At 39.4% G+C, this 124,738-nt stretch overlaps 2 long non-coding RNA genes and 1 other non-coding gene across 3 annotated transcripts; 2 read left to right on the top strand and 1 right to left on the bottom strand.

Annotated features, from left to right (window-relative positions):
* Nucleotides 1-10,056: 10,056 nt before the first annotated feature.
* LOC109029240 (uncharacterized) lies at nt 10,057-12,183 on the bottom strand. Its single transcript, XR_002008315.3, has 3 exons — nt 12,105-12,183; nt 11,409-11,530; nt 10,057-10,464 (listed from the first exon to the last, which is right to left on the bottom strand). It is a non-coding gene; the product is annotated as an uncharacterized lncRNA (long non-coding RNA).
* Nucleotides 12,184-43,621: 31,438 nt separating this feature from the next.
* On the top strand, nt 43,622-114,277 carry LOC109029178 (uncharacterized). Its single transcript, XR_002008235.3, has 5 exons — nt 43,622-43,735; nt 45,511-45,565; nt 47,535-47,670; nt 50,800-50,910; nt 114,148-114,277. It is a non-coding gene; the product is annotated as an uncharacterized lncRNA (long non-coding RNA).
* LOC115932292 (U7 small nuclear RNA) lies at nt 110,772-110,833 on the top strand. The gene has a single exon (XR_004068585.1). It is a non-coding gene; the product is annotated as a U7 small nuclear RNA (small nuclear RNA).
* Nucleotides 114,278-124,738: the final 10,461 nt, after the last annotated feature.

Genomic DNA, 124,738 nt, shown 5'->3' with positions numbered 1-124,738 from the left:
CAGTCTGCTAGTTTCTCCTGTACTCTAAGTGACTGACTCTTCTGTCGTATATTTCTTTCATCCCTTGCAGTCAGTGCTACTGTTCTCAATTTCTTTCTCTTCTCTCCTTTTGGCACTTGAAAATATTGTTCGGGTATATTAATGGTGTCTTAAGAGCCAAAACAAGAAAATGGTAGTGTCATAAAAGTCACAAGAAGCCTAGGGAAAAATCTTGAAACGTCCATACTTACTTCCACTAAAGTAGGTCATTGGAAATTGTGTTACAATGTATAATAAATTGAGAACTTGATGCCTCTGTAAAAAAAAAAAAAAAAATGGCTTTTTAAATTAGTATTCCCTTTCAGAGAAAATCTTCCATTTTCCAGATAAGGCTTCCATAAATACCTCATCAGAATAAGGCAAACTGTGATTATTACAAAAAAAAAATTCAAGGATTTGGGCAAGGTGGTGCCTGCCTGTGTAACCCCAGCTACTAGGGATGCTGAGGCAGGAGGATCTCTTGAGCCCAGGAATTCAAGACCAGCCTGGGCAACATAGTGAGTGAGACCCCCTTTCTAAAAAATAAAAAATCCAAGGGTTATAATTCTCCAAATACATGCCTCAGAATACTTCGGTCTTGAATTATTCCTGTCGGCTATTACATTATCCAAGCAAACTTTTACTAATAACTTTTTGCTAGTTTTCTAAAGTAATTACTGTTAAAGTTTTTGAGAACAATTCTAACCTCCTCATCCAACAACCAGGATTCCCTAATAGTTGCTCTTTCTTTCAACAGTTTCTTAGGAATTAAAACTTCTTATGTCATTCAAGCATGTATCCTGTAACACTGTATAACCTTCAAGCCTGCTCCATCTTTGGAAATGTCATATTCAGCTGTGAACTCTGATGTATAGCCTAGGCTTCAATCAAAAAACCTTATTTTTTAATCAACTTGATTGCTGAGAATGAGCAAGGCATGGAATAAGCAGCCTTTATACTAAGCTGAGTTTTTAATGTAATCACTAAATTAAATGTATAAACAAAAGTGTGGTAACATATAGCACAATCTATACAGTTCAGAAAGAGATCTTTTGTTGTGATCGCATTCAAAACTGGATACCTGGTGAATGAAAGTTACCCAATATAATTCAGTTGGACTATTCGGGAAGTAGTGCTGCAGGAAATAAAAAGAATAATAATTCAGTTGGACTAGCTAGCCAACTGTTGCCTGTGTAAACTGATCACTCAACATGAAGTCAAGAGACTACTTCAATGAAAAAACCAGAAAGAACAGAGCGATTGGGTTGTAAACATGAGTTCTCCTTTCTTGTATTCTTATTGTCTAAAGAGGAGCAGAGTAAAGTACAAGGAGAAAATGATGTTTTGCAAGAGTTGAGTGAACTGGACTTTCTTTTTTTTTTTTTTTTTGAGACAGGGTCTCATTCCAGTCACCTAGGCTAGAGTGCAGTGGCACAATCACAGTTCACTGCAGCCTTGACTTCCCTGTAGCTGGGACTACAGGCGCGTGCCACCATCCCCTGCTAAATTTTGTATTTTTTCTAGAGACAAGGTTCTGCCATGTTGCCCTTGAACTCCTGAGCTCAAGCAATCTACACACCTTGGCCTCTCAAAGTGCCTGGATTATAGGCGTGAGCCAGGGCACCCGGCCTGAATTAGACTTTCTAACTATGAAAGAAAGTCACAAAGCTGTTAGCTAGAGGTTCCTGCCCCTTGAAAATAATTCCTCCCTGCTGTACTACTCCAAAATCGGTGCCATTGGGGAAAGAATTATTGAATGAAATGTTTTCTTTCTCAACCATCTCCAATATCTTACTAAAAAGAAAAATGTGAAAGGAAAACTATTGTGGCAAGATATTCTACCAACAGGCCTTATTGGGTCACTATGCCTGAGTCACCCTTGTCCCACAATAGCACTTCTCTGTTCTCAATACCTTGCTCCTGTCCTTTTAGACCCAGTTAGTACCTTTTCATTTCCAAGAAGTGGGCTGGTATAATGGAAAGAATGCTAGACTTGAGGCCTAGTCTCAAATCTTGGCTCTGTTACTCAACTACCTAAGTCAGATCTCTTGTCTTCTTGGTGATTGTTTTCTAATATTTAAAATGGGAGCAATAAAACTTATCTCACAGAAATAAAGTTGGTGCAAATGTTTACTTCTAATGGCCAAAACTGCAGTTACTTTTGCACCAACCTATATATGTACTTGACATATAGTGTTATGAGTATTTGTTTACTTATTTATTTTAAGGCTTCCTCCAATTACTCCAGCATATATAGCTTTTCTTCCAAATCTATGAACCCTGACATATCATTAGTAACATTTATTTGATACTTAATCCAACCCAGGGTACTTTTATACTTACAAATTTAAGAATTAAGTGAGGCTGGGTGCAGTGGTGCACGCCTGTAATCCCAGCACTTTGGGAGGCCAAGATGGGAGGATCATGAGGTCAGGAGATCGAGACCATCCTGGCTAACATGGTGAAACCCCGTCTCTACCAAAAATACAAAAATTAGCTGGACATGGTGGCACATGCTTATAGTCCCAGCGACTTGGGAGGCTGAGGCAGGAGAATCATTTGAACCCGGGAAGCAGAGGTTGCAGTGAGCCGAGATCATGCCACTGCACTCCAGCCTGGGCTACAGAGGGGGGGAAAAAAAAAGAATTAAGTGATTACGATCTTTGAGTACATGGAAGCAGTACAGACTCCTAAGTGGGCTGTGCCTCTGACCTCAGAAGTGTTGAATGAATTCATGTCTTAATCATCTGTGCCTCTTGTAGCTCTCTCTGTTAATAGGAAACTATTGTGGGAATGGAAAGGGAAACGTATTTTGCTTTGTGGTCTGTGGGGATAAAGACCATGGTTCATTTTGCATTTAGCCATAATTTCTATCCCAGTGTTTTTGCACATAATTTTTGTCTTCTAAAAAAATAGATGAATTGAACTTTTAGAAGTGATTTTCTTTTTAAATTTTTTTTTTTTTTTTTTTTTTTTTTTTGAGACAGAGTCTCGCTCTTTCACCATGCTGGAGTGCAGTGGCGTGATCTTGGCTCACTGCAACCTCTGCCTCCCAGGTTCAAGCTATTCTCCTGCCTCAACCTCCCGAGTAGCTGGGACTACAGGCACCTGCCACCATGCCCAGCTAATTTTTGTATTTTTAGTAGAGACAGGGTTTCCCCATGTTGGCCAGGATGGTCTCGATCCCCTGACCTCGTGATCCACCTGCTTTGGCCTCCCAAAGTGCTGGGATTATAGGCGTCCACCACCGTGCCCAGCCTAGAAGTGATTTTCTTTATGTCAATTGAATAGGAAATTTCCTTTTCTGCAAAGAACTAATATTTTCTTTGCTTTTAAGAGGATCCTGTAAATTTTAAAATGCTTTCTTCAAGAACTTATAGTGTCTTAAATGATTTAAGATCTACTGAATCATAAAACTTTTATTGGTTTTATTCTATCTGGAATGAATTTATGGATGTCCAATTTGCATGTTAAATATAAATGAAAGAGAAATATCTTTTAGTTTATATACATTTTTTAAAGGTACCAGATTTTCTACTGGGAAATTGGCTTCATTAATTGACCACATTGTCACTACTGTATATAGAAATTTCTAGATAATCTCTTATTTGTCTCACCATGTTTAAAGCATGATGCCCCCTCACCCAATGGAATAGTAATGTAGACATGCCTTAGGGTCTATATCAGAAAAGCCAGTTACATATAAGTTAAGAAAATCTTCAGATATCAAAGAACCATGGTCATTTCTTTGCCATACTATACCACTTTATACTTGTGGTATACATACTTTATACAAGTGGTATAAAGAATGAAATTCAAGTTATTGAAAGGTTAGGCAAGTCAGAATGAATTGAAAGCTTTTTAGAATATTTGTTTTACAAACAAAAGGGTATAGTGCTTCCTATGTTACTTCCAAATGAGCTGATAGGCTTAGAAAAAGTGTCTCGAATTCAAGTTACCATTTTAGACCATGAGGTGACACACCAAGGATGATCCGAGAAGTGCCATAGAACAAATCTAGCTCCCAGTGACCTTTAAGCTACCATACATGCTCTGGACTCCCAAACTCTAGACTTCCTTTATGTGAAAAGGAAACAAACTTTGATTTGTTTAAGTCAAAAATGGAAATGGAAATAGCCAATTTAGTGATCTCTGTCACTTTTTAAAAGTATCCTTTTTGTATCCTATTCTTTCTGTTCAATTTATTTCATTTTATAATACAGTAGCTGTTTGTATTTCCTTGAGTCCACACTGTGCATTTGAAACTAGCAAATTGCAAACATAGGTTCAGTGCTAAAGACTGGTTACTCATTCTATCAAGTTTGCAGTAAGTTGTTTGTAGGTGACTCTGATTAAAAGTCAAGACCACATGCAAAGTCTACAATCTCAAATTTTGAACTTTGCAATTTAGAAGGTTAAGCCCTACCCCACCTCTCATCTGACCGTTAATCTAGTGCCACATCATTTTTACTCTCCCAAATGGCATATTGGCCTACTTGATGGGCTATAGCAAATATTTACTGAGTGTCTGTTTTGTGTAAAGCATTGTGCTGAATACCGTGAAGTTTACAGATGTGTTGTGAAGTTTTGGATTTTTTAGAAAGTAACCAGTTTATTGAATAGGGTAGAATCTGTGGGGTACAAATGGGGAGTGGGTTTATTTTTTTCTGATCTTCAAACATTCGCTGATAACTCTTTCATTCTTGCCTTTTAGATAAACCTTAAGATCCCCAAAATTTTTAGTCCTTTTGGATATTTAAGGTTTATTTTCAGATAATAAAAGAAAAACAAATACAGTTAGGTCTAAATCAAGACTTTAATCTCACATCTAATTCAAAGTTTTCCCTGGCTTCCCTTACTTCCCAAGGCTCAGGAACCCACAGTGGGCATGGGGAGTGTGATCTTTTTCTGACTTTTACTTTACTCTTTACCACATGGTAGTAAATGGCAACTCCATTTTAATCTGTCTTCTTAATTCCTGCCACTTTCTTTGCTGCTCATTTCTTTCCAGTTCCAGTGTCTTTCTTTCCATCCCAGAATATATTAACCATTTTCCAAGAACCTTTGGATTTACTCTTCTTTCTGCTTAAAGCCTTTCCCTCCAGCTAGCGTAGCTTGCTCCCTCACTTTTAAGCCTCTGCTCAAATGTCACTTTATCAGCAAGCCCTTCCCTAACTGCCCCGTCTCAGGTGGCACATGCCCACAACCATCATTTCCTTATTCTGCTTTATTTTTCTCATCTCACCATCTGATAAATTATACTTCTGCTGGGAAGCTAGGTGTCTGTTTCAACTTCTGCAGGTGCCTTCCGTCTTTATGAGGGAGGTTGGGAGATAACACACTGTATTAGTCTGTTTTCATATAGCCATAAAGAACTGCCCAAGTCTGGGTAATTTATAAAGGAAAGAGGTTTCATTGACTCATGGTTCAGCATGGCTCGGGAGGCCTCAGGAAGCTTTCGATCATGGGAGAAGGTGAAGAAGAAGCAAGGCACTTTCTTCACAAGGTGGCAGGAAGGAGAAGTGCTGAGTGAATCAGGAAGAGCCCCTTACGAAACCATCAGATCTTGTGAGAACTCACTATCACGAGAACAGCATGGGGGAAACCGCCCCCATGATTCTGTTGCCCCAACCTAGTCTCTCCCTTGACATGTGGGGATTATGGGAATTACAAGTCAAGATGAGATTTGGGTGGGGACACAAAGCCTAACCATATCTCCCTTCTCCCCTCTATGAGAAGGGGTGTAAAAAGGCCAACATGTTCTTTACTCTTTTGAATTCCTGTTCTCATTGACTTTGGCATATAGAATCTGGAGGTAAGAGTTTTATAAATACTAGACTGATCTGGCTTTTTATACTAAGTGGCATGGATGTGTCAGACACTTCTCTTTAAAATATGGGGATAATTGTCTCTTATTTTCAGCTTTGAGACTTAGGCTAAAATATAAACAAAGCAAAACTTCATACAGCATGCTGTTAAATAAGAACCTTCTCACAAATAAAGCTAGCATGCTTTAATTGTCACAAAGAGAACACTTGAATTTGTGATAACCATGATGATGTGACAGATGGCTCCATGAATTCAGGATGTCTAACTTTTAAGAACTAGGATCTGAGGTATTTACACATCTGAAAAGCAATATAAAATTTGTTATGCAGTTACCATGGTGGAAATTTATTGTTTCTGGCTGTCTAGCATTCACTCCTCCTTCTGGGACTACAACCCTTTAGCCACAGTGAATGTTCGTTAATGGATATGTGACCAAAATTGATCCAAGTAGAATGAATCCTTGCATATTGACTGGACAGGAATCTGGGAGATATATTCCTGGTGTTGCTGGGGCCGTCACTTGGAGAGAAGCTGCCTTTGAGTAAAGAGGAAAGGGGTTGTAAGATGAAGAGAGGCCAAGGCCAAGGTACGGTGACATTGGGCCTGGATCCAGTCATGAAGTCAATTCTTAGACTTATACTTACATACGTCAATTAACTTCCTTTTTTTTTTTTTTTTAAGCCAGGTGACTTGGCTTTTCATCACTTGTAACCCAATAGTCCTGGCTTTTGTAATGCATCCCATTTCTCAGCTTAAACCGTTGCCTGTGGTGCATTGTTGTCAGAACTGCTATGTTCTTGGCATATTTTCTCAAGATGGATTTATTCCAGTGAGTGCTGATAACTGAAACAATTTATTAATGTCCCATTCTGGGATCCTCCTGGCTACTGAGAACAATAAAAAATATAGCTAATTGTTTTGACAAATTCACCAATGTTATGTTTGGATGCATAGTTATGTTTGTGATTCTGAATTTTACTGTTCTATAGATGTGGCTAAAGAAATTTTCTTATTCCTTTTCCATAGCAATAAAAAATAGCGGGTTTGGCTAGGCACAGTGGCTCACACCTGTAATACTAGCACTTTGGGAGGCTGAGGTTGGTGGATCATTTGAGGTCAGGAGTTTGAGACCAGCCTGACCAACATAGTGAAACCCCGTCTCCACTAAAAATATAAAAAAAATTAGCTGGGCATGGTGACACATGCCTGTAGTCCCAGCTACTCGGGAGGCAGAGGCAGAAGAATCACTTGAACCCAGGAGATGGAGGTTGGAGTGAGCCAAGATCACGCAACTGCACTTCAGCCTGGGCGACAGAACGAGACTCTGTCTCAAAAAAAAAAGCAGGTTTGCATTATTTATTTATTTATTTATTTATTTATTTAGAGACAGGGCCTGGCTCTGTTACCCAGGCTGGGGTGCAGTGGCAGAATATTGGCTCACTGCATCTTCTACCACCCGGGCTCAAACCATCTTCCACCTCAGCCTCCTGAGTAGCTGGGATCACAGGTGCACACCACCATGCCCAGCTAATTTTTGTATTTTTTTTAGAGATGGGGTTTCAGCATGTTGCCCAGGCTGGTTTCCAACTCATGAACTCAAGTGATCCACCTGCCTTGGCCTCCCAAACTGCTGGGATTACGTGCATAAGCCACTGTGCCCAGCCTACCTTATTTTTAGTAATCATTTTCACTAGTCTTTATAAAGTATGTGACTATCTTTATTAATGTTTTATGTTCTGATATATGTTATATACCTAACTATAAAGGTACTAAAAATGTTTTCTTCTACAGAACCCAAAGGCCTTCAACATTAAAAAGAATGTGTTCCTCCTAGTGCCTGAAACATAGTTCTCTAATAAAAAGAGTTCTAAAATAATAGCCCAGTCAAAAGTGGTTTACGTCTTTGAGAATTCTTAGCAATGCTACTATTGGGAGAATTTTCTGGAAGAAGTCTGAAATTATCACTAATACTGTGACTTTATACATCCACCAAAGTTCTGACATTTTTTTTTTTTGACAGTTGCGCCTTTAGTCACTCTATTTCATTAAAAATATACTTGTTTTAAAGATCCTATAAATGACTATCTGCTTATGTGGGATATAGGTCACCTCTCAACGTAGTATTTTTTTTTCAAGCAGTATTTCTTATAGGAGTCTTATTGATCACATAGTAGTTACAAGAATGTCAGATGTGATGACATATACAATCTAAACCAGACAGGCTGATTAAGAATTTACATAATGTCGGCTGGGCGCAGTGGCTCATACCTGTAATCCCAGCACTTTGGGAGGCCAACGTGGGCAGATCACCTAAGGTAGGGAGTTTGAGACCCGTCTGACTAACACGGAGAAACCTTGTCTCTACTGAAAATACAAAATTAGCCGGGTGTGGTGGTGCATGCCTGTGATCCCAGCTACTCGGGTGGCTGAGGCAGGAGAATTGCTTGAACCCAGAGGCAGAGGTTGCGGTGAGCCGCGATTGCGCCATTGCACTCCAGCCTGGGCAACAAGAGCGAAACGCCAGCTCAAAACAACAATAACAAAAACAACAAGAAAAAACTTACATAATGTGAAAGTATAGTCCATTTCAAAAGTGAGACATGTGGACAGACACCTGCAGCGGGGAGAGTAGGTGATGGGAATCCCTTTAATGATCAGTTGAGGGTTCATGTACAGTTATGTTGCTTTTCCCTGTTCCATTAAAGAAAATAATTTTCACTAACAGATACAGGTATTCCATACATATTCAGTACACAGAGTAAATTATGACCTGCTACATGTATAACCTAAAGTGGTATAACTGCTATCTTTCTGTGATACTCCCATGAAAATAGTAAATAGCGAACCCCATGTAGGCAGTGGGAAGCACTGGTAGCTTATTCTAGTTTGAGCCTGGAAGATGTTTAACTGTTGACATTAATATTTGTAAAGAGCATATTTCCTTTTGCTATGTTTTCCTCACAAATGACCTGCACTTAGAGTGGGGGATTTAAAAAAAAATTTATTTCCATAGGTTTTTGGGGAAGCAGATGATATTTGGTTACATGAGTAAGTTTTCAGTGGTGATTTGTGAGATTCTAGTGCACCCATCACCCAAGCAGTATACATCAAACTCAATTTGTAGTCTTTTATCAGAGTGGGATAATTTTGATAGTTGTTTGACCTAACAGTCATGACTGAACTACTTTTTACTAATACATTTTAGTCACATACTTAACACAAAACGTGGGTCATCTATAACTGTGCTAAGAGGTAGAAAGGAATGCATCTAAATTTTAATGATTTTAGTTTTCATTTTCTATAGTTTCTAATATTATCCTAAAGAATGAAAGAGATACAACTGCTTCTTCATTTACAAAAGCAGGCAGTAGTGTGAGCTCTTAGATTAGAGAAAATACAAAACAAGAAATGCCCCTCTTTTTCTGTAGGGCCTTTAAAGAAACTAGACCAAATTTATAAATTATTCAAAGTTCCTATACAGTAGTGGTGTTTTTCTGTGTAACTAACTGTCTAAAGAACAAAGCAAATAAGAACTTTCTAACACTGCAAGAGCATTGCCTTTTGGTATATTTCTATTAGGAATTAGGAATCTTTAACAGCAGTTCACAGTCAGTCTCATTTTCTTATATGCCCTATTTTCCCTGCTTTGTGCCAAGTCTTATGGCAAATGTATTTTGGATGGGGTTGCTGCACTATTTATGCTTTGAGATCTTCTTAAGCAGATTTCTCTAGTTAGGTAAGAACCCTTCTGATAAAACGTGGCAGGTTCTATGAACCTAAAGAGAAGACTCATTGTCTCTCTGAATGCCTTTAAGTTACTGCTCCAATTGCAAGTGCCTATTTGGGGGGCAGGGGGATGGGGAAAGGAGCATTAAAAGAACTTGAAGAATTATTTCACTGGCAACATCAAATGCAAAGTATTTTATTTTTGAACTTCTAAAATTTGAAAACAAGATAGCCTAGGATAAATAATATAGTTTTCTAAAATTGAATTTGCTCATTCAGAGCTCAGTTTTTCTGCTTTAAATGCAAACACAACTTTCTAAACTCCTAGGTGGGAACACTGCTGTTTTGATGATCTGTGATTAGATGAACTGATCAATCTCAATTGGTAATATCCCCTTTTTATCCTCCCCCCCCCCCCCCCACCGCCCCGACTCTGGGAATGATTTAAACATTCTGGAATAGATGCATTTTGTGTGTGTGTGTTTCTAGTCTTATACTGACAGCTTCACTCCAAATGTCTCCCTAGAGGTATATACTATCACATACAGGAATTCGTCTTCATCCTTCTCACTTTCATACACTTCATAAATCAGCATGGAAATACTCACCAAGCTGTCTCTGGTCACCACTAGGAAGAGGGCTTGATTACTATCGAGCTTTAAGGGCCTTCTAATTATCTTGACGAGTTTACTCATGTTGACCTGATCAGGTACAAAATTACTTGGTTTTTCCCGGACAGGAAGCTGCTTTTCACCCCTGTGTCATTCTTTTGTCACTGGGATTTTGGTAGGATGCTGCTGTCAGATAAGTGGGACCTCCACTCTTTGTTCGAAGGAGTGACACTGCTTGAACGTCTTCTCCAATCTCATGCCATGCAAGGCTGGACAAGGGCTATGGCCAAGCAGAGGGTCCTGTTTAATTCCTTAAGCAAATATTGATTACATGCTTATCATACACCAGGTACTGTGGTAAGGTTTTGTCCTATGGGGTCGAAGTTAGATATTGAAATATATATCTACAATCACTGTGATATGCTGAGGGAAGATAGATTCCAAATGCTATTGGAGCCTGGAAGAAGGGCAGGTGAGCCAGTGATCAGGGAAGATTCCAGAGAAGGTGGGATTTGACCTGAGACTGCAAGATGGGTATGAGTTTACCTGGTGGGTAGGGGAAGGCATTTTAGAAAGCATGTGCAAAATAGAAACAGTATATTTGAGGACTCCTAAATAGAGTATGATGGACAGGGGGTAAGAAGAAAGCAGGTTGGATGCCAAAGAAAGAGAGGTGAAGCTGGCACAGTAGTGCATGCCTGTAATCCCAGCTACTCAGGAGGCTGAGACAGGAAAATTGCTTGAGTCCAGGAGTTCCAGATCAGCCGGGGAGACATAGCAAGACTCTGTCTCTTAAAAAAAGAAAGAAAGAAAGAAAGAAAGAAGATGAACAGGGAAAAGGGTGCCTTGCTTGCAACTGTTATTCCTTAGAATTTGGATTGTCTTTTTATTATTATTAGTTTTATTTTTTAGAATCAGGCAACAACCCATTCTATGAAATAGAAAGGGCAGTCCCAGCATTTGGATTGTCTTAAAGGCAATGAGAAACTCATTAATCTAGGGAGGAATATTCTCATATTTGCATTTTTTTTAAAGCCTTTGTGGATGGTTTTCTTAAAGAGAAGGCTGTTGACTTCTCCATATCCACAAGGGAGAGAGTAAGAGGGAAAAGATAACATGCAGGGAATGAATTGTTGCAAGAGAGAGTTTGATTAGACAAAGTAAGAACTTGACCCTGTGGGGATTAGACAGAGGTCATGAAGGGAATTGGTAGCCTTTTCAGACCTGAGGACGTTTTATAAAGGGTGGTCATCGTCTTTCACATTGTAAGTTTCGTTTCTGATTGAGGCAAGAGGTTGGATATATTCAGACTTCCTACAGCATGTTCTTTAGAAGAGTCATTCCATCTGTTAACAGATAACAGAAAACAAAGTTTCAGTGCTCCCCAGAAGTTTGGCTTAGGCACAACTGAATAGGCCTATCTATTTACTGCAGTATTTTTTAAAACAACATTTAATATGATAATGTAAACTATGAATATTTCAGTGAAACATTGGATTCAGGGTCCCCAAACTTGATTACAGGATCCCTTTTATATAGGGAACTTGAGGTCTTCTGTTCTAAGGAGCACTCTTGGTAAAATACTGAACCAGATACATTTGATTCTGTTACAAACTCTAAGAATCTTCCTTAGGTTCTGAAATCCTAAAAAAAAATAAGATTTGGACTTACTTTTCCATAATGCTTATTCATCATGGAATTATGCTCATTCATTCAATATCTGCCTATCTGGGGCATATATAAGCTCTCAAGTCTGTTGATATTTAATAATAACTATGCAGTGACTATTTTTCAGAGTTCTGAAGGGTGGATAAGTCAGATAAAATATGAACAGATATAATGTCCACCTTAAACTCAAATCAAGCTAAAATCCTAAGGGCCAACTTAGTAGAAATTTTGGGAAATAGCAGGTCTACTCACTCCAAAGAATGAAAGGAAAAGAGCGAATAGATAAACCGTCCCTTATCTCCACACCTGAAGATATTTCTTGGTACATGTCAAAACTCAGGAGGTTAGAATTCTAACGTGTATTCAAAGAGAGATGGAACTTTGGAGTCATCTAAAGAATGTTGCCATTGGGAATGTAACATTTAAGTGCCAGGAATAAGATTTGGGATCCTCAACAAACTCTAAGGCCAGTGCAGTGGCACGTGCCTGTAATCCCAACTATTTGGGATGCTGAGGCAGGAGGATCGCTTGAGCCCAGGAGTTCAAGGTAAAATAGTGAGCCCTCATCTTCCAAAAAAAAAAAAAAAAAAAAAACCCCAAATACAAAAACTCTCAAGAACTAGATTTTTTAGTGATTAAATCTAATCCTGGGGTTGAAAATAGATTTTTTCTTTCTTTTCTTCTGTGCATATGCTTACCCAAGCAAATAGATTTTAATTGAGATATTTAGATGTCAATTCTAATTAGTTGTCAGTGTTGCCTGGAGTATTAGGACGAGAAGAGTTGAGACTGAACCTCAACTGAATCCATGAAACAAATGTGGCAATTGATGAGCAATATTTGCCTTATCTGGGGGAAATGTGTGAAGCTCCCCATCCTTGTAGTTTCCATCCCCTTTCTAAGTTATACTTGGAAGTATGTTAAGTTGTAAAGGGTGCTGTGAGCTGGATTGGATCAGAAACAAAAATTTGAGAAATAGAATGATTCACAAGATTTTGTCAAATCGTGCAGAATGTATATAACCCTATAGGTCTAGAAGAAACTGGTGTACAAGGGAGCCAAGTAACGTTGATTTAGATTAGAAGTGTGAACTTTGCAGAAATGTGGTACAACCCGGGACCCCATAGAAAGGAGTCCTTGACAAAGAAGTCTAGAAATATCTTTTAGCACATGAAGTGTACGTCTTCAAATTTTGTATAGTGTCTGTATGAGAATTTCTGCTGGAGATTGTATAGTTGGTCTTTCTTATTCATGTTAATAACATGAATTAATTAACAAATTCATGTTAATTAATCTGTACTTTGCCAAGCAGTACTGAAAATTCTTGATGAAGTTCTCAATATAAATAATTTTCTTTCCTTTTACAAATGGGGCCTCTGTTACCCATAGGGATCTCCCAGAGTCCCTGCAACAGGTGACACTATCAAGAGGAGGTATACTAGACTGGGAATGAAGGAAGAAAACCAGTACTTGTTGTGTCGTTGTTGATCACACAGCATCCAGACAAATCCCTGCCACCATCTCCTAGTAGGGCTTGTCCTATTGATGGGTGAGCTGCTGCCCAAGTGGAGTGGTGCACCTGGTGAGTCAGGAAGAGTTACAACTTCACACCCAGCTTGTTGTCCACATCCAATTCTGTGTCTTAGCCAAATGACATAAAAATCAACTTGAGAAAAATACAAAGTAATGTCCTTCTGGGAGTTTATTTGCAGTAGTGTCTGGTTTGTGGCTAAAATTCTGGACTTGAAATTAGGAGAGCTGAGTAGAAACAGAAATGGAAATGTCTGTGTTCCTTTCTCATTTTGACCAGGCACTCCCTCAGAACTTTTGACAGTTCAACTTTGTTGGGCCTCAGTTTCCTCATATTTGATTGGGAAGAGAGGGAGGCTGGAGGTGCAGACAATGAAGAAAGGGATTGTCTATTTAATGACTTCTAGACATTTTATCTAAAGTGTTACCTGCATTTCCCCAGGCCATGCCCAATGAGCTATCAAGAACAGCAATGAGATGCTAATCCTACAGATTGGATGAAATAGAGGGAGCTAGAACCACATGCATCCTGCTCCCCACAACTTCTCCCAACTAATGCAGAAGGTTCCCAAGGTTTGTCAGACAGCAATTTGAATTTCTGTGGTCTCTCTGGCTACCTTGTGGTATTTCTGGTGCCCTGTGGCTCTTGGCATAGGCACTATAATGATGCTAGTCCTTCACCCCTCATTTGTCTGTCTGAAAACTGTGCTGGTTTGAGATGTTTCCCACAGATATCTGGGTGATGTGGCTCCATGTTTTTTACCAGCACTATTTGTAAGCCATTTTTCCCCTGACAGGGACACAGCTTCCTGAAGATTGGGCTGGGAACAATCTAACTCCATTCAAAATCACCTTTTCCTTAAGAAGACCTGTGCTTGTCATTAAATCGTGTGTATAAGCTGATGTAGACCTTTCGGTTAAGTTCCTTAGACCAATAGTCTTCAAAGTTTTTGCTCTCAAAAGCTTTAAAAGACTTGTAAAACTTAGTATCTCTTTGCAGATTTTCAAGTCAACATGAACATATTGTGTAAAGGATCTATCTTATGTTGTCAACAGACAAAATTACAACAAACAGTTTAAATAGCTCAGTTGGCTGTATTGTGGTTCTAGAATTGGGCAACACTTCATTCCATAAAATATAATAAGTGTTCTGATGAGCTGAGCAGAAGGAGTTAGCTTTGTAGGCAGAGGACGGCTGAAGAAAGCAGAAACGAAGAGAGCAAAGAGGATATTAATCATTCCACAGCTACTTTTCTGTAAGGCAGGACAGTGAAGCAGAATAATAGAAAAAAATGTGGCTCCCATCTGTAATCCCAGCTACCCAGGAGGTTGAGGTGGGAGGATCACTTGAAGCCAAGAGTTCTAGGCTACAGCAAGCTACGATCATGCCACTGCACTCCAGCCTGCATGACAGAGCAAGAACCCCTGTTAAAAAAAAAAAGAAAAAAGAAAAAAAGAGAGAGACAGAGAAATAACTGATTAGTTAACATCAGGCTACTTCTTTTGTGTGTGTGTTTTTTTTTTCAAATTTACTAAGTAATGAAACAAAAGATCCAACAGTTCTTACATAGCCTTTATTTAAAAAAAGAAAAAAAGATAAATTGTCTTGAAACTACTCCTAAGTATTTTGAAAAACATTTCCTTTTAAAAGTAGCTGGCCAAGAATCCAGAAAACCTTTTCATTTTAGAGAATCTTCCTCTCTCTTGCTTTTCTGTTCTCTTACCTGATGTCAGTCATTTTGTTTTTCCTGGGCAGTCAGAAATCAGTTTTTACTTTGAAACTAAGACACTCATTTTTGGCTTTAAAAATTGTTAATTATATTGTTTGGGTTTGGGTACTATCTTTGGGTAAGTTGACAATTTCTAGGTTTTTTGTTTATTAAAAATTTTTAGTTTTACTACCTCTGTATCTACTTGCGTAAAAAAGGATAGTATCTAATTATATTTTAACTTACCACTTTTTAAAACTTTTAACTGTTTATATGTGTAAGGATTTAAGTAGAAGTTTTTCATACTGATTGAAGATTTAAACTGGCTTGTTTGGAAAATCAGCTGTTACCTCTTTCTCCTGATTTCTCAGAAGGTCAAATAAATACTTAGTTTGAGTTTGGTAGAAGTGAACTTTAGTATGAGTGATCCCATTCTGATTTTTTATCTGGTCTGTTGAGGTCTGGTGCAGAAACTTAGTCCAAAACAATGGCCTCTTGTGATTTTTATTTAACAGTATTATCTTCGTGCTTTAAATACCTTTTCCTTAAAATCACAGAGTTTCAGATTTGTCTCGGGTCAGAAATTGTTCATAGAGCAAATTATCTGCATCAAATTACACTGGCTGTTTCTGTCAGGAAAAAGTTGACTTTATTTATTTATTTTTACTGAAAATAAATGTGATTACATGCATGTCTGTGCAACCTCACTTCTGAATGTAAGAGACACAATGTTGGGGAGGGTGGGAGAGAAAATCAGGGTAAAGGCATGGAGCCTTGCTTTGGCTTTCTTCACCTTGCCCTACCTCTCCCGAAATCTCCATTCCCTGGTCCCTCTGCTTGGTGGCCCAGAGGTGTTTACCCCTGGAGCAAGCACACAGGAAGCTTAGGTCCCAGTGGGGCTTTGCCTTCCCTTTCTTTTACAAAATGGTTGCAGGGCCTTTGGTTGCGAGAGAGGATGTGGGAAAGGGAACCACAGGCCGCTGCAGACTTCTCTTCTGTAGAGCAGTGTTATGAGAGGACACGTGGGAGCTGAGGATTTGAACATTGCTTCTGTTAAAGCTACCCATGCCTGTGAACCCTTGGAAGGTCTTTATATCCCCAGAGTTATGAGTACCCCAGTTTGAAGACCACTTCTTTAGACCCCTCCACTTACTCCAGTTGAGTCTGGGATGTGCCCACGCGGATCTGATTGCAGCTCTTAGATTAGGCCTTCATGTTTGTTGAATATTTACAATGTACCAAGTGGCTTACCTTTATAAGTTTGTCTTCCTGAAGACCTTGTTACAGATAACTCAGGTAGCAGAAGACTCAGGAGCCAGACTGGGATACTCCTAATCCCTAAATTAACTTTTGTTCCTGCCACAAAAACTTTCTTAGTTGCATAAGACATGGTCAGCTGAGCTCGTGGATTGAAAGGAGGATCTGAAAGGAAACCTCAGCGTTTGTAGACCATTTCCTGCTTGTGGTTTGCAACTTAATGAGAGAAACAGTGCCTTTTTACAGCCATATCTGTAATAGTGCCTTTTTAGGGCTTTATCTGTGCTACTGAGTCTTCCCTTGACGAAACCTTAGTCAGGCTTCTGTGACTTTGGGCAAGTCCCCCAAGTGTCCAATTTTAGCAAGAATCCTGCTGAATCAGTTTAGCCAGAATCTCCCACCTTAATATCTGATCATCCTCAAAATCTGATCAACATTCTCATCCTCCACCATCCACTACATAACATCAGATCACCCTGACCTGCCTTCAGCAAGAATCCCATTATGTTTGTTTAACTAGAGAATCCCCTTACCCTTGATGCTTTCTCTTGGCAATTTTCCATCCACCTACTCCTGCACTGTGCTCCCTGTCTATAAATTCCCCCTTTTTCTTGTTGTACTTGGAGTTGAACCTGATCTCGTTCCCCTGATAACAACAACCTCATTGTAATAGTGCCCTCCATCCTGCCCCGCTTGAATAGTCTTCCTTACCATCTTTAATAAGTGTCATGAATTTTTTTTTTCTTTAACACTGTTGTAGGGCTTTAGATAACCTTGGAGGCAATTTCATTTACTTAGATCTGCATATTATTTTGATGTGGTAATTTATAAAACACAGACTTGGTATCTTTGTGTTGCTGTAAAGCAATACCTAAGGCAGGGTAATGTATAAAGAGGTTTATGTGGCTCACAGTGCTGCAGACAATACAAGAAGCATGGCGGCAACATTTGCTTCTGATTAGGGCCTCAAGAAACTTCCACTCATGGTGCAAGGTGAAGGGGAGCCACCATGTAGAGATAACATGGTGAGGAGGAAGCAAGAGAGAGGGAGAAGGTGCCGGGTCCTTTTCTAACAATTAGCTCTCAGGGGAACTCTTGCTGGAATTCTTGTAGTAACTGATAGAATAACTCACTACTGTGAGGATGATACCAAGCCATTTGTGAGGGATCCATCTCCATGATCCAAATACCTCCCATTAGGCCCCACTCTGAGGGGGGGATCAATTTCAGTATGAGGTTTCGAGGGTCAAACATTCAAACGATAGCACTTGGTAATTCATAAAACAATTTTCTAGTTTTTTAAATTTACCAAGTAATGGAACAAAAGAACCAGCAGTTCTTTCATAGCCTTTATTTAAAAAATTGTCTTAAAATTACTCCTAAGGATTTTGAAAATCATTTCCCTTTAAAAATAGCTGGCCAAGAATCCAGAAAAACTTTTCATTTTAGAGACTCTCCCCCCGTCTTGCTTTTCTGTTCTCTTACTTGATGTCAGTCATTTTATTGTTTTTCCTGGGCAGTCAGAAATCAGTTTTTACTTTGAAATTAAGACATTCATTCTTTTGTCTTTAAAAAAACGTTAATTATATTGTTTGGTTTTGGGTAGTATCTTAGGTTAACTTGACAATTTCTAGGTTTTTTTGTTAATTAAAAAGTATTAATTTTACTGCCTCTATCCACTTGCATAAAAAAGGATAGTATCTAATTACATTTTAGCTTCCCACTTTTTAAAACTTTTAACTGTTATTTTATTTTACTTTTAAAGGTGGAGTCTGTGTTGTGCAGGCTAAAGTGCAGTGGCTATTCACAGTGTGATCATAGCGCTCTATAGTTTCAAATTCCTAGGCTCAATTGATCCTCCTGCCTCAGCCTCCTGAGAAGGTGGGACTACAGACACATACTGCCATGCCTATATTTATTTTTTAACCACTTTTTAAAAATTGAAATATAACTCACATAGGATTAAACCTTTTAAAATGTACAATTTGGTGGTTTTAGTATACTGACTTTCTTTTAAGATAGCATTGTCAAAGACAAAATTTCAACAAATTTAAATGATTGAACTGGCTTTTATTGCAATTCTTGAATCAGGTGTTATCTAATCTAAAAATAGATGCTAAGCTGGGCAAGGCAGAAAAATCTGTTTTTATAAAGGTAGTTTGAGCAGGAACAAGGAAACAGCATAATAAAACTCAGACTCATAGGTTAACACCAGATTACTTCAGGTTACTTTCTTTGTAAGAGTTAAAAACAGGGGATTTCCTTATGCTGGCTAAAACTGGCCTGTTTGGGAATTTGGCTATTCTCTCTCTCTCTCTCCTGATTTCTCTGAAGGTCAGATAAGCAACTTAGTTTTGATTTGGTGGCATGGAACTTTAGCATGAGTGACTCCATTTTGGTTTGGTCTGTTGGGGCCTAGTGCAGGAACTTAGCTCAAAACAATGGTCTTCCATGAATTTTGTTTAACAGCACCTAGGACTAGTGTTTAAAAGTGTGGATTTCTGCTGTAAAGTTCTTTATATATTGTAGGGGCAGAAAGAAAGCTTCCTCTTCACCCACTGAAAGTTTGCTGAAAATGAACTGACAAAAGTCAGAATAGGAGAAAAAGGCATACAAAATTCATTTGACGTGCATAGACATGGAAGCCAAACACACAGTATGAGACTCAAAGAGGGGCCAGATGGTTGAGGCTTAAATACTCTCTTCATAGGGGAGTGATGTATGAACCCAGGAGGCAGACATTATTTTGTAAATGATTCTCTCTGGAAGCTAGATGGGACAAGTTATGGGAACATGAGGGCAGAACTGCACAGGAACAAAGTTTGTCTTATGCAGGTAAAGTCCCCCAGGTAATTGCTAGGAACTGCCTCAGAAGAATAGATTAAAAGTCTGTCTGGGCATGGTGACAACTCCCACTGTTTTCTTTTCTCTTTGGTGGTTGAGGTTGATTTTTCCTGGTTATTTAATGAGATTCCTAGGGAGGAGGTCTTAAGACAATTTTTGGAAAGCTGTTGGAAAGAAGCTTTCTTAGATAAGAAAATTCCTCTGGGAGTACCTCCTGGTGCTTTGGGAGGGAAGATCAGAAAGATTCAGAGGTGGGAATGTCTGACAGAGACCTCGGTTCTGAGGCTACTTCTGAGGCTTATTTCTGAGGCCTTTCCATTTTCAAAGCACTCAGCTGTCAAAGCACTATGTTTTGGGGAATCATTTTCTGTGCCCCAACAGAATGGCCTTTTCTATTCTTGAAGCACAGGTCCCATCACAGTGCCTACGGTCCTATCGTAGGTATTACTTTCCTTCAGGAAAATGTTTAAACCACACACATTCTCAATACATAGACCCATGATTTTAGTTATTTGGTTTTTTTAAAAAAAAAAAGCCATGGAAAAACAAAATAAAAATAAATGCCACATATCAAAACTTGGCTCTCGGTAGGTATTTACTGAATGAATGAAAGAATTGAAATGGCCACTTTTGGTTACTGAGTTGCTCTTGACAGCTTAAAGATGAAAAGCTTGAATACTTTCAGCATCCCCTTGAACATGCTGACTGGCTACCTTGGACTCTTCACCTCGCCTCCTTTGTGAAGAGAAAACAGAGCCCAGATTAGCATTACTGCCCTTACTGAAATTGCATTTGAATCTGAGTGTTGAAGATGTCATGTGATTAAATGACAGATGTCACTCATGTTTTTTTAGTCATGTTTCTATTCCACATCTATTTACAAGTTTTTAAAAATTCTTTTGCCATTGTAGACATTTCTGTTCATGGAACTTAGGCCTGCAAAAACCAAGATACTGTCATTGTGGGACCTGCCGCAAATCCACTTTGAGAATGTGTACATGTGTATGCAATTGTTTGCTCTTTTTTTTTTTTTTTCCCAGGAGCCCTCTGGAGACAGAGCCCAGGGACAGTGAGGTCTTTAGTGTTTGCTGATAGATCAAGGCCATGGAATTCCATTTATAGTGTGTATTATAAGAAACTTCAGGGCAGTAGGAGCACAGCTGCCCTGAAAGAAGAAAATATTATGTATTTTGAAATAGTTTTGATATGTGGCATTTATTTTTATTTTGTTTTTCCATGGCTTTTTTTTTTAACCAAATAACTAAAATCATGGGTTTACATATTGAGAATGTGTGTGGTTTAAACATTTTCCTGAAGGAAAGTTATATCTACAATAGGACCATTCAGTTTTTGTTTTTATGTCAAGTTCAACACTGTAAACAAGTTCTATTGAAGTGAAAAACACAAACGGATCTTTCTTCCCACAGTTAAGTCCCTTTAGGACAGCCCAACCAGCTCTCAATTCCCTCTCTAGGGTGACGTGTTCTGCGAGAATCTGCAATAGCAGACGGCAGTGCCCATCATGCATCTGAGCCCCATAGCTGGAGCCAGCCACACACTCCAAGACACCAGGTATACATCCCGACCCTGACAGAGAAGTAGTCTGTAGGATGGCATTGTGCTTATAATTAATTTAAAAGTTAATCATTTAAATTTACATTTGAGAATCTGCATTTATACTAAGCAAGCAGGCCAGGCACAGAGGCTTACCCCTGTAATCTAGGAACTTTGAGAGGCTGAGGCGGGAGAATCGCTTGAGGCCACGAGTTTGTGATCAGCACAGGTAGTATAGTAAGGCCGTGTCACTACCAAAAAAAAAAAAAAAAAGGCCAGGTGTGGTGGCATGTGCCTATAGTGCTAGTAAATCAGAAAGCTGAGGCAGGAGAATGACTTGAGCCCAGGAGCTCACGGATGCAGTGAGCTGTGATCCCCCACTGCCTCCAGCCTTGGTGACAGAGCAAGACCCAGTCTCTTAAAAAATGTCAAGCAAAGAATTCCTATGAAACACTAGTTTTAGTGTTTTCTTCCCTCTTGCCTGGATTGTGGTCATTCTGTCCTAACTGGTGTGTCTGCCTCTGTTCTCAGGGGACTTGAACTCTAAGATTGCCAGATAAAATACAGTATGCTCTATTAAATATGAATTCGGATATACCACCAATTTTTTTAAGTATAAATTTCTCCCAAAGTATTACATAGGATGGCTACAACATTATATGAAATAAATTGTCATGAAATCCTTAAAAAATTTGTTTCACAATTAATGCTGACCACTTCCAAGTCTCAGTATCCAGCCTCATCATGTGTTTTAAACTGAAAATCTCCATTGTGAAGTCTTGCAGGCAACATGTTGAAAATTTAACTCATAATTTGCCCCGCCTGTCTTCTCACTTTCAGTGATGTTGCCTCCATCCATCCAGTTCTTGAAACTGCCCTTGACCATTCCCTTTGCCCCACATCCATTAGGTGGGCCCTTTTGCTTCTCTCCCTAGTTAGTCTCAGCAGCCAGCAATACCTTTACTAAAGTTACAGCACAGTCTCTACTGCTTTCCTCTTCTGTAGGTCCTTCCTTCTAACCGAAGTGACTTCAAACTTCAGACATATGTGCATATACAGAATCAAGTTCCCTACAAACTATACTTACCCCTCACAACTTGCAGGATATTCTGATGTTGTCTAATGTTTCTTTAAAAAAAAAAAAAAAAAAGCTAGTTGGTAACCTCTTGCATTGATGAGGGATGGCCTGCAATTTAAAAACACTGCCTATTCCATTTTATAAAAAACAACCAGGATAGTGTCTATAAACCCTGGGCAGACCATGTCACTCTCTTGCTTAAAACCTTCAATAATTTCATACTCATTACTCTTAGCAGATGAAGTATGAGATGCTTATCATGACTTTAAAAGCCTCCCACTTGCTCTGTTCTCCCTTCCATTAGGTAGTCCTCTTAGCCAGAAAGTGCTTCTCCCTTTTCCTTAGAATTGATCTCCCACAGAGAACAAGTTCTTCAGGTCTCAATGTCATTTCTTCAGGGAGGCCTTCACGGACCTCTTAGTGGAGGGAAATCGCTTTACTGGATGTTCTTCCACACTTAGTGCTTTCATGGCAAAAAGAAAGTTCTAAAGTATTAGTGAACTGCTCAACTGCTCAAAATCCTCCCAAGGCTCTCCATTTCATTCAGACTAAAATCCAGTCTTGACAGTGGCCTACATGGTCCTACATGAGCTACTCCCATTTCTTTGACCTTGTCTTCTACTAATTTTTCTCTTTGTTTACTCTTCTGCAGCCACCCTGGCCTCCTTGTTATTCCTCAAAGGTGGCAGCACTCTCCCCTACCTCAGGACCTTGGCACCTGTTAATTCTCTGACTGGAGCCCCCGCCCCCCAATATCCATGGCAGTCTCTCATTTCTGTCACTTTCCTAAAATGTCTTCTTGTCAGTGAGGCCTTCTCTGATCCCCCTATTTAAAATAGCATCCCCCAGTCTGGCACTCCCCATTTTCTGCTCTGCTTTGTATTTATTTATTTTACTTATTTTTTTATTTTGCTTATTATCTATCTCTCTCTATTAGGATGTAGAATTTGTGATTTTTCTCTACCTTATCAATAGCCAAATCCCTAGCACCTAGAATAGTGGTTGGTTTGTAGAAGGCATTCAATAAATGTATTTATTGTGTAAATGAATGAGTAACTACATGAATCTTGTTAGTTTTCTCATGAGAGAAAATGCCTGTTCTGTTTACAATGTATCTACCTTAGTGCCTGGCACATAAGAAGGTCTCAAAAAATAATTTTTTGATTTAAATTCATTTAAATTGCAAGTGGTAACAATGGAGAGGGAAGAGTGTGTATAACCTTAAAAATACTTCTGTTTATATTCATAGTGTTTGTAACCCTGATGTTACTACTGTGTACACAATCCTTCTTAAAAGAGAAACCTATTAGTATGATGCATTCACTTGTTTACTGGAATTAATGTTAGGCTTTTAGTGTTTGCAAACACTAAAAAACTGAAGGTGGGGGGTTATCATGTGGGAGTGTCATGGAAAAAATAATTCACCCGTTTCAAAGTGGTGGCGCCTGCATAGTTCCTCTTTTGCTGTAACCATAATCAAATGGAACATAGGTTTATAATTCCTTATTGAAAACCTTTGGGACCAGCTGTGTTCAGAATTCAGATTTCTTTTCTTCAGGTTTTAGAAGGCAGTGCATGAACTCCAATTTGTTACACACTCAGCAGACTTTAGGGTAGGGCCCTGTACTCAAACATGCCAACACTTCTGCAGCGAAAGTGTGAACAGCCACCCTAGGTGGGTAAAGGCAACAAATCGCCCACATCAGTTGCATTCAGGTTTTTCCACAACAGTGAGTTTTAGAGACAAAAGCATGGAAAACTCTCAGTTTTCAGAACTTCTGAGTTGTTTTTCTGACTGGGAGTGTTACTGCTGAGTGGCAGTTCTCGGGGCTGCATGACCCAGAGGACTGCTGGCTTTAGGAAAGTTCCTGTTCCTGTTCTCAGTTCCAGTCCCAGTGATAGGACAGATGACACATGATTCTGATTGAATGACAACTCTGTGCCACAAAACCAATGATTTCATCTATAATAATTCAAACAAATAGATGCAAGAAGAACAAATGTCCTTTTCTAGTCAATATCTCAGACCTATAACTAGAATTTGTTCACATCATTCATTATGCAGGAACCAATGATTCTATTTGATTTGCTTACAGAGTTTGAAATTCTTAAAGCAGGGGCTCTCAAAGTTTAGTGTTTAGGCTCTAAAGCATGGGTTGACAAACTTTTTGTGTCAAGGGCCAGAAAGAAAATGTTTTAGGTTTTGTGGGCTACATATTATTGGTATATATGTGTCTTCTCAATACCTCTTCCACTGGACCACCTCCCCTCCCTGCCCAGAGGAGATTGTCTGATGCTGGAATTGTCAACATGCTCAGATAGAAACGTCAAAGGAAAATCATGTTGGCATTTGGATTTATAAAGTGTTTTGTAGGAATTACCCTTGATCACATAAGCACTCTTCTCATCCCAACAGACAATAACAATCATTTCTTGCTAGTGAGAAAATAGTTTCTCAATGAAAAGGAGATGGTCCCTGATGAAGATGGCCAGTGAGGGGCTGGGTGATGTTATAACTTCCTCTGTGGCTTCTAGATTGTTACCATTTAGATTTCCTTTGTTAGATCCATAGTAGGTAACTAAGCACAATTCTGTGTTTTTTTTCCACTTATTAAAAGTTAACTGCCAGCCTAGGATATTTGCATTAAAAGGTACTTTTTAAAATAGAAAATATTTCTGTTAAAACAACTAAATAAAGTTTACTTAGAGCAAAAGCTAACATTGTGCCATTCACTATGCTAAGCACTTTATATCCATTTTTCTATTTACCCCCCACCACAACTCTGTGAAACAGGTGCTTTTAGGAAACCAAGACTTAGATTAAATAACTGGTCTGAGGTCACCTAGCTGGTGTCAAAGCTGAGCTTTCAACTCAGGTCTTGCAGAGTCAGCCCTCAGACTCTTGAATATTATAGAATATAGCCTCATAAATATATATATATATATGTTTTCACATGCGAAGAGGAAGGGCTTATTGGTCATGTCGCGTTTTATGTAGATGATCCTACCATGAGAAGCATTAAAAAATTGTTTTGCCTTGAGTGGAATCGATGTCATTCTTCTTGTCTCAGAATGATGGCATGAATCTTTTCTTTTTGGGGATGTTGGCTCTTTGCTTTTTAGCAAAATCTTCCAACAGATTGTTGTTGATTTCTTTAAACTGTATTTAAAAAAAGTTAGCTTGAATTTTGTCACTAGAGAAAGATGTTATTTCCAAGGGAAAGTTAAAATTCCCATGACATTTTTTCATTCTAACTCATTAAGACTGTTTTAAATAAGATTTGAATCATCCCTAATATACATACAAAATTATGAAGAAATAAAAAACAATAAAGTTAAGTTAGCATCTACATTATAATTTATGATGAAAGGCTTTACATTTCTTGTTCCTTAGGTTTTCTATATCTAAAGTAGAGAAATGACACCAGCACTAATTATTTAAGTTCATTGAAGTCTTCAGGAGTCTATATTTTACCATGAGTGCATGGGTTAAAGACAATCTTTCTCATTGTATCAGTGAAGGCTGTTTATTACTGGAAGAGTAATAAACATCTCTTCGGAGACCTACTCCTAAGAGAGGAGGTGAGAGATTGAATTTTAAAGATTGTACAGTGATAAATAATGCTGTTGGAGAAAGTGATGAAAGGAAAAGAAAAGACATCTGTGCCCCTTTTGCCTTTTGCACCAGATATAGGGAAAGAATTCCAGGTATCAAAACCAACAGAAAGTACTTTCAATTTTTGTTGTTGTTTTTTTTTTAGATAGGATCTTGCTCTCTGTCACCCAGGCTGGAGTACAGTGACACAATCACCGCTCACTGCAGCCTTGACCTCCTAGTTTCAAACAATTCTTCCACCTCAGCCTCCTGAGTAGCTGAGAGTACAGGCATGTGCCACCATGCCCAGCTAATTAAAAAAGATTTATTTTAGAGATGGGGACCTCACTGTGTTGCCGAGGCTGGTCTTGAATTCCTGGGCTGAAGCCATTCTCCAACCTTGGCCTCCCAAAGAGTTGGGTTTACTGGTGTGAGTGAGCCACTGTGTCCAGCAGAAAGCACTTTGTTATAGGATATTGGGGATGATCTTTTTTAGAATAATATTCTTTTCAATAAAGGTGATTTATTCAAGTTAACTTTTTTTAACATTATACTTCTAACACATATTTTCTATAATACATTCACAGCTCCGAAAAAACTCATTGTCCGATTTCACATCTCAGTTTATGGTTGTAAAAATATGGTACTTATATATTTTATGTGATATGTTAAGCAATTTTACTTGTGAAGCTGGGAGCTAAAATGTAACTTTGGTAACTCTATTACTTCTGCTTCAAAAAAGTCAGAGCTACTTAATGTTTTATATTTGGTGTCATCTTAATTTGTAGAGCACATTCTACATATATTTCCTTTTAGACTAGTTCCTATTTGTTTTTAATCAAAGACCTAGTTAAACTGTGAATAATAACTCAAGATAAAAGGCCTGGGTAAATGTTTGATGGGACTGCTCTAGGAAGGGGGATGGGTAGGAGCTGTATATCTACCTTGTCTGACCAATGCCAGGCAGATTTCTACCTAGTGGTAGCCTTTTTCCAATTTCTCTCTTTCTCTCTCCTCACTCTTTTGTTTCCTCTCTCTCCTCTTCCCTTTTCCCTCCCCATTTCTCTCCTTCAAGCATAAATATATATATATATTTTTTTGAGACAAGGTGTCACTCTGTCGCCCAGGTTGGAGTGCAGTGGCATGATATTGGCTCACTGCCCAGGTTCAAGCTATTCTCCTGCCTCAGCCTCCCAAGTAGCTGGGATTACAGGTGCATACCACCATGCCCAGCTAATTTTTGTATCTTTAGTAGAGATGGGGTTTTGCCATGTTGACCAGGCTGGTGTGTCTGCCTAGTCAAGTGATCTGCCCATCTCAGCCTCTCAAAGTGCTAGGATTACAGGTGGGAGCTACAAGCATAGAAGAAAAAATCATCATTCAAACTATATAAAAGCATAGCCAATGAAAATAAACATCTCATTCCCCAGGCACCCCTTCTAACCAAGTGTTCTTTTGCAGAGGCAGCGATTTTAAGTTCTGCCAATTTCTCATTCATGATTTATCACCTTGGGGCAATATCTCCTGACTCCTTGTTGTAAAGAATGGGAAGCATTCTCATAGAACCCTGTACCTAAATTACTGTCTTTTACCTTCTCATATTTGTCAGGTCTAGCTTATTCAGTTTGTCTACTGGTTGTCTCTTATGACTTTGCATAATACAGATGGCCTCTATTTTCTAACTGATTTTTAGATATAGCTATTGACTCCTTGCTATGAAAACTGAGTACATTAGCATATGTATCCATTGTTTCACTCTCTTCTAATTTTTTTTAAGTTATGTTTTTATTTGTATGTTGCCATGACTTATAACATTCACATTTATAACATGTTTCATTGTCTTCTGGCATCTCTGTCAGTTACTACTTGCCCTCAAGATAAAGTCCACATTTTCTACATAGTAAATAAAATCCCAGCTACCCAGCCCCATCCTGTCTCCCCGGCCTAATATGCAGTACAAAGAGTTCTCGCTGACCTCATATATATGTCTTCCTGGGACTTTGCACATATTTTTAACTCTCTAGCAAATTTGTTCTCATGCTTCAAGACCTAGATCTCATTTTCCTATGTGGTCAATCCATCCCCACATGTTCCCACTACCCTCTTTCTACCTCCATTAGGAGGCTTTACATTAAGCTGCAATTTCATGTTTATATATCTGCTGCTGCTTCTCGAGTGTGAGTATAGGAGTGTGCATTTCATTTCTGTGTCTTCAGTGTCCAGGGAAGTGTCCTCACACAGAATGAATGACTGAATGAACACAAAAATATTCTAACAAAGAGATTAACCAGCGTATTTGGCGTTTTACATCTTTCCTAAATTGATTTTAATCAGCAACGTTTTCAGTGGTCTTTTTCCAGTCTGGTTTATATTTTTCTTTACTTGAATACCTTATCTACCTCCGTGGGGGAATAATTTAAGGAGAAAATAATTTCTGCCTGTATTGCTGTTAAACACTCATCTTTTCTACATTGATCCCAAAAGTGAGAAAGAAGAAGAGAAACTTATATACCAGGACATGGCTTTTTATTAATTTGTATCACTTCAGAAATTTAAATAACAATATAAAGGGAGGGTAAAGTTACTTTAAAGGATATTTGTTATCAAGTACTCTAAATGAAAACAATGTTTATTTAGAAATATGGAAATTTTTTATGAATTTATACAGGAATCTATGTCACTCAAAACATTTCACCTCCAAATACCCACTGGACATCTCTTCTCTCTTGTCAGTTATCCTGTCTCCTTTTCTTTCAATCTTCTTCCAAACTTAAAAAATATCTACATTTTATCCAACATTCTCGTGTGTGTAGCTAGACCACAGGTGTGCAAATCCTTGTCAGCCTAGACTGTAAGCAAAGTAAAACACTTTCTGAACAAATGATTGGCTCTCATTAAGATGGTATCTCACTCTAGCTGCTAAGAATAATAATGTTTGTCTTTTATTCTTTTTTGTATATTAAGTACATTTTGAAAAGAAATCACTAAATATACCTTTAAGAAGGAAATCAATTCCCAGAAATGGTATTTATTTAAAGAGATTCCTTAGAAACTTCTGTAGCTGCATGATCTATTTTGAGTAAGCATAGCATGTGGCCACAGGTTCCATTGATTTGGCACAATTTTAGTTCTCTGTTGACTGAATCAATCCACATGTTGATCTTCATCACTCCTCCCATTTCCGTTATGCTCTTAATTCCTCCTGGTGTAAAACTGATTAAAGCCAGCGGTGAAAAGCTGCTAATGAATTGAGCACCCAGAGATAACTACAATTCTGTGTGTCCTGGGGCAGTATAATTTTTTTAAGAAAGTATTTAGGCAATATGGGAACCACCTTGTAAAAGGCAGAACAGTGAAGTGGTGAAGACCTTGAGGCTCACTGCTTGACTTCAAATACTGGCTCTGCTGCTTCTTAGATTCATGACTGTGAGCAAGTTATATAATCTCTCTGAGCCTTTGTCCTCATCTGCCAAATGGGGAATATTAATGCAAGTTAATATGTATATTGAGCTTAGAACAGTGCCTAGTACTTTGTAAACACCCAATCATTACTAGCAATTATTATTTTCTTTGTAAAGAATACATAGATATGAAAGTGAATGGTCATTTGCCTGTGGTAGTCACTATTAACCACCCAGACTATATCTTTCCAGAGCATTAAATATGTATGTAGTTTTAACAGAGTGAGCAGCAGTGCAACAGGAATGTTAATGCTACTTTAAGAATGACTTGGTTCAACCAAACCTAACTGTACAATTTACAAACAGTTTTTCAAAAGAGATTTGCTTTAAAATCCTGATTTCCGTGTTACTTCATAGTTTTTCAGTAGTGAGGAACATACTGGAAGAAAATACAAAATGATATAGTTACCCAAGGATTCATACATCAAATGTATCCAGAATTCACAAACTATCATCATGAATTCAATATTCATGACAAGAATTCTGGGCAAATAGCCAAACTATGGGGCATGTGCCCTCTTTAACTTCATATATGTGTATATTATATATTTTTAAATTGACCTTCTATGTATTCTATTTCTGGTTGTTGAGGGAAAAGCTGTTGCTTAGCAACCAGTTGTTTCCGCTTGGCTGATGTGTAAAATGGAAAACTGTGCAAATCAGAGGCAAATAATTTTGTGCATTAGGAGTGCTAAGTTACTTGTTTTAACTATTAAATTGTTTCCCAATTTGGTTTAGGGTTCCTAGTGTGGAAAAGATAAAATCTGAAGCTGTACCATGATATTTACTAATTATTTTAAAGAATACAGATTAATTAAGAATATGTAAATTAGTATATAAAAAAAGAATAATTCAGGGACTTAAAAAAGTTACTTAAGTGTTAAAGTACAAGTTAAAAGTTTCAGACAGGCCAGACGTGGTAGCTCATGCCTATAATCCCAGCACTTTGGGAGGCCAAGGCAGGTGGATCACCTGGGGTCAGGAGTTCAAGACCAGCCTGGCCAACACGGTGAGGCCCTGTCTCTACTAAAAATATAAAATTAACTGGGCATGGTGGCACATGCCTGTAGTCCTGGCTACTTGGGAGGGTGAGGCAGGAGAATTGCTTGAACCCACAAGGTGGAGGTTGCAGTGAGCCAAGATTACACCATTACACTCCAGTCTGGGCCACAGAGCAAGACTTTGTCTCAAAAAAAAAAAAAAGTTTCAGGCAGAAAATATTTTTATCTTAAAGGGGAAAAAACTAAAATACACAACAAATTCTTGAATTGTATCCAACAAAACATAGACATACACCCTATAAAACTTTTTAACATAATTTTATATATATTCATTTATTTAGGTTTTTAACAAAGAGTGCTTGCTAGAGAATGAGAAGTTGTATAACGATGAGAGTCTCTTGGCTGTTGCTAACAAAAACTGACTAACTGAAGCTAAAGAATATTTATAGGCATGAAAGATTTGGTGCCGGTGGTGGTGTGCTTAGAATTGATGGGATATTGCAGAGCCAGGTTTGGAAACAGGCTAGAACCTTGGGCACTCAAAAATACTGCTTGAGGCCAGAGCCACAGCTGTTTCCTTGTGTCTCTCTCAAGTTTCAAAAGGCCAGGGGAGAGCATTGCCTGGCTGATTCCTCATTGCCTGCTCCTTGGCCGAGGTGAGTCAGGGGCCAGGGAGGATATGGTCCCTTCCATTTCTACGGAGACATGCATCTGTATTTACAGGACGGAACACTGTATAGGGGGTTTCCTTTCTCCAAAAGGAATTCCGGGTGCTATTAGAAAGAAAGAAATGGATGCTAGAGATGTATAGCTGGAGAGATAGATATACAGTATGGAGATATTATGTACAGTTGACCCTTGAGCATTGTAAGGGTTAGGGATGCCGATGCCCCTGCAGTCAAAAATTCTCCTATAAGTTTTGACTCCCCAAAAACTTGACTACTGCTAGCCTACCGTGGGCCTTACCAATAACAAAAACAGTTGCTTAACACATTTTGTACGTTATATTATATGCTGTCATCTTACAATAAAGTAAGCTAGAGAAAAGGTTATTAAGAAAATCATAAGGAAGATAAATATGTTTATGGTACCATTCTGTGTTTATTAAGTTTATGTCATCTGTTTCCAAGATGAATCCTCTGTCTGAAATGGCAGCCACTGCAGCTGCAGATCTCAAGTTACGGTACATATCAAGCAATTCAACTTCTTGTCATGTCACGACTTTCTGTTTTTTTTTTTTTTTTGAGGCGGAGTCTTGCTCTGTTGCCCATGCTGGAGTGCAGTCGTGTAATCTTGGCTCATGGCAAGCTGCACTTCCCAGCTTCATGGCGTTCTCCTGCCTCAGCCTCCCGAGTAGCTGGGACTACAGGTGCCTGCCACCACACCCGGCTAATTTTTTTTGAATCTTCAGTAGAGACGGGGTTTCACTGTGTTAGCCAGGATGGTCTTGATCTCCTGACCTCGTGATCTGCCCGCCTCGGCCTCCCAAAGTGCTGGGATTACAGGCGTGAGCCTCCGCGCCCGGCCATGTCATGACTTTCTGTGATTCTTGGGAGCACTTCCAGCATCATTGGTGGCATTTGTATGGGTCCCTTGGTGTTATTCAAGTTTGAGGTATTTCACTAAGCATGGTGAAAAATAGGCAAGAACTGTGAGAGATACTTTTTACTTCAGTTCTACTGGAAAGACAAATGGCTCACGTGGAGATAATTAGCATCACACAGTGTTTTAAGCAGATACTCACAACACTTGAACTCATCGCAATAGCAACAGGAGGTGGCCACAAAATTATTACAGCAGTATAGTATTTGCTGCAGTTAATTTTGTGTAGTTATAATTGAATACTGCATTTCTATGTTTGTTTACATTTCTCTCAACTGCAAATGAGGCCATGAATGGTCTGTTTGCATAAGTTTTGATAAATTTTAACTTTTTATAATAGATTTTTATATATTTTGTGATGGTAGATAATCAAATAGACTAGTATCTACGTATATTTTATGCATGTATGACCTATCTAATTTTTTTCTTAATTTTTTGATATTTCTAGGCTGCACATTTTGTCTGCAAGTTTTTTCAAATTGTCACAAATCTCCAAAAAATGTTCCAATATATTTATTGAAAAATATCTGTTGTCTGGGCACGGTGGCTCACGCCTATAATCACAGCACTTTGGGAGGCCGAGGTGAGCAGACACTTGAGTCCAGGAGTTTGAAACCAGCCTGGGCAACATAGTGAAACCCTGTCTCTACAAAAATAAAACAAAACACGAATTAGCCAGCTACGGTGGCACATACCTGTAGTCCCAGTTACTCAGGAGGCTGAGGTGGGAGGATCACTTCAGCCTGGGAGGCTGAGGCTGCAGTGAGCTGTGGTCATGCCACTGCTCTCCAGCCTGGGCGACAGGGTGAGACCCTGTCTCAAAAAAAAAAAAAAATCTGTGTATAAGTGGACCCATGCTGTTCAAACCTGTATTGTTCAGTGGCCAACTGTATATAAAAATCTCCATTTTGGTAAATCTGTAGTGTCTGCAAATCAACTCATTTGTGGCCTAATTGCTTTTTTTCTTCTCATGTTCCTCACCTCTAACATGGATATAAAAATCATCAACTTCATGTATTTACTAAATACTATAAAAATTATCATTTAGTCAGTGGTATCTAGATCTTTTTAGCCTGTGAGGTAATATGTAAGTATGGTTAGAATTTATAAAACAGTGATGTTTGCATGTTTTCATATGCAATTTGAGTTGATTTTTATGATTTGAAGCTTATCTTTATAAGATCCCTGAATATCAAAGACATTGGGGAAATCTATAGAATCACCAAGAATTATATCAAAAAGAGACCAAAGCCATGGAGTCTAACTTTTCACTCACCACAGAGCAAGCCAAAAAGTCAGTGAACCAAATCATTCCTTTTATATACTGTAAGTGGATTTTAGTTTCAAAGGAAAAAACTCATTAAATAGTGAAAGAATTTGTACCTATTTCTTATTAAAATATTTTGGCTTTCACTTACTTGGCTGTCAACGATAGTCCTTGTCATTTAACCTAAAAAAATCTTTGTTGCAATTTGAATCTGCCACATGGAATATTCTGGTAGTGGCCGGTGAAAATAAATGACCAAACACCCCAAATCTTCTGTGTTAGGATACCAGGTCAGCTCCTGAAACAAAGGCCAACATAACAGTGTCAGACAAGATGGAAATTTCTTTCTTTCTCACAAAATAGTCAAGCTTAAATAGACTAGAGCTGATATGGCCATTTCATAGTGCAAGGGATCAGGCTTTTTCCATCTGGGTGCTCTGCCATTCTCAACATGAAGTTTCCATCTTGTGGTCTAACGTAGCTGCTCCTGCAACTGCCACCATCTGCATTCCAACCAGCGGGAAGAGGAGAAGGGCCAAGGGGAGGGCTCATATCCTTGCAGCTTGCATAACATGTGCCAAGTCACATGGCCACCCCTAGTTGTAACCAAAATGGAAAGTATAGCTCTTAGCTGTTGTAGACTGGTAGAGTGGAAGTTTTCTGGCATACCATTCCACTACAAACTTACTACTATCTTATCGTGCTAAACCAGAAAATGTCTACTTATTAAAACACAGCAATAGCAACCCAAATGTCAATCCAAAGAAACAAACCCTAAATCCAATTAACTAACATTAGAAAATAGTGAGAAAATTCTTGTAGTGTGTATTCTGTACATATAAACTAAACTGTTGTCTTTCAGACTATCAAGGTAATACATAATATACTAAGGAAGTAATCAGGGCCAGGTGCAGTGGCTCACATCTATAATCCCAGCACTCTGGGAGGCTGAGGTGGGAGGATTACTTGAGCCCAGGAGTTCAAGACCAGCCTGGGCAGCATAGGGAGACCCTGTCTCTACAAGAAAATAAGACAATTAGCCAGGCATGGTGGCATGTGCCTGTAGTCCCAGCTACTCAGGAGGCTGAGATAAAAGGGTCACTTGAGCCCCAGAGGTCAAGGTTGCAGTGAGCCGTGATTGCACCAACTGCACTCCAGCCTTGGTGACAGAACAAGGCCCCGTCAAAAAAAAAAAAAAAAGAAAAGAAAAAATTAATTGACCTGCTGGCACCTCAGAGTTATCCTCTGAAAGTGGATGATTAAGGGCATCTTTAGGTGTAGTTCTGCCACTTTCAGACTCTATGTTTCACTGTCATGTTGCTGAAATTCTAGACAAGTGTTTCAAAGGGTCCTCAGAAAAACATAGGGTCTTATATCAAAAGCTTTACAAATGTACACTCCCTTTGACCCCAAAATACTATAAAAACACTACTTTTAGGAGTTTGTCCTAAGGAAAACATTGAGGATGAAGGAAATGATTCATAAAGATATTTATTGCAAAGTAGTTTGTTGCAATGAAAGATTAAAAATAATCTATATATCCTGTAAAAGGAAACTGTACATAAGTTATATCAACACAATAGAATGTCTCACTGCCATTAAAAATGATAGGTAGGCCAGGTGTGGTGGTTCACGCCTGTAATCCCACCACTTTGGGAGGCTGAGGTGAGTGGATCACTTGTGATTAGGAGTTCGAGACAAGCCTGGGCAATATGGCAAAACCCCATCTCTACAAAAAGATACAAAAATTAGCCTGGCGTGGTGGTGTGCACCTGTAGTTGCAGCTACTTGTAGGGCAGAGGCAGGAGGATTGCTTGAGCCTGGGAGATTGAGGCTGCAGTGAGCCATGATCGCACCACTGCACTCCAGCCTGGGTGACAAAGTGAGACCCTGTCTCAAAAACAAAAAACAAAAAACAAAAACGGGTACAGAAATATTCGCTATTGACATGGAAAGATGCTCAAAATACATCATTAAGTGAAATATATATATTTGAAAATAATATGATAGTATGATTCAAAGTTTATAAATTAAAGCTGTGAATATTCTTTTATTTTGTTTATAATTGACGCATAATAATTGTACATGTTTATGGGGTAGAATGTGATGTTTCAATACATGTATATATTGTATAATGATTAAATCAGTATTAGTTAGCATGTAGCATGTCCATCACCTCAAACCTTTATCATTTCCTTGTGGTGAAAACTTTCAAGATCCTCTTTTCCAGCTATCTTGAAATGTACAATACACTGTTTTTTTTTTTGTTGTTTTTTTTGTTTTTTGAGACGGAGTCTTGCTCAGTTGCTCAGGCTGGAGTGCAGTGGCATGATCTTGGCTCACTGCAAGCTCTGCCTCCCGGGTTCACGCCATTCTCCTGCCTCAGCCTCCCGAGTAGCTGGGACTACAGGCGCCCGCCACCATGCCCGGCTAATTTTTTTTTTTTTTTTGTATTTTTAGTAGAGACAGGGTTTCACCGTGTTAGCCAGGATGGTCTTGATCTCCTGACCTTGTGATCCACCCGCCTCAGCCTCTCAAAGTGCTGGGATTACAGGCGTGAGCTACTGCGCCGAGCCGTACAATACACTGTTATTAGCTATGGCCATTCTACTATGTAATAGAAGATAGAACTTATTCTGCCTAACTCTAACTTTGTACCCCTTGGATGACCCCTCCTGATCTTCCCCGTCCTTCTCCCACCAAGAGAGACCAGACCATCAAGTAGACCAGCACACTCCAAACAGATCTTTGGAAAGAAGGCATTGAGAGTGGACAGAGGGAGGATGCAGACCCTGGGGCTGAAAGGAGAGAAAGTTGGGAACCCTGCACAGGGTTGCCAAGCACTGGAACTCAATCCTGACCACAAGTGGCTCTTAGGGAAGCAGTAAGTTGAATAGGCATGGAGCAGCCCACTCTCACCATGGACCTCCAGGATCCTAGCTGTGGGAGACCCCACGACCCCGTTGGATGGATATTTGAGTTGTCAGGGAGAACTGCCCAGAGAATTGGCAGAGACAGAGCTCTAGCTTGCACAAAGCCCAGAGGGTTTGGTGTGAGAACGTCTGCTCTGGAACATAGCCTTGGAGTACTCATCCCCCAAGGCTTGCCATACTCCTCTAGGTGGCTGTAAACTTTGTTAGCTTCCAGATTTGGAGAGAGCAGGGCAGTCATGCCTGTGGGATAGGGTCAGTATGATCTGAACACCTTCCTGTCTGCTGGCCTCTCCTAGGGTCCAGGCCTGGACACATCCACTTGCAGCAGGCCTCAGCTGCCCTGCTGGAATGCTTGGCAGTGGCCATGTTCCCACTGGAGCACTTTTGCAGACACACCCTAGCTGGCAGACACCTGCCTGCAGCCTCCCCCAGCTGCCCTACCAGTGCGCAGTCCCATTGAGACCCACCACCATCCTGGCAGTGTGCATGTGTGTGGACTGCTGCCACCTCACCACTGTGCCCATGCCCATACCCTCCCTCTGTCATACTGTCCTGCTGCTGCTTACTCCCCCATGGCCTCTGCACTGCAGCACACTCTTCTGGACTCCCCCACCCCCTGCTGCCCCATCAGAGGCTTTTGCTGGCAGTCCTTGTGGGCCTATTGTTGCCAGTAGACTGGAACACTTTGGCCCTTCCAGCACAGCAGTGCTTAATCTCAAGAAGCCGGAGAACAAAGCCACGGGCTGAGTCTCAGCCCCACAGGGTTAGAACATGCAGCCCAGGAGTGTTGAGCTGACCCCTGGGGCCCTAAAAGTATCCAGAAAGGAAGCCAATTGAGTAAACCCAACTTATACCAAAGTCAAACCCTCAAGGGCATCAAAAAATATAAAAGCAAAAAGCCACATTCAAGGACAGCAACTTCAAAGATTAAAAGAACATCAGCCCACACAGATGAGAAAGAACCAGCACAAGAGTTCTGGCAACTGTAATAGTCAGAGTGTCTTCTTACCTCCAAATGACCACACTAACTACCCAGATATGGTTCTTAACAAGATTGAAATGGCTGAAATGACAGACATAGAATTCAGAATCTGCATGGCAAGGAAGCTCAACAAGATACAGGAGAAAGTTGAAACCCAATCCAAGGAAACCAGTAAAATGATCCAACAGTTGAAAGATGAAACCATTTAAAAACTAAAAAAAATTTTTTAACTTTTGACTTTTTGTGGGTACATAGTAGCTATATATATTTCTGGAGTACATGAGATATTTTGATACAGGCATGCAATGCATAATAACCACATCATGGAAAATTGGGTATCTATCCACTCAAGCATTTATCCTTTCTGTTACAAACAATCCAGTTATACTCTTAGTTATTTTTAAAATGTACAATTAAATTATTATTGACTATAGTCCCCCTGTTGTGCTATCAAATACTAGGTCTTATTCATACTGTCTATTTTTTTGTACCCATTAGCCATCCCTACCTCCTCCCAGCCCCGCACTACCTCTCCCAGCCTCTGGTAACCATCCTTGTATCTTCTCTCTTCAGAAGTTCAATCATTTTGATTTTTAGATCCTATAAATGAGAATGTATGATGTTTGTCTTTCTGTGCCTGACTTATTTCATTAGCATAATGATCTCCAGTTCCAACCATGTTGTTGCAAATGACAGAATCTCATTCTTTTTATGACTGAATAGTACTCCATTGTGTATAAGTACCGCATTTTCTTTATCCATTCATCTGTTGATGAAGACCTAGGCTGCTTCCAAATCTAGCCATTTTAAGAAAGAACCAAACTGGGCTGGGCATGGTGGCTCATGCCTGTAATCCCAGCAATTTGGGAGGCTGAGGTGGGTGGAGCACCTGAGGTCAGGAGTTTGAGACCAGCCTGGCCAACATGGTAAAATCTCACCTCTGTTAAAAATACAAAAAATTAGCCAGACATGGTGGCCGGTGCCTATAATCCCAGCTGCTTGGGAGGCTGAGGCAGGAGAATTGCTTGAGCCTGGGAGTCAGAGGTTGCAGTGAGCTGAGATCGTGCCATTGCACTCCAGCCTGGGCAACAAGAGCAAAACTCCGTCTAAAAAAAAGAAAGAACCAAACTGAAGTTCTGGAAATGAAAAATTTACTACAGGAGTTTCATAATGCAATTGGAAGCATTAATAACAGACTAGACCAAGCTGAGGAAAGAATCTCAGAGTTTAAAGACCACTCTTTCAAATCAGTGCAGACAGACAAAAATAAAGAAAAAATAATTTAAAAAAATGAACAAAACCTCTGAGAAATATGGGATTATGTAAAGAGGGCAAACCTATGACTCATTGGCATTCCTGAAAGGGATGGAGAGCAAGTAAGCAACTTGGAAAACATATTTGAGGATATTGTCCATGAAAATTTCCCCAATCTTGCTACAGAGGTTGACATGCAAATTCAGGAAGTTCAGAGAACCCCTGTAAGATACTATACAAGATGACCATCTCCGAGATACATAGTCATCACATTCTGCAAGGTCAGTATGAAATAAAAAAATCTTAAAGGCAGCCAGAGAGAAGGGGCAGGTCATATACAAAGAGAACCCCATCAGATTAACAGTGGATCTTTCAGCAGAAACCTTAGAAGCCAGAAGAGATTAGGGGCCTACATAGACCATCACTAAAGCACAGAAATTCCAACCAAGAATTTCATAGCCAGCCAAACTAAGCTTAATAAGCAAAGGAGAAATGAAATCCTTTTTAGACAAACAAATGCTAAGGGAATTCATTACCATGAGACCTGCCTTGCAAGAGTTTGTTAAGGGAGTGCTAAACATGGAAAGGAAAGACTGATACCTACCACACATAAACACACTTAGGTACACAGCCCACTGACACTATAAAACAGCTATGCAATCAAGTCTACATAACAACCAGCTAACAACAGGATGATAGGATCAAATTCTTACATATCAATATTGACCTTGAATGTAAATGGACTAAACACCCAACTTAAAAGGCACAGAGTGGCAACTTGGATAAAGAAGGAAGATCTGACTGTATGCTGTCTTCAAGAGACCCATCTCATATCTGATGACTCCTATAGGCTCAAAATAAAAGGATGGAGAAAGATCTATCAAGTAAATGAAAAACAAAAAAGAGCAGGGTTGCTGTTCTTATTTCAGATAAAGCAGACTTAACCAACAATGATTAAAAAGGACAAAGAAGGGCATTACATACTGATAAAGGGTTTAATTCAACAAGAAGACTTAACTATCCTAAATATATATGCACTCAACATTGGAGCACCCAGATTCATAAAAACAAGTTCTTAGAGACCTATGAAGAAACTTAGATAACCACACAATAACAGTGGGAGACTTCAACACCCCACTGACAGTGTTACATCATTGAGGTAGAAAACTAACAAAGATATTCAGGAGCAAAACTTGACACTTGACCAATAGGCCTAACAGACATCTACAGAACACTCCACCCAACAATAAGAATATACATTCTTCTCATCAGCACATACTTTAAGATGGACAATATGCTCGGCCATAAAGCAATTCCAAACCAAACAAATTTTAAAAAAACAAAATCATATCAACCACACTCTTGGGCTACAGAGCAATAAAAATAGAAATCAATATAAAGATCTCTCAAAACCCATAAATTACATGGAAATTAAACAACTTGGTCCTGAATGATTTTGAATAAAGAATGAAATTAAGACAGACATCAAAAAATTCTTTGAAACTAATGAAAACAAAGATACAGTATTACTAGAATCTTCATTTACTCAGAGATTCTAATGATGTTAAGAGGAAAGTTTATAGTGCTAAATTCCTATATCAAGATGTTAAAAAGATCCTCAAATTAACAACCTAACATCACACTTAGAGAAACTAGAAGAGCAAGAGCAAACCAGTCCCAAAACTAGTAGAAGAAAAGGAATAACCAAAATCAGAGCTGAACTGATTGAAATTGAGACATGAACTTGGTTTTTTGAAACAATAAACAAGATTGATAGAATACTAGCTAGATTAATAAAGAAAAAAGAGAGAAGATCCAAATAAACACAATCAGAAATAATAAAGGTGACATTACCACTGACCCCACAGAAATACAAAAAACTCTCAGAGTCTATTATGAACACCTCTATGCACACAAACTAGGAAATCTACAAGAAATGGATAAATTCCTAGAACATAAAACCTCCCAAGATTGAACCAGGAAGAAATTGAAATCCTGAACAGACAAATAATGAGTTCTGAAACTGAGTCAGTAATTAAAAACTTAACCAACCAGAACAAGCTCTAGACCAGAAGGATTCACAGCCAAATTCTACCAGATGTAGAAAGAAGAGCTAGTACTAATCTGACTGAAACTACTCCAAAAAATTGAGGAGGAAGGATTCCTCCCTAACTTATTCTATCATTCTGGCACTGAAGCCTGGCAGAGACACAGTGAAAAAAGGAAACTTCAGGCCAAAATACCTTATAAATATAGATGCAAAAATCTTCAACAAAATACTAGCAAACCAAATCTAGCAGCATCAAAAAGCTAATCCACTATGGTCATGTAGGCTTCATCCCTGGGATGCAAGGTTGGTTCAACATATGCAAATCACTTTTATGTAATAAAAGTAATTCATCTCATAAACAAAACTAAAAACAAAAACCATATGATAGTCTCAATAGATACAGAAAAGACTTTTTTTAAAAATAAAATTCAACATACATTCATGTTAAAAACCCTCAACAAACTAGATATTGAAGGAACAATCCTCAAAATAATAAGAGCCATCTATGACAAACCCACAACCAACATCATGCTGAACAGGTAAAAGCTAGAAGTATTTCCTTTGAGAACTGAAACAAGACAAAGAATGCTGACTCTCACCACTCCTATTCAACATAGTACTGGAAGTCCTAGCCAAAGCAGTCAGGCAAGAGAAAAAAATAAAAAGCACCCAAATAGGAAGAGAGGAAGCCAAACTATCTCCTTCCACAGATGATATGATTCTATACCTAGAAAACCCCCATAGTTTCTGCCCAAAGGCTCCTAGAACTAATAAACAACTTCAGTAACATTTCAGGATAGAAAATTAATGTACAGAAATCAGTAGCATTTCTTTATGCCAATAATGTCAAGCTAAGAGCCAAATCAAGAATGCAAAATTAATGTACAGAAATCAGTAGCATTTCTTTATGCCAATAATGTCAAGCTAAGAGCCAAATCAAGAATGCAGTCCCATTCACAATAGCCACAGAAAAAAGAAAATACCTAGGAATGCAGCTAACCAGGCAGATGAAAGATCTCTACAATTAGAATCACAAAACACTCCTGAAAGAAATAAGAGATAACACAAATGGAAAAACATCGCATGCTCATGGACAGGAAGAATCAATATTGTTAAAAAGGCCACAGTGCCAGAAGCAATGTACAGACTCAATACTATTCCTGTCAAACTACCAACATCATTTTTCATAGAATTAGAAAAAACTTCAAAAATTCACATGGAACAAAAAATGAGCCCAAATAGCCAAAGCAATCCTAAGCAAAAAGAACAAAGCCAGAGAACAAAACCAAAACAGCATGGTAGTTGTACAAAAACAGACACATAAACCTATAGAACAGGTTAGAGAACCCAGAAACCAAGCTGCACAGCTACGACCATCTGATCTTCAACAAGCTGACAATAACAAGCAACAGGGAAAGGACTCCCTATTCAATAAATCGTGTTGGGATAACTGGCTGGTCATATGCAGAAGATTGAATCTGGACCTCTTCCTTTCACTATATGCAAAAATCAACTCCAAATGGATTAAAGACTTAAATATAAGACCTAAAACTAAAAACACTGGAAGAAAACCTAGGAAATATCATTCTGGACCTAGACCTTGGCAAAGATTTCATGATAAAGACTCTAAAAGCAATTGCAACAAAAATAAAAATTGACAAGTAGGACCTAATTAATGGTCTTTTGCACAGCCAAAGAAACTATCAATACAGTAAACAGACAACCTACAGCATGGGAGAAAATATTCTCAAACTTTACATGTAACAAAGGTCAAATATCCAGAATTTATAAGGAACTTAAGCAAATCAACAGGTAAAAAACAAACAATCCCATTTCAAAAAATAGGAAAAGGACATAAACAGACACTTCTCAAAAGAAGACACACATGCAGCCAACGAACATGAAAAAATGCTCAACATCACTAATCATTGGAGAAAATGCAAATCAAAACCACAATGAAATACCATCTCATACCGGTGAAAGCTATTATTAAACCAGAATGGCTATTCTTAAAAAGTAAAAAAACAAAAAGCATGTTGATGAGGTTGCAGGAATGTAAATTAGTTTAGCCACTGTGGAAAGCAGTTTGGAGATTTCTCAAAGAACTTAAAACAGAACTACCATTTGACCCAGCAATTCCATTACTGGGTATATATCCAAAAGAAAACACATTGTTCTACCAAAAACAAAAACAAACAAACAAAAAAACAAAAACATCTAGCAATTGAAAAAATAAAGACTTTTGGAAAATTGCGATTTTTCTGGTCAAACTTCTTTGGTATGTGCCTTTCTGATCTTCTAAATGTATTTATCTGCCTACCATTCTTGGTTCTTTATTACCACTCTTTTAAGAGGAATCATTTCTTTTGTTATCTTTACATTGCATAATTAAAACCGATTGACTTATCTGGGCTTTACCTGTTTAAGCTATCAAAAGTAATAATATTTGCCTTCCTTACCAAGATTCCTGGGGATTTCCCCTGAAAAAAAAAAGTGTTGGACTCTTCTGTTTTTATTTTTCTGTTGTCATAGCTTCATAACAATTAATTATGTGTAAGTTTCCATTATACCTAATATCATCACAAACAGGGTTAGAAGCTCTCTATTGTGGTGTTTAGCCTCACGCTCATCCAGACAATCTAAAAGGATAACAAGGATAATGAGTTCCTCTACGCTTCACATGGATTATTAGATAGAACTTTTGACTGAAAGTGGCAGAATCTAACTTGAACTAGAGTAGGCAAAATGGCAAACATATTAGCCCATAAAATGAAACTGCTGGAGATGTGATGGTGTAAGGACTCACATCTGCCTTCTTCTCATTCTTCTCTTTATATGTTAATCTCATTATCTGAAGACTGTTTTCCCCGAAAGGCCAACTTATTCCCAGCTGCTTCCATGTGAGGAAAGGGCTCATTTTCTCTAGAAGCCAAGGTAAAAAATCTAGGAAAGGGGCTCACCTCTGTAGGAGAGATAGGGAGGAATATGGGTTATATGTGGGTTATTGTGATTAACAGCCATCATCAGAACCACATTGCTGGAATGAGGTGGGAGGAATTCCCCCAAAGTCGTGTGCTACAGGGTCACCAAAAAGACAACCATGACATCTCTGTGCCTTTCAACTGCAAGGAGGTTGGAGAAGATATGAAGTGCTAAACAACTGACAAAATTCTTTTGCCAATTTTACAAACATTTATCACTGCCACTCAAGAAACGAACATAAACAAGGAATAATCTTTATCCTAAAGAATTTTATAATCCATGGAGGGATTAGAAAGTGCACAGGCAATTATGATTCAAGAGAGACTATACTAATTATCACAAAAAGCTTACAAAGGGCTCTAGAGAGTTCAGTGCCAAGGGAGAGAGAGACCTTATTAATTTGAATGGAAAAGGCTAGGCAGATGATTTGGGCTTTGGGACATTGGGATTTTGATGGGCAGAGCTGGCACTTTGAACAGTGATGAAAGGATACTCTATCTAGCTGAAACTACATGAGGAAGTCTTCTACTTGGGAGAGGTGTGCAGAGGGCATTTGGGGAGCTGCAAATAATCTAGCTGCAAACCGAAGGTGGGGATTAAAGTTATATTATGGAGGATCTTGAATGTCAGGCTAAGGAATGTGTACTAATTATCCTGTGGTTTCTCTCACAGAAACCAATGGCTGCATTAAATGAGTCTATAGAAGATTTTTCATCTCTGGACATGTCTAATTGCAGAGCTCTAATTGGAGGAACGTGTGGCAGTATCTGAAAGGAGAAAATAGGTGCTTGCTGCTTTGTTTCTGTCAAAACCTCTGATGTTAGAATATGTACAAAAAATGGGCACAAAAAGTTGGTTACATATAGCTTAAAGTGGGAAAAATAAGAAGATAATTCTTACAGGTTCGCCAAGTGTGGCCTCATGACCAGCAGCATTTGTCACCTGGAAGTTTGTTAATAATTCAAAATCTTGAGCCCCACCCCAGACTTACTGAGTCAGAGGCTCTGGGAGTGGAGCCCAGCAACCAGCGTTTTAACAAGCCCTTCAGACAATGTTTTTTTTTTTTTTTTGAGACGAAGTCTTGCTCTGTCGCCCAGGCTGGAGTGCACTGGCACAATCTCTGCTCACTGCAAGCTCCACCTTCCGAGTTCACGCCATTCTCCTGCCTCAGCCTCCCGAGTAGCTGGGACTACAGGCGCCCGCCACCACGGCCGGCTAATTTTTTAAATTTTTAATAGAGACGGGGTTTCACTGTGTTAGCCAGGATGGTCTCGATCACCTGACCTCGTGATCCGCCCGCCTCGGCCTCCCAAAGTGCTGGGATTACAGGCGTGAGCCACCGCGCCAGGCCCAGAGAAGGTTAATGAATGCTAAAGTTTGCGAACCACCGTTTGATAGGCTGAAAATGGCACCTCAAAAGACAGTGCATCTGAATCCCTGGAACTTATAAAATATTATCTTATTTGGCAATAGGGTCTTTGCAGATCTGATTAAAGATCTTAAGACAAGAAATTATCCTAGATTATCTGGAAGAATCCTAAATACCGGCACAAGGACCGTTTTAAGAGAGAGACAGAGGGAGATTACACACATGGAAGAGGAGGAGGCACTGTGATCACAGAGGCAGAGCCTGGAGTGACGCAGTAACAACCAAGGGATGAGGGCAGCCACCGGAAACTGGAAAAGGAAATGAATGGGTTCTCCCCTAGGGCATGTGGAAGGAACAGGCGGCTTTGCTGACCTCTTGATTTCAGCCCAGTGAAACTGACTTCAAATTTCCGAATCATAGTTCTGAATTAGAACTGTGAGAAAGTGAATTTCCGTTGTTTTAAGCTATCAAGTTTGTGGCAATTTGTTACAGAAGCCACAGGAAAGGAATACACTCCTCATAAGGAATGAGGAGATATATGGTAAACTACTTAAAAATTTATTAGAGTCTTATAAGAAAATACACTTGTTATTATTTTCTAAATATCTAAAATTAGTGATCCTTTTGTAAAATTTGCCACTTCTTAAACATTTTTCCCAACACAGCTTGCCATCAAATGTTAAAGTGTAATAATTTTCATAATATTGGCATCAAACGTGGCCTTTATATATCTTAATTTTCATATGATAGCACATCCCACAGGAAAGAAAATAAATTCTCTTGACAGGAGGAAAAAAAAAACAGGACATATTTTGCTTATAGGTGAGATTTGCATAGGTTAGAAAGCTGTCATAAAGCTTTTTTATGGTTAAGGAAATGTTTTGTGGGAAATAATATTGGCATTTATTTATAGGAAAATGTTTCACAATAAATATTAGAAGATAGTCTATGTATAATCTATGCTACTTGATAAAATAGTCGAGCTTTTAAAAAGAGATCTGGAACACCTGGAACTTGTAATAATTTGTCTTCTGCACAATGCTTCTCAGATCATTGTTATATATATATAGATATCTCTATATATGAATATATAAAAGAATATGTATATAAATATGTACCCATTTAATTCTTACAACTGCATACTATATGAGATGAGCAGGTCAAGTATTTTTATTTTTCTTATATTACAGATTAAAAAATGATGCTCAAAGAAGTTAAATAACTGGCCCAAATTCACAAAAAAAGGTAGATACTAGATTTGGTATTAGAAACTACCTAAATCTCCTGACAATGCTATTTCCAGGGTTTCAGGTTTCTTCAGCTGACCTCAACTGGGCAAATTAATATTTGTGGTTAATTACACTCTGGTTTAGAGACACTGTGATCTGTTTCAACCAATTCAATAGGCATTGCTGAGCATCTATTGTGTGTCTGAAACTGTGCTAGTTCATCTAGGGGAACACAGAGAAAGTGCCAGACATATTACTGGTAGGGAGGAAATGCCTATGTAAGTGAAACAAATAAGAAGGAGAAAGAATAAAACCAAATGCCTCAATCTGGGAGATTTCATGCAGAAAAACCTTGAAGAATGGATGTGATTCAGGAGGTGAAAGTTAGAAAAGCATTGCAGGAGGCAAAAGAGTGTGTTGGGGAGTGGCGGGAGTGAAACAGCATGAACAAAAGCGTAGAGATTGAAATAACAGGTGGCACCCAGAGAAAGTGAAGTGACAGCCTGAGGTGCTAGGAGCACCATGTATATGTTGGTGAGTAGGGGGAGCTGGCTTCTCAGGGCCCACCTGGCCTCAGACAGTCTCACAGCAACCAAGAATCTTTAGTATTTCCAGTGAATACACACCCTAGAAAAGTAAGGGAAAAGTAGTACTCACATGTAAAAATTAAAATGCATTTTAAAAACCTCACCTTTTGCCCAGCCCTACCATTCTTGTCCTATGGGTCCACCCTCTGGAAGCTTGTACCTCTGCTCCTGTGTTTTCTGATGGTAAACAGGTACAGGTATATGTGTTTGTAAATGTATTTGAACCATGAGCCATACATTTCCTGTTTGCAAAAGAGGTGTCTTTCTTTATGAAAATGTTTTAAGAGTTCAAGGTGAGGACACCATCTGCAAGGAGATGGGAAATCAAAATTACGTTTACATAAAGTGACATGAATTAGGGAGAGAGGCTTAACTGGAGATAGAGGGAAGGGTAGGAAGCAGGAAGTGAAGAAGTGGGCAGAGCAGGGGGCCAGAGCCTGAGGAGAAAGGACAACTGGTCAGAAACTTCTGGGGCCAGAGTGGTAGAAGGGCTTTAGAGAACAATGATATTTTAAATTATTTTTGGTGTTTCCATGTAAAACTCCATTGCTCTGAATCTTCCATAAAAGTTAGTTACACCCAGAACCTGGAATGGGTGGTATTTTGGGGAAGTACCTAAAGTGAGGTGCAGATGTGTAGGACTCAGGGCCATGTCCAGCATGGACAACAGAGTAGCAATATTTGTGCAAAGGCAACATGACCCACAGACCAGATGAAGTTCTCCCTTGATGACAAAGAGAAACCCAGGCACATTGTCTTCTTTCCCCAGAGTTGCTGGAGAAAATGGGAAGCTTGTTGAGTTTTCCATTTCATATAGGATAGGGTTTCAACCAATTTCATTTGATCCATATAGGCCATGGTGATCCCTGCATAGATCTGGGTTACCGCAGCTCATGGTCATCACTGGCAGCCATGCTTTGGTCTCTGCTTCACTGTGCTAGTCTGCCACCATGGAAAGGCCTTTCTGTTTGCTGAAAGTCACCAGGCAAGTGAGCCAGCTCCTGGAGGAGGAGGTAGAGCTAGATCGGCCAAATGTAGTCTCCAGAGAGTGACTCAAATTTGGCTTCTCTTGGCTCCAGAGTCTGTTTTCTGTTTACTAAGGAATTAATCATGGTTTCCAAATTGGTTTGCCAGGACACCGGCAAGGCTGGTTAAAGCAGAGGTGCTGGGTTTGGGATTTTTCCATGCCCTGGTTGGTGATTTTCAGCAGGAAAATGAAGGGATGTGCTTCCTCCTTTATAGCTGCCCGAAAAATTATTGAAAGTCCCATAACTTATCTGATTCTGGTCACTTGTGTCAGCATAAACACACCAGGTTTATAGCAACTGAGGTGAGATGCCTCACTTCTTTAGCATCTGAAGTGAGATGTGTCCATTCTTTTTCTTTTTTTTTTGTCAGCATAAAGTAAGGTGTGGATGTGAAGGACTCAGGGCCGTGTCCAGCATGGGCAACAGCAATAGCAGCACTTATGCAATGGAAAGATGATCCACAGCCCAGATGAAATTAAAGCCTTTGGTGAAAAAGATAAATCCAAGTACATTGTCCTCCTTCCCCCCAACTGCTGGTTTGAGTAACACAATTTGGTGGCTATTTGAATTAATTTAATAATTGTTTAATAAATAACCAACATGTGCTAGGCTACAGAATCCCATGTTTGATTTAGCATCTAGGGAAGTCAGTCAGGGTTTGGAGGTACTGTGAACATATCTTTCTTTACTTTTTCTTTTTTCGAGACAGGGTCTTGTTCTGTCACCCAGGCTGGAGTGGCATGATCATGGCTCACTGCAACTTCTGCCTCCCTGGCTCCCAGCCTCAAGTGATCCTCCCACTCCAGTCCCCTGAAGCAACTGGGACCATAGGTGAGTGCCACCATGCCTGGCTAATTTTTCTTTTCTTTCTTTTTTTTTGAGATGGAGTCTTGCTCTGTTGCCAGGCTGGAATGCAGTGGCGCTATCTCGGCTCACTGCAACATCTGCCTCCTGGGCTCAAGTGATTCTCCTGCCTCAGCCTCCCAAGTAGCTGGGACTATAGGCGTGCACCACCACGCCCAGCTAATTTTTGTATTTTTAGTAGAGATGGGGTTTCACCATGTTGGCCAGGATGGTCTCAGTTTCTTGACCTCATGATCCACCTGCCTCGGCCTTCCAGAGTGCAATTTTTGTATTCTTTGTAGAGATGGGGTTTCACTATGTTGCCCAGGCTGGTCTCAAACTCCTAGGCCCAAGGGATATGTCTGTCTTGGCCTCCCAAAGTGCTGGGATTACAGACATGAGCCACCATGCCTAGACATATCTTTCATTCTTATAAAAGGGGCTTGAGCCTGTCTTTTTGCTAGATTCATGATAATCCTATTAGGATATGTCTTTTCAGTGTATTCATACATGAGCAATGAATCAACACAATGTCTTCTTGAGCCTGGTCTCATATCATGGGAGAAGACTTTTTAAAAGTTGAAGCATGGCTAACATGGTGAAACCCTGTCTATACTAAAAAATACAACAAAAATTAGCCGGGCATGGTGGCAGGCACCTGTAGTCCCAGCTACTTGGGAGGCTGAGGCAGGAGAATGGCGTGAACCCAGGAGGCGGAGCTTGTAGTGAGCTGAGATGGCACCACTGCACTCCAGCCTGGGTGATGGAGCGAGACTCCATCTCAAAAAAAAAAAAAAAAAAAAGTTGAAGCAATAATTGACTTTGCTCTCATTTGTTGGATTGTTTAACGTAAGAAGTAGCTTGATTATTTTGCACTGTAACTACTTCCACAGATGTCCACACTGATCATATTTTCCCAAGGATAATTAAGAGGCTCTTGAAAATATAATAAATAATTTTTAAATGGAGAACATGTTTTTCAATTAGCTGGAATTACTTTAAGTAATTTGTGATTTAAGTAATTTGTGATCACTATACTTTAGAATTTAATATATAGGGTGTTTAGCTTTACGGTAATAAAAACAATCTCTAGCTGGAGAAATCTGCATTAATCTCACAAAAACACTTATATTGTGAAGTAGATTCATGGAAAGAAACATGTGACGGGTCTGTCACTTCTGTTTTTAGCTTTATCAGTCTTTCAAAATAGTAAAAACAATTAGAATAATGAAACAGATTATCATATTATAACATATTGCTATTTGAGTCCTGATTAATTTTGACACCTTCAACTGTTTGTTCTATACAAATCTGCATACACAGCACTTAGGGACTAGCATTACTATGGTCTGGGTTGTGATTAGAACAGAAATAGATAGACAGACAACAATGAAACACTCTTAACTTAGTCCCCAAATCCCACTGATGCCTGAAATCCCACTGTTAATGCATGCCTCCATAGTGTTAGGCGTAGTCCTCCTCAGTAGTGTTTTGGGCATGTCCTTCAGAGAGTGAGGATGTTACCTTAAGGAACACCAACAATCAAGAAGTATGGCATACTCAATGGGCATGTTTTCAACTCTTCTGCTACTGTTTCCTTTGTGCCACTAATCTGATGCATACAATTATTGAGAAAGGATGAAGCTAGTCAAAGTCCCTGCAGTATTTCCCACTGATGAGATATAGAAAAAAGCAACAATGGCAAATATTAGGAAAATGATTCTCAGACTCTCTATTGTATCTGGCTTATTCTAGGAGAGACCAAGAGCACGGAGCAAGTGAGCGCAAAATTGACCCAGAACTTAAATTTCTGTATCTGGGATTGAGAGTTGAAGAGTTCAGGTGCCAACTACTTTGTGGTCTTTCTGAATCATGACCTTTTGTGATGACCAAGTAAAGTGAAGATAGAATAATGTCAAAGTGAGAAGGTTCTAGGATGCATTCCTTAGAAGCTGTAAGCTGGGGTGTTTCGATCAGACTGTTTGGAAAAGCTCTTAGAGTTTCCTGCTAGAGTGGCAGTGTCCACAGAGACAATAGCAAAACAGGGTTATCCAGCTAATCAATCTTTCTAAAAATCATTTTGAAACTTAGAGTTGGAAAGGGCCAAGAGGTCATCTGCTCTACCTTCCCAGCTGCTGTCTAACATCTCATAAGTGATTATCCACTTTCTATTTGAACACCTTCCATGATATGTAGTGCATTTAAATGCCCCATTTTGGTAGTAGCCTTTCTAGATATATTTACTTATGCCCCAAAGATATCTATAATCTTCTAGGAATGTACCCTTCAGTCTGGTAACCAAGTAACCTTCTCTTTCTAGCTATTAATATATGGGATTCCTCTGTTTTTATACAAAAGCACCATGTTAGATACTATAAGGAGAGAATAGGATTCAATAATATATACTAGACTTTTGACTTGAAGGACATTTCAGCCTAGTAGAGAAATTTAGACACACATACACGTTGGCTGAGAGGAATAATCAGGGAAGTTTCAGGAAAGAGATAGTATGCGAACTTAGCCTTGAAGTGTGGGTAGAATTTGGAAAGACTTTTCCAAGAGTGGCCTAGAAAATAAGCAAAGTTGTATTACATGGGAAAATATTTCAATAAGATTCAGGTCACTTGCTTAAGAACACCATTTCCCAGAAGACAACAGTGGGGAGTTTACCATTCAAAGACCTGCTTTGGAGATGTAGATTACTGTACCCTTTGATTTTCAGAAGATGCAGTTAGTATTTCTCTTTTTCAACAAATACTGTTTTCTTACTAAACCATATTTCCTGTTCCCAGAGTAATTTTATGCTGATTGAAGAAAAGAAGTAAACAGAGTTCCAGAAAGCAACTGCAAATACTCATTTTGAAAAAGAAAACAAAACAAAAACAAGGGAGACATTTTAAAAGGTATTTTTATTCAGAAATTTTTAAAAAAGAAATAAGGAAAAAGGTGAACAACCCACAATTCGTCCTGTAGTATACAAATGGCATCTAAGAGTGAGAACCTTGGCATCCTTGAAAGCAGAGTTTTGAGGTCTGAGATGTTTTGGTTCATGTTGTACCATATGGGCTACTCACTGTGTGAATGTACACTCTTGTTCATCTCCCCCTATGCTGAGCTAGTCCAGACCTAGGTCTGCTCTGCCTCTCTGGGTTTGCTTGCTGGGCACAGACAACAAATACATGGTCAGTGGCTAAGCTGTGGATAGAATACTGTCTCTTCACCACTGACTCACAGGATGGCAGGGCCAGCTCACTTCCCCTTCTGATGTTTTTGTTCCTTAGTGTACGGTGGGACCATAGCAGTCCTCACCGTCTTTCTTCATTCCATGGAAATAAATGTGTATATTTGTGAGTGTGCTTTGAGACAAGGATGAAAAGGAGATTAGTTTTTGTCCTCTTCAGGGAAAGCACAGAATCACTCTCCCTCCTATTACTGTTGGCACCAGCAACATTCACGGGTAATTCTATCAGGGACACACAGCAGCCTTCTGAATTAATGTTGGCTTGTTTATTGCAGAGTACAAATGAAATCTTGGGCTAACCAAGTTACGTCCCCATGTGGACTCACTTCCTTACTTTCCTCCTAGGTGCTAAAGCAACAGGACCAGTTGCCAGAGAGCTTATTTTACCTCCCCAAAACAAGATTGGTGTTTCATCCTTGAGTTTAGTACACAAGATTGTTCTTATTCTTCTGCAGATAGAGAGGTGCACTGCTTTATGCTGCAAGTTGTCTATAAGACAAGTTTTGTGAGTATCAAATATTTGTAAGCAAATCAAATTTCTCCCCCAGTTGAAATGATTATTTCAGAAGAATTTCTTCTTTGTTTTGAATTGTACTTCTGAGTTGGACTTCTCAGCATGATAAAGAAGTAAGAGCATTAGAATAAGAAAGAAGATTAAGCTTCTCGTTTTGATTATGCCCATAATCAGCTGTGGGACCCCGGGCTAATGCACTCCAAAATCCCACTATTCTGTGACCTTGCTATGTGGGGCATCAGCCTCCTCATCTCTAATATTTTGGATTTAAGTTAGTTGATTTTTATGGTCCCGCAATGGAATTCTTTAAACAACTCCACTAATCCATGATACTGTTGCTTTAAAAATCTTGGTTTTAGCTTTCCTCTAAGGAATTTATAGTGACAATTATCTATTTTTTTTTCTTAAATAAAAATAGAGGTGGGGTTTTGCCATGTTGCCCAGGCTGGTCTCAAACTCTTGGGCTCAAGTGATCTGCCCACCTTGGCCTCCTAAAGTGCTGGGATGACAGGTGTGAGCCACTGTACCCGGCCAGACCATATGTCTCTAGCATTTTGATAACATTCTCTACAATCTGGGCCCTGTATAACTCCCCAGTCTTCAGACTACTACTCTCTATGCTCACTTCTTTGGCGATTTTATACTCTTTGCCACTTTAGATGCCATTTGTTTTTTCATTTCCAGTAGATTAGTATGTCCAACCCAGATTTTGGTAAACCCTAGACTCATTCTACAGTCTGTGACATCTCCATTTGGATTTCTTATCGGCATCTCAGACTCCATATGTCTAACCTGGAATGCCTGATCTCCATTGCCTCCTAAACCAGCTTCTCTCACAGCTCTCCCTTCTCAGGGCCCAGCATCTCAGACCTTTCCTTTGCTTACACCAGACATTTTGTTGTTATCTGTACCACCTCCTTCTCGTGCAGTCTACTTGATGCCACCTAATTGGTATCCCTGGCTTCTGCCCTTGTTCTCTTAACGAATCATTTTCCAAACAGCAGCCAGAGTGATCCTTTCAAAAATGGATTCAGAAATCATGTCACTGCTCTGCCCAAAGTTCCTGAATGACTTCCCAATCACTCAGAGCACAAGCTGACGCTTGACACACCTGGGCCCCGTAAGCTTTTCATTTCTGCTCCTCCTCCTTTTGCTCACTCTGCCCTTGCCACATTGGTCTCCTGCTTTCCCGGAACTTGCCCAACATGTTCCTCCCTCAGGGCCTTCACATTTGTCATTTCCTGTCCTATGATGCTCTTCCTGCAGATATCTACAGCAGCTCCCCGCTGCTCCTTTTGCAGGTTTTTGTTCAGATGTCATCTTCCTGGTGAGCTCTTCCCTGAACAGCTCCTCACCCCCTCCACCTTGCCCCCGGGACTCCCTTTGACCTTTCTCGGATTGTTTTCCCTGTAACTCTTGCCACCACCTCATACAGGGCTTCTCAAGCTTGGCATGATTGGCATTTTGGGACAGTTCTTTGTTGCCGGCTATTATCCTGTGCCTTGCAGGATGTTTAGCAGCATCACCACCCTCGACCCACTCAATACCTGCAACTTTCCTCCCTAGGTTGTGACAGCCAGAAATGTCTCCAGACACTGCCAAATGTCTCCTGGGGGACAAAACCACCCCTGGTTGAGAATCTTTGATATAATGTAAATATGCATTTTACCTATGTATATGTTTATTGTTCCTCCCTTCACCACCAATAAAATATAATCTCCATGAGAACAGGTATTTTTGTGTCTATTTTCCACTAATGTAATGCATGCACTCTGAATAGGGTATGATGCATAGTAGGTGCTCAAACAGATATTTCACTGGTGAATAAATGAAATGTGCTCCAACCTTGTTCCTCTGTGCTCATTAAGCTCTAGCCACACTGACCTTTCTTCCACCTCTCAGACATCTGGAGCTCCTTCTCATCTTTCAGCCTTTTTCTTTCAGATCTCACTCCTGGAAAGCTCTATTCGCAGGTCTCTGTTTACTTGTTCCTCAGGTCCAATAACACCTGCTTAGAGAGGCTTCCCTGATCACCGTATCCTACATGACCCTCCCTGCCAGCCAGAGTCACTCTCTATATTGTTACTCTGTTTTAGTTTCTGCATTACATTTGTCTTGGAAATTATCTTGTTTACGTGGCAGGTGTACATCTTGCTCCCTTAAATGAATGCTCCTTGACCACTCCACATTATCTGCTTTGTTTATTAATGGCAGTAATCTAAAACAGTAGTCTAAAACAGTGCAAGGCCCATCATTGATGGGCTGATTAAATAAGTATGCCTGTCTTTTAATCAATTCAGGGTGGAAGAGAATCTCTATAGAAAGGGTTTAAGGGCTGTGTCTGTCAAGGTCCAGTAGCAAAAAAAAAGAAAAAAGAAAAAAAAAGAGTCTGCTCTAGCTAATTTGAACAGAAAGGGATTAATGAGAGAATGTGGTTCACCATCGAGAAGGCTGCAGCAACATCCTCCACAGTGAGCTTTCAGGAACCACCTTGGAAACCACACACTGACTGGGCCACCAAGGTAGAGACTGCTCTTCTTTGATTGGGAGAACTACAGCCAAGCTGGGACACTGAGGGGTCAGCTGCTGGGTCTGGGACCAAATGACCACTTCTGGGAAGATCACACCTGCATGAAAAGGAGGTCAGCACTACGGGGAACTGACAAGATCAAGAGACTGGGGTAATGACTCTGTGTGGTTCTCCCCGTGTACATGTTAATAAAATGTATATCCCTTTTCTCCAATTAAAAAAAAATTCCCTAGCAAGTTGACTCAGAAGAAATAAATGAATACTCTCAAAAAACTGCGTCAGAGAAACCAGACACTTCCACTCTAGTGTTGGCTAACAGGAAGCGACAAAGCAGCGGAAGCTTATTTGTCTTGTCTTCTAGCTCTCATGCCAGTACGCATGATTGGTGGAACAAAACCTCGGCTACTAGGAAGTCTGGGAGATGTGGCTTTTAGCTTTCCAGTCTCTGTAGCATGGAGGGCACATTGGGAACAGGTTAGAATGGCTGTGAGGGCTGCTAATCCACCATACATAGGATGGACAGATGATTGATTATTAAAAAGTTAATGAATCTTCAAGTTTATATTTGCCAGGCAAGAAGGTCTCAGTAAAACCAAACCAAATAGGGCCAGGCACTATTACGAGGCTCATGCCTGTAATCCCAGCACTTTGGGAGGCCGAGGTGGGCAGATGACCTGAGGTCAGGAGTTCAAGACCAGCCTGGCCAACATGGCAAAACCCTGTATCTACTAAAAATACAAAAAAAAAAAAAAAAAAAAAGCCAGGCAAAGTGGTGGGTGCCTGTAATCCCAGCTACTCAGGAGGCTGAGGCAGGTGAATTGCTTGAATCAGGGAGCAGGAGGTTGCAGTGAGCCGAGATTGTGCCACTGCGTTCCAGCCTGGATGACAGAGCGAGATTCAGTCTTAAAAAAAATAAAAAAAACAAAAAACAAATAGTCAAGAGATTCTTCACTTGATACTGATGGACAGTGTACATACAGTTTCAGGAATGATTACTTTTCCCCTAAGATGCAATAGCGTAAGTTTGTGACCATGAATGGTATCACCATTTCTAAAGTATCAGTCTCTGACAAACTAAACTCAATAAAGCCATGATCTGAGATCTCCTGGAGAGTGAAACTGTTTACATCTTCTATCTCTCCCAGAAAAGTATGAAATCAATCAGCCTGGGCACTGTTTTTCATAGGTGGTCATGTACATTTTTTTACAACATAAGGCAGTGGTTAAATTTAAGTCTTAAGGAGGGCTTTAATTGCACAGAAGCTGAGATTGGGAATTTTTGTATTGGCAAAAAAATCCATTACTTGATTTTGTTTTTATTATTTGATATTCCTAAATGTTTACTTGTATGAATCTATTTATTATTTATTTTCATTTTTACTGGATCACATAATATAGAGTAAGTATACATATATTAGAGGGATGAAAATCCACAAGTTATTTTCATTCTTTTTTATTATTTTATTTTATTTTATTTTATTATTATTATACTTTAAGTTTTAGGGTACATGTGCACAATGTGCAGGTTTGTTACATATGTATACATGTGCCATGTTGGTGTGCTGCACCCATTAACTCTTCATTTATCATTAGGTATATCTCCTAATGCTATCTCTCCCCACTCCCCCCACCCCACAACCGTCCCCGGAGTGTGATGTTCCCCTTCCTGTGTCCATGTGTTCTCATTGTTCAATTCCCACCTATGAGTGAGAACATGCGGTGTTTGGTTTTTTGTCCTTGCGATAGTTTGCTGAGAATGATGGTTTCCAGTTTCATCCATGTCCCTACAAAGGACATGAACTCTTCATTTTTTATGGCTGCATAGTATTCCATGGTGTATATGTGCCACATTTTCTTAATCCAGTCTATCATTGTTGGACATTTGGGTTGGTTCCAAGTCTTTGCTATTGTGAATAGTGCCGCAATAAACATATGTGTGCATGTGTCTTTATAGCAGCATGATTTATAATCCTTTGGGTATATACCCAGTAATGGGATGGCTGGGTCAAATGGTATTTCTAGTTCTAGATCCCTGAGGAATCGCCACACTGACTTCCACAATGGTTGAACTAGTTTACAGTCTCACCAACAGTGTGAAAGTGTTCCTATTTCTCCACATCCTCTCCAGCACCTGTTGTTTCCTGACTTTTTAATGATCGCCATTCTAACTGGTGTGAGATGGTATCTCATTGTGGTTTTGATTTGCATTTCTCTGATGGGCAGTGATGATGAGCATTTTTTCATGTGTTTTTTGGCTGCATAAATGTCTTCTTTTGAGAAGTGTCTGTTCATATCCTTCACCCACTTTTTGATGGGGTTGTTTGTTTTTTTCTTGTAAATTTGTTGGAGTTCATTGTAGATTCTGGATGTTAGCCCTTTGTCAGATGAGTAGGTTGTGAAAATTTTCTCCCATTTTGTAGGTTGCCTGTTCACTCTGATGGTAGTTTCTTTTGCTGTGCAGAAGCTCTTTAGTTTAATTAGATCTCATTTGTCAATTTTGTCTTTTGTTGCCATTGCTTTTGGTGTTTTAGACATGAAGTCCTTGCCCGTGCCTATGTCCTGAATGGTATTGCCTAGGTTTTCTTCTAGGGTTTTTATGGTTTTAGGTTTAACATGTAAGTCTTTAATCCATGTTGAATTAATTTTTGTATAAGGTGTAAGGAAGGGATCCAGTTTCAGCTTTCTACATATGGCTAGCCACTTTTCCCAGCACCATTTATTAAATAGGGAATCCTTTCCCCATTGCTTGTTTTTCTCAGGTTTGTCAAAGATCAGACAGTTGTAGATATGCGGCGTTATTTCTGAGGGCTCTGTTCTGTTCCATTGATCTATATCTCTGTTTTGGTACCAGTACCATGCTGTTTTGGTTACTGTAGCCTTGTAGTATAGTTTGAAGTCAGGTAGCGTGATGCTTCCGGCTTTGTTCTTTTGGCTCAGGATTGACTTGGCGATGCGGGCTCTTTTTTGGTTCCATATGAACTTTAAAGTAGTTTTTTCCAATTCTGTGAAGAAAGTCATTGGTAGCTTGATGGGGATGGCATTGAATCTGTAAATTACCTTGGGCAGTATGGCCATTTTCACAATATTGATTCTTCCTACCCATGAGCATGGAATGTTCTTCCATTTGTTTGTATCCTCTTTTATTTCCTTGAGCAGTGGTTTGTAGTTCTCCTTGAAGAGGTCCTTCACATCCCTTGTAAGTTGGATTCCTAGGTATTTTATTCTCTTTGAAGCAATTGTGAATGGGAGTTCACTCATGATTTGGCTCTCTGTTTGTCTGTTATTGGTGTATAAGAATGCTTGTGATTTTTGTACATTGATTTTGTATCCTGAGACTTTGCTGAAGTTGCTTATCAGCCTAAGGAGACTTTGGGCTGAGACAATGGGGTTTTCTATATATACAATCATGTCATCTGCAAACAGGGACAATTTGACTTCCTCTTTTCCTAATTGAATACCCTTTATTTCCTTCTCCTGCCTAATTGCCCTGGCCAGAACTTCCAACACTATGTTGAATAGGAGTGGTGAGAGAGGGCATCCCTGTCTTGTGCCAGTTTTCAAAGGGAATGCTTCCAATTTTTGTCCATTCAGTATGATATTGGCTGTGGGTTTGTCATAGATAGCTCTAATTATTTTGAGATATGTCCCATCAATACCTAATTGATTGAGAGTTTTTAGCATGAAGCATTGTTGAATTTTGTCAAAGGCCTTTTCTGCATCTATTGAGATAATCATGTGGTTTTTGTCTTTGGTTCTGTTTATATGCTGGATTACGTTTATTGATTTGCGTATGTTGAACCAGCCTTGCATCCCAGGGATGAAGCCCACTTGATCATGGTGGATAAGCTTTTTGATGTGCTGCTGGATTTGGTTTGCCAGTATTTTATTGAGGATTTTTGCATCAATGTTCATCAAGGATATTGGTCTAAAATTCTCTTTTTTGGTTGTGTCTCTGCCAGGCTTTGGTATCAGGATGATGCTGGTCTCATAAAATGAGTTAGGGAGGATTCCCTCTTTTTCTATTGATTGGAATAGTTTCAGAAGGAATGGTACCAGCTCCTCCTTGTACCTCTGGTAGAATTTGGCTGTGAATCCATCTGGTCCTGGACTTTTTTCGGTTTGTAAGCCATTGATTATTGCCACAATTTCAGAGCCTGTTATTGGTCTATTCAGGGATTCAACTTCTTCCTGGTTTAGTCTTGGAAGGGTGTATGTGTCAAGGAATTTATCCATTTCTTCTAGATTTTCTAGTTTATTTGAGTAGAGGTGTTTGTAGTATTCTCTGATGGTAGTTTGTATTTCTGTGGGATCGGTGGTGATATCCCCTTTTCCATTTTTTATTGCTTCTATTTGATTCTTCCCTCTTTTCTTCTTTATTATTCTTGCTAGTGGTCTATCGATTTTGTTGATCTTTTCAAAAAACCAGCTCCTGGATTCATTAATTTTTTGAAGGGTTTTTTGTGTCTCTATTTCCTTCAGATCTTCTCTGATTTTAGTTATTTCTTGCCTTCGGCTAGCTTTTGAATGTGTTTCCTCTTTCTTTTCTAGTTCTTTTAATTGCGACGTTAGGGTGTCAATTTTGGATCTTTCCTGCTTTCTCTTGTGGGCATTTAGTGCTATAAATTTCCCTCTACACACTGCTTTGAATGTGTCCCAGAGATTCTAGTATGTTGTGTCTGTTCTCGTTGGTTTCAAAGAACATCTTTATTTCTGCCTTCATTTCATTATGTACCCAGTAGTTATTCAGGAGCAGGTTGTTCAGTTTCCATGTAGTTGAGCGGTTTTGAGTGAGTTTCTTAATCCTGAGTTCTAGTTTGATTGCACTGCGGTCTGACAGACAGTTTGTTATAATTTCTGTTCTTTTACATTTGCTGAGGGGTGCTTTACTTCCCAGTATGTGGTCAGTTTTGGAATAGGTGTGGTGTGGTGCTGAAAAAAATGTATATTCTGTTGATTTGGGGTGGAGAGTTCTGTAGATGTCTATTAGGTCCACTTGGTGCAGAGCTGAGTTCAATTCCTGGGTATCCTTGTTGACTTTCTGTCTCATTGATCTGTCTAATGTTGACAGTGGGGTGTTAAAGTCTCCCATTATTATTGTGTGGGAGTCTAAGTCTCTTTGTAGGTCACTCAGGACTTGCTTTATGAATCCGGGTGCTCCTGTATTGGGTGCATATATATTTAGGATAGTTAGCTCTTCTTGTTGAATTGATCCCTTTACCATTATGTAATGGCCTTCTTTGTCTCTTTTGATCTTTGTTGGTTTAAAGTCTGTTTTATCAGAGACTAGGATTGCAACCCCTGCCTTTTTTTGTTTTCTATTTGCTTGCTAGATCTTCCTCCACCCCTTTATTTTGAGCCTATGTGTGTCTCTGCACGTGAGATGGGTTTCCTGAATACAGCACACTGGTGGGTCTTGACTCTTTATCCAATTTGCCAGTCTGTGTCTTTTAATTGGAGCATTTAGCCCATTTACATTTAAAGTTAATATTGTTATGTGTGAATTTGGTCCTGTCATTATGATGTTAGCTGGTTATTTTGCTCATTAGTTGATGCAGTTTCTTCCTAGCCTTGATGGTCTTTACATTTTTGGCATGTTTTTGTATTGGCTGGTACTGGTTGTTCCTTTCCATGTTTGGTGCTTCCTTCAGGAGCTCTTTTAGGGCAGGCCTGGTGGTGACAAAATCTCTCAGCATTTGCTTGTCTGTAAAGTATTTTATTTCTCCTTCACTTATGAAGCTTAGTTTGGCTGGATATGAAATTCTGGGTTGAAAATTCTTTTCTTTAAGAATGTTGAATATTGGCCCCCACTCTCTTCTGGCTTGTAGAGTTTCTGCTGAGAGATCCGCTGTTAGTCTGATGGGCTTCCCTTTGTGGGTAACCCGACCTTTCTCTCTGGCTGCCCTTAACATTTTTTCCTTCATTTCAACTTTGGTGAATCTGACAATTATGTATCTTGGAGTTGCTCTTCTTGAGGAGTATCTTTGTGGCATTCTCTGTATTTCCTGAATATGAATGTTGGCCTGCCTTGCTAGATTGGGGAAGTTCTCCTGGATAATATCCTGCAGAGTGTTTTTCAACTTGATTCCATTCTCCCCGTCACTTTCAGGTACACCAATCAGATGTAGATTTGGTCTTTTCACATAGTCCCATATTTCTTGGAGGCTTTGTTCATTTCTTTTAATTCCTTTTTCTCTAAACTTCCCTTCTCACTTCACTTCACTCATTTCATCTTCCATCACTGATACCCTTTCTTCCAGTTGATTGCATCAGCTCCTGAGGCTTCTGCATTGTTCACATAGTTCTTGAGCCTTGGCTTTCAGCTCTGTCTGCTCCTTTAAGGACTTCTCTGTATTGGTTATTCTAGTTATCCATTCGTCTAATTTTTTTTCAAAGTTTTTAACTTCTTTGCCATTGGTTTGAATTTTCTCCTGTAGCTCAGAGTCGTTTGATCGTCTGAAGCCCTGTTCTCTCAGCTCGTCAAAGTCATTCTCCGTCCAGCTTTGTTCTGTTGCTGGTGAGGAGCTGCGTTCCTTTAGAGGAGGAGAGGCGCTCTGCTTTTTAGAGTTTCCAGTTTTTCTGCTCTGTTTTTTCCCCATCTTTGTGGTTTTATCTACTTTTGGTCTTTGATGATGGTGATGTACAGAAGGGTTTTTGATGTGGATGTCCTTTCTGTTTGTTAGTTTTCATTCTAACAGACAGGACCCTCAGCTGCAGGTCTGTTGGAGTTTGCTAGAGGTCCACTCCAGACCCTGTTTGCCTGGGTATCAGCAGCGGTGGCTGCAGAACAGCGGTGGCTGTAAAAGAGCGGATCTTGGTGAACCACAAATGCTGCTGCCTGATCATTCCTCTGGAGGTTTTGTCTCAGAGGAGTACCCGGCCGTGTGAGGTGTCAGTCTGCCCCTACTGGGGGGTGCCTCCCAGTTAGGCTGCTTGGGGTTCAAGGACCCACTTGAGGAGGCAGTCTGCCTGTTATCAGATCTCCAGCTGTGTGCTGGGAGACCCACTACTCTCTTCAAAACTGTCAGACAGGGACATTTAAGTCTGCAGAGGTTACTGCTGTCTTTTTGTTTGTCTGTGCCCTGCCCCCAGAGATGGAGCCTACAGAGGCAGGCAGGCCTCCTTGAGCTGTGGTGGGCTCCACCCAGTTCGAGCTTCCTGGCTGCTTTGTTTACCTAATCAAGCCTGGGCAATGGCAGGTGCCCCTCCCCCAGCCTTGCTGCTGCCTTGCAGTTTGATCTCAGACTGCTGTGCTAGCAATCAGTGAGACTCTGTGGGCGTAGGACCCTCTGAGCCAGATGCGGGATATAATCTCCTGGTGTGCCGTTTTTTTAAGCCCTTTGGAAAAGTGCAGTATTAGGGTGGGAGTGACCCGATTTTCCAGGTGCCATCTGTCACCCCTTTCTTTGACTAGGAAAGGGAACTCCCTGACCCCTTGCACTTCCCAAGTGAGGCAATGCCTTGCTGTGCTTCAGCTCACGCATGGTGTGCTGCACCCACTGTCCTGCACCCACTGTCTGGCACTCCCTGGTGAGATGAACCCGGTACCTCAGATGGAAATGCAGAAATCAACCGTCTTCTGCATCGCTCACGCTGGGAGCTGTAGACTGGAGCTGTTCATATTCAGCCATCTTGGCTCCACCTCCCATTCTTTTTTATTTTTTAAGAGATGGGGTCTTGTTTTTGCCCAGGCTGGTCTTGACCTCCTGAGCTCAAACAATCCCTGCTCCTCAGCCTCCCAAGTAAAATTCGTTTTATTCTTAACCTTGCATCTGTGGGCTTTTTATTTAAAAAGCCCATTGCAATTATAGATATTGTTGGTTTATCTGTTTTACATATTTAAAACCTAACTTTAAATAGAATCAATATGAAATAATAATTGGGGAGCCCCAGCTTATCAAAAAGTATAGCAATATAGAAGAACCTAAACAAAATTTTGGAATGTGCTTTTTAAGAATGTGATTTTGTCAAAGTTAGGAAACTTAAAACTCTAAAACTTTTGCATTCTCCATTTTAAGCAGTTCACACTTAGAGGTAGCTTAAGGATTTCTTTCTTTCTTTTTTTTTTTTTTGTTACAGGGTCTCACTCTGTCACTCAGGCTGGAGTGCAGTGGCACAGTCTCAGCTCACTGCAACCTCTGTCCCCTGGGCTCAAGTGATCCTCCAACCTCAGCCTCCCCAGTAGCTGGGACAAACAGGTGCATGCCAACACACCCGGCTATTTTTTTTGTATTTTTAGTAGAGACGGGGTTTTGCCATGTTGCCCAGGTTGGTCTCGAACTCCTGAGCTGAAGCAGTCCGCTCACCTTGGTCTCACAGAGTGCTGAGATTACAGGCATGAGCCACTGTGTCCGACTTCCCTTGTGAATGACTTTTTAATTAGCTACTCTTTATTGGGTACCTCCTTTGTATGAGGCCTTGAACATTTTCTCATATAATCTTCACAGCTTCCCTATGAGGCATAGATAGTATTATTTCTGTTAGGCCAATGTGGATACCAAAGCTCAGAGGAACTGCTTGTTCAAAGACATCTGGCAAGGGAAGGCAAAGCTGGGATTAAAAACTAGGGTTTGAACTCATATCTTCCCAACCTCAAAGCCTATACCTTCTTCAGCAGCCATCATAGCCCTAATGAAAAAAAAAAAAAGGCCACCACCTTTTGCACCATTTATTTATTCATTTGAGCATTAATTTATTTATTCATTCATTCAGTTAGTCAGTCAGTGCTACTTGAATGCTTATTATGGGCCAGGCATGTGCCAATATTAAAATGATGAGCCATAAAAAGGGCACCATCTCAGCTTCCACAAAGTTGAGAACCTTGTTCCCTCCAGGTTAGTTGCATTTTTAGTATTTACAGATGAGGATTAGCTCCCTGCAAACACAGATAAGAATGTAGAGTGAGGGAAAAAAATGTTTTTAATATAGGAGATGAACATTTTATTAATATTTCCATGTGAAAGAACATTAAAATTGATTACTAGCATAGGTTATGTGTTTGACTAGATTCCTTAATGACTTCAAGATGAATGAAGCACAGAAATTAATTAGTGGCTGAAACTCATGAAATCCCTGGTGGGGAAGATATAGCTGATCGGATTTTTACATGGAGTAGAAGCAAATGATAGAAATTGAGTTCCTATTAGGAAGGACCAAGCATTTAAGACCTTGCTTAATGATATTTCTGGAGTGCTAGCAGCCTGTACGCTCTGGGCAACACTGCCAGATTCCTGAGTAAAGGTACCAACCTCACAAGCTATCAACTACAAATGACAGAACCCATGATGTATGTCAGGACTTCAGTGCCCAGAGGGGCCAGTAGGCTGCATACCCAGTTACAGAGGGCCAGGACTATTAACAGGTAGGAATAGTCTTCATTGCTACATACACACAGTGTATTTTCTCCTATTGTTAGATCTTTCATTTTCCCCCTTGCGATAGAAACGTAGATATAGGGAACTTCACTTTCACCTTTACCGTAAGAAAAACAATAGCCAGAGAGCAATAATGAAGGGCCGATGTTCCACCTCAGTCTGGGGGGGCAGTATAAAGTGGCAGGGCCTGTGGGACCCTGGAAATAACATGACTTACCTAATGGGGCAGCTGCGACTCAGTTCCCGCTTATAGTTGCCATGCAAGAGGGTCCAGTTGTGTCAGATATTTCTATTTTTAAAGAGAAGCCAGAAATCTGGATGTTTCTGTAAAATCATCAGATATTTACATATTGGCAACCAATTTAAAATTAAAACAACAACAAAAGTCTTGGGCCAACCTTTTAAATAGGTGACCAACCATTCAGGTTTTCCTGGGACTGAGGGGTTACCTGGGACATGGGTCTTTCAGTGCTAAAACAAGGAGAGTCCAGGCCAAACTGGAATGGTTGGTCCTCCTAGAATGTGGAGGACAAACAAAACATCTATATGGGCCAAATAAACTCTGCAGGTGGTCAGCCTGTGACCTCTGAGGAATAGGACAGCAAACCAGAATAGGATTGACATAGACATATTTTCTTTTCTTTATTTCATTTTATTTTTTTTGAGTTGGAGTTTCACTCTTGTCGCTCAGACTGGACTGCAATGGTGCAATCTCGGCTCACTGTAACCTCCTCCCCCCCGATTCAAGTGATTCTCCTGTCTCAGCCTCCCGAGTAGCTGGGATTACAAGGGTGTGCCACCACACCTGGCTAATTTTTGTATTTTTAGTAGAGATAGGGTTTCACCATGTTGGCCAGGCTGGTCTCGAACTCCTGACCTCAGGTGATCCATCAGCCTCGGCCTCCCAAAGTGTTGGGATTACAGGTGTGAGCCACCGTGCCTGGCCACACCGACATACTTTCTTTCTTTCTTTTTTCTTTTTTTGAGATGGAGTCTTGCTCCCACATAGACATATTTTCAAAGGAATGGAAAGATATTTGATTATGAGAGATAAAGACTACATATACATGGACAAAAGCACTACCAATGTACTCACTTCCACTGTCCCCATAGTCCATATCTGATAGCCACAGCTAGATTACAAACAATTGGAATGAACTGGTAACAATGCTATAAGGTTGGCTTTTTTATTTTTTTTCAGCTGAACTTCGACCAAGGAACACACAGGGGAGAGAGCCTTTCTTTGAAGAGTGGGAGGTAAACAGAAGCAGAGGCTAAAAAGAACAGGCTGAGTGCTCTTAAAGGTTGCACACAATCTAAGGAAATGTTGGAAAGTTATATGGAATTGTCTTGAACCAGAATTTTTTAATGTACTTAAGTTTTGTAGCTGAGGTTAAGGGTTAATTTTTCACCAGCTTTGCTTTAAAAACACAAAAAACAAAACCCAGATTTTGTGTCCATAGAATATTACTATGAGAAGGGACCTTAATCACTGTGGCAGAAGAGTTCAACCTGGCCTGTTCAGAATTGTGTAGGAGGGCACCAATAGAGTGATAAGGGAAGGTGACAGCATCTTTAAGATGCATTTCCAGCAAAAAAAATGTTTCATGGGACAAAGAAAAATGATCACTAAAATCTAAATCCAACAGAAGTTATTTCATACTCTGCTTTTTGTTTTTGAAATCAAATGATAATAAACTACTGAATGCTCACATTGCTGAAACTCAATGCAAATTATGTCCTTTCACTGAGGGACAGTGGAATTGAAAAAGGAAAATTCATTATCAAAAAGGCTACTAGATAGTATCTGAGCCATTTCATTTGGTCGATGCACATTTAAAAAATACCTATTACTTGCAAAACATAGCCAAAATGTTAAAAACAACCTTTCCAACCATAGTTATCCATTGACACATACTTGGCTTTATTCTTCAGTTTCAACAGCATCACTTTTTCATAACAGAATTCTCCTTGAAGTTAGAGAATAAACTCTGTAGTGAGGCTATGCTCCAGGCACATAAGGAGCAAGTAAATGCAAGGCTGACTCTTATCTTATTACACCAGCATGCTGCACCAGCCAGAGAACTTACTGGTCATATTAACAGTCACAAAGAGGTATTATTAAGGTCCAAAGACTCACCAGTTTCTTGTCTGAATAATGAGAATCTTCTTTCATTTACCTTGCTTTCTTTGGGGCCAAACATGGTTCATCTTTGACACCTGTTTGTGTAAATTCCTAGGAATCTCAACAGAGTAGGATAGAGGCAATGGCCCAATAGTGTAAACAGCATGAATGTCATACTCACAAACCACAGAGGCCAACCCAGGTTCCTTGCAAACTCTGAGAGGCTCCTAGAGACTGGAGATCAATGGAAGCTGTCTTTATTATGGGTAGAAAGCATGTAGGTGTAAGGCACTTAAATACAAGCTTGGTGAATAGCTCAGGATCAGAATGATCTGATATGAGGTGCCAGCACCTAACAATGAGTTTATGGTTAAAAAAGCACACCCACACTGCCCCAGCACTTGCCATTCCCCTTCTGATTAGATCCAGGAAGGCTGCAGGATGGGAGGGATGTGTTAATTCTTTTTTTGAGACATGATCTCACTATGTTGCCCAGGCTGGAGTGCAGTGGCTATTCACAGGCATGGTCATTGCACACTACAGCCCAGAACTCTTAGGCTCAAGCAGTCCTTCTGCCTCAGCCTCCTGAGTAGCTGGGACTGCAGGGTGCATACCAGTGAACCTAGCTCTAAGGGTGTGTTAATTCTTGAACCCATTTTGGGGGTTGCTGACACTGGAAAATGAGTCAACAAAACATGATTATAAAGCATTGTTTTGATGTTCAGGCTAGACTCCCTGCTAGGACAAATCTCTGAGGGGCAGTTTTGGGCCCTTTATCTCAGAAATTAGTCTTAGGAATTTTGTTATTGTGTATGTGAATATGTGTGTTTAAAGTTAAAGCTCCAAACATTTATGATCTCATAACTTCTGAGGGTCAGGAATCTGGGGGCAGCTTAGCTGGGTGGTTTTGGCCCAGGGTCTTTCATGAGGTTGCAGTCAAAGTGTCAGTCGGTGCTTCATTGTCTGAAAGCTTGACAGGGGCTCTAGGGTCTACTCTAAGTGCATCTTTGGCTCAAGCTGGCTCATTCATATGGCTATTGGCTGGAGGCCTCAGCTTCTTCCATCTTGCCATCAACCTATCTGTGTGGTTGCTTGAGTATCTTCATGGCAAGGCAACTAGCTTCCCTCAAAGTGAACAACCTAAGAGAGAAGGGAGGACTGCAATTAACATGGCTTTTTAAATTGTATTTTTGAGATTTACAGCGTCTTGGTATCACTAAGTTGCTTCATGGCTTCATGCCCCTGGCAGCCAATATAGTATTGGGGGTGATGTGGACTTTCCAAGGGTTACTCACTTGCTTTCAAAGGAAGCAAATGAGTCTGCATTGGAAGATGTGAAAGGTGGGTGATGATGTGGGCACCGCAACTAGGAGAAGCCTCCTAAATAAATGACCGTCATTCATTGCCTAATAAACTTATAATTGTGTAACTTCTGGAAGAGAAGGATTTGACCAAATATTTAGTCCAAACCTCCCATTTTACAGATACCAGTTGAAGACATGAGAGATGAAATTCTACATAAATACCTTGGAGTATTTGTATTTAAAAGAGTCATCCTCTTTAAGTAACGTCTCTTTGTAGGTAGGTTGTTATAGCACAGTATAGATAAGCAATCTCTGGACTTTCCAAGGTCATTATGAACAAAGACAAGATAGTGGCTGGCCGTGAAGAAACTGGATATCTGATTCTTAGCCACCTTTGAGTCATGTGAATCTGAATGCAGAAAAAGAATCAAGATCATAACACTAAGTCTCCCACACATTACTGGGATAATGAGTAGTTGGAAAGTTGTAAGGAAAGTTTCTTCTTCTAGGCCTCAAAGCTTTTAGAAAAAATGCAGATTGAGTACTCCTTATTCTAAATGCTTGAGACCAGAAGTGTTTTGAATTCCTGATTTTTTTCAGATTTTAGGATATTTGCATTATACCAATTGAACATCCAAAATCTGAAAATCTGGAATCTGAAATGCTCCAAGGCTCCAAGGAGCATTTCCTTTGAGCATTATGTTGGCACTCAATAAGTTTTGGATTTTGGAGCATTTCAGATTTTGGATTTTCAGATTTAGGATGCTCAACCTGTAATTGAAAATATTGGGTAACTTGCTTAACCTTGCTAAGACCCATTTCTTTTTCTGTAAAATCAGGCTGATGATGGAAACCTTACTGAATTCTGATAATCAGAAATAAGCTATCCTATGTAGGTGTCCAATAAATGGTGGCTGATTTTATTATTACTATTACAATTATATTTTTTATTCAAGGCTTTAGGCTCATAAGCAATATGTGGTTATTCCTACCTAAGAGAACATTTATCCCTTTAGTTCTCAAAACTGCATTGGGGTATCTGATCTGTGTTGGTAGCGGGAGTAGGAGATTCTCCAGGTCACTGTAGCCTTGTGAGGTAGTGTTTCTCCTGAGACCACCTGGAGCAGAATTACCTAGTTATTGGTTAAAAATGCAAAGTCTTAGATCCTGCCACAGATCAACTGAGTGTATAAAAAATCAAAGTCTGAATCTATATTTTTAACAAACTATCCAAATGATTCTTATGCCCACTAAAGTTTGAAAACCTCTACATAAGGTGTTTTGGAGCCCTTATGAGGCTCACAGAGGACAAGCTAGATAAATTGATCTTAACCAGAAGTTTCTATATTTTAAAAACTTATGCATCCCCATCAATAAAATATTTTGTGTAATGTAATCCTAATGTTTATATATTTCCTTATACATTTATTTTAAAATTACATACAAGTACCACTATGCTAATATATACATTATAAAACAAAATAGAAATTTTAAAAAGATGAGATAAAAATTCAATGTAGAAATTTTAATATTTTCTTTCCACGTTCCAGTGGATCATATGATATATCCCTTGGAATTTGTACTCCCTACACCAGAGACCACTGGTCTAAATCAGAAGTGGGCACTATGGTTGTGTTCATTCAATCACTCATTAAGCAAACATTATAGAATTCCTTCCAAATGCTGGGCTTGTCCTAGGCTCCAAGGCCTCACTGTGGTGATCATCTCCTTCCATCATGCTGAAGTGCTGATAGCATCATCACATCATCAGGTGTAAACCCTTTGTTCTTTCTAAGTTCTGTTGGTAGGAAGGTTCAGGTTGCCTCCTCCAGGCAGTAGGAGCAGTGCTGCATCTAGTTCAAGGCTATATTCAAGGTCAAACTATAACTTAACAGAATATTTGTGTTGGGGGGAAAGTCCAAGACAGTCTTGGTATGTCACTAAGGACCTACACAATGAGGTTACAATAGATAAGTGGCCCTCACTGAACGGCCCAGAGCACCATCTTTGGGAAGGTTATGTGGCCCTGTGGAAAGAATGCTGGACTTGGTCTTGGAGGATCTGCATGTGGGTCTGGCTTCATTTCTTACTCTGTGAACTTCTGTAAATTGCTTACCCTCATTGAGTGTCTGTTTGCTGTTTTGTAGAACAAGAATGATAACATCTTTTTGCTATCATAATCAAACTCTCCTCATCTTTGATAATCACATTGAATTCCAGGTTTAATCAATCAATGAGTTTGATTATGATAGCAAACATCTTTTTGCTATCATAGTCAAACTCTCCTCATCTTTGATAATGATAGCATTGAATTCCAGGTTTAATCAATCAGCTGTCAATCACTATGGATTTATTGAACGCCTGATGGATGTTCCAAAGCATCATCAGGTAAGTACAATTCCACTTTTCCTGATTTTGCTAGAAATCAAGTTCTTATTATCCTGAAATCAACTGCTCACCTTCCATCTGTCACCTCTCCACTGCCACAAAGGTTAAGGGATGTGACTTCAAAGCCTGGCTTTGCCATTTTGTCATCTAATTTCCTTAAGCCTTTGTTACCTTATCTGTAAAATGAGGATAATGATATTTACCCCTGAAATTAGTGAGAATTAAATGAGATAAATCATGTAAAATGCTTGGTACAATTGAAGCATAGTAAAAATTGAATATATTATTACTTAAATGGAAAATATGGTGAGGTTCTTTTTCGACATTTTGGCAAATGCGAACTGAAACCTGATACATCTGTTTAGACCTAGATTTCACTTGGGGATTCTAAAGAACCAAGTGATTTGATCTTATATCTATTCTTTTTTAAATTTTTTTGAGACAGGGTCTTGCTCTGTTGCCCAGGCTGGAGTACAGTGGTGCGGATGTGGCTCACTGCAGCATTGATCTCCCAGGCTCAGGTGATTCTCCTGCCTCAGCCTCCTGAGTCCCTGGGATTACAGGGGCGTGCCACCACACCCGGCTACTTTTTTGTATTTTTTGTAGAGACAAGGTTTTGCCATGTTACCCAGGCTGGTCTCGAACTCCTAGGCTCAAGCAATCCACCCACCTTGGCCTTCCAAAGTAATGAGAGTACAGGCGTGAGACCTTTTATCTTTTATCTGACTAACTTTCTTATACTGGTCATTAAGAATAAAGTTCAAAGATACGTTTTCTTAAAAAAAATTTAGTTAGGGAATTAATAATGACTTGCTTGGCAGAATGAAGTTTTTGGCTGTGTTTGAGATTGGTCTATATTTAAGAACTGCCCCCCAAATTAAGACTAAATATTTACTAGACATAAGAATAAATGGAAAAGATCCTGCTAATGTAATAAAATGTGATCATGAAGCCATGAGTTGGTAGTTTATATGTGCCACAACAAAGCTTTGATCCTGACTTTTAAATTATATAACACGAATCTTACCCTAATATTTAATAACAATGGATTTATTCTTGTTACACAAGCTATTGACATAGCTTAAATTACTCACTTAGTGATGCGTGATGTAATAAACTGGCATTTCCTTCATCCTGACTTTTACAAGGAGGATTTGATTATATAGGCACATTTTAGCTGATCATAACTTACCTTCATAATAGGTCCACAGCTAAAAAAAAAAAAAAAAAAAAAAAGACCAAAAGGCTGACCAGTATTTGTTTCGGAGTGAATTTGCATGCCATTTTCCTTAAATATCCTAAGTACAAACCTAATCTTTAAAACAAGGGCTCTCTTCTGTTGCCTGAGTTTGAAGCTAATCTTTGTTCTAACTTCTCTTTGTATCTTGTTGTGCTTTCCTAGCATTGTAGACTCATAGTGGCATACAGCATTAGAAGGGGAAAGAAACTTAGAGATCTAATTCACCTCTATGACCCAGGCATGTTAGTTGATCATTTTCATCAACCTCGGAGGGGAGAATACACTCAAGGTCATGATTTGAAGCTCTGCTTATGGTTTATTTCTCCCAGCAAATAATATTTGTTCAATTTCTCTGACTCCCGATTTAATTTTTTTTGTTCAGTTGTATAAAAGTGTGGTAAAATCAGATTAACCTGAAACACTGTGTGCAGTTCTTTCCCTAGAACAAGACTTGATACGTGAGTGGAAACTGGTATTTCCAGTTCTCATCAATGAGGTGTGGCAAATTGTGCCATGATCTGCTATTGGAACTGGTTATATTCACCCCATGGTTGTATATTTTTAGTATTATGACTCTTCAAAATTGAGTATAAAATTGTCTACAATTTTAGTGAATATTCACATTCAGAAATCTTTTTTTTTGTTTTTCGATGGAGTTTAGCTCTTGTTGCCCAGGCTGGAGTGCAGTGGCACGATCTCAGCTCACTGCAACCTCTGCCTCCCAGGTTCAAATGATTCTTCTGCCTCAGCCTTCCGAGTAGCTGGGACTACAGGTGCGTGCCACTAGACATGGCTAATTTTTTATTTTTAGTAGAGACGGGGTTTCATCATGTTGGCCAGGATGGTCTTGATCTCTTGACCTCATGATCCACCTGCCTCGGCCTCCCAAAGTGCTGGGATTACAGGCGTGAGCCACCACACCTGGCCTAGAAATCATATTTAAGGCACATACTATTTCTCCTTTTTTCCACAGTATGATTTAGATTAAATGTTTCTTACTGAATTAATTACACTAGAGAACCCTAACCAAATTGAGGATTTTTTATATTGTAAAAGGATTTTTGAAAGTCTAAGATCTTGATTAATAAATTAGATTCTGAGATTCAGAACTCATTATTGAACTTTAATTGAGGAAGGCCTTTAGAAATGCTAATCTGATATCCTGGGAGTTGTAAATATTGTATAGTAATAGCATATTTCATATTATTAAACAGATGACACTATTTAGCAAAAATAAAAGTCAATAATTTAGCAAATAAAAGGCAAAGTAGATGTATGAGTGTAGCATCAGAATAATGTAAAATGGACTCCCAGAACTATCTCTGTTTACAGAGAGAAATTGTATAATGGGGATATGGATGTACCAGAAGAATGCAGCCTAGATGTTGCAATTTCAGGGTACATAATTGTGAACAAAGAAATAAGCCCAGGCCGGGTGCGGGGGCTCACGCCTGTAATCCCAGCACTTTGGGAGGTCGAGGCGGGCGGATCACCTGAGGTCAGGAGTTTGAGACCAGCCTGATTAATATGGCGGAACCCCGTCTCCACTAAAAATGCAAAAAAAAAAAAAAAAAAAAAATTAGCCGTGTGTAGTGGTGGGCGCCTGTAATCCCAGCTACTTGGGAGGCTGAGGCAGGAGAATCGCTTGAACCCGGGAGGCGGAGGTTGCAGTGAGCCAAGATCATGCCATTGCACTCCAAACTGGGCAACAAAGCGAGACTCTGTCTCAAAAAAACAAAAACAAAAAACACAGAAATAAGTCCAGACCCAATGCATTATTCTATATTATTAAGCAGTAGGAAGTGTGAAGAATCTTTGATTTCTAGAACTATGTAGTTTGTACCTACTTTCTTACTTCCTTAGTCACTATACTTGTTTCAACTACCAATCAACTGAAACTGCTTTCAGAGAGGTCACCAATGAATTACAATTTGCCAAACTTTCTTCTGCAAGGAAAAAATTTGACATTGAGTGCTTCCTCCTGAAAATTCACTTCTTATAAATTCATATAATTTGTACTGTACTTTATAATCTCTAGCTTCCATGGTGTTGCCACTGAATAGTTTTCTGCTATTCTTATTCTTCCTTCACCCATACCATAATTAATTATTGATATCCGATATTCCATACTTGGTCCTTTTTTCTATTAATGCTACCAGAAGTTATGAACATACAATATGCATCAAATCACACATGCCCACAGCAGACGTTGTTAATTGATTTTGGCAATTTTCTCTCAATCCTGATTCTATCCTAGAATTCTAAAACATGCTTCAGGCAGCCATCAAATGATCAGAGTTTGCACATGAAAAGAAACATTTTCTCTACTCCTGTTTTACATAACTATCTTGGAAGATCTCATCTGTACTCTTGACTTTAAATTCCAAAAAGCCTACGGCTTATTTATTAGTGCATCCAACTCCTCTCATAGAGCCTGGAGAACATGGTTTGCATTGGATAAATATTTGCAGAATGAAAGCTAAAATGTTAGATTAGCTAACAATATCTAAGTATATTTTGACATACCTTAATAACTGAGTGCAATAAAAATTGAAATATAATGTTCACAGAGAATATAGAAAATAGTGATGTTACGATCAGTTATGTACATTTTGAAAAATGTTGTTTCTGAACAAAACTTGCTTTCTTGACAATACTTCAAAATTATTGTCGAATAAATAAACTTATGTTCTGTTCAATAATAAGAAACATCCAAGGGAGCTGTGGAGCTTGGATTAGGGATTTGAGGACTTGGTATCAGACTAGTCCAATGGGTTATTTTGCCTCAAAGTAGTAAATTCCAATCCAATGACCAGTGAAAATAAAATGTGCTGTTTATTCCTAGCCAAGGTTAAAGTAGTAACATATAATTTGCACTGTACTTTGTAAACTTTTGAAAGAATTATAAATCTTTCATAATTGAAGTTACAGCCTAATACTTTTCTCTGAAAATTAATAAAGTAAATAAGTCTCTAAAATGTTTACTACAATGATACTTCCAGTAAAACATGTTTATATACATAGAATAAAGTGTTACAAAATTTGAGCCTGGTTTTTATCCTTTATTGTCTCGTTTTTTAGGTTATTATGCAATAGGAAAGTATTTTCCACTTTGGAAATGTTGCCTAAACTTTATTTATATAGCACCTTTACCATTTTTTCCTATATTCTTAAAAAAGCACAATATTACCCAGCATATAGCACCAAATAAATGTTTGTTGGCTCTTATTTCCCCCCAAAATAATAAAATAAATGCTACCTATTATAATTATATGTTATCAAAGATACTTGGCTTAAGCTGAGGGTGAGAAGTGTATGTATTTCAAGGCATCTAATAATGTGGTAGTTCCCAAGGGCCTGGTTTGAAGTTCCAGAGGTCCAAAGTGTGACCAACCAACTCATACTGCATTTAAAACTAGTGAGCATTCAATTCCAGAGTGTAACAAGAAAGTATTAATAGCAGCACAGAAATGGGGTAGAAGAGCCAAGGACAGGAAGGCCCAGGTCATTTATAATGTATTAATACTTTAGGCAAACTTTTTTTTTTGGTAGAAATGGGGTCTAGCTATGTTTCCCAGGCTGGTCTTGAGCCTGTCCTCAAGTGATCCTCCCACCTTAGCTTCCCAAAGTGCTGGGATTTAGTCATGAGCCACAGCGCCCAGCCAGGCAAATTTTTTCTGTAAAAGATTACTTGGTAAATATTTTGGGTTTTGTGGACTATCAAGTTTCCATTGCAACTACTCAGCTCTGCTGTTGTAGTGCAAAAGCAGCCATAGACAATACATAAATAAATGGATGTGGCTGTGTTCCAATAAAACTTTATTTATAAAAATAAGCAGTAGCCTGGATTTGTCTCAGGGGCCATAGTTTTCAGGTCCCTATTCCAGTGGTGTAGTTTTGGTGCTCGATTAGTTTTTGTAACTCTACAGACTGTCTTTTCATCTTATTTTATTGTTTTATTCTCCAGTTTTATTGATTGATTGATATGGTGTTTCATTGAATTTATGTTCTTTTAATGTTTTATGATAAAACACACACACAGGGAATTTTCCTTAGGTTGTGATTTCTTCCAGATAGGGTTTTTAATTTGCTTTTTTGTATGTCATATTCCTTTCTTATGTGCTTGTGTGTGTAGTGTTTGCCACTGTTGTATCATTAATTTTTGTCATGCTCTTTTTTTTGGTCTTTTTTAAGAAACAAAGTCTCAAGGCTGGAGTGCAGTGGCATGATCATAGCTCACTGCAGCCTCGAACTCTTGGGCTTAAGCAATCCCCCCACCTTAGCCTCCCGAGTACATCATGGTCATTTTTTTTTCTTCTTGAGACAGGGTCTCAGTCTATCGCCTAGGCTGGAGTGCAGTGGTGCCATTAACACTCACTGCAGCCTCCACCTCCTGGGTTCAAGCAATCTGCTCAGCTCAGCCTCTTGAGTAGCTGGGACTACAGGCGTGTGCCACCATGCCTGAATAATTTTTGTATTTTTTGTAGAGATGGGGTCTCCCTTTGTCACCCAGGCTGGTCTTGAACTCCTGAGTCCAAGCGATCCACCTGCCTCAGCCTCTGAAAGTACTGAGAAAACAGGTGTGAGCAGCCGTGCCCACCTCATGCTCATTTTGAATGTGCTTATTTAAATTTTCTCTGATGTAGGTGCATTCTTTTGGATGCTTTCCAACTTATATGAGATTTGTTTCTCTTCCATTTGGGGCATGGTTTGTAGGCTGCATATTGAGATTGGAACTACATGCAGTCTTTGTTGGAAGGCTCGTTTTTTATCTGAGATACTGCTAAATATTCTATACCAAAGATCCATCAGACTAGTTTGGGGTGTATTTTATTCTTGGACTGATTCTCCCAGGCCTTAGATCATTTTTCTAATTCTTCATGGAGCTCTGGAAAATGATAAGGCCTGGAGTATTTAACTCCTGATGTTGCCTATTCACTCCACTGTTTTACCTGTCCCCAAATTACTTATTTTGGGCGAGGGGAGGTATATTAGTGAGAATTTTTTGGATTTGTTTCATTCAAAATATTAATACAATATTGCTTCTGGTAATTGGGAACAGGATTAGTATACCTTCTCAATCCCTTTTATTTCTTTTTTTTGTTTGTTTGTTTAGGCATAAGTTTTGGTCCTTTCCTTGTTTGGTAATGGTGGGTTTTTTTTCTTGCTTTTCACTTATTTGCCTATTTTGTCTATCTGAGAGCAGTATAGTGTGGTGGTTAAAAACACAAGCTCTGAATTGAGACTGCTGGGAATCAAATTTCAGGCCTGCTGCTTACTAGCTATAATTTGTGTTTCAGTTTCCACATCTGTAAAATGAGGATATAATACTGTTTTTTATAAAGATATGCTATTATTAAATGAGTTAAAATGTACAAAGTCCTTAGAATAATGCCTGGCACATACTAAGTACTATTTATATTTTACTGTTTTTGTTATAGATTTTTGATTTGTCTTCTCAAATATGGGATAAGTGATTTTGCAATTTGGTTCACCCTGCTATCCTGACCTTCTGCTATACTAATTTTTAAAACTTTACAGATATTCTTTGTTAGAAATTAAACCTAAAAAGCTGATTAACAGACTGTATTGTAATCACTTATGAATGGTAGAAGCAGCAGAAAGGAAAAAAGGCCATAAATATATATATATATAATTAATAAGTAAATTGGAGAGAGTTAGCCTTGCACCTCTGTTTATAAATCAAATTAATTTATTTTCAGTTATGTGTAGCCTTGACTTATTCTGCTGCCTAGGCTTGTATGTGATGTGACTTGCTTCAGAACATGTACTTTCTACTTCGTTTTGTCTGTTTGTCTCACACCAGCCTCTTCCAAGTCCCTGTTTGTCTCACATCAACATCTCCCAAGTCCCAGAAGACCTTGTCTTTTAGCCACAAATGCCTTTTCTTATCTCTTACCACCTGGAATGATGTTGGCTTTAGAACTTTCCATTCCTTTCCATGTAAAAGAAGTGTTTGTAGTACTGGCTCTAGACGGCAGAGAGATTGATTACTGCCTGTCTATGTTTTCACTCGAAGTTTTAGGTAAAAATTTGGTCCTTCATTTAATTTGTTTGTGGGGTTTAGGGTAAAAAGATCCTATCAAAATCAGGGACATTGACCCCTTAGAAATATCTTGCCTTGTAAAGATTAATGGAACTTTTTCAATAGGTTTCACTGGGGACTTGAAATTTATGGACAGGCCTCATTTTGCATAAATTATTTGCAGTTCCTACACCTACATCCTCTCACAGGGTGAGTGTTTTTTTTTTAATCGTGGAATTACATTGAAATAAAATTGAAATAATTCTGTTTCAATAAATCAGCATTGTTGTATGTGATACACAATTAATTTTTTGGTTAAGTGAAGATCAAATAGAAAACTCATTTTATTTCAGTCTTTGATGAAAATATTTTTTGGCAGCATACCACACTCCTACCTTAATATTGAACATGAGAAAATTGCCTTGAATCAACATTGACGCCAGGACTAAAGAATACCTTTGATACCAGTTTGTTTTGCCCTAAAAATATCTTTTTTTTCCATCAAAGAATATTTGTTTCTTGAATATAATTAATTGAGAATTTGATATTTTTCTCTTAGCTCATGTTTATATTCTACCACAAAATGGGGTGTGACCAAGATATTTGGTCAGTCTGAGTCACTGTGGCTCATGAGGTCAGTTACATAAGTCAAGGTCTAATATTTCCAAGTTTCTGTGTAGCCAGTCTACATGAGAATCAAATGTTGAACCAGACCTCTCAGCCCTTTCTACTTCTACCATATTTATATGAACATGACAAAAATATAAAGAATGGCGACATGCTTCTTTAAACAATTAGGCAGCATTTCAAGTGTTCAGAAATAATCCCAAAAATAATAGAACAGACTCCCCGGTTGCTACTACCCAGATGTAACACAGGATTTGAGGACTTTTAAATTCTTAAAAAATTACGTGTAGGCCAGGAGTGGCAGCTTACACCTGTAATCCCAGCACTTTGGGAGGCCAAAGTGGGAGGATCACTTGAGCTCACGGGTTTGAGACCAGCCTGGGCAACCTACAAAACCCCATCTCTATAAAAAAATACAAAAATTAGCTAGGTGTGGTGGTGTGTGCCTGTAGTCCCAGCTACTCTGGAGGCTGAGGTGGGAGGATTACTTGGGCCTGGGAGGCAGAGTTGTGGTGAGTCGAGATGGAGCCACTGCACTCCAGCCTGGGTGACAGAGTGAGACTGTCTTAAAAAAAATAATAAATAAATATAAAAGGTGAAAGGTGAAGGTGCTCACTCTCCACGTTATTCTTCCCTTCTTTCTTTCCTTAGAGATCATTGTTCCGAAGATAGCACATGTATCATGTATCCACTGTTGTGTCAAAAAGTATGGCCCCTAAAACTCAGTGACTTAAAACAACAACCGCTTATTATTGCTTCTAGTCCATAGGTCAGCTGGGTGGTTCTATCGACATGAGCTAGCCTAGGCTGATCTGAGCTGTGCTTGCCCCTTTGTCTGTGGTCAATTGGCAGGTCAACTGGGTGCTGGCTTGTCTTGGTATGGCCTTAATCATATGTCTGGCGGTTAGCTGATTGCAGACTGGGCAATGGGGTTGTCTGGGCCATGCATTGCTCATCATTCAGCAGGCTAGCCCAGGCTTATTTACAAGCTAGCAGCAGGGTTCCTTGGAGGGAAAGTAGAATGGAGGAATGCAAGGCCTCTGGCAAAACATTCCATCTCCTGTGTTCTGTTGGTGAAAGCAAATCACAAAGACACCAGATTCAAGGAATGGGAAAATACACTTTGCTTTTTGATGTAAGGAGTAGTAAAGTCATATTGTAAGTGGGAGTAGGTTTCCAGGAGGGGTGGAAAATTGTGACCATTTTGTGATCTGCTGCAAAGCATATATATTTTTTCCATGTATGTGTTTTACATTTTTAGTAGATGTGTTTATGTTTATAAATAATATTTTGTATTATTATTATAAAATTAGCATAATTTAATACCCTATTCAATATATGCTTTTGCACATTGTTTTAAAATTCACAATTATGTTTTTGAAATGTACTGTTTTGATGAAATTCATCTCATGTAATATCTATACATTCTGTTGTTGATGAACATTTAAATTATTTCCCATTGTTTTTTTGCAATCACCAGCAAGTTTGCAATGAGTGTGCTTGTACACTATTTCATATGCATATATGACAGTTTCTCTAGATACACTACTTAAAATGGACCTATTGTTCTAGGATACATACATTTTCAACTTTATTGGATATTAATTGGCAAATTATTGTCCAAAGTAGTTTAGATGAGTTCACACACCCCTCCAGGGTGTATAACAGCTTAATTTCCTCTATATCTTTATGAAGTACGCTTCACATTATCAATCTTATTTTTATTTTTTGTAGAGCCAATTGGAGAGTATCATCATTTTAATTTCATGTTAATTGTATGAGATTGAACGTATTTTCATTTGTATACTGGCCTGATAAATTTCCTCTACTGTGAATTAATTGCTTGTTCATATATTTCAACATTTAAATTTTATCTTGAATATTAAAAATATTTTCACTGAATTATTTATCTTTATAAATTGCTAGTGGTTTAAAAATACATAAATACTAGAAATGAGGCATTATTGTTTACCATCTTTTAGATTGTGGTATATCTTTTAATTTGGTTTATTGTACTTTCTGTTATACACATAGTTTAAAATATTAATATAGCAAGATATGTCAGTATTTTTCTTTATAGTTTGTGCATTTTTGTCTTGTTTTTGAAAACATTCATAGCTGGATGTCATAAATATATTCCTATATTTTCTGCTAAAGGTTGAAAGTTTTTCTTTTTATATTTAGTTCTTCAATCTCTCTAGAATTTATCTTGTATACGAAGTAAAATAGGGATCTAGTTTTATCTTTTTATCTTTTTTCAAATAGAAAGCCAGTTGTCCTGGCACAAGTTTTCAAATAGTTTTCCTTTCTCAATGATTTGTGATGCCAACGTGCTGCCATATCCCAAGTTTCTGTGTAGACATGAGTTTGTTTCTGGGCTCTTTGTTCCATTGGTCTATTTTTCCATCTCTGCACCATTGCTCTACCCATTTAATGGCTGTGGCTTTATAATAGGTTTTCTATCTGGTAGGGATAATATTCTTCTTTATCCTCCTTCAAAATTTTATCGGCTTTTTCTGGCCCTTTGCTCTTTCACATTAAATTTAGAAGTAGTTTGTCAAGTTAAAGCATGAAAAATTCCATGCAAAAAGAAAAAATAGAACAAGGTAAGGGGGATTGAGAGGGAAGGGCGTCAGTTTATGGTATTAAATAGGGTAGTGTGGATAGGTTTCATTGAAAAGTTAAGATTTGAGCAAAGACTTGTAGGAGATAAAGAAATCAGCCAGTTTTCTGGTGACACGTCTTACAGGCAGAGGGAACAATCAGTATCAAGATTCTGAGGCAGATGGGATTGAGGAAGAGCAAGTAGGCCAGAGAGACTGAAGCAGCATGAACAAGGGGAGAGGCCAAGGAGCTGAGGTCAGAGTGCTTGTGGTCAGAGTCCAGCAAGCCATGGTAGGGGTGTTGGCTTTTGTTCTGTGTGAGACGGGAAGTCATTGCAGGGTTTTGAATAAAGTTGTGCTGTGGTCTAACTCAAGTTTTAAAAGAATCACTCTGGCTCCCATGTTAAGAATTGAGTGTAGGGAGTAAGAGGAGGACCAGTAATGTGGCTATTGCGATAAACCAGGGGAGGGAAGTGGTGGCTTGACCTGGGTGGCAGCAGTGTAGATGTGAAAAGTGGCTGGATTCTGGATATATTTCACAAGTCGAGTCAATAGGATTTCTGATGGATTGTTGTAGGAGTGGGGAGGAGAGCGGAGTCAAGGATTACTCCAAGGGTTTTAAGAGCAACTGGAATATAGTGTTGCTATTAGCTGGTTTAGGGAAGACTGTGGGAGGAACAGTTTTAGGTAAAGATCAAAACTTGGTTTTGAGCATGCTAAGTTTGAAATACCTATCAGACATCTAAGAGATGAATCTGGAGTTTAGGGGAGAGGGGCAGGGTGGGGCTATAGATTTGGGAGTCATTAGCTTATATACCTGGTATTTAAAATGTGGAGACCAGATGAGATAATCTAGGGAATGAGTATAAAGAAAAGTGGTCCAAAGACTAAGCTCCTTGGTAATGATACAGAAGCGGGGAAGGGAAGTGCTGGCAAGGGAAGGGCATCGTCCCTTTAAATGATATGGAATGGGGGAAGAGCGTGGTCCCTGGCTAGGGCTCTATCCCCTGGCCTGTGCCTGCGGACCTCGGTGAGGACAGGCATTTTTGTTTTCCTGCCCAAATGTTGCATTTCCCAAGACCACCCTGGCCTGCCATGCCCCCATTCTGTGCCTATAAAAACCCTAAGATTCTAGCAGGCAAACACACAAGCGGCTGGAAGTCGAGAGGATGCCGGGAGCACACCGCAGGCACTGGCACGCCAGCAGGCCATCGACCAGCAGAATGATGTGGAGTTTGGCAGGGCAGTCGGAGGAGAGCCTGGGCTGCTAAGCAGACCCAGGGCTTTCTGGAAATATTATAAAACAAGTGAAGTTTGTGGTATATAAATTACCCCTCAAGTTAACAGCCTCGGCCCTTTACAAAAAAACCACACACACACACACACACACACACACACACACACACATGACGGAAAAAGGAGGCAAAGAGATGGGGAGTAACTAGTGAAGGATCTGTGAGAAGGAGTGGCCAGAGTAAAAGGAATAAAACAGGAAATTGTGGGGTCCTGGCAAACAACTCAGTATAATTCTCATTTTTTGTTTGTCCTTCATTGTATTATTTCTCTACTATATTTTTCCCAGCTAGAAGTTGGATTGAAGAAATCAAAAAGTGTGTTACTTTCATTTTCTTGAATATGTTCTTAATCCTGGTTAACATCCTTGTTCAGACTGCTTTTCTTTTCTCTCTTTATTTAGCAAGCAAATAACTTTGAAGTTTTATGAGACAGGATTATCTCAGTCTAAACAAAACTGGTTAGTATTGGAGAAAAGAAGGAGTAATGAGAAGGGGAAAAGGTGACTTTGAATGAAGAATCTTTGCTAAGATGAGCTTTGCAGGTACAGAAACAATAGAGGATGGAGTCATTGTGCATCTCTTTGCTCTCCTACACACCCAGTCGTGGTGTGTGCCCTTGTAAGCAGAGAAGCAAAATATTGCAATAGTTTACAATGACATTCAGCAAGTGCAGCAAATCCTGTGGCAATGGATTTTCCTGCTTATATGAAGCCTGAGACATGGAGGTCATGCTTTGTGACTTTAGGAATGGGCAGAGTACAAGGCCCTGGAAGATGCCTATCTTTTAATATAAGGGCTCTGGTAGCGTTATGCAAAACAACACAGAGGTTTAGTCCCTGCCCCATGGAAGCCTTCACTTTAAAGGGTGTGGTGTGTTGCAAAATGCATGAAGTCACTACTTAGAGGTATACTTAATAAGGGAGGATGAAAGTGAAGCAAATGCAGTTCTCAGGATCAGAAGAGTAACTTGCCAGCAAGTATGTATTCTAATTGTCCTTTTTTTATTCATGCTGAGAAATTATGTAAAACTTTGAGATTCAAATAAGGAAATTTGAAAATGATCTCACAATACTGAAACATAAAATTTAATAGGCGAGGAAGCAACATACTTAGGTGGCAAAGTTAGAACAAATTCCTTCCAGTCTTCTACATCTTTGACAAGACAATGTGAATTGGTGTTTCTTGAGGATGAAAATCAATGGATTAAAGATCTAGACCAGGAACTGGGTAAAATACCTACCTTTTGATAGATTGGAATTCAGAGCATAATTCACTTTCACTGCTACAGTAGCATGAAAGGTAATGTTTGTTTTAGTATATCTCATCCAAGAAGCTCAAAACTATCTAATACATCTGGATTATTTGGTTAGAAAAAGCATTTATTGGCTAATTCACAAATCACAGGAATGTTTTAAAAGCAATTTGAACCTATTGCCATTTGATTTTATCCAGTGATTGAGTGTCACAAGTTACTTTACGGCTTTAAAGAGGACCCGTCATCAGCGAGGAGTCTCAGAGCTGGTCTCCCAGCCTCTCAGGCATGGGTCTGTCTGAGCTGGGGATGGGTTGGAAGGACTACAGGGGTTTAAAATGTTCCAAGATGTTTCTGTTGAAATGATGGTAGTTGAATAGAATGGGTTCGTTTTGAAACATGGCGATTCCATTCCTCTTCCTGTAGCTGTGGGAGGGATAATTGCAGAGTGGCAGCATGGGAACTAGCCCAGAGATAGGGCTCCTTTGTCTCTGTAAGTGAATTTCTCCTCGTGGCAAACTTAAAGGTCAAATCCTCCTCTTGTGCAGGCTGCATCTGACCACAGGTGGGTTGTCTGAGATAGTCAATAGGGTCAAGCTGCATGGAGTGGCCTGGTGGATGGATTTATTCATCCATCTATTTAAAATGTTTTAATGATTGCCATCTATGTGCCAAGAACAGTCCTAATAACTAAAATACAATGAGGAAAAAAACTAGATGAGGATCCTGTCCCTATTAGTAAACTCATGTAAAATTAGGACTTGTGCTAAGGACTAGAAAGCTATAAGATTCTGTGTTAGAGCAAAATGGGGTGGGGTAGAGTAGGGCACGAGCCTGTGGAATAGGCTGGCCAGTGACATAAGGGGGAAGAGACGGAGCAGAGAAGTGGCCTGTGGCCCAGCAGTTGGGTTGGCCTTGCTTAATTTTCCAGGACACATGAGGCCAGTCCTGAAGGAGAAAGAGTACAAGAAGAAGGATCACCTTTGAGAGTGGACGCTTACCCAGGGCAGCAGCAAAAGGAGCATGGGGCACAAGAAAACCAAGGTCCATACAACACAGCTAAATGCATAAATGGACAGGGGAGAAGGGAGTGCCATCATCCATGCAACCTAGCTTACAAATCCCCTAGTGGCAAAGGGGGATTTGTACAAATTTCCCCTAGTGTCAAAGGGGGATTTGTACAAATTTCCCCTAGTGTCAAAATCCCCTGGGAAGGGCAAGATTTTTTTTTAAACATTACAAATGTTATTACATGTATATTTGAATAAAAAACACTTTAAACAATACATAGAAGTATATGAAGCAAGGAATGGGTTTTTTTGAATACTCATTAATATTGTTTCAAGATATTAATACCATTTCAAGGATCAACAAGTCTTAACCCATTTGATACTTACAAAATGCCATATATATTTGTATTCATCCATTTTGCATTGCTGTAAAGGAATAACTGAGACTGGGCAGTTTTTAAAGAAGTAAAGAAGTTTAATTGGCTCACAGTTCTGCAGGCTGTACAGGAAGTATGGTGCCAGCATCTGCTCAGCCTCTAGTGAGTCCTCAGGAAGCTTACAATCACGGTGGAAGGCAAATGTGGAGCCAACCTATCAAATGTTGAGAGCAGAAATAAGAGAGAGGGGGAGGAGGCACCAGGCTCTTTTAAGCAACCAGATCTCGTGGGAACTCATAGATTGAGCACTCATTACAATGGGGACAGCACCAAGCCATTCAGGAGAGATCCACCCCCATAACCCAAACACTTCATACAAGACCCACCTCCAACATTGGAGGTCACATTTCAACATTTGGAGGGGACAAAACATCCAAACCATATCAATACAACTACCCTCCCATCTCTAAATGGGCATACAAAGCAGAGAGGGATAAAGTCACTTGCCCAAGTGCACACAGAGAGTAAAAGTGGGAGTTGATATTTAAGTTCAGGCACTTTGTATTTGTAACAATTACACCATGTTGCCAATCCCCTTGTCCATTTTTGTACTCCTTGTAGGAAATATGTTAAACATACAGGTTTCCGGGTCTTACTTCTGAATCTGCATCTTTGGAGATGGGACCCAGAAATCTGTGTTTTGAACTTGATCTCCAGTAGTTTTTTTCTGTATATTCTACAGACTGGCATTGGGAAATAGAAGATAGTAAGGACAGCTTAAAAACTTTTTCAGTTAGCATGGTAAAGCCTTATTTAATGCCTGGCCATTAAGTAAATTCAGAGGTTATCTGGAAGGACATATGTCTGTGTTGTATGTGAATATACCTGTGAAAAATGCTCAGAATCAGACAACAGACAAAGACTCTGAAGACAGACATAGAGATGAAACGCCAACTTAGCCACCTGGGGCCAGAGAGATTGGTGGTCAGAACTAAAATAACACTTATATGTATATGGCATATCCTTAATTAGTTGAGATATTTGCAGCTAATTGTAGAATAAAATTGGTCTAGTAGTCTGCCTAGGGTGTAACAATAAAAAACCTCGGAATTTATTTGTTTCTCTTAACGTCACAATCGAAGAACACTGCTCAGGAATGGAAGAAATTATTGACCCATTTGGGGTCTGTAATAAGACCCGGCTAGAAATCACTGCACAATGACACCTGGAAGGCACGGTGATAGAACTGCACAGGGCTGGTTACAACATGGCATAGAGAGATCCAAATGTTACTTCAATTTGTTCCCTCATAGTGGGTCCATGATCTGGTACTCAATTTTACCCATTTAAAAAAATCCAATTCATTGATTCACCTTGAGGTGAACCCCTAAGGCAACAACGTAAAGTCCAAATAAAAATGTGTCCCAGAGTCTCTCTCCCTGCACAGCACTGAGTAAACACTGACACATTCTTATTTGTGAGCTATCAGTTTCTTTGGCTCCTCAAGAACCACCACCCTTCAGTTAGCCGTTTTACATTTACCATTAAAAATATCTGGTCAGTCTGGGTCACTGTGTCTGTGGTTCTGTAAGGCAATTTTTAAAAGTCAGAAGAAATGGGCAATACCTGAAATCATTTATTTAAGGAAAAGGAATGAAAAGTTAGTGAAAGAGAAAGATGCCAAAGAGACATCCTCCATATTCATGACTGTTTTACTTTCTGTTCCTCATTTAATTCTGCATCTTTTTTATTCTTGAAATAAGCGTCTAAGATTTCCTTTACATTGTCTTTTACTGTAATCCTCCCCCCGCCTCCGTTTTAACTTCCAATTTTTAATAGGCTGTTATTTTTATTTATGCCTTTGGCTTGCAAAACTCTGTAACAATCAGTGCTAAACGTTGTGCTGCTTGATGACTGTTATTATTATATCCTTATCATATACTAGAAAGTGGGGCAGTTTCTTTATTTTTATTTTGGATATTATTTATTATTATTTGGATATTGTACTGTGCTTTCATCTGTGTCTTATATTTGCTTTGTCTTTTATTTTTTATCATTTGTTTCAAACTCCTTTGATGTTTCAGGCCATTCATATTCTCATCCACTCTTCTCACTTCGGTTACTTTTTGAATTACTGCGTGAGATTTCACAACCTACTCATTTTCCTTCCTCCACCGGCAGGTGTGGTAGCAGAGCAGAATTTTTCATGACAGGCTCGGTGGAATTCAGTGGAGCTTGAGTGGCAGCTCTCCTGATGGGCAGCAGCCATCTTGTGTGGTTCTTATATTCTTAGGATGTAGGCTGAGGCTATTATCTTCCCCACAGTTTACTGATGGATGCATTTGAGTGATAGAGATTAAATAGCTTTCCCAGGAATAAAACAACGAGTCAGTGATAAATGTAAGAACCAAAGGCAGAATGCTTGGCTTCTTAGCTATCCATAAATAACTTAGATGTTGGTGCACTGGCAATATTCTTCTTCTATAATAAATCTCAGATAAACATAACAAACACTCTTCTAAGCACAAGTGACAACCTTGCGATGATTCTAACACGGACTCTTGGGAGTGTTCCCTTTCTCTTCCCTCTTGCCCCCTGAAGCATACTCTTTCTCAATAGGCTCAGATGTTCAGCCCAATTGCTCTTCAGTCCAAACTCCCTTCTAAGCCAAGACCCTATGACTTTCTTTCTCTTCCCTGGTAATAAAGCAAGTCTTGGACATCAGAGTTTCCCAAAGATTACTAAGCACTTAATGTGTTCCTGTACACTTTTTGAAGGTCTCTCTTATTACCTCTAACTTCCACATGTTTAATATCAAGTGCCTGGGGCCAGTATCAAGCCCTGGAACAATATCTCTTTGTTCTCCCTGTTTAAGCTTTCAAAATCCCACAAACTATGCCTTTCAGTTAATGTGTGTCCTAGTCAGATGCCTTGTCTGTCTCCTGGTGTAATCAGTTTGGTTATATCTGGACACTGGGTAATTCTGTGTGACAAGACAGGGGTGTTGCCTAAGGACTGGACAAGGCTTTCTCTTTAGCCATCTCACATGTGGTCTGAGAGGTTCAGTGGGAAGACCTTGGTGCTGTAAGACAAAACCATCTACAACGAATGCCTAAAATCTGTGCGGTCTGATGTCATGTTGCACAATAAATGTAAACACAACACACAAATGACTCTAATTAATATCAGACTTCTGCAGTTAAACCAGTGTGTGACTGTTTCCTCATTTTGTTAGTTTTCAAATATTCCTTTCTTCCATTTTTTTAACAATTTAACTCAATTTTAATAAAATGTTTCCCAAACATTATTTTGACCACATACCCAAATTTAAGTTGTGAACATTGACAGTGTCCATTATATAAACATACTTGAAGTTAAGGACTTAACAATTTTCTAACATTAGCCTCTTTTCTATACTGCTTTTCACATATGTGCCCATTAACAAATGGAATGTCTGTTACATGTATTGGTTTGTGAGTGTTTCTGGAAAACCACGGTGTGTGAAGACCAATTTCCACGCCAGCATTGCATGCATCCAAATATTAATAATGCACAGAGGCACAGAATTAGAGCAGTTAAGAGAGCAGATTCAAATGCTAACATGTCTCATTTCCCTTTTTATTGGTTGTTTTGCTTGGTACTTCTTAAAACAAAAATAAGAATCTAGTTTTCAAGTATTTCTTGCCACTGTTGAGTGAACACTTTCCACTGCTGCCCAGAAGGTCATTTCTTGTCTCCCATACAAGACACACATGGTAACAGGGTTAAAAGTACTCTACATTTAGGAGGCCTTGGGTATTACCAGGGAGTTCCCAGTTCATTCTTTTCAAGGTCAAATTGTAAATAAATATCATCCTAAATCCAAATATATTCAAGGTTTTTCATGCTACCAGATTCTTCTAGTGCAGTGGCTCAGAGGCTGAGCTTTGGAATTTCTCTTATGCGTTGTTTGCATTCCCTCTCTGCCACTTTCTAGTTCTCTGACCTTGACTATGTAACAAAACTTGGCTCTATGACTTACTGGCTGTATATCTAAGTTTTAGCTTCCCCATCTATAAAGTGGGGATAATAATAGTACTCAGTAGGGTTACTGTGATTAAATGAGCTAAAACTGAAAAGGACTAAGTATAATCCGTAATATAGTAAGTGCTCAATAAATGTTAGTGATTACTGGTAAGAATAAAATGCTAATTTCATGCTTTTCTTTATTATATGATGAGAGAAGGTGACAAACGGCTGAATGAATTATCTGAATTGTGTGATATTTAGTGTTTTTTTCCTGCAGAGGTAGCATTATGTTCTATAAATCCTGTAATGTAGTAGGTAGTATCTATTCTGAACAGGTCTCTCTGAATTAGGAGATTGGAAATGTCAGCAAATGATGTTCAAGTAGATTCAATTCTTTTTTGTGAGGGGGGTAGGGTTGGGGCAAGCATTTTCATGTGGATATAAGAGGGCTTCAAACCAAAATTTAAAATCTGGCCAACCACTGCTGTTTCCCCCAGAGGTTGTGGGAGAGAAATTTTATGAGAAATTTTATCCTCTATTCTAAATATGTTTTGAGGGGCGGGCCGGGGGGAGGGGAGATTCTTCCCAGAGGTGTTTCTTTGTTTTAGAACCGGCCATGTATGTGTTGTCTTGATACCTTGTGTATATCACCTCCCAGGCCACTTCCAAAACAGGAGCCAGTGGAATTTTTGATGAACAGCTAAGCTCGGGTTATTTCTGAGAGGGATGTGGAGATAGACACGAAGCTTTCTTGATGCTGCAGGAGGAACTTAAAACAAAAGTCTTGGATGCCTCGCGCAGTCAGAAGGCTGTGCCCTAAGCAGAGAAAGGAAATCTTTCTTCTAAGTTGCACCGATTGTTTTCAATCTTCTCTTACTTTTACCTTCCCACACACTAAGTCTATCAGTTCTGCCAGTCTGATGTCTAAAAATAGTTGCTATAGGGATATTTGCATTTGATAAAATGCCACAGGGTCCTTGAGGCTAATTGGCAGGGGGAATTATTTCATGATCAATCCTTTAGATATTTGTTCTCAATTAAATTGACCATCTTAAAGTTTTTTTAAGGGAGCATGAGCAAATGTCAAGTTCAAAGTGCCGTATAAAAGCAAGAAACAGATCTGAGGTGAAGAATCTGTAGGGTTAGTGTGGTCAGAGGGACACATTCATCACCTGCCTGTGGCTATGTCTACAGACAAAGAGAGGAGAATAGCAAGGTTGCTTGAGCAGAAATGAGAGCACTGAGGGAGCTGGGGTTAACCCAGGGTCACAGAGAGCCCACGGTCAGTAGTGGAGTTGGCGTGGAACCCAGCCCCATGGGCTTAACACGGTTATGTTATTTCTGTCTCTGCTAAACTCCAGGAACTTACTAGAAGAACACAAGACATGCATACATTAAGAACCAGAGAGCACAGTCAGTGGGTGTCACTGTGCTGCATGCGGGACACGGAAATGCAAAGCAAGGCATTGAGGAGCATGGGAGTGGCAGGGCTCATCCCAGCCAGACAAGGAAGAAGTCAGGATTGTTCTGGCCTGTCATGCTGGCACTTGTCCTGGTGTCTTTCTTGATCGACCCTTCAGGCCCCAGGTGTCCCTGTACTCTTTCCCTCCCATCCAAACCTGCTCTCAGACAAAAGTCTCTAATTCAGGAAGCCTTCAGTTGTTGCACAACCAAGGTGTGGCCTGGCTGGTTTCCACACAGCAGAGGTACTCTGTTCTGGGAATTTAGATGGGGAAAGATTCTTAAAAGTTTCTTCTTGCAAATATTTTCAAAATTAAGTCTTAATATTTTAAAAAGAAGCAATTAAAAAGCAAGCAAGAAGTCCCCAAATCCTCAAAGGTTTACCCCATGAAATTTCCTCGGACCACTCCCCTGAGCTGTCAACCTTCTCTCTTTTTGTTGCCAGAGCTTTTTGTGTATACAGCTTTTGATATACATTATCATGTAATGACAGGGATATGTTTGGGAGATGCATCATTAGGCAATTTTGTTGTTGTGAGAACATCATAGAGTGTCCTTACACTCTATGGTAAGGACACTCTCTGGTGGAATTTGTGTGTCTAAGCATAGAAAAGATTACAGTCTTATGGGACCACTGATGTATATGCAGTCCATTGTTGACCAAAACGTTGTGTGGCATGTGACCATACCTTTTTTCAAGTTCTCATCATATTTCATGCATTTATTTATTTATTTATTTATTTGAGATGGAGTTTCACTCTTGTTGCCCAGGCTGGAGTGCAATGGCACAATCTTGGCTCACTGCAACCTCCGCCTCCTGGGTTCTCTGCTTCCTGTCTCAGTCTACCAAGTGGCTGGGATTACAGGCGCCCACCACCATGCCCAGCTAATTTTTGTATTTTTTTTAGTAGAGATGGGGTTTTACCATGTTGGCCAGGCTGGTCCTAAACTCCTGACCTCAGGTAATCCACCTGCTTCAGCCTCCCAACTTGCTGGGATTACAGGCGTGAGCCACCATGCCCAGCGCAATTAATTATTGATAGCTCTGTCTGTTTTGAGACACGGACTTCCCTTTATTCATGTTTGGTATATTTTTACTTGGGTAGATGCTCAATAAACTAAAAAAGGGAGAAAAGAATCTAAAACCATTAATGCTAAGGTGCAAGCCTGGCCAACATGGTGAAACCCCCTCTCTACTAAAAATAGAAAAACAGACAGATGTGGTGGTGCGTGCCTTGAGATATTGCAGTTTCCCCAGATAACCTAAATCTACCACAATAGGAGGGAGTTTGAGTGAATAATGGCATATCTTTATACAAAGAATTTCTAATAAGGGAAATGCATATGTTATAGTAATAAGTAGAAACAGCTGATTGAGTTTAACATAATATGTAATAATGCATAGAAAGAAGGTCTAGAAGGAAATGAACCAAACTGTTGAAATCATGATTTCTAATTGTGAGCGTTATGAATGATTTTTATTTTCACCTCCTTAATTTTCTGTATTGTTCAAAGTTTCTAGAATGAACATGTATTCATATATAACACGTAAGAAAATTTGGTTTCCCCCTCAAACAGTATCTCTCAGAAAAGGAGTTGCATTTGAGTTCTTCCAAAGTCCTTTGCACTATGGTGTGGTCGCCGACTTTTTTTGAAACACAAAGTGCTAGGTGGGTGGGGAGGACACATTAGCTTGAATTGACCCTAACAAATCATAAACTTTTAGATAATTTTGGTTGTTTGCTTAAAAAAAAAAGGACCATGGAGGGAGGAGGAAGAAAAGGAAAAAAATTAAAAATAAAAATAAAGGACCAGAAAGCATTAACATAAGTTTAATGAATCCTTTACTTGGGAAAAGGCCTCCAAATTGATTTGCAAGTTCTAGATGTCATTGTAAACCAGCTTTCTGAAGGTCCCTTTACCAAGCAATGCTATAAGTGATTACATTGTGACAACCATAAATATACATTTGTAGGATGAATAGAACAAAAAATTGTTTTAGTGTTTTGTAAATAGTACTTGTGGCTTGGGATAAAAATTGCAATGGCAGCATCATGGTTTAAAATAAAACAAATTAGATGGAAGAGAAGATTATGTCTGGAAAACTATCAGATGCCTAAAAACATGTCTCATGAAATGAAAGACACTTGTCACTAGACACACAGATGGCAACTTTAAATCAGACACCTTCATGGGATGGAAAAGTGGAAGAATATTTCTAAATTGAATTATTTTATACAATGTGACCTTAAATATGTATACTTAATTAAATTAATAAATTAAACATTGAAATTAGATACATAACTATTTCATCTATCTTCCTAGAGGCTTATATTTGAGTTGGTCCACATTATTAAAAAATTTTTTTTCTCTTTGGGAAAGTAACCTTATGTTAGTGTTACTTTTTATTCCTGTATGCTTTTATAACAAGAGCAAAATCAAAAGCACAAACTTGCTATGCCTTCCAGGGAATCTTAAAATTTAATAGGCATTATGCTTTTATGTAAGCCATTAAACTGTAATGATGAAATCCCAGGCATCAGCTAGTGGATGGGGAAGGTATTTAGGGAGACAGTCTGGTCTCCATGCCCTTAGAATCACTAACTTAGACAAGGCCATCTACTTAGCCCTGAGTGAGGCTGGCTTTGTCCGGGAAGATTCCATCCAGGAACATTTCTTGGAGAAGTGACTTTGGAGCTCAATTTGCAAGTAGGAAGTGGACATATTAGAAAAGAAGGAATAAAAAGACATGTGAGTGACCTACTGCTGCTTTACGAACCACCCCAAAGCTTAAAGGCTTAAAACCACAGTCATTTATTCGTTACCATTCTTTGGCTTGGCAATTGGGGCAGAGCACAGCTAGGATGGCTCATTTCTACTCTGTATCTGTTTGCAGTTGTTGATGGGTTGGCCCATCATAGATGGCCTCACTGTCCGCCTGGGACCTGGGGAGAGAGTCCTGTAATGGCTGGATGGCTGGGTCTCTTTCTCCATGTGGTACCTCTCATCCTTAACAAAGGACTTGTTCACAGACAGCATTATTCAAAGAAGGCGAAAGTGGAAGCTACAGGGCCTCTGGAAGCCAAACCTTGGTAGTCATATGATGTTGCTTCTGCCATATCCTATTGCTCAAAACAAGTCACAAAATCAGCCCAGATCCCAGGGAGTGGGGAAATAGATTCCGCCTTTTGATGGGAAGAGCTTTAAAGAATTTGTGGCCAGATTTATCTTAACATAGGGCATTTCCAATGGGGAGAACAGCTTCTGGAAGGGAATAGAGGTAGGAATACATGAAAGTTGTAGTAGGAATTTTAGAGTCCAGCCTGATTTAAATAGAGGAGGCTTGTTGATGAGCAGCTTGAAATGAAACTGGGTATGCAGCCTAAGAGGCCCAAACACTGTAAACTTGGGACCAGGACTTTGAAGTAAGGGTTAGCAAAGCTCATTGTGGATCCCAGATCACAGCCTCAGAGTTCCTTTTAATTCATCTTCTGTATTGTACTGTACTGTACTGTATTGTATTGTATCGTATCGTATCGTATCGTATCGTATCGTATCGTATTGTATTGTATTATTTATTGAGACGGAGTCTCACTCTATTGCCCAGGCTGGAGTGCAGTGGTGCGATCTCGGCTAACTGCAACTTTTGCCTCCTGGGTTCAAGTGATTCTTCTGCCTCAGCCTCTCATGTAGCTGAGATTACAGGCGTGCACCACCATGCCTAGCTAATTTTTTGTAGTTTTAGTAGAGATGGGGTCTCACCATGTTGCCAGCCTGATCTCAGGTGATCTGCCTGCCTCGGCTTCCCAAAGTGCTGGGATTACAGGTGTGAGCCACTGCACCCCGCCTGTTTTTAAACAATTTTTGCTTTGACATCTTGGAAGACTGTGTTTCAGTAAAGTATACCATATCCAGGAATGGATTTTATCAACGCCTTTGTGGACTTTCAGAAGATAGAAGAGCACAGAGGCAGGAAAAGACAGTGGTTACGTGCCTGAACTCTGGAGCCAGACAGACCTTGGTTCAAATCCTGTTTTCATCACTATGAAGCCACGTAACATTTGGCAAGTCACATAACCTCTTTAAGCTTTGGTTTTCTCCAATGTAACATGGGACTAAAATTATACCTACTTCACAGGAATGGTTGTGAGGATAGAGAGTACACTTAGGGATTTGTAAGCATTGAACATATAAGTAAGTGCTCAGTTAGTGTCACCTGTGATTATTACCTTTGGATTTTCCTTTTTCATCTGTAAAATGGGTTACTGCTGCTGGAATTCCTGGGTCTTATTCTTAAAATGGCTAATGAAATTCTACATCAAGGAATTTGAAAAGATTAAGGACTATGTCCCCTTTTGTTCTTATTGTTCCCTTAGTGTTCTTATGATCTGTATACAAAAAAGTCTGTTCCAAAGCTAATTGCTACTCTCTACTGAGAGAAGACCAACCTCACAGCAAGTTGCAGTGTTGATGTGTTAAAGAAAAAATACATTTATTATCTAATTGAATATATTATATAAGATGAATTAGGATGCTGGAATGTGCTTAGTTTTAAGCATGCACCTTTTCCCTATTTAACAAATATTTTGAAATCTCCCACTGTGTTATATGCCCTATGCCAGGTATTAGAGATATAATGATAAATGAAATCAACATTGTTGCTCTCAAGAGCTGCTTTTAATACTCTGCATTAAATAAGGTATCAGTAAAAATATACATGATTTTTCACCCCAGGGAATATTCATGAATAGATCACTTAAGTTTTTGTTCTCAATCCTGGGCCATTGTTCATATTAGCTTAATGGAAGTAATTTGATATGTTTTGGGGAATAATCACAATTATTTTATAGAAAATTCTAGAGCCAATCCTAAGTCTGGTCCACCTGTCTGGCAAGTAAAGTGAAAACGCTATTGTAGTAGTGTAGAGCTTTCCTAAGTCCCTCACCTGGGGAAAAAGCCTTTTCCAAGGCTGTTTACACCTCTCATAGTTTTGATGTCACAAAAACATCAAGTAAGGAAGACTTTTAACCATAGGTACATTCTTTAAAAAAATTAATATACAATAATCCACATAAAACCAATGCCTCACACACCATGTTAATTGGAACTGACATCCTTTTTTGTAGTCAGGGTTTTCACATCTCTACAAAATAAATAACTATTTACTCAATAAATAGAAAGCTTATAAGGGGGCCCAGTTTAGGTATGAGGAGACCGCAAACTTAAGCTAAGTGATAATGAAACATAAACCATTTGGTAGACTATGGAACTAGGTTCACCAGAAACACATGCTGTGTTCCGGCTTCAGTTCTGTTGCAGGCAAGTGGCTGATACCTGACTGAGGATGCATCTTGGCCCCAGAGTGGAGGTCACGACCAGACCAAAGTGCTCTCCATCTTCATTATTCCATTCAGAGCGTCTGGACAATGCCAAGAAAGCTCCTGGCCTCTTTGCTGTCTCCAGCTATGCTAACTTCCTAAGGTTCTACTCAGAAGCATACATTTTCTCTTCCTCTCCCCTGCTCTCAATTTTCCTCTGTAACTCTCCCTTTAACCATTTCCCAAAAAAATCAATGAAGCAGTCATGTTGTCTTATGTTATATGTGTTAATTACAATCCCTAAAGAAGGAAACAAAAAGTATTGACACATAACTCATTTTGGGGCAGAAAAAAAGCAATGTTGTTTTTTTTTTTTTCGGGTATAGTGAACAGGGTAGCATCTAATCTACTGTCAATTAACTATAAACATGCTCATTCCAGCACTTTAAAACAGAATCCTTCCAGAAAACAGAAATACATTTTTAATGGAACCACCTGTGCCTCAAGGCCCCTGAGAACTTTAACAAGGATCAGCCCATGAAAATAGTTGCCATAAGCATGTATAATAAATTAAACATGAATTTTAAATTATTCATTACCTTCCTGAGGGATTGTGATGCTGTAGGGATAATGAAAATGCAATGTTAATAAGCAATCAGTTGTAATTTTAAAAAGGAGGTGAAAAAGAAGGGTCCATCTACATTTCACTTTTGCTGAAGGATGAGTTAAAAGGACAGCTTTAAATTAGTACTAATTAATGTAAACTTGCAACGAAAGCTGTTTATTTTATTTTATGATTTTTATTTTTTATTTTTTGAGACAGAGTCTCGCTCTGTTGCCCAGGCTGGAGTGCGCTGGTGCGATCATGGCTCACTGCAACCTCAACCTCCTGGGCTCAAGGAGTTCTCCTGCCTCAGCCTCCCAGATAGCTGGGACCACAAGCATGCACCACCATGTCCAGCTAATGTTTTTATTTTTGGTAGAGATCGGGTCCATCTACATTGACTGGGCTGGTCTTGAAGTTTTGATCGTCATACCTCAGGCTTTCAAACTGTTGGGATTACAGGGATAAGCTACCATGCCCAGCCTACTTTATTTTATATTTCACTGCAATGTTATTCGTCTATATTGTCACAAATTTAATCATAAAACAGAGCTAGGAGAGAAAAATAATGATAGATACCATTTATGAGTTACTTTGATTGCACTTTTCATAAATTATCCTCACTTCAAATAGGAGGCAACCAAGTGCAGACAGGTGAACTTGCCCTTGGTCATAGGGCTAGGATTTGAACACTAGTCTGTGAGGCTAAAGCTTATGTTTTTCTCACTACATTGCTCTAGTCAAACCGTATTGCCTCCTGAGGGTAGAATGACGAAGAGAAGTAGCTAAGCACTGTGTAGTCAAAGTTGCTGGTTTAAATACTGGCTCTTATTCTTACTAGCTGTGTGACCTTGGATAACTAATCTAACTTCTCTCTGCTTCAATTTCTTCCTATATAAAATAGAGATAATGTGAGAATTAAATGGGACAAAGTATACACAGCAATTAAACCAATGCTTGCTATACAGCAAGTGTTCAATATGTGGTACAATTTTTGTTACTACTATTATTGTTATTATTACTGAAAGTAAACAAAAATAAAAAAGAGTGGCTTGGCTGCTTTAAATGAGAAACAGCCATAAAGTAATGCCAGATGCTCTTGCTGGGTCTGGGAGAACAGCAGATTACTCAGTCTGTTGGGTTGTCAAGCCTAGGTGATCCCTGCCTGCCGCACTCACAGTCTGCTGTTTACAGTCCCGAATGCATCCAGTGGAATGGTCCTCCCCATCTGCAGCGTCTGGTGCAATGTAGGAGACCCTTCAGCTTCCTCTGGACTGTTTTTCTTTTCTGTTTGTGTCCATCTTCCTTGATCAAACTCCAGAAGGCATATCCCCAATAGGTTTCTCCATTGTGGAGGACCTCTTCCATATTTTATGTGCTAGGATTGTGATATTCTGTTATGGCAGCCCTAGCAGATGAATAATACAGGTAGAATGGTCCTCAGGTGGTCTGAAGCAGGAGATATGGCACTTATGGCGCTCTCTGATGAAGCCTGAGTCAATGGAGGAGCCCGCAGCTGCTGGGTCACTTGGTTTCAGGTTTGTGAGAGTCAGCTGAGGGACAAGAGCTTTGGGAACTTTGAAGGCACCTTCTCGAGAAAGCGTTTTCTGTCTTAAATATTTTCCTCCACAGGTCTGAAATTGTATCAGTAGAAATTCATATGGGGGTCTTGATGCCTTCTTTAGTTTTCAGCAATCTCATGATAGAATGAGAATGTACCTGGTCACCAGGATGCTGTTGATAGGCTGAGAATGTGGGGTGTGGTTTCTGGAAAAGGACTGCAGGGAAGCAGCAGTGAAGGACAGATGGGCCAGATCTTTAGGTTCTCTCCCTTCCAGCTTTGCCCAGGACCAGCCTCGATGAGCTTCTCATGGGGCTTACATAAAGAAGGGTGTTTTGGTTCTTCCTTGAAGGTATTAATACTTACTTCTCTGAATGTGAGGCTCTGGGCTGGGGGCACAAGGCTGCAGTGATTGCTTCATTGTTTGGTGGTGGAGTCTTTGAGATCATTCTTTTGACCTTTCAGGCTCTACAACATTTTGATCAGAAGTTTTTGCTTTTTGTGTAAGGGATGTGGTGCAATTGGGGAAGGTGCTACTGGGGTTTTTAGTGTAAGGGATGTGGTGCAATTGGGGAAGGTGCTATTGGGGTTTTTAGTATAAGGGATGTGGTGCAATTGGGGAAGGTGCTATTGGGGTTTTTAGTGTAAGGGATGTGGTGCAATTGGGGAAGGAAGTGTGGAGAACAAAGAAAGGAAAGCACACTGGCCAGCCATACATAGTTCAGTAAAACAACACACTTCTGTCCCTGCCCTTACTAAAGTACTTAAGCTCCCCAACCTTTTTTCTTTTACCTTATCTCTTTTTTGGGCCTCTAGAAGGAAAATATCCCTCTTTTTTTCTTAGTACTGACCCCAGTGTGTTTATAACTTTGGTATTTTTGTTTGTCATTGTTTTGGCTTAAATGTGAATGTAAAGGAGAGTTCAACAGCAGTAAATAAAGTGCTGAGTAGCCTGTAGAAATGCTTTTGTATTTGAAGTCAGATTAAATTTGTCCTCCAGTAAGATTTCTGTCACTGCCGTCTCTCCTCTGCCTTCCTTCCACTGGATTCCTTCCCCTAGCATGGCAGGCTGTCTCCACACTCTCAGGGTGCTAGCAGCTTCTTGGATTTACTCTTGACTTTTCATGAGATTGTTGGAGACTGAACACAAAAAAAGCCTTTAAGATCCTAAAACAAATTATAACTAAGGATATAATTTCAGACCACTGGGACACATATGGTGAGGAAGGTGACCCTCCCAATGTTTCCAATAGGTCAGTCTATAATCAACGAGAGTTCTGCACAGGAATGAAACAGAGGATGCTGAGATGGAGAAGAATCAGCATGATTGTATACGAATGAGTGGCAATAGAGATAGCTTCCTCAAAAGGAAGAAATATGCATCACACTCTGTTCTGGGTCAAATAGAATGTTACAAATTATAGGAAAGAAATGATCTAGGTAATTATTTTTATACCATTTCACTTAAAACCCTTCATTTTCTTTGAATGGTAGTCATTTGTTTTCTTTCTAGGTGGGGTGATGGAATAACCATCTGCCAATGTATGGCTCCAATGTATGGGGAGTGGGTCACACACCAGGATGTGAAAAATGCGTATTTTTCTCAGTGTGTGGGCTCATGGATGAGAGAGAAATATCCACTGAAAACGTGGGGGAAAAGAAATACCTTGACTAAATTATATGGCATTCTTTATGATGTTGCAGTTCTTTTAAAATAACCTCAAAACTTTCCTAAAAGAAACTGAATGTATATCTGTGAAGGCTAATTAAGAATGTGAATAAACACAAAAATGACACTTTTGAAGAAAATCTTTTTGGAATCTGTACCATACTTCTTTTAGTCTCTGGCCCAAATGACAAAGATGAACTCTGTTAATACATTATGCGGGTCTATCTATTGGCAGTCAACTTGTTGGAGAGGCTGCCTCACTTGGACATAAATAATAAGAGAATTGCATAAATAAGAGAATTTGCACGCTTTACATAGGAGTGCAAAGCCAAGTCTATCTTTAGGGGGATTCTAGTTAAGGAGAGTCCATTCCACATTTTTATTTAGATAATTTCTTATGTAGCTCTTCTTGGACACCATCATCAAATAAATCAGTACAGAGTAGATTGTATTTTCTCTAGAGAAACAGTGTTAGAATGGAACTTTGAAACAAGTAAGTCATTGTTATGGCCAATAGTATGTTATAAAGGCAAACAAGTAGCATCCAAATAAGTAAATGTATTTTCTAAATCTTAATAAAATACATATACAGATATATAAATATACCATATGTGGACTGTGGAAAGCATATAGATCTAAAGATACACATCAGCCGTATCTTACCAAAACTGTATTTGTTAACTAGAATTAAGCATTTTATTAAAAACTGAATTTGTTGTCCAGAAATGTAGAAAGTCCTGTTGGATGTCTTGGATCTCTTAAAAAATAACTCCAAGCAATTTTCTGCAGAAAATGACTTTTCCCCCTGTTTAGTATACTTCCTGTAGCAAGCAAAAGCATTTAAATCATTTCACTGACCTCAGCACTACCCTACAGTGATACTCAGAACATGCTTGTTGTTAGGAAGATTGGTAGCAGTGTTTTGTCTACCAAAAGGGTTTATTTTAATGACATGTTACAAGATGAATAAATGTTCATAGTATACAAAATGTGTAAATAAACAGAAGGAAGAAAAGTAATATTTCATAATTTTACATCTTCAGAGATAATTACTGGTTTTTAACATGCATGTTTCCATTTAACCATGTAGCAACAAGTAGTTTATCTCATCGAGTATTTGTACCATCATTTAAAATGGATGCCTATTATTTCTATATAGCATACTTTATTTAACCAACCTCCATTTCTGGACATTTCAGTTGCTTCTATTGTTTTTGCCATTATGCCTGTAGCACCCACACCTGTGGCTTCATGGGGAGTTTGCTTCATTTAGGTACAGGGTTACAGATGGCTCTGCTGATAGCAGTTGGACTTGGGCTGCTGAGGTACCCTGGAGTTTAGATGAGAAGGAAAATCCCCCCAGCACTTTGAGAAGTACACCTTGGGGTCCATTTTGCCTGAAAGGAGGGAAGACTTGAAGGTTGATGGCAAGGAGGTTTCGGAAGTCAAGTGGGTGATGCTCTTTGAGTGGGCCCCAGGGCATGTTCCTCATGAGTGAAGACCAAAGATCTTCTGCTGCAGAGGAGACTCAGGGGAAAGGTGGACATGCTGAGCTGTCCTGTGGATGTCACTCAGCCTCCTCTGTGGCCACCCCAGTGCTTGCTCAGTGTTCTGTGAACAAGGTAGGAGTCAGGGCTAGAGGCTGTGCATGTGTTCAACAACAAAATTTCCCCTTACAATGGCTGACCTGGTCATTGGCCCCACTGAACGCCAAATTTGCTGAGCAATGTCCAGTCTTGAACATTTCACATGGTACCACATGCCAAATGAGGGGCAGATGGATTAGCCACCTTTTTGGACCCCTTCTGACCAAGCAGCACCAACAGTGGAATGCTGAACTGCTAGGATCCATACCACCTGTTGGAAACAACAGTAGGACTCAGTGAATGAGGGGGTCTGGCTCTCTAGAGGGAGTTATCTGTTACTCCAGAGAGCCATTCACAAAGCACTAGAGCACTGTGAAGAATCCATGGTGGGTTCCAATATTGTTTCTAGGTCTTTTGCACTAAGTGAACTGGTGAAAACTCTTGACTGGTAGGACTAAGGGAAGAGTGCTCACCATCATCTCCTGTGACTCTCCAGTCTGTCCACCTGAGTAGGAAAACCATGTCTTGCTTTAGACCCTGGGTAACTAATTGTAGAGATGCCTCAGCCTATGCCTATGCTCTTCCTCAAAGAATGAGCTTGAAGGCTGAGAACAAGTTGGTTCCTATGGAAGGCTTTGCTTTTTTTTCCAATAAGCCCTGCATGATGCTGGCTCACTTGCACAATATTGAACTGTTCATCCAGGGAGTAGGTACAGATTCTGTGGCTTAATTTTTTTTTTAATTTTGGTAAATATATATATAACATAAAATTTATTATTTTAGCGATTTTTAAATGTAGAGCTCTGTGGCATAAAACTGTGGGCTTCTTGCCTCTAAACTTAAGTCCATGCCTCTTCTCTACTGAAACTCCAATCTCTTCAGTGGAAGGATCATATTTCCTCCATGCGAAGGTGCCATTAATTGTATAACAAAGCATATTCATAGCAATATTTTATTAAAAAAGACATTCTTGGCAAGTTTCTTTGGATGTCAGTTATAAGCCACACTCCTATTTCAGAAGTGAAAATTATGCATCATAGAATGGAGGAAATATGCGGCTTCTTTCTGTTCCATGGCAATGGCAGGAGTTTCAAAAACTGTTTCTGAGGGGAGAGTCACTTTCTGCATGGTGTACATGATGATCAAGCTGGAATCCTACACTTGGCTGGGCAGTCATAGGAGCACCACGATACTATCCAGGCAACCCCATTAGCCATCTTCCGGCTGAGGGGAGTCAAGTACTCTACCGTCTAATCTTCATTGCCTTGGTGGCTTCACATGCCTTATTCCCTTTCTATATGGCGTTGACAGAAACTGCAGAATGTGTAGACAAAGGGTAGCATAGGCGTGAGGCTGCATGAAATGAATGTTGATATTTTGAAACGAGAAAGATGGGTTCTTCCTATTAGGCGAAATCCACATTAAAGAGAAGAGCACAGGCAAGCTTGGAACTGAAAGGGAGAAGTCAGCTTGAGAGTAGGGTAGGGGAAGAGTGAAGAGCGGAGGGCCAGCTCTGTCGCCTGGTTTGGTTATGGTGGAAAAGACTGCATTTGGCAGAACACACAATCAATGATGGATTTTTCATTTTTATGTAAACTTTGGCTTATAGAAGCAATTTCCTTTTTCTTCATCACTGGTTTCCAGCCCTGAGCCTCTACCCAGCTATCAGCAGGAGGGAGTCCCCACACAAATGCCTGGTATTGGTGATAGATCTGTGTTAATTGTATCCATACTGTCCTACCCAGTCTTTCTTGTAATTATGGGCAAGAAATTCTAAGACAGATGGTTAGCTTTCTCCATATGCTGTGTGACAATGGAAATGAGCAAAGCTCATGAACTGACAGAAGGCCTGAGAGGGGGCTATTGTCTCATTAGCACTCAGTTCTATCTGATTGGGTTGATGCTGCAAAGGTAATTTAATGTGTCAGAGCAAACATGTGGCAAGACCAGTACCTATGAGAGAAGCATTGCATTTTTAAAAGCCTGAAGTATGAAAGAGTTTTTTTAAGTGTCTAGAAGTCAGGAAAAACTTTAGTCTCTTAAACTAGATAGCACCTTGGTGACTTTACTCTCAGCTTAAGGTGCATAGACAAATTTAAACAGGACTCTCCATGTTTCCTGGAACCTAAAATTCACCAGGAAGTAATTAGCATTTACAGACAAATAATGCTTCAAGAGACCTGTGAGATAAAATACATGTTTGGATTTGTGGAAAATAACAAAATATCACAACACTCTCAGAAAAAAAATTGTATTGAAGACTTAATAACCACAGAAAGAAAAACAACTAGTATTATTGAGCATCTACAATCTGCTGAGACCTTTATATACATTTCTCACTTTAACCTCAGTACAACCTTGGAGGTAGGCTTGATCTATATTTTGTAGAGTAAAATAATCAGGCTCAGAGTGTTTAAGTAACTGTGAAGGTCTGAAGCCTGGCAAGTTGTGGAACTGATGTCTGATACTTCCCATCACACCAGATACCTACTGCCTTTAGGCACGTTGAGATAAAATAGAAACAACTGAAATTCTCTAGGTTCCATCTAGCCTTGCTGCTCTAACCTTCTTCTCTCTTAAACTCCCACACTGGCCCTTTCCTATGGAATCATATGTTGACTGAACACATACTGCTTTGTGATGGGTTTCTATTTTTTAACCCATATTTGAAACTTTGTTATTTAATGTTTTGCATGGGTATTGCTTTTCTCTTTAGTGGATGATAAGCCCCATGAGGGCACTGACTTTGATTGTTGTAGTTCCCACACCATTTTGTGGATAACTGATGCTCGATTACTACCTATTGATTTGATTTTAATTAGTGTGAAGGAGATCGTTTCTAAGCTATAGTTGATCTGATATAAAAGTCATAGTCAAGATTGTTTTGAGGTATTTAAGGTACTTTTCATGGGACTTCTGACAATTGTTACACCCACAGTGTTAGTAATTCAGAGAGATTGGTGAAGAAATAAGTGGATTTAAAAATTTTGAGATTAGCTATATCATTAAGGATTTCAGTGAGATATTTCATTACTTTAGCGCTTTACTGTTAAAAATCCCTGTAGATATCCATCAACTTCCTTGTTATGTTTTCGTTTTTCCTTTAATCAGATCACAGTCCACCTCTACCAGGGAAACTTAGTAACTACGGAGACAACCTTATTGCTTATACCTCTGAGCTTTACCTTTCCAAATATTTCAGAAGGCTAAGACTTAACATTTTTTTATGTAGAAATATCCATCCAGGTCAAAAGGTGGCAGGCAAACAAAAGCTAATTTCATTCAGAAGATTCTGTTTTCTCTTGGCCTTGGCGCTTGTTTCCCGCTTGAGTCACTTCCCCCGAGAGGGTAACCCTGGACAGCAGACCCGAGAGCCCATGAGAATTGTCTTAATGAACAACAGAAGACATACACAAACTTTCTTTCAATTTGTGGTAGTCCTTATTTTGCATTGGAAAATATGTGTAATTCACACCACTATAATTCCCATTCTTATGCCAAATGCAATCCTGGAGGAGGCTATTGCTGGCACAAGGTCTGGAGTTTGTACTGCATTAAAGCCAGTAGCTTGTTTTTCCATCTGGGCTAGGCACAGAGTTTGCAAACTTTTTTTTCTGAGTTATTCATTCCCTGGTAAATTCCAGTCTTGGGCTGCTGTAGGACATAGACAAAGCTTTATCCCGAAAGTTGCAAATGGAATATGGCCCTTGTTTAAAAGTGTTTTGCTACTGGAAGTACAACTAGTTCCACTGAGGTTTGTGTTGGCCACCTCAGGCTTGTGGGCTCAGTTCAAAGTTTTAGTTTAGTTCTGCAAGGTTTATGACTTGGCTACCTGAGGGACTGGCCCTCACGCTGTTCCTTCCTCCCAGCTGGGAAGATCTGCTAGAGCACTTGGCTAAAACTTTCCAGATATTACTTTGGAATAGTCATGATGATGGCTCAAGTGTTCTTGGAGGATGTTCACATTTGGAACTTCCTTATGTGGTCTGACGTGGCTCCAGCTGTTTTCTTTTCCTGTTAGCGGAGGTGTTTAATTACTCTGCCTTGTTTGTTGCACTAAACTGATTTAATCAAAGATCTCCCTAAGTTTGGAGACTGTATGTTAGATTCCTGTTGCTGGTGCAACAAATCCCACAATTAAAACAACACAAATTTATTTTCTTACTGTTCAGAACGCCAAATGAATCCTAAAAGGCTAAAATCAAGGAAGGTGTCAGCAAGGCTGGATCTTTCTGGAAGCTACCTGGCAGAATCTATTCCTTACCTTGGCCACTTCTGGAGGCCACCAGCAGTCCTTGGCTGCTCGCTGCATTACTCCAATCTCTGCTTTCATGCTCACACTGCTTTCTCCTCTGCTGTAATCAAATTCCCTCTGCCTCTCTCTTAGGTCCCTGTGATTATACTTAGGGTCCTCCGAGGCAATCCAGTATAATCTTTCCATCTCAGGATCGTTAATCATATCTGCAAAATCACTTTTGCCATTTAAGGTAACATTTACAAGCTTCAGGGATTGGGATGTGGACATCTTGTGGGACCACTCTTCAGCCTAGTACATAGCTTGATGCATCTGAATTTGAATCCTGGCTCTAACAATGTTTTATTCTTTCTAAGCCTTAGGTTTATCTAAATGGTGTTAATAATGTTTATCTCTCATTAGGTTGATGTAAGATTTTGATGAGTTAAGTTTGTTAAGTGTTACCACCAACCAAGTACCCCCATAGGTGTTCTGTTAACTTTAATTTCTTTTTTGCTCATCTCCTTTGATAATATCTGAAAAATTAAATATTTTAGTTCGAAGGCGGTGGGTCTTTGAACTTTATAAATGGTGTAGCACAAATACAAAATACTAAAAATATGTCCAAAATGATTATCACATAGACAAAATGCTGGTTAATATCCAGTTAAGTTTCCAGTGAAGTATGAAACTATAACATAATGCCACAGATAATGTATCATTGTGCTTAAAGTCATGGGTATTATAGTATGAATGTTATTAGAAGCTTATCACCTTAAATAAGGTACTGAAGATTTTCTGCTTTCAACATCTCTGATTTGTTAAAATACATCAGACCACTATATGTGTGGGGCAAAGAGTATGAAAGAGGGGGGCATATCATTCTTTAAGACATTTGTATGGTTTTTAGGTAGGTATAGAATAGATTAAAACAATGATAATTTTTAAACAAATATTAATTGAGCCTTTTTGATATGTCATACAGTGGCCAAGATTTTGCCAATATAAATATGAAAAGCCATGGTTCCTACCCTTATCTAATGGACAGGCAGAAAATAAATGTGTAATTACTATAAATTAAGATAAGAATAGTAACGGTCTTGGTGGAAGCACAGGGGAAGGGGTGCTTAAGTCTGCTGGGAGAATTGGGTAAATGGTGTGGAAGGGAAGTGGTGGTTCTTGAGCCAACTCTTCAGGAAGGAGAAAGCCTTTTCCAGGTGAATGTGGGGTAGGGCAACCCAGGCAAAGGAGACTATACCTGGAAATGAATGAAGTACCAAAATATTGCATTCTCACAGAAACTTGGGTAGCTTAGCATTGCAGGAGCAGACAGGCATAGAAGAAATTTATCTTGAGAAACAACATCCCCAGCATTGAATTCAAGTATGGGTTCAAGTTCATTTTGTATAAAGAACCCTGGATAGAGTGAACAAACATCCTACAGAATGGGAGAAAAGTTTTGCAAACTATGCATCTAACAAAGGTCTAATATCCAGCATCTATAAGGAACTTAAACAAATTTACAAGAGAAAAACAAACCATTAAAAAGTTTGCAAAGGACATGAACAGACGTTTTACAAAAGAAGACATACATTTGGCCAACACTCATATGGGAAAAAGTTCAACATCACTGATCATTAGAGAAATGCAAATCAAAACCACAATGAGATACCATCTCACACTAGTCAGAATGGCTATTATTAAAATGTCAAAACATAACAGATGCTGGTGAGGTTGTGGAAAAAAAGGAACACTTATACACTGTTGTTGGGAGTATAAATCAATTCAACTATTGTGGAAGACAGTGTGGCGATTCCTGAAAGAGCTAAAAACAGAAATACCATTCACCCCAGCAATTCCATTACTGGGTATATACCCAGTGGAATATAAATTGTTCTATTATGAACACACATGCTCATGTATGTTCATTGCAGCACTATTCACGATGGCAAAGACATGGAATCAACCTAAATGCCCACCAATGGTGGGGACAGGATAAAGAAAATGTGCTACATATACACCATGGAATACTATGCAGCCATAAAAAGGAATGAGATCATATCTTTTGCAGGAACAGGGATGGAGCTGGAGGCCATTATCCTCAGCAAACTAATGCAGGAACAGAAAACCAAATACTGCATATTCTCGTTTATAAGTGGGAGCTAAATGGTGAGAACACATGACACATAAAGGGGAACAAAACACACTGGGGCCTATCGAAGGGTGGAGGGTGGGAGAAGGGAGACGATAAGGAAAAGTAATTAATGGGCACTAGGCTTGATACCTGGAGTGATGAAATGATGTGTACAACAAACTCTAATGATACAAGTTTACCTGTATAACAAACCTGCACATGTACCTGTATAGCAAACTTGCACATGTACCCCTGAACTTAGAAGTTAACAAATAGGGCACGGGGGCTCACGCTTGTAATCCCAGCACTTTGGGAGGCCGAGGCAGGTGGATCAGTTGAGACCAGGAGTTTGAGACCAGCCTGGCCAACATGGTGAAACCACATCTCTACTAAAAATATAAAAATTAACTGGGCATGGTGGCATGCGCCTGTAATCCCAGCTACTCGGGAGGCTGAGGCAGGAGAATTGGTTGAACCTGGGAGGCAGAGGTTGCAGTGAGCTGAGATCACCCTACTGCACTCCAGCCTGGGCCTCAGAGCAAGACTCCATCTCAATAATAATAATAAAAAAAATTTTAAAAGTCTCAGTGATCTTGCCTTTAAAAAAAAGTTAAAAAATAAGTAAATAAATATAAAAATAAAAGCAGACTAACTTAAAAAAAAAAAGAATCTGGGATAGGATAACCTAACACCCAGTTTATTTACTCAGCAAATGTTCCGTGGGCAGCTACTGTATATGGGAAGCTCTGGGCATACAAACCTTGAAGGAGTCAATTCTTGCCCTCAAAGTCCTTAGGGTCTAGTATAAGAGCTTCTGACTAATATCTCCAACTAGAAATGTGAAGAGTTTGCAGTTAAATTGATACTTTTAAGTGGATTGTTTTTGTTTGTTTGTTTTGTTTTGTTTTTGTTTTTGTTTTTGTTTTTTACTGAACCTTGGCGAAAGTTGAAACGTGAACATTGGAGTTAAAACAGAACTTAGAACCCATTTATTTTATTACAAATGGCAGTAGAGATGGTTGTCTGCCCACTAAACATTTATACTCCCCTTCTGCAGTGAGGAATAGTTACTGGGCCGTGGCTTTCCAGCCAAGGACTGCATTTCCCAATTCACCTTACATCAAGATAGGGACGTATGACTAGGTCTCACTAATGGAATCTGACATGCATAACTTGCTGGCTGAGGTGGTTAAAAAAATGGGTACCTTTTCTAGTTTGCCTTCTCTTGCCTCCTAGTTGGACTAAATAAAAAATAAAATACTCCATGTTTTCAAAGGATGGTGGAGCCACAAGACAGAAGGACCTGGGTCCTTGGGTCACCACATTCAGGAAAGCCGTCAGGCAACTAGAAATACTCTCATTGGATTGATACAGGAGTGAGACATAATATCATATTGTTTTAAGCTACTAAAATTTGGGGGGTTTTGTTTGTTTCAGTACCTTATGTTATCCAAGTTATCACTTGAGGAAGATTCCCTTATGCAACATACCATGCTTCCTGGTTTTGGGTCTTTATTGTCATGAAGGGCTAGTGTTTTTACTTGACAAATGTCATTGGTAGGTACATCTCCCTTTTATTAAGCTAAAATCTGATGAAGTCCTGTTAGTTTTAGCCACTGATCTCTGGAGCAAGACCAGGAAAGAAAATGTGAGTGTGTTTGTGATATGGAGGCTTCTTTTTGTGGTGGAAGAGGCCAATTTTGGAGGCCAAGTCTAGCTTGGAACAGTGTTGCCTGGAAAGGAATTTGAGAAAACGTCACACTGAATACAGTTGTGGTTAGATGCAGAGATGGACTTGAGAGAGGCTGTCTAGAAGCTCAAAGTGAGTCTATAAGGGTTGAGTAGACCCTTATGTGAGGAATACCAGGAAGACTGAGGTTAACATCTAAACCCAGTAATCATCATGAGGGGTTAGATGTGTCTTTTCATGAGTTGTAGGGAGCTGTTGCTTGAAGGAATCGGAGTAGATGAGACAGGAGCAACAGAAAAAAATCTGCTCCTCTATTTATGTCCTCCATGAGCTTTATCTTCTCCAACCTAAGCAGACCTTTCTTTTTATTTCTTTTTTTAAATTTTTTATTATTATTATTTTTGAGACAGGGTCTCGCGGTGTCACCCAGGCTGAAGTACAATGGCATAATCATAGCTCACAGCAGCCTCCACTTCCTGGGCTCAGGCAATCCTCCTACCTCAGCTTCCAGAGTAGCTGGGACTACAGGTGTGCACCACCGTGCTTGGCTAATTTTTTTATTTATTGTAGAGATGGAGTCTCACTACTTTGCCTAGGTGTGTCTCAAACTCCTGGCCCCAAGCAGTCCTCCCATCTTGGCCTCCCAAAGTACTGGGATTACAGGCATGAGCTTCTGTACTCAGCCAGCAAACCTTTCTCTTGTTTTTTGTTTTTTTGTTTTAGTTTATAGACATCATAAAATTCTTTGTATTTTCTTCTGGATTCATGTTAGGTTGTATAGAATTAAATATAGCACTTCATATATGGCCAGTCTAGTATAGAGCTCAGTGAGATGATTATTCTAACATCTGAATATTATGTGCTTTGAAATAAAAGAGACTGGGGCTGACTTCTGCCACTTACAAACTGGGTGATTTTGGGTAAAATACTTCTCTGAGCCTCAATTTCTACATTTATAAGAGAAAAAATTATGCTGAATCATATGGCGATTGCTGTGGAACAAAGCACCCTAAAATGTAATGATTTAAAAAGACATCTGTATATTATTACTTCCCAATGGGAAGACTATGGGAGAGCTGGTTGATCTTGGCTGGACTCTTTTTTTTTTTTTTTTTTTTGAGACAGCATCTCACTCTATTGCCCAGGCTGGAGTACAGTGGTGTGATCATGGCTCACTGCAGCCTCAACCTCCTGGGCTCAGGAGATCCTCCTGGATAGGTAGCATGTACCACCACACCCAATTAAGTTTTTGTAATTTTGGTAGAGACAGGGTTTCACCATGTTGGCCAGGCTGGTCTCAAATTCCTGGGCTCAAGCGATCTGTCCCCCTCAGACTCCCAAAGTGCTGGGATTACAGGTGTGAGCCACTGAGACCAACCTGGACTTATGTATCTAAAGTCAGTAGGTTGGTGGGGGCTGGTCTGGTCTAGGATGACTTCAGCTCTCATGACTTAAGTGGTTTCTCATCTCCTCACAGGCTACTCTGGGCTTGTTTCTATGGAGATGAGCAGGGTTCCAAGAAAGGGAGGGTGGAAGCATAGGCGGCTTTGTGAGACTCATGCTCAGAAGTGGCACAACATCACTTTGGTTGCATTTTTTTTGGCCAAAGCAAATCTAGCCTAGATTGAAAAGGTGAAGATTTCATCTCTTGATGGGGGTGGAGTAGTTAAAAAATCATGTTGTAATGGATGTGAATAGAGGGAGGCCATTGAAGCCGATAATGCATTTAATCTACCACAATTACCTACTACCAAGAATTTTAACGAAAAATAAATATTATGTATAAATGATCTGATACACAGTAGGCAATCAATAAACCTAGTTCTTTTTTCTTCCATTGCTCTCTCTTACTTCTTCTCTATTAAGAAGTCTGAAAATTTATTAATTAGTTTTCTTAGCTACTACATTATTATTATTTTGGACCTGAAATAAATCCAAATTTTTTTATATAAATCTGTCTCTCTCATTCTATATTTATGTAACATGTTATATTTTCTGTAAATTTAAGATTTAAAATTTGCTTTGTAAAATTTATTAAGTGCATAATCATGGCCCATGTACTGTGAAGATGTTGTTCATGATAGTGTGGTGGTTAGGGGCACCCTCTCTGAAAACAGGCTGCCTGGGCTTTAATCCCGGCTGTGCCCTTCGCTAGCCCTCTGACCTTGGTCAAGTTACCTAACCTGCCCTCTGTAGAAAGGAAGTTATAATAGGGTTTTGTCATCTCCTATCTCCTATGACTGTTGTGAGAATGAAGTAATTTAATATTTCTGAAGCCTCTAATATTTCTGAAGCAGTGTCTGGCATGTAGGAAACTCTAAGTGAGCAGTTGTTAAATATAAAAGTGTTTGAATTTCCTGACTGTTTCAATTGTTCAGCAAATTTATAATCCACTTACGTTTACTTTCACCATCTTCTGCAATGAATATTATGAGAAACTCCACATGCTTTGCAGAAATCTATTTACATGGTGTCTGGTGTTTTTGATCAACATAGCAGTCACTTAATAAAGGCAGTGAAGTTAGTCTGAAATCACTTTATGAACAGTAAAATATTTGTTATTAATATTATTATAATAATGTTACAGCTGTTTTAGAATTTATATACTAGATTTCCTGGTTTTCACTGGAAAACCCCACATGCAAAAAATTATATTATTAAGTAATTATTATTAACTAATGTCCAATTTGTCACAAAACATGTTTAAAAATTTTCTCTAGACATTTGTCAGGGAGTAGTCTATATTTTACAGGTTCTCATCTTTCCTTCCCTTCTGTTATTCTTTTTTTTTTTGAGACAGTCTTACTCTGTTACCCAGGCTGGAGTGCAATGGTGTGAACATGGCTCACTGTGGCCTCCAGCTCCCTGACTCAAGCAATCCTCTTGCCTCAGCCTCCTAAGGAATAGCTGGGACTACAGGCACACACCACCATGCCTGGCTAATTTTTAAATTTTTTTGTAGAGATGAGGTCTCACTGTGTTGCCTAGGCTGGTCTTGAACTCCTGAGCTCAAGTGATCCTCCCACCTTGGATTTCCAAAGTGTTGGGATTACAGGTGAGAACAACCTCTCCCAGCCTGTTATTCTTTTTCTCCATGATGTTTTAACTGATTGGGATATTTGGACAATTTATTTCTTTAAAACAAGCTCAAAATTACCATACTTATGCATAATTGAATACATAATTACAATACATTGTAAGAAACAGATAATTATAAAAAGAAAAGCAAATTAAAAACAAACACCCAAATTTCTACTGTCCAGAGTAAATACCATTAATACTGGTTTTTTTTCTTCCCCCTCTTCCCTCTCTTCCCTCTCCCTCCCTCCCTTCCTTCCTTCTCTTCCTTCTCTTTCTTTATGGAAGAATGCTATTCATAGCATTTTATAGCTTGTTTTCACTTAACTAACTATTAACATATTTCTACAATATGTATTCTACAACAATATTCTATAACACTCTGTCAGTATTCTACAACATCATTTTGATGGCTGTGTACAGCTCTGTTGTATGGATATAACATAATTTAATTAGCAATCCTCTATTTTGGAGCACTCGTTTTCAGTTTTTTATTATTATTACAAAGGTAGCATTTTGAACACTTTTATAGGTAAAATTTTGTGCACAACCATGATTATTTCATTGGAATATATTATTTGTTGAATCTAAAGCATAGAGCACTTTTAACCTTTTAATAAATTTGACAAACTTCAGCCCCCACAGAAATATTGTTGTGTATACTCTTAGTCTTGTCTATTCTGTATTAATAATAATAAAAAAAAATCCCCTGCGTTTGTTCTGGACCATATGCATTACTGAACTCAATGAATGTTAGAAATCTACATCTAATTAAAAAAATGTAGCTGGGCCCACAGGCATTACTTTGTTATAGAAAGTCTTTAATATTTTTATTATCTTAGTTAACAAAACCATTTGTGAGCCATGAGTTCTATCCGTGAAATGGGTCATTAGATGGAGATTGGCTTATCATTGAGTTCTAAAGCCCTAGAAATCTTTTCGTCTCTAAAGAGGCAACAAATAGGCCAATACTCTACTGAATACCTAAGAGAATCAGTAAGCAGTTGTGATATGATTGTATCTACCACTGATTCCTGATGTAAAATTGTTCAAGGGAAGGGAAGTAACTCTTATTAGAAGCCAGGCACTATACCCATGGGGAGAATGTTCACTTGGTGTCTGAAGCCTGGCAGCAGGTGGAACTGCAGCCAGATGGTGGCCCAGCCAGGAGAGTGAGCCAAGGCCTATGCAGTACATGGAGAAGACCCCTAGCCCTTCTGCACAGCTTTGTGCCCATTGGCCTGGATGGAGTGGTGGGTGCAGCAGTTCCTGGCTAGAATCATCAAATGGTCATAGCAGCTGCCTGAGAAGAAACACTACCATGGTGAACCCTTCACCAAAAGAGAACCATGGTGCCCCATCCACCTGCTGCAGCCTGGCTGAGCACTGGCCATACCTGAAGTGAGAGCATTTGGACTTTTGTACCTGCTGTTCCCTTGGGCCCAATCTGCCAGAGGTCAAAGGCCGAACCTGTATGACCTCAATTCTGCTTACTGTACCCAGGGACCAACCCGTAGGACTGGCAGGAAGGAGCTCCAGGCTAAAAAAGAAAAAAAAGAGAGAAATCAGGCACTGTACATACATTTACATCATGAAATCCAGACTACAGGTTTACTGAGGTTATGTATTAGCCTGTTGATTTTCAGAAAGAGAAATTGAAGCTAAGAGATTATTCCATTTGTCCGAAGTCACGTAAGGTCTAAGGTGGAGTTGAGATTAAAATATAGGTCTACCTGACTCCAAACGTGTATGCCACCCAAGCTCATTCCTGCCCTTATCATAGTGCACTATCTGATTGAACCATTAGCTCAAGAGTATTCCTTGAACACAAAGATTAAATAGGAAATGGATACAGTATTTAATAATACATGTCTACCTCTCCTGAGCTCTTAAGGCACTCAAGGTTGGAACACAGCTGTTTTGTGGCCCCTTCCTATGTTCCTAGTTTAATGATGGTCAGTAAGACTCAGGAATCTGACTGCTCCAGTACTTCTTTCTTATATAGTCTCCAAATTTCTAATAACATGAATTGGCACCTACTAGCCATAAATTTATAGTCCTAGAAACATTGACCTGAACAGATCACCTAATCATATCACTTCTAATTTTTAAAATGCATACCACTCTAATGGGGGAAAAATAGATATTGCCAGAATTCATTGCAAGACAAATTCTTGGATGGGACAGTAATGAGGCAGTGTCTGGTTTCATTAAAGGTAATAAATCAGGAGTTCAATCAGGAAGGGATCACTGTTTTGCTTGTTTTGTTTATAGGTAATATAGTTTTATCTCCATAGAAGTTTAAAGTTCATGCTCAGGATTAAAGATAGTAAAGTGCCAGCCAAATTGGTATTTTTGGAAAAGCTACATAAGATTTCACATTCAAACCTTAAACACATTATTCTTTTCTTCATTGTATTACTTAATCTGTTTTTCCTTCCTATGGAAGCTAGCTTTTGTTTTGAAATATGACATAGTAATGGACTATTGCAAAGGAAAACAAGAATAAAGAAATATGATTTTTTGGTGTTGTTTGTATGCATAAGTATAAAGTACTTATTATTGTTAAACCAAGCTTTTTGTTTTACCTGTTTGGAAAAATAAATTTCTCTGTGCCACATTGCATTCCCTGCTAGCATTTTATGGGGCCACATAGGAATGAATGGTCAATTATTTTTTGGAAGGTGGTTTGTTGTAGAGGATAAGAATTTCATGCAAACAACGTATATACAGGGTAGCATAAAATGGAATTTAATGTATAAGCAAGGATCTGACAGTGTAAAAAAATCTTGGATGCAGAATCAGGAGGGCTGTGTAAACAAGAGGTGGTTGTGGGGACCGCGCTCTGAAAGGAGTTCACTCATTCTGTGACAGGAAGCAGACTTGGGAGAGGAAGAAGGAGGGATTTCACAGCTTCAGAGTGGGGACCATGGAAGTTCAACACAAAGGATGGCTCTGGATAAGTCTGTGTGATGCCCTGTCCTGGGAAAAAACCACTGCATAGGGAGAAGTGAGTATGTGAACGAGCCTCGGGATATGACTTTGGGAACCCCGTTAATTTTGGTGGGGAGTACACTTGGTTGAGTGCAGCCTAATTTCCATCTGGGCTCATCCTTGCTTGTCCCTTTAAGCACTATGAGGCCCAGCCAAGGATCTGTACTCTGATGGTGGAAGTGACTGGAACCAGAGACTCAGATGAGGTCACCTGAGAAACAAATATAAGTAGAGAAAAAGAAGAGAATCCAAGACTGTTCCAAAGTTCAGAGGTAGGTAGTAAAGGAGGAGTTGAAGAGGAAAAGACCAGTGAGGTAAGAGGAAAATTAGGACAGTGGGGCGACACTCTTCTGGGGAGAGAAAAGTGTTTCAGAAAGTTAAGGAGTGGTCAGTAACACTAAATGTTGCTAAGAAGTTCAGCATGACGAAGGCACAGGATGTGTCCATTGAATTTGGTAGCATGGAGGTCATTGGCGAGCTCAACAAGAACATGGAAGCTTGATTGGAGTGGTTGAGATGAGACTGGGAAGTATGAAAGTGGAGACAGGAGATAGAGTTATTCTTTTGAGGTGTTTGCTATAAAGAGAAGGAAAGAAATGGGGTAATAACTAGATAGCATATTGGGTCAAGGGAGGGTGATTTTTATAAATAGAGAAACTAGATCTGATGTAACTGATTCAGAAGCATGGGAGAAATATAGTGATATAGGACAGAGAGGGTATAATTGCAAAGTAGTGGGAGAACATGGATTCAGAGATCTAAGTAGAGTAGGTAGGCTTTTTTGGAAGAAAGGACACATCTACCTTAGTAACTTCAGGAAAGAAGGTAGAAAGCAGACGCACAGAAGAAAGGAGATATATAGATTTGGTGATGAGAAGATAAGGTAACTCCATTTAAATTGCTTCTAATTTCTCAGGAAAATAGGAGGTAAGTTCAACAGCTGGGATGAGACACAGATGTCTGAGGAAGAGAAAGAATAAAATAGCTGTCTGTGAGAGCTGGAAAAAAGCACGCTGGGGAAGTGTCAGGTATCCATTCATGACTCTGAGTCATGAATTTATGGTGGAACTATTTAGTGGCATTGAGTGGTTTTCTTTAGCAAAATTCAGTTACAAGAATTTGGCCAGAGTTAAATTTAATCAGGTTTGAAGGTTTTCTGGGGAAGTCAGAAGGAGGGAAGAGGCAGAAAGTAATTAAAGGAGTTTGCATGCAAGCAGGTGTCTGGGCACAGATGGCAGTGAGGACATGAAGGTAATGGACCAGAAAAAAATGTCACCAGTAAGTGGAGAAGTGGTCAGGAGGTTGATATATACTATCCACAAGGAGGGAGATGTGAGTGAATTGTGTTCTAATGATATGAGCTGGATATTTTAAAGAAGGAGAGGCAAAAGAAAGCTTTGAAAATGGTACTAGGAGCTAGGAAGACATCAACCAGGCTCTAGGTTCATGGGTTATAAAGAAAAAAGCAACCCTTGCTTGTGGTTATAGGAAGGAAAAGGTTTCAGTTATGAAAAGAAGATGAACACCAACTGGGAGTCCCCAGTAGCCCAGTAAAGGAGAGGATAGAGAAGGTGGGGGGAATGAATGGAGGAGTATGGGATCCAGACCGGAGGGAGATGGGTGGATGAATAATAGGGTCTTAGACTTCTGAGAGTGGTTGAGTTAAAAGGGAATAAAGCATGAGAAATTCATTTTGATGGCCTCTTCATGGAAGGCCCAGAAGTTCAGGTCTCTGTCCCATACTATAACTAGAAGGAGTGGAGAAGCTACAGATGAAAGGTGTTATATGAGCTTCCTTGGGGTTTCTGGCCTCAGCTAGAGGTCCACCAGGTAGAGGTTCTTATTGTGACTGACCAGCTGCATGCCCTTGGGCCAATTCTTGTCTGCTTTCCTCATGTATAAAATGAGTCATTTTCAGTGCTCATGTGCTATTCTCATTCTCGGAAATGGTTCTTACTTCCTTGTCAGCCTGTTGAAATCCTAGACATTCTAAGAATTATCTCAGAAGCTGTCATTAGGCTATTCTCAATGTAATCACCCAATCAACCAGAAGTGACACTTCACTTCTCAGAATCACTGTTACCCTGTCTGAACCACCCTCATGACAGTTATCAACATCTTCTAACTAATAGAGTTATTTGTGTTTATCTCTCATATATGTTGAAAACACCATGAGAATAGGAGAGGTGACACATTCTTTTTGCTCATAGCAGGTGCTTGATAAGTGTCTGTCAAATGAACCAGTAAAGCATACTTCTGGAGGACAAAGTAGTCATGAAGTAATGGCAACTTATTAGAAAAAAAAAGTGAAAACAATCTTGTATTTCAAATTTGCATGAGACATTTAGGTCAGTGGAAAATGTGATGTCATCAGGTCTAAGAGTTGCTTGTGTGGCTGTTGCCACAAACTTGTGTCAGTTACAGATAGAATAAATCTATTAGCAGAGAATTAATTGCTGTATGCAGATAGCTTCATGGAGTTGAAATAATTCTGCCATGTTAAGTGGAAAATAGCAGAGGAAGAAAGGAAGAGGTGAAAATTAATGTATTTGAAAGAATGTTGAAAATACAAGAACAAGTGGAAGGAAATAATATAATTCTTAGGCTTTAAAAAAAAAACCATAAACATAAATGTAGAGGCCAGGCGCAGTGGCTCACACCTGTAATCCCAGCACTTTGGGAGGCTGAGGCAGGCGGATCACGAGGTCAAGAGACTGAGACCATCCTGGCCAACATGGTGAAACCCCGTCTCTACTAAAAATACAAAAATTAGCTGGTCATGGTGGTGTGCACCTGTAGTCCCAGCTACTCAGGAGGCTGACGCAGGAGAATCACTTGAACCTGGGAGATGGAGGTTGCAGTGAGCTGAGATGGCGCCACTGCATTCCAGCCTGGCTACAGAGTGAGACTCCGCCTCAAAAAAAAAAAAAAAAAAAAAAAGGTAAATGTAGAATTTGTTCTAATACTCAAGGGATGAAAAATTTCTCCAAGCTAATGATTGTCTAAAGCACATATTTCTACTGGGACATGTTTTAATTATTGGGCTGTGGAAATCATATGACATGGGTTGGAATGTGAGTTGTTCTGTCTGTTAAGTGAAGAATTTTTAGTGGCTGCATTTTTTTGAATGAAACATTGAGTCACATGATCTGACAAGAAAGAATGTACTTATGGGGTCAATGGGACAGAATACTGGACATTGGAAAATTTCCAATAGGAATAGGAAAACTCCAGTTTATGTTATATAACACCACCATCACTATTACCACTACCACTGCCATCACCTACAAAAATAGGAGCAAAAGCCTTCTGAGCACTGTGTCAGTGTCTGTTCTGCATATTTTATGTCTTGCATTAGTCAAGGTTCAACCAGAGACACAAGACCAGCAGGACATATATAAAGACATTTATTGAGAGGAATTGGCTTATGTGATTGTGGGGGCTCTGTAGGCGAGGCTGTTAGGAAGGGCAGGCTGGAACCCTGGGGCACGAGCTGAGGCTACCAGCCACAGACAGAATTTCTTCTTCCTCTGGGAAACTGCAGTTTGGTTTTTAAGGCCTTTCACCGATTGAATCAGACCTACTCAGATTATTGAGGATAACCTCCCTTACTTATAGTCAGGTTTATGTACTTTAAGCACATCTACAAAATACTCTCGCAGGAGCACTGTGATTTATGTTTGGTTGAATAACTGGAGACTGTAGCCTTGCCAAATTGACACATAAAACATGTGTTATCTCATTGAATCCTCAAAGCAACCTCTGTGAAGCAATTCACAAGAATGATGAGTGTTGGAGCAGGGGTTTGAACCTAGGTGATCTGATATGGAACCCAGGGATTGTGCACCACGCTGGAGTGCACCATGGGCAAGAAGCCAAAGCCACACATAAGTTCTCCTCTGAAACATCTCCTGGAACAGGCCCTTTGTATTTCCTAGAGAGCAATAAGTCCCTTATAACTAGGATTGGTGGCTGTTCTCAGGCTGTCATGTGGAGGATATTATCTAGCACCCTAGTTACAGTAAAAAGAACTTAAAATCATTAGTCCCTCGAAAAATTGCTTAGTCTCCTTAGTTTCATTCAAAGGGTATAAAGAAAACATGCAGTTTGTCATCCCATTCACCCCTGTCCCCCCCCAAGACATTGTACTAAGACCATAAATAGAAAAATTGGTATTGAGACAAGCATTGGGCTTAAATTAACACTTAGGTGATGACTATAGAGGATTTATTTTAATCTGGCTGAATTCTTTTCAGCTATAATAAGAATAAGCAGACCATCTGGTGGAAAGAGTAGAATGAAATGGAATGCAGACAGAGTTGTGAAAGGAGACGGCCATCCAGTAAGGAGCACTGGGGGTGGGCGAGGGTGGGGGTGTTGCTGTGGCTGTCTCTGGAGTATGTGTGAGTCCTGGGGGTGCTGGTGGGAGGCTAAGATGGTCTGGTGTCAGGGTAGACCCTAGGAAAGTAATAAATAGGTGAAAGTACTGTTGGTTCTCAGCCCACAGTCTTGATGAGTCTGGGATCTGTGATCTCTGGGCTTTGGTGACCACACCTTTCTCCAGAACCCCTGATAAAATTAAATTTTATCTCAATTAGTACTTTCTCCTTCAAGGCTTCAGCTAGATACTCTGATAAACAACAAAAGCAACACAAAGTCAAACTCTTTATTCCTGTGTTGGTGAGAACCTCTACTTCCCCTACTTTGTTTTTTGTTCATTTGTTTGCTTCTGAGATGAAGCCCCGCTCTGACGCCCAGGCTGGAATCCAGTGGCGTGATCTCGGCTCACTGCAGCCTCTGCTTCCCAGTTCAAGTGATCCTCCCGCCTCAGCCTCCTGAGCAGCTGGGATTACAGGTGCCTGCCATCACGCCTGGCTAATTTTTGTATTTTTAGTAGAGATGGGGTTTCACCATGTTGGCCAGGCTGGTCTCGAACTCCTGACCTCAGGTGATCCACCCACCTCTGCCTCCCAAAGTGTTAGGATTATAGGCGTGAGCCACTGCACCGGCTGACTTCCCTTACTTTGACTTCAAGCTTCCTAGAACACTGCTCCCCACAAAAGGGAAGGAACTCTGGAGTAGGTTGAATAATAGTCCCCAAAGATATCAGATCCTAATCTCTGGGACCTGTCATTGTTACCACAAATGGAAGAAAGGTCTTTGCAGATGTGATTTAGTAAGAGATTTTTAAGATGGGGAGATTTTTCCAGATTAGGTGGGTGGGCCCCAAATCCAGTCACAAGTGTCCTTATAAGAGAGAGACAAAAGAAGATTTGACACAAACAGAAGAGAAGTCAGTGTGAACATGGAGGCAGATATTGGCTTGCAGCCACAAACCAAGGAAAGCTGGCAGCTATCAGATGCTAGAAGAGGCAGGAACAGATTCTCCCCTAGAGCCTCTGGGATGCCATAAAGGAGATTTGGGTCTAGTGATACTGATTTTGGACTTCTGGTTTCAAGAGAATAAATTGGCATTGTTTTCAAGCCACCAAATTATTATTATTTGTAATACTTTATTACAGCAGCCAGAGGAAACTAATACAGCTTCCTAACTTTATCCTCAAATGACTCCTAATATCTTGAAATTTCCATGAAGACCTTCCTGAAAAAGTAAAGGACCCCTAATAACAGTCCTTCACCTCATTCAGTGCTCTATTTACTTGACCTTCAGCAGAAAACCCACATGTTTATTGGTTTGCTATATTATATTTGCTCTTGGTTTGTTGTTATAAGCTAAAAAGTGGGTGGGAAGTGTTCATTAGCTTTGTGAAATACCCAGCATAGTGCTTGATAGATGCTGTTTCAATGATAAAAAAACATGTGGAAGACTTTAAAAGGGAAAGAACAAGTTCAAAATATCTCTCCTCTTTCCTTAAGCATGAGCTTGGGATCAGAATGCCTTGTTTGACCACTTGCTGAAGTAAGTTAAGGCGGTAAATGGAGAGTAAGCAAGGTTATGTTTACAGTACAGAGAGAAGAGGGATAATGTGTTCAGAGTTTTCTGATTATTGATACAATATTTCTTGTAGATAAGTGCATTTTAGCATTTTATTGCAGTATTTAGGGTTTATTTATATCTTTTTACCTATTATCTTTTTTTTTTTTTGAGACAGAGTCTCACTCTGTCTCGCAGACTGGAGTGCAGTGGTGCGATCTTGGCTCTCTGCAGCCAATGCCTCCCAGATTCAAGCGATTCTCCCACCTCAGCCTCCCAAGTAGCTGGGACTATAGGTGCATGCCACAATGCCTGGCTGATTTTTTGCATTTATAGTAGAGACAGGGTTTCACTGTGTTGGCCAGGGTGGTGTGTTGGCCAGGGTTGTCTTGAACTCCTGACCTCAGGTGATCTGCCTGCTTTGGCCTCCCAAAGTGCTGGAATTAACAGGGATGAGCCACTGAACCTGGCCTATTAAGTTTATCTTAAACTTTTGCACATGCCTTAGGATTCAGATCATTAAAACAGCTGATTTGCACACTAAAGATTTGATTAGAGTCTTAATTACCAGAGGAGGCAGGTACATTAGAATTTTAAATTTAGGATTAATTTCATCTATTTTTTTAAAAAATGCTCTAACTAGTAACATTTGTGATAATTTCGCTTTTTCTACCCTGAAATTAAATAATTTAGAAGAGAAGTAAAAAGCCAAGGAATATATGTTCAGTGGGTAAGACAATCTTAAAAACTGGTTCATTTTAACCACATCATCAAGAATTTATAATATTAAAAAATAAATCATGTATTATTTTTATCAAATCTGGCTTTGATAAAGAGCTTGGCCACATGTGTTATTCTGTCCTGAACACTTGCTTGGCATGAATTCTAAGTCTTACAGCAGGGGTCCCCAAACCCCAGGCCGCAGACAGATACTGGTTTGTGGCCTGTTAGGAACCAGGCTGCACAGTAGGAGGTGAGCAGCCGGCAAGCAGGCATTACCGCCTGAGCTCTACCTCCTGTCATATCAGCTGTGGCATTAGATTGTCATAGGCACCTGACTCCTATTGTAAGGGATCTCGGTTGTGCATGTGAGGGATCTAGGTTGCGAGCTCCTTATGAAAATCTAATGCTTGGTTGGAACAGTTTCATCCCAAAACCATTCCCCAGTTACCCCCATCTGTGAAAAAATTGTCTTCCACAAAACTGGTCCCTGGTGCCAAAAAGGTTGGGGAACCTCTTTCCTAAAGGAAGAGAAACACTGGTTTATTGTGCATTTAGAGTGGCTTTACTATGTTCACAAAAAGTCTTATTGAAAAGAATGTTAACTGCAACACTGTAATAGCAAAAGCTAGGAAATAGCTCAAAGTATTCATTAACAGGGAACTGATGAAAGACATAAATCCATACAGTGGAACATTTCATATTCATTAAAAATGCAGTATCTATACTGATATGGAATGATGCTTATGACATAGTTTAGAGGAGAAATGAAAGATGGAAAATAGTATACACAGGACACAACCACTTGTGTTTTTAATTTTTAAAATTTACTTTTCTTTTTAAAATAACTTTATACTTATAAAAAGTTACATAACTAGGAAATTAACATTGCTGAAATCACAAGAACTAATCCACAGACCTTTTTAGATTTTTTTTCAAAATTTTTTTCAATTGCGCCACTAATGCCCTTCAGTGTACTTTAATCAGGATAGCTCCTCCAGTCCATCATCTTTCTTCTCCTTTCATGATCTTGACACGTTTGAAGACTATGCATCAGCTAGTTTGTAAAATGGGACTGTCTAAGGTTTCCTCATGATTAGATACAGGTTTTGATTTTTTTTTTTGGCAAGAATACCACAGAAGTGCTGTTAGCTCTTCACAGTGCACATCAGGAGGCACATGATGTTGATGTGCCTTGTTGCTGGAGAGTTAATTTGATCACTTGGTTAAGGTGGTATCTGCCAGCTTTCTCTACTGTCAAGTTATTTTATTTTTCTTTTGTAATTAGCCAGCTTGGGCTGCCATATCAAAATACCATAAATTAGGTGGCTTAAACAACAAAAATCTGTTTTCTCATAGTTCTGGAGGCTGGAAGTCCAATACCAAGATCCAGCAGGGTCCAGCAGGATATCCAGAAGGGTTTGATTTCTGGTGAGGGCTCTCTTCCTGGCTTGCAGATAGCAGCCTTCTTGCTCTGTCCTCACATGGTGGAGAGAGAAGGAAAGCAAGCTCTCTGCTGTCTCTTCTTATCAGGATATTCACCCCATCATAAGGGCCTCACCTTTATAACCTCATCCAAATTTAATTACTTCCCAAAGGCCCTACCTCCAAATATCATCACACTGGGGGTTAGAGCTTTACTGTATGAATTTTGGAAGGACACAATTCTGTATATAGCAAGTGTCTTGTGGGGAGTTAGCTTGAGACTATGCAAATATCCTGTTACTCATTGTACTTTCTTATCCACTAATTTGAGCATCCACTGATGATTTTTGCCTGAAACTATTATTAATATTACTGTAGTGTTTCCATTTGTGTTTTAAAAAGTGATACACACATTTATGCCTGTATATGCATAGAATATCTTGAGAATGATACAAAGAAACTGGAAAAAGTGATTACTCTGGGGAAGGCTGTCAGTGAAGAGGGTGGCTGGATAGCCAGGGCAGGGAGACCTTTTACCCTGTGACCTCTTCATGCTGTGTGACTTTCATTATATTATTTCATTATATTACCCGAAAGCACAACTACTTGGGTTTGTGATCCAGAACTGTAGCTAGCTGGTTAATTTTGTCTTTAAAATATAAATGGATTAAAATTTTACTTTTTTTACTTTTTGAAACTTGCAATATATATTTTTTTTTTTTGAGATGGAGTCTTGCTCTGTCACCCAGGGTGGAGTGCAATGGTGTGATCGCAGCTCACTGCAAACTCTGCCTCCCGGGTTCAAGTGATTCTTGTGGCTCAGCCTCCCAAAGAGCTGGAATTACAGGTGCCAGCCACCAGGCCTGGCTAATTTTTTATTTTTAGTAGAGATGGGGTTTCACTGTGTTGGCCAGGCTGGTCTGGAACTCCTGGAGTCAAGCGATCTGCCTGCCTTAGCCTCCCAAAATGCTGGGATTACAGGTGTGAGCCACTGTGCTTAGCCTTGTGATAGATATTTTTAAGTAAGATCTGGATTGTATAATTTGTCTTTTAGCATAACCCGTCCAGGCATCACTTTGGGTAATCCCTATGAATTTCAATAAAGAGAACCTGGGTCCCAGGCTTTTTCTCCCATGTGATTTCTCATCCCTATAAAATTTAGAGCAAGATGGCTAAGAGCAAAGAGGGACAACACCTAACTCCACCTGGTAGCATCTGAGGTCCACATGCAAAGGGCTGTCCTGGGGAGAGATGGAGAGCCGTAGACCCTCACGACCCTCATGGGACCTTTCTTAACTTAGTCCCTGAAAATTCTAACCCCATTCTTTCATGATTCCTTTCATAAGCAATTAACTTTCCTAAACAATCACCAAAGTAGAGAGTATTGAGCTTACAGTAAACCCCTCTTTTCTTAAAGTTTTGTTAATATCTGAAGAAACTTCAAGGTACTCCTAGAGGGCATATTTGTTTTGCAGGACAATTGTGAAAGATTAAATATGAACTCACTGTGCTAATAAGTGGAATTCTGTCTGTTCAGAAGAGAGAGGTGTACATGTTTCAGTCTATTTTTTAGAAGGTGGTGGTGGATGTGTTTCTATATATTGTTTTTTGAGGCCTTCTCTTCCAAATGCTTACAGAACAAAGGAGGAATCAGTTCTTATTTTGTATAGAGGGACACAATTCAGTCCTCATGATACACCAGAGAGAGAAGCATCCTGAAACTGCACATATTTTTAACATAATAAATATGTAAGTATCAGTCACCAAATTTAAGCCTATGGGTTATATGTGGATGCTTTAAATATCACTTCAACAATAACACAAGAGATTACAGAAAATTATGCTTGTAAAAGATCCATAACAATATGAAAGCAAAGTACTAAAGGAAAGATAGTACAAAACATCTTTTTACAACTCGTTTGCTTTGTAATTTCTAGTTAATGATGTCCTAGTTTTTGGCTTGACTTTCTTTTGAAATTTCCTTTATGTATTTTGTTATTTTAATTTCACGTGTACTATTCTCAGTTCTTGGGTTCATGGGAAGAAGCGAAGATTTTATGAATAAAAGTTAATATTACTGTTTCAAGTGAGCAAGCCATTATGAAAATGTTAAAATATTGTTTAACCAGAAAGTTCCTTGAATTGTAGAGGAATATATGGCCAAAGCCAGAATGTGGGTGGTAGAATATTTCCTACTATAAACCCAATGAAACCTGGAGATTAATTGTAAGTAGGTGACATAATATTCAGAAAACCTCAGCCCCTGATGTGTGATAACACTGTATTCATTGTACGGCAAAGACACTGTTTGTCTTCATTGTTATAGTTGTCAAGCAGTCTCAAAAGCAAAATTATTCATATCAATTTTGCTCATTATTTTAATAGAATGTA

This window comes from Gorilla gorilla, chromosome 1, assembly GCF_029281585.2.
Source record: "Gorilla gorilla gorilla isolate KB3781 chromosome 1, NHGRI_mGorGor1-v2.1_pri, whole genome shotgun sequence".
Lineage (NCBI taxonomy): Eukaryota > Metazoa > Chordata > Mammalia > Primates > Hominidae > Gorilla > Gorilla gorilla.
Note: the sequence above shows the minus strand (reverse complement) of the source record. Positions and strands in the feature narration are given on the sequence as shown.